The sequence below is a fragment of the Thalassophryne amazonica genome, chromosome 21, assembly GCF_902500255.1.
Source record: "Thalassophryne amazonica chromosome 21, fThaAma1.1, whole genome shotgun sequence".
NCBI classification, from domain to species: Eukaryota; Metazoa; Chordata; class Actinopteri; order Batrachoidiformes; family Batrachoididae; genus Thalassophryne; species Thalassophryne amazonica.
The window spans coordinates 29977203-30089927 of record NC_047123.1 but is presented as its reverse complement, the minus strand read 5'-3'; the positions used below and the strand labels follow the sequence as shown (position 1 = coordinate 30089927).

The following is a 112725-nucleotide window of genomic DNA, read 5'->3' as shown; positions in this document are numbered from 1 at the left end:
ATTACAGTTTTATTGACTGTATACTGGTGAACATCAAACAGAAACAACAGCAAAATCAAGAGCCAACCACCTCCCACACTCTTCTCTCACGTCGATAAGTTAATTTACAGTGTTTGTCAGCATCGTGACGTGATGTCATCTGTAAGTTTTGAAAAATACATGGGTTTCAGCCGCGTGGAATATCTGCTTATATCCTACACCTGCCGTGTTGTTGGGGGTTCAGTTGTCATTAAAATCAGCAGTGACAGGAATCCTATCCTTGTTGAGTCTTTATGGAATTATATGATTAAAAATGCATCGATTCACACCGGAGGGCAGTATTAGGCTGAGTCGACTTGTGCCACAAATGCTGCATTGTGCTGTGTGCGCATGAGACCGGAAACAAAAAGATGGAGCGCTGTCGAATACATTCTGTTCCAACACCTCTGGGATGTAAAGCACATTCGTAATCGCTCTTAAAAAAAAAGCACCACTGATAATTAAGACGTGTCGCCATCTGTTTGTAGAGCTGGAGACAAAAATCGAGATTGTAGCGTTTTTAACGTAACAAGTTGAGTATTGCCCCGCCTCTACTTGTTATAGTACTTTGTGGCCAGTTTTCTGCATTCGATACCACGCAGACTGGAGATATACACTAATACTTTGTACATGAAATAGTTTTTACATTGTTGTGCCTTTCATCAAAGTTGTTACTATAAAGAAGACTTTGATAGGTTATAAGGTAGAAAACAAATGTGAAACATTTCCCGTAACCCTGTGCGTCTTGCCTTGGCGCCAACTATATGAGGGAAGCTTACAAATCCCTCGATAGCGAGCGCAAAAGCGCTAAACAAGGTGTAAAATCCCTGTCGGTTTCACATCCAGGAAAACAGTCTAAATCATAAAGTGCTCTCCAGGAGCCACTCGGACCTGGAGAGCTTGTCCCGGGCGGCCCGGTGAATGTTTGTCGCGGTCTCCAGCTGCGGCAGCTCTCCGCTCATTGACAGGCTCCGTTTCGAGCGCAGACTGGCCCCAGTTTTGGGACAGGCCACGTAGCAGCGTTCTTTATAAGAGTCTGCGTTAAAGGAGTGCCTGCGGCTCACTCTCACGCCCCCTGCAGGCACAGTCATGTAATAGCGAGGGGCCTGGAGGGGGCGAGGACCCTTGGGAGCAGCAGTCCATTTAGTGGGTTGGCCAAGTAGAGCCAGAGTGGCAGCGGCGGCCGTTTTACCCTCAGATGAGTTATTACGATTTACGTTATCAAAGTCGATGTCCGATTTAGCTTCAGGTCGATGGGCTTCCAAAGGTTTTTGGGGTGCAACGAAGTGTTTGGGCCTCGGAGCGCCGGGAGAAGCAGGGTGCCAGCTGTGGCTGGCAGCAGAGGTAGAGACAGTGCAGTCAGGGATGGAAGGCTTGGTGGTAGCGACCACAGCAGGAGGTCGCTGCTTGGCTGGCTCTGGGGGTGGAAGGGTGACTCTGAGGCAGTCCTTGTTTTTTTCTGGTCGCAAGACCTGCTTGGACAGGGACTTGGGTATCCCACAGCCTTGGAGCTGCCCATCACTGCTCAGGGAACGAATGTCACCCATCTCCAGAGCCTGAGAGGAAACAGAAAAGGCAAGTCTGAGAAGAATGTGACAGGCAGACGTCATCAACAAAATGTGGAAGAACTTCAGCCAAAACGGATCCAGAATCCAAATCTGGATCCTGATTAACATCACTGAGACTGGTCACACCATTTGCTTTTGTGGTTACTGCCTAAGAACATTTGTGATAAACTGATGGAACTCTTGAACAATGCCCTGTCATACTATTTTCAGAACCTAAAACAGATGTGATCTAGAAACCTCTATCTGGATCCTGATCAACCCAAAAGTTAAAAGGGTTCATCATCTTCAAAAGATTGATCATTGCACCATTTTTTTTGGTTAGTGGTTGAAAACATTTTGAGATACAGATGGAAATGCTCAAGCTTGCTATGATAAGAAGGTAAAGTAATCCAGATTCCAAATTCAAATCCCAATTAACACAAAAAAATTCTGAGTTCTGCTTCTTGGCAAAATTGATATTGGCTGAAAATTGAAAGTTGAAAGTTATTCTAGATATGATCATATCATCTATTATCTGGATCCTGATCAACACCAAAATAGAAAGCGTTCACCCTCTTGAAAAGGTTGCTTATTTCACCCTTGTTCTTCTTCTTCTTCTTGTTTGTGGCAGAAAACATTTTGAAAAATAGAGGAAATTTCAATTCATTTCAATTTAGTCAATTTATTCAAGGTGCGTCACACAAACAACCCAAAAATAAATTAAAATAAATTAAAAGATTAAAAGCACAATTAAAAGAGTAAAAGAAATATAAATATTAAAAGAAATAAAAAACATAATAACAACAATAAAAAGCATAGTAACAAATTATGCGAATTAAATGAAATGGAGAACAAGGGGGAAAAGTTTTAAAATGTCAAAGCTATCAATGTTAAGAAGCTAAATGAATCTCGATTCCAAATTCAGATTTCGATTAATACCAAAATGTTCTGCGGTCTTCCTTGTGGTAAGAATGATCATTTGACCAAATTTTGTGTTCAGTGGTGGAAAATGTTAACTTTTTTTTTTTTTAAAGAACAGTATCTTAATCAAAATTCTGATAAACATGTTTGCAGATGATTTCTTATTCCACCAAACCTTGTGAAACCATTTTTAGTGATCCTGAAAACAAACAAATATAGGTGAACACATAAACACTTTGGCAGAGGCAATAGAAAAACAAATACGAAGCACGCCAAACTGACCTTATCGACATCGCCTTGGCTGCACACCCGGTAGCGCACGATGAGAAATATGATAAAAGCGAGCACCGAGGCCACGATGATCCCTCCGATAATAACCACGATAGTGCCGCCAAGGAACTGGGACTGCATGAAATGGCATCGCAGGTACTGCGGCTCAGTGGTGAAATGGATGCAGCCGATCACCCTGGTGGCCGTCAGCGAGGTCACCTGGTCGTCGTAGATGGCCAGCACACACAGGTCGTAGTGCGTACCGGCGGCCAGGTTGTTCACCAGGATGCTCTTACTGCTCGGAGGTATCATTCTGCAGAGAAAACACCTTTTTTTTGTGAGTTGTGACAGAACGAGAGGCGGATAGGTGAAAGACAGCAAATCAGATTATGGAGCTTATTGTTTTTGAGGGATAAAATGACACAATGGTGTCTCGGTGGGGGGCTTTTTAAGATCTGTGTAATCTCTTGTGAGGTTTGATTTAGTGTCTCCAGCTGATAAACGGTTGCTTTCAGGGGACATGGGATGCAGGATTACAGGCATTCTGCAGCTGGTGCTGAACACCATTTGCATTGGCGACTTGAAGTTCTTTCGATCCTTTCGTATCGCTGTGATTAGTACTAAATTCGTATTGAAAGGGGGGGTGGGGTGGAGATGAAAGAATTCGGCATACGCCAGTTTCACAGATGGGTATGTGCAAAGCCCCTGATACCTTTTGTGAAAGAGTGTTTCACCACTCTTTCATCTTCCTATCAGTGCTCAGCTTAATGCTGACATTCTGTTTTGATTTTGTTGATTAAGCATTATCAACCTTCTGCATATTGTAAATAACACACCGGGGTGGGGGATTATGAGTTGGAGGATAAGAAGTCAGATACAGTGCATTAGTCTGTCTTCCTGATAGGATTAATACACATCAGAAATAATCATGATGGCAACCAGATCCAGTTTTTAATGAGAACATCTCCGAGGTGTGTGTGTGTGTGTGTGTGTGTGTGTGTGTGTGTGTGTGTGTGTGTGTGTGTGTGTGTGTGTGTGTGTGTGTGTGTGTGTGTGTGTGTGTGTGTGTGTGTGTGTGTGTTGGGGGGGGGGGTGAATATTGAAATGAGTGTATAAAGGTAAAACACGGGTTAGGAGGTTTCTAACAACACGGATCAGGTAAGATCAAGTTTACTTAAGTACAAGAAAGAAATCAAATGTAGGTCATTTTTCCCACATAATCCCCTTGTGAGGTCCACTTTTTTTTTTTTTTTTTTTTGCTTTCATGCTTGGATCCTCTTTACAATAGAAGCTCTCACCCAAGATAACAAATGGCAATTAGGAGAGTTTTGTGGGTGGTCAACTAATTGGAAGTTGCAGTCTCACACAGCAGTTATAGCGCACGCCAACTTGTGATCTGGGGCATCATCCTGGTTAAAATAAAAAAAAAAAAACATGGAGTTTCACAGCTTTCCTGGTTGTTTTGGCATCTGCAGTGTTCATAAAGTAACACGTCATCCTCTAAACGAGCAACCATATCAACATGGGCAACATCAACTTGGGAGTTACACCAAATCCTTCTCTTGTAGGGAGCTGATGATATGGCAATGACTGTTTGTTTGTGCTTCTTAACAACTACTCACAACGGCTTGTAAAACCACAAATACAGCTGTACACGGAAAAGAACAATTAGATAATATTTTTAAATAAGTGCACCCTAAAGTTGTAACGTAGAGCAGGTTGCTCAGTGGGGGGAAGAGACAGACTACCAATATGCAAACCTAGGTTCTGTCAAAATGTTCCACTCAACTGTCATCATTTGTGTGCAGTCTAAACTGATAAAAACCAAGAGCTTCATATCTGTCTGGGACAAAAAATGAAGGCGCCTGATGGAATGTACTGTTACTGCTTATCACGCTGACACAAACAAGTTCATCACCCGCTTACCATGTCGGTGCACCAGTATTTGCAGCCAGTCACATAACTCCACTGATACACGACAGCAGGGCAAGACTACCCACCTGGGGGCAGGTCAATTGCAGGAATAAGAACAGCTCAGTCCTAATGTCACAGCTCTCTGTTGCAACAGTGCATGTGACGTTTGCTTTTGGAAGACCCCATCGCTGTCTTAGTGACTCTATTCTCAGTGTAGGTGTCTCTTAATACAACATCTGGTTTTTGAAGTCTGTCTCCTATCAGTTACTGAGTTTATTCACCACATAAACCTACCAGGTGGGGTTCAGGCAGACAGAAAAACCCCAACAGTTCAATTCCTGGACTTGCTACCTATATTTGTCCTTGTGATCGGCATTGTCCCAGCCAACCTGGCTATAAATGGTTGCTAGCCTTGGCTTGGGAGGTAATCTGTGAAGGACTAGTGCCTTGTCCAGGTGAAGTTGTGAACTGTCATCTGCCTCATGAGGCAGAATCCTGGGATAAGCACTGACTAAATTGGTCTTATGGTCTACAGTGATGTGGCATTTCACCATCATTGTGAACCTACAACCTGTTTAGCCATATCCATCAAATTTGCCTTGGCTTGGGAAGGCATTACTACTTACCTGTATACAAGCGAATCATCATAGGTGCCGTTGTATTGGATTTGGAACATGCGGATTCCAGGAATACTCCTCTGGAAGTTGAATTTGACCAAGGCAGACGTAGAAGTTGCCTCTGCAATCACTACTTTCTTCTCCTGACCCGTCTTGGCGTTCCCCAGAGGCACGCCTCCAGGATCCGCCCCCGTCTTGGTTACTGTTGCAATATCTGATGATCCAGGGTCAGGCTCCTGCTCTATGATAGTGCTGTTGGTGATATGTGGGAGTTTAGCAATAACCAACTTCACCATCTGCTGGGCCTCACCCGCCGGATTAGACGCAACGCAAGTGAAGGAACCTGGAATAAAAATATGAGCAGTTAATCATCTCTCCTTTTATTAGTATCATACATCAGTAAGAATTGTCTGTGCCTTTATGATGTTTGACGAACATTCAGAGCTGTTTTAAATTCATTCATCCATTCATTATTCAAGGATTTTATCCCATAATATCAGCATATTGTTTCAAGGCAAGGCATTATATTTTTAGTGCTTTTCATGAAAAATGCATTCTTGTGCAGTCACATGCCCTATTTGTAAATTTAAACATGTATAATTTCATGCCTCCACCCCCTTTATGCAAATAATCTAACAGTACCTACTGCAGACTGTACCTAATAATTGTACAGTGGCCCGTTGTAATATATAGAAAACAAATTTTAGTATCCTTTTTATTTTAACAGAACTTACAGGTCCATCACATTCATTAATTTCCATGAAAATGTGTTAACGTGCCTTTGTCGTGTGTACTACTACAATTCTACCATTTTTTTTCTCTTATTGTGAAACATTTTACGAATCTGCCATCTCACTGAGGTTACATGCCAATCATTGCCGACACCACACCTCCTGCTAACTCCACTCCTGCCAGATTGCCTTGTGATTTACTGGCTTGATTTCTTGCCTTGCCTTGCTCCTGTATTGATCATCTATTTTTGTCTTAGCTATTTGAATCTGGTCATAAATCACAAAACTTTAGATGGTCGTTTGATCTTCAGCATGATACTTCAACTTAAACCTGTCCAACTTTGATCCATTGTAGTCCAGATTCATGGTGTTCAGGCTTTATGCACATCTGACAGAAAACCTTATTTCAAGATGTATAGAATAGTGTTTTCTAGCAAAATATACCACAACTTTGTGATGAAAATTCAATTATCTTTAAGGACATGAAACAAAGTAGCACATATGCACAACACATTATCATCTGCATAAAAAAGCATACACCAGGTGGACTGTTTTTAATCTAAACATCAGTTTATTCCTGACTAGTACAGCAAGGTTAGGACTTAAAAAGAGCCTAAACCTTTTGCAGACCAACTCTAAATGTAATTCTGTCTGTTTCTCCGGTTCTGCTTCTACCCCAAGTCTTAATTTCTTTGAACATGTTCTTCACTGTCCATGAATACATCTGCAATGCTGCTTTCTTCCTCATGTATACTAACTATAAACCTTATCTAGCTCAATAAACCCCTCATGTAATGTACTATATTCCAAACATTTTTAACAAAGTGATATATTGTTGTGGCTTCTAATTGGAATTGTATGCCAGACTCATGAGACCAATATACTGCGAGTTCAGCCAAACAGCAATCCCCGCTACTCAAGCTAGTAGGAAGATATTTCTTTGTGGACTTCACTTTGCTACACTTTACTAACTGATGCAGACAAATAAAAACCTCTTTTTATTTTCCAGTAAAGAACACAAATGCAGTCAGGTGCGAACAGACCAGAGTCCTTGACCGTGTTGATGAGGATGTCCAGCGTGCCATCAGTATGGACCATAGCCCTGGAGGAATTGGACATGAGGCGTCCATCAGGGGCAATCCAGTGGATAATGGGATCTGGGTCACCCCTGGCCTTACATCGCAGAGTCACACTCTGGCCCTCTAAAGCGTGTAGTTCCTGAGGAAAAGGGAGGTAGGGAACATTTCAGTATATATTTAACACACCATAGGCACTAAACCTATTACACATCTGGGGAGAGGGGGGTGGTTAAAAGGGTCTTTATAATTTACAGAATCTGGGTTTGAAGATGCAACAATATACAGGGCTTCTTGAAAACAAGCAAAATTTTCCCAGTGACAACATTAGTCCAATTTAAGGTTTGCTTGATATTTACTTGATGAAAATGATTTATTTTGGTTTTGTCCCCAGTTAGAATTTGCTCACATTTACATTTCGTTTTTTCTGTCTGAACCTAACTTCCTACCCTGAGTCTTGGTGGTTTTACAGTGCCTCAGCTAGTTTTGCTAATTGTTCAAGCATTCAGTATTTACTGTACATTTTTCCACTGAAAATCTGAAAAACACAAAGTAAGTAAGTCTTCATCGCGTTGGCATCTCAGTGACTGATTACCTATAATTAATGCTACTGTTGATAAATTCTATGTCTGTAAAATATAATTTATGCTCTTGAATTATCTTGATTATGTTGATGAGATAATCTCTGCAATTATGCGAAAGAAAAATCTGTAATTATTGGGCAAAGATTTGATTATATCTTTTTACTCCGACTACTGTTTACCAAAGATTTGTTATGGATTCTGAAAGAAGCTTTGTCCCTACAGGCAACATTTTAAATCTTTTAACAATCTTATATAGAGTATTTTACCATATTAATAGCTGATGTACATTTGATTCACAATAGTCATCAGTTGCTGCTTTTCTAGGCTACAATTTGGTGTATTAGTCTTACCCCAGCTTGACATTTTACCTGAGAGTGCCTGGTGATGAGTGGAGGCTCACACAGGAACTCTTCCTCTGAAACAGTCCAGAAATATCGTCCAGCAAGGTGCTGTGGTGAGGCACAGGTCTCCAGATCATCCTCCCGCCGGAGCCTCCGCAGCCAGAGCAGCTCACAGTTGCACCTCAGTGGGTTTCCCCCGAAGCTCAGGGCAAACAAGGAGGAGCCCATTATTCCTGAGGTAGCCAGCACCCCTGCCCTTTGGAAAATGGGGTCTGGTGGAAGCTTCTGGAGCTTGTTGGAGGTCACGTCCAACCTCTTGAGCTTCTGCAGTCCAGAAAAGGTTCCCTCTGGGATGTAGCTGAGCATGTTGTGGTCCAAATTAAGCGTGTGGAGATTGGACATCCTTTGGATGGCCACCCATGGGGCGCTTTCCAGGTTGTTGTAGGATAGGTCAAGCTCTTCCAGGGCCGTCAGGTCGTTGAAGGCCCCAATCTGGATATGGGTGAGCTGGTTGTTATTCAGGATGAGGTGGTGCAGCTTGGACATCCCGCTGAAAGTGTCGTCGGTGATACGAGTCAGCCGGTTGCTGTCAAGGTGAAGGGCTCGTAGATTCTCTAGGTCTTTGAAGGCGTGGGGCGCAATGGAGCCAATAGTGTTCCGAGATAGAGTCAGGTCCACCAGCTTAGTCATGTTGGCAAAATCTTTGCGTTTTATGCTAGTTACAAAATTATCTCCAAGACGCATCTCTACTGTGTGTCTGTCAATGTTTGGTGGCACAAAAAGAAGCCCCTTTTTGTCACACAGGGTTGCCAGGTTGGGATTAAGCACCTGACAGACGCATCGTTTGGGGCAGATCTGAACTTTGTGCGCCTTCACAGCCACACCAAGGACTATCAGATAAACCAGGAGAGACTCCATTTGGCTTTTCTGTCAGGTCAAGACACCTGGAAAAAGCATCAGAGAACAGATGGACATGTACAGAATGTGAAATATGCAGCAGTGAATTGGATCTCAAGCAGTTGTGCCATTTTTACTGTGCAACGACACTGAAAAAAAAAAAAAACATCTCCGAAAAGGAACTGTGGGATTCTGCTCTGTAAAGCTTTTGTGCTCCATTTAAAATATTATTATTGAAATATTACCAAAAAAAACAATAACAAAAAAAAAAAAAACACAGAAAAGACAGTCCATTACATTCCGCCAGTCTGAGCACACTTTCAAATAAATTACACTGTGTCTAAGGAACTGCTGGTCATACAAATTTAAATTTGATGGGTTTTTTTGTTTTGTTTTTTTTGAGTGAGAGAGAGAGATAGAATTTTTGTAGGGAGGAACTGAACATGTTAACTCACTTAGGCTCAAATTAAGACTTAAATTAAGCACTGTTTTCCCTTAATGACAGCAGACACCTGCTTTGACCCCAATGAAGAAGCTGATTTTTTTTTTTTCTGAATTACTCAGTAACCCCAAGTTTATATTTGCTCTAATTGAATATTTTTACTGAAAATGACAAGAAACATAATTTTTGACCTTTAACCCTCACGAAACCACATCTCACTGTGTTAGTATGCGACCACTAGGACTAGAGAGCAAATGTAGGGCTGAAATTACTCAGCAACCAAAATTTCTACTGGATCTAATTCAGTATTTTTTTTTCTTAAAATGACAGGAAATGTCTACTTTTACCTTTCACCCTAAGGAATTCAAACACTGTTGTATCTTGTAACTACTGAGGCCAAAAAGCTATTTCTACAAAAAAGAATTTGCCCAAATTCAAGTTTTCTTTTTTTTTGTTTTAAAAACCCACTTGAAACAGGTATTTAGTTTACTGGATGCCACCAACAGGTCTGCAGTTCATTCTTGTTGGTCATAGGTTTACATTAGAATGATAGATGAGTCCGTCCCCTCCCGTTGTTAACACGATAATTCAAACACAATAAGGGCTGACATCTTATATATTCCTAAATTCAAAGGGCATAGAAAGATGATAAATTGTTTAAATTTTGGTTCTGATTGATGCACCAGATCATCAGCAAAATTGACTTTGAATTTCTTGGTGGAAATTAGTATCAGTTCTGATTTAAAGTTGAGGTCTATTCTCACTTTCACAAATGTGAATCCTGGAAATACAGTCTGTAACTATCAAAACCAGCGTGTGTGTGAAGCTCACAGTTGCCCTTTAATGTGATCTGTTGTGTAGTTTGATAACTTAATGCATGGAGTTGTACCATGGGATGTGTGAAAGCACGACCATAGTATAATTTTAGTCTGACACTGACACTTTTGGAAAACCACCCAGTGATATTACAGCATGTACAACAAAATTACAGGCTCCACAGAAATGCAAGGGACTATGTCAAAGTCTGAAGATTTGAAAATCTTGCAAATTCTGCCACAGTTAAAACAAGATCAGGGCAGAATGATGGAATATTCACTGAATATACATGAATATCTCATGGAAACCCTCCTGGATCTTTTGAAGGTGTTCCAAGGTATGGACAAGGTTTCAAACCATGAACTTCTAGGATGCACGTCCATTAAAATGAGGAAAGGGCTTGAGATGCAAGCTTAGATTTGGTGGCCACCAAATGCACTGCTGCTTGCTTTTATGAACTTATGGTGAAATCATGCAGAAATGAATTGGGTTTTGTATGTTGTGACATTGACAATAAAAAAAAGTTAGTTGGTAAAACCCAAATAAAATAAGTTTGTTTAAATGAACAAGTAATATTTATGTCAACTTGTTCATTTTTAATTTAAATAAATGTATTTTAGGTGTAATTTCCAAGCCATTTATTAAGGACTTTTTAAAAATTGGCCAACAATTTTCTTTTCTCAGTGTACAACTAATACAAAAATCTGCTTTCAAATAATCTTGCAGCAATGGCAGGTCGTGCACAATCAAAAGAATTTGTTCATTTAAAGATCTAGGCCAGTGGTGTCCAAACTATTCCAGAAAGGGCTGTGAGGGTGCAGGTTTTCTTTGCAGCCACTGACTCCAGCAGGTGATTTCACTGATTAACATCACTTTGAGCAGTTTGGAATGAGTTCATCAGTAGGATCACCTGCTGGAGTCAATGGCTGCAAAGAAAACCTGCACCCTCTGAGCCCTTTCTGGAATAGTTTGGACACCACTGCTCTAGGCCAAATTCTGAGCAGGGAAGATGAAAAAAAGTTGGAGTTAATTATTCACCTGCAGATGTCATATCTGGTTCTGTGTCAGCCTTTGTGCTGGCTGATCTTTTACTTTTGTGATATGATAAAGCCGATCCTGTCGCGTTTGTGTACAGAGGGCTAAAAGTGTATCCCAGCAGGTCAATTCCTCTTTGGAATTAGGAGGAGGTCTCGCTGGATCAAATCACCGACAGGATGGGATGATCGGTCCTCGGCGAGGATGTACCGCGGCTCTATCGATTTTGTCTCCGTGCTGCAACTCTTATGACACGACTGAGATGGGGGATAAGAATGGATCCGTGTGATGAATCCCGAGGCCCAGAGACGGATATAGTATGTCACAAAACTGAGAAAGTGGAGATCAGATCACAGCTCGGCAGGTGTAAAACACAAAGTATCACATGGGGGTGGGGGGTGACATTAGACACTATAGTTAGAAATAGAATTTAGCATCGCTTTCGAGCTGTCTTGCTGTCGTGTTTCACCACATCAAACACAGACATTTCTTGCCAACAACTGTAAAAAAAAATCCAGAGGGTAACCTTTAAATACCGAAGAGACTGGCTACTTTATCGGCGTGGATTTCTGAGGTTTTATGCAAACGTCTCCATTGGCGAGGACGCATTAAAAGTCTTGCCTCAGCAAACCGCCTGCCAACCTTCATGCTTCACAAGCTTTTGTTGTACCAGAGCAGTGACACGGAACTCATGGTGTAATAACCTTGACAGTCGGAGTCTGAGGAAACTGTCTATAGAACACATCAGACAGGACGGGGAGCGGCGGTGTGCTGCCACGCCATGTCATGTTTTTAACATGAGCAGGTAGTGAAGCCCACAACACAACAGTTGCATTTCTGACAGCAAGATGAGATGTAGCACAGCCTGACAGAAAACAAGGAAAAGAGGCCTCCTTTAAATGGCCGAGGAGCGACACTAGTGCAATGAGTCCGTGACTTCTCCACTTGTGTAGCGTCCACTCATGGCATTCAGTGGCATCGAGGTGGCTGGTGGTTGCAGGAGTGTCATGAAATTTGGTGAAGTTAATTAATTTTATTCAAAGAAACAACACATTCAGGGATCAGTGTAGAAACAAAGATCCAAATGTGGATCTTTGCTTCTGGATCTTCTTTATAAATGGATTACAGTTGAGGAACTGTTGTCATTTTGCTCAATTTCTCAAAATCCAATATACTGACCTTCACAAAATTTGGTGAGATGATCAGTCATGTCAATCAATCAATCAATCAACTCTTTTTTTATATAGCGCCAAATCACAACAAACAGTTGCCCCAAGGCGCTCCATATTGCAAGGCAAGGCCATACAACAATCATGAAAAACCCCAACGGTCAAAACGACCCCCTGTGAGCAAGCACTTGGCAACAGTGGGAAGGAAAAACTCCCTCCCAACAGGAAGAAACCTCCAGCAGAACCAGGCCCAGGGAGGGGCAGTCTTCTGCTGAGACTGGTTGGGGCTGAGGGAAAAGAAAAATAATCTTGTTGTAGAGATGGGGGTTGTTTCTGGATCTCTTGCTCTCTTTTTTTAAATTTTTGTCAACACAAAAAGTTTTTTTTTTTCACATTTTGTTCAATTTCTCATTGATTTAAACAAAATGCGGGTGCATTATCAACCAGGTTAAGAGGAGAGGATCTTTTTTTTTCCTGAATCCTCCAGGGATTTTTATTTATTTGTTTATTTATTGCATTTTTCTCAATTTCTCAGAAGCTAATATGTTGATTTTTGCATAATTTGCTGAGATGATCAATCATGTCAAGAGGAAGAATTGTTCAGTTTTGGTGTTCAGGAGCTGAATGTTGTTTCTGGAATTTCCCCCTTATTTTTCATTTGCATGAACAAATTAATTTTTTTTCTTTTTTTTTTACATTTTGCTCAATTTCTCAGAGGCTAGTACATTTATTTTCACATAATTTGGTGAAGTGATGAATCACGTGAAGAGGAAGAAGTCATGTTGTTTTGTCTTCAAGACTTGGATGATGCTTTTGGATCTCTCTCTTTTTAAAAAAAAACAAAAACAAATATTAACATTAAAATAATTGAGTTTTTGCTCAATTTCTCAAAGGTTAATGCATTGTTCTTTGCAAAATTTTGTGATAACAAATGAGACCTTTAAACAATTTGTTTGGATTTCTCAATCACAACATCTCAAACACAAAAATTGAGTATTGCATGACATCACAAATATTTCTTTTAATTTTATTTTTAAATTCTGTGTCAAACAACGTGTGTGCACAATATGAAAATATGGTGCTTTTACCACACAACACACCATTATAATGATAATTTGACTTCTCACTGATGGAGCTGATTTCTGGAGTTGGACCAAATGTATTTGTATTTTACTTTGCAAAATTTGCTGTGCTTGTCTCATGTGGTTTGTTTGTTTGTTTCTTTGTTTGTTGTTCTTTAATATGCCAGATGAGCTTTTTAAAATTAATTTTAATAAAAAATTTATTTCGAAAAATTTAAATTCCGGTGTTCATCCAGATCTGGATTCTTTCTCTCTTTCTTCTTTGCTAATCCACTGATTTTAAACCTGTCAGTTCTGTTCATGCAAAATTTGAGGCTTATTTGGCCTTGGCCGTCTTATACTTTCTCTAAGTCCACTTGTCCCGTTATTAAATGTCCTTAAAGATGGAAAGTGCCTTTAGTGTTGCACTCGGCTGCTGTAAAGCTGTTTCCAAGTACCTGTGTGAAAGGTTGAATATCTATTTCTGTGTGTGCGTGGGGTATAGATGCTGAAGTGTGTTTGGGGACTTTGTACATGTTAACACTGGGGTGAATGGCTCTGAATGGCACGGCGTCTGGATGTGCAATGAGGCAAGAGAACCCGCTACTTCCTGACTCCAATCTCACTGACGACGTAATATTGATTCCCTCTGCTGAGATGGGGCTTGGTGAAAACTCAAATGTGGTAATCCTGATAAAATTGGCTTTGTGAGGACAAAAGGACAGGCCTCCGCCGCTGAAACAGACTGCGAGATATCTCACTATCCACCTAATTTACATTTAATCGTCGGTGCTCCGCTGAGCTTTGCATAACAGGTTGCACTCATCAGCTACAGCTACATGCAAGTAGATAATCGATCAGTGATTTCATCAATCACGCGCTTCATTGTTAGGTGTCACACTCTGGCAAAATCATTGCCCTCCAGGATGGGCTCTTCATTATGTTGTGGTTGAGATGGGCTGGCCACTGATAAATAGGAAAACAGATAATTACAAATGCATCATCGATTATCTCCTTCTTAGTCAATCAAATGTTCATTTACTACAACCGAGCAGGTCTTTTCGCCCTCGGAGAACAGAACAGACTGACAGCACACACCCACGCGTGCACACCAGTGGGTGGATTTGAGCGTAATAGATGTAGCTCACTACAACCCCCAGCTACGGAGACATTCATGCACAGCAGCATGCTGTAGAAGAGGATATCTATGGTCTCCCTCGGGGAGCGTTCGCCAAGAAAAGCCTTATGCAGCATGCCGCATGCCAATCGGCCGATGAGGTCATAGGGGGATATGTTTTCAGATGGTCTAACTTGTGCTGGAGCTCATGTGAGAAAGCCTCTGCAAGCCACGTCTGGGCAGGGAATCAGGGAAAGCAGCCCGTGCAAGAAGAAGTTAATGAGTTGGAGGTCTGGGCGGTTTTGTTTCCAAGCAAGCCGTGGCAGCGTCCCACCTGGGTTGCTCCAAAAAAATAAAACAAACAAAGCAGCCAAAAGTCTGCAACTGCCCAAAAAAAGCTCCATTGAGTCAAGGAGGTAAAGTGAGGCTGGAGCAGGTCTGTAAAACTGTGTCATCAAGATTGTGAAAAAGGCCCACAAGCAAACTGAGCTGCCACGTTGGGCCGAAGTGGATCATAGTTTGGCCAAAATTTTATTGTCTCATGAACGCTCGTGTAGCTCAAGTTCAAACATTCTGACTAAACAGTGTGGCTGTTTGTGTGGTATGTGCTGTGACACCCTTTTGAAACAGCCAATGTTAGTGAGCGTGATGGCTCTTGGGTGATGGCCCCAGCACCATGGCAACGCAGAAAACAAGGGTTTTTGGGCGATATGCAATCAGCGGCGTTTTGTTTTAGATCACCTCATAATATTTAGAACAAAGAGGGCCTCTCTGGAGAGAAGAACCTTGACTATATAGTTGTGAAAAACAATCAGGGAGCCAGTTGGAGGCCAGAACACACTCATTGTACCATTTATGACACTGCACTAATGAGAAGACAGGAGGTTGTACACTCAGCTAATTACTGCCGCAAAGGGGGTTATGTTTCTGCTCATGTCTGTTTGTTGGTGTAAAGTTATTGTAATGACTTTCAGACAACATAGTGAGAAGAATTTGTCTAACCTGGGTGGGAACCTTGGGATTTTTATAACTGATTCACACAATACAAGCGGTTTTCATGAAACTTAAAGAAAACTCTTGGACTGTCGTCAATGGATTTTGAAAAAGTGAAGGTGAGTGTGAAACCAGAGCAGTTCTTTCTATTTTTATCTTCTCAAATAGGGTAGGGGTTGGGCTGCCTATATGTAGTAGTAACACCGGTAGTCACACTTCTGGTATCTATTGGACAAGACAGTTAATCTGCATTGTCCCAGTCCACCCAAATACAAATGGGTACCAGCCTTGGCTGGGGAAAGAACCTGCATCCAGGTGGCACCCCATCAAAAGAAGTCATAGACTCTCATCCACTTCACTCTGTGGTTTCCAGGGATAAGCAGCAGCACCAATGGGCAGCAGGCAGCAAACGACCTGGGGTAACTTTTCTGACACCTCCTGCTTAAAACCCCAAAAGTCAGAAGGATCATGAGGCCCCGCTTTCACGGTCTGTATTCATACTGATTATGAATCATGCCTATATTAGATTCTCTTTTTCTAATGGGTAGGAGGTGGCCTGCCAGTATAAAGACCTGGGTTTGATTTCCAGGCACACTACCTGTATTTATGGGACAAGACACTTTGTCTCCATTGTCCCAGTGTACCCAAATGTAAACAGGGACCTGTATTGGCTGGGGAAACAACCTGCTTTGGACTGGCGTCCCATCCAAGGGGGATCTGAAGTTATAGTTCCAAAAGCCAGGGGCTGAACCCAGACTCTTCAGTAGTGCAGCCTAATGCTATGCCAAGAGAGCTATTTCAGCCTCAAAATTAGGATTAATTGGGATCCTCAAAATTAGTTGTTTATGGAGGAGCATGAAATAAACCAGCCAGTGTCATCTGCCATCCCCTTTCAGAGTCAGAATGCACAGTCCTCTGCTATTGGCCATGCAGACTCAAGTGAGAGGTTTTCTATGTGTGTCAAAGCAGGAAGCAGACAGCAGCCACCAAAGCTCCCTGAGATGAAGCAAAGACGCAGTACGGTGATGATTCATAGTCTTCAATGAGTGTTTATGTTGACATTTTAATTGTTGTTTTTGAGTTATTTTCACTGTGCATACAAGCAGGGTGTATGTGTGTTATGAACCCACTTATGTAAGCCACATCTGAGTGCTGCAGCCTTTAAATACCACAAATATACTACACTCAATTTTAGACCTGATTTTTGCTGATCTATGGCACAGTTGCTTGCTGCTTCTCCTCTCACGGTCAGGTGCAGTGCTGGTACGCTGCACCTGACCATGCTTCATTTATTAGATCAACAATCCCGCAGGCACACAGATGAGCTACTCGCTATTTATGATGCAACTACTAAGCGTGCAAACCTCATATGTGTTGGGTGGAAGCCATGAATTACACTTCTGTTGCACTGTGCACCCCTTTGCACCAGGTGGAAGATGGATCTCCAAACAGCATGATGTGAGCCTAAATTATTTGTCTTTTTCAATCAGATGAGCTTGCATGCGAATGCAAGCATGTGCAAGGGGATGGCATACTAAGCAGCCCCCGCTGCCTCAATAGAAGTGCTGTTCATCAGCATTTACAACCCCCCCCCCCCCCCCCCCCCCCTTGCAATTCCAAGTGTTTTCCTTTACTGGGTATCACAGGAAATTCAGAGCTACCTTGATTATCTCACAACTAAAGCATCGGTCCAACATCAAACAAACACAGACACATTCTGGATGCTGCAATACGCTGAGCAGGTGCATGAATAGGCCAAATTAAAATGCTGCTCATTTTCTTTGGATCTTAGTTCTTGCACCTCTGTGACATGCCCCGATGCTAGAGGCTTATGACCTGGGATTTTCTTCTGCTAAGAGGAGCGCAGAATCCTTGAGCACCGCCTTTGAATATCAATATGTGAGCACTCAATGTGCCAGAAGGCCATCGGGTCGGCAGAGGCCCAAATCGGTCAATTTGAGGTGCAGATGCAAGTGCAATTTCAGATTATAGGAGGTGTTAAAGAAGCGGATCTCTACTTCTCATTGGGTTAAATGCTCCACTGCCATTACCAAGGCTTTTTACTTTAAGGTTTAAATGAACAGCCATGATCATTATGGTCATCATCGACTCATTCGGCATCTTTCACACACCCTTGAGAGACTGTTTTCTACCATGCTCGGCAACAAAATGACTAAATAATGTACAATCTATGGGCTCCTTATTGCATTGTGTAATGAAAATAGCTCTTCTCACAGTGGATGTGCACAAGATGTGGGCCAGGTATTGCAGATGTGTGCGATCACACCAATGTTGTGATTATTCAGGAAGAACAGGAGAAAATTCCTGTCAATGGATTTCGAGCCGGTCTGCAGAATGTCCAGAATACCTGGATCATTTCCTATCTGGGGAAAGGTGCAGCAGGGTATTAACATAGCAGCAAGAGCATACAGAAGCAGCAAAATGAGGCGTGGGCCTGGTTTCACTGGTGTAGCAGTTACAACAGTGCCTTAGGCTCTCATGAATAATAAGATGTGTTATAACTAACACTCCACATCAGCCAAAAGCCGTTATACCTCATCCGTCAGCAGTCATTCCCACATGCAGTTCATCACGATGCACCCATGCCAACACATGCAATGATCATTTTTAGGTTGCATATGGCATCTAAACCACATCACCTCCACACAGCAGTTGTGCAATATCTGGATCACCTTTTGCACAGATCATTAATCATGGAAACATTTGACAGTGAATACACATTTCTGAGATGATGGAGATGATTCAGTTGCACATGGGGGGGCAGAAGTGGATGCTAAAAATAAAATTGCTATATCAGATTGAGATTCTTGGAAAATTAGGCGTTTTTTGACCTTGCGGTGCAGGTCCTGGACTAGAGGGGTTGCACGACCCTCACTGCAAGAAACCTGAGAGAGAACTAATCAGTTTTTGCCCTTCTTTTTGGAGAAAATGAGAGTTTGCTGAATTTACCTTGCAGATGAGACATCAGCCCGTGCAAGTCAAAGGCGGGTGGGTTTGAGTTTATTTCCCAGGAGATTTGAGCGCATACTGGGGAAGCCTTATTAATATTGACCAAAATGGGAGCGATGGTGCCAGGTGTCCAGAAACACGCGCGTCCGCTCTTAGAACACGTGACGGCCTGCGAGATCACCGATGCCCTTCAGGAAATCCATAACCAGCCGAGAAAGGACGATCCTCTCCGCTGATCCTTCCAGCCAAGGAGGAGAGGAAAAAAAAAAAAAAAAAAAAAAAAAAAACAGTGCAAAACGCAACCTGGAGCGTCCCGGTGTGGCTTCGAGGCTGCAGCTGTGCGCGCTTTGACTGCGCATCGACGCGCCTCGAGAAGAGAAAACGCCTTTTGTAGCGGCTGACTCTGTCCGTAGTGCTGAATCCAGCCAGATGTTCGGATCGTTTTCACGTTTTTGTTTTTTCTTACCCCTTGCTTTTGTTTTTGTTTTTTTGTTTTTTTTCTGGCGACCCGCGCGGCTCACTGCGAGTTAATCCAGATTGAGCGAAAAGCTTGCTGCCGTAATACGTCCCCCTCCTCCAGCCTCCGGACCACACTGTGTGGACCAACGACCCGGCTCCATTTCTGACCAGAGGTGCTGTGCTCGGAATGGTAATCGGTGCGCTCACGAGCTGCACAGAGAGCATTTGTGTGCGCAGACAGATTCAGTGCCTCCCAGCCTATCTCACAGGCAGGCGTCATCATTTATTCATGTGCACTGAACTCCACTGCACGAAAAATGCACCAGGCCTTTAACAATAGGAGCAAATTATTCGAAAAGTGCATCCAAGAAAAAAAAAAAAAAAATCATGTTTCTTTTGGATAATTCCTAAATCTGCTGTTGGATAGTTGCACATACACACATATGGATAGTCCTGTGTCGTTGGTGACAGTGTTGAGTTGGCTGAAACTGGAAGCCTTGGCTCCCTGTGGGTCTTGTTGGCACTGCTATCTAATACAATGATCCGATCCTGTAGCCCTTTGTGCAAGCTGGCAACATAAAACTTATGTGTATAAGTGTATTAGAAAAATAGTCTCATTGGAGGAGAGGCAAGCACACTCCGTTTATTTATTTTATTCCCACAGGAGATGACCTCTTAGTCTTCCCAGGCTGCTGTCGCTTTCCACTCGGTGTACCTTGTATGGAGAAAATTACCCAGAGGATTTCAAACCTAGATCCATCCGGTTATAACACTTTCGCTTGAGCTGAATAAAAAGGCTGTAAGTCACTTTTGGCAAACTGGAGGCCCGGGGGTCAAACACGGCACTGGAAAATGTCAGATCCAGCCCACAGTCCAAATCAAATGATCAGTCTGTCTGTCATAATTCCCTCAGGCCCAGATCTGTGTCTGTCAGTTAGTCTGTTCGGCAGCAAACTCAAAATTCACACATGCTTTGTCATATTTTTTTATGCAAAATAGCCCGAAGTTGTGCAGTAAGATCTTTCTAGGCAAAGCTGTAACTGTAAAATTTCATTGCTCATTATGTAGGCACTCACCTCATGCTACTGTTAGCCCATTAGCATTTTGTTATGTGACGCTAGTATGTTTCCATGCTGTTAGCCCACTGGCATTGATAACGGACTAACATTAGCAAGTGTATGTTAAAATATATGTATGAACAAATTATAATTCTTGTTACAATAGAAGCATTCAGCCCATGCTACTAGGGCTAGGCCATTAGCATTGTGTTATGTGCTAGTATGTTTCCATATTGTTAGCCCATTGGCATTGATAACAGACTAACATTAGCAAATATGTATTTATGTTAGAATATTATAAATCTCGTTGCTCACAATGGAGGCACTCAGCTAATGCTAATGTTAGCCCATTAGCATCATGTTATGTGATGCTAGTGAGTTTTCATGCTGTTAGCTTATTAACATTGATAGTTGACTAATGTTAGCACGTATGTATTTATATTAGAATGTATGTATAAGCATATTATAATTCTTGTTACAATAGAGGCACTCAACTCATGCTAATATTAGCCTGTTAGCATCATGTTATGTGATGCTAGTGTGTTTTCATGCTGTTATCCCGTTAGCATTGATAAGTGACTAATGTTAGCACATATGTATTTATATTAGAATGTATGTATAAGCATATTATAATTCTTGTTACAATAGAGGCACTCAACTCATGCTAATATTAGCCTGTTAGCATCACGTTATGTGATGCCAGTGTGCTTTCATGCTGTTATCCCATTAGCATTGATAACTGACTGTTAGCACATATTTATTTATGTTAGCATGGATGTATTTTTAAAGCATATTATGAATCTCCTTGCTAACAACTGATGCACTCAGCTCATGCTAATGCTAGGCTTAATGTCAGCGACTTGACATTGCACCCAACACCAAGCTAGCACCGTCAATTATACACCATATTAAGACTGTAACTTTAAGATAAAATAAGGAAAGAGTGCTGCAACGCAATGACAGCATTGACCAGTTATGAACTGCAACTGTGAGGCAACAGAGCTAACCACTAAGCCACTGTGCTGCCTTCATCTTGTAACTTATCAATGTAAAGGGTCATATAATGAGGATAAAGTGATTTAAATGTTGGTTAACTTTGAAGCACTAAATCAGTCCAAAAACATGTTGTACATATTGGACATATCTGTGCTTGGGAATAATCTCATCATCACATGCATGGTGAAAATTAGGAGCAGGTGTAGTTAAAGTTGCATGTAGCTTGCAATGGGCATGTCAGTTCATTTGACTTCTAAAGCCCATGTCTCATGGCCACCAATGCCACTGCTGCCTGTCTACAATAATAAAAATACATTAAAAAAAAATATATATATAACCAATTATATTAAAACCTAGTTTTAATTTGGCTTTGATGCAACAAATTGCTGATCAGTCTAGATATTTCTGAGATGGACAAACTGTAGGCTCCCTTCTCTGAAGCCACTTTAGATGTTTCATACATGGAAGGAGTTACTCCTTTTCTGTTCAGCAAGTGCAGTTTGTCTCAAAACTACACCGATAAATATGTTGTTGGCTACTAGGAAAAGCATCAAACCATTATTAAATTACCACAGATAAAATCTGCTTGAGTTCATGCAGTGAGATGTAGACTTTGACAAGGAAAATGTCATCCGTCATTGATGGTCTGCATATTAAAATGTCCACTTCAGTAGAAATCAGATTAAAAATTTGTTTTCTCTCATCTTTATGTGCATTCAAAAAGCACTGATTTTACAGTAATCGGTGACAATTGGATTGCAGATTAAATTTTCTCAGAAGATAACTGGTAAATTTATCCAAATATGTCTTTAAACCAACATTTCCAAGTGTATAAAAACGAAAATTTGCGACCTGCTTAATACATTTTAGTTATTTGAATAATTGAGCTTTACCAGCAGCATTTCACTGGTGGGATGTGTTAATGTCCCTGCTCGTCTCATCTGAGTCATCACCGGCTGACAGTTGGTGATTTGAAATGACACTGACGTGCTTTTAGTTTTTGCTGTTGAGTTTCACGTCGAGCTTCAACGATGACTGCAGTCCAGGAACTGCTGGTAGGTGAGGCTGTCTGCTTCTTTACCCGTGCGGCTTTTTCTCCAAGAACAGGCCCATGGTGTCCCGCGGGGGGTCAGCTATGCTGCGACTCCACGGGCTCTCCGAGACTCTCGGCAGGTCACGCACACGAGCAGAGATCACCTGCACGGCACAGCAGGCTTCAATCCTTCGATAAAATGGCTCTTAAAAGTGTGTAACATTTATCAAACAAGATTAATCTGAGTGTCATCATGTGTTTTTTTTCTTTTCTTTTGTTGTTAAAGACTATAATGAACATGGAGTAAAAAGGTCACAGTGACATCCAAGGGGGTGGGTCCCAGGAGATTTATTTATTTATTTATTGTATATATCAACAGCAAAAAAAAAAAGTCTAGGTTGATGATTTGAAGCTTATATGGATCTGCAAAATATTTGTGATTGACTTGTATGAATGACTTCATAATGAAGTCACAAGTCATAATAATAATAATAATGATAAAGTACGTTTTCTGAAGCAAATGGTTCATTTTATTTCAAGAGTCAAAATCACTATTTCTGGAGTGGGTTAATCCCAAATACAACTCCTCCTCACCCATGAAATGGCAAAAGGACTGCATTTATATAGCGCTTTTCCATCTGAATCAGAAGCTCAAGGCGCTTTACAATGATGCCTCACATTCACCCATTCACTGATGTCAGGTTGCTGCCATGCAAGGCGCTCATTACACACCGGGAGCAACTTGGAGGTTAAGGGCCTTGCCCAAGGGCTCTTAGTGATTTTCCAGTCAGACTGGGGTTCGAACTGAAGGAAAGTGTATCTTAAAAAAATCATAAAAGATAAATTATTGCCAAAAACAGCAGCAATTTGTGCAACTTGTGAAATGTGCAAAAGCAGATAACTTACAGATGAAGCACAAAGGAAACAAATTACATTTAGTCAGAGAGATTTCATCTTCAGTTATCTGATTCTTTTTTATGGATCTGCATAAAAAGCACAGCAGAAATACATCAAGGCTCTTTCAGCCAATTTAGTTCTGACCTTTAGGAACAGATGAAAGAACCAATAGTTCTGACGGTAAACAGCATATGCAGCTATTGTTTTGTTTGTTTGTTAGGTTTTTTATTTTATGTTGATGCACAGCATAACTTTGCATGAGGCACTGTTCAAACAGAAGTGTTTAGGTGTCAAATGAGACACACGGGTGAGTTGGCAGCAATTAGTGTGAGATTCTGCTGTTCAGTGTGTTTAATGCAGAGGAATACAAGCTGGAGTTGTCAAAAATAAACGTGAATGTTCACTGTGCATATTACCGAAGACCAACGGCTTAAAACTTTACAAATGTCAAACGAACTGTCTTATATAATTTATATTTTATAGTTTGTAGGTTTCTGTGCATTTTTCAACACTTGTCATAATGTTGCAAAACCGTGCAAACCTGTTGAAAGTTCATTCTGTATATCTCCAACTTTGATCTGTAAAACAGCCTTAAAAATCCACTGCCAACGTCTTCTGCATCTTACCTGCATATCTTTAAAATCTGTGATTCCAAGTCTTGGCAAATATGTGCAGTTTACATAAATGAGCTTGCGTCCCGTAATGCAGTTCTCAGTGAAACACGCCTGTGAAAAACTGGAATAAAAAGGTCAGAGCACCGAGAAACAAGATACTGTTTTAGAAACTGATATGGACTGATCTTGTAAAAACATGTTAATTGGTTAGTTGATAAAATGTGATTAAAGTAATGAAATGTCCATTACAGTTTCCTACAAATGGATAGATGGATGTGTAGATAGATGGACACGTGCACAGACAGATGGATGCATGGATCAATGCATGCATAAATAGATGAATGCACATGTAGGTGGATAGATGGATGCATGCATGCATGCATAGACAGAAGAATGAGTGGATGGATATATGCATAGATGGATGGATGCATGCATGCATGGATAGTTGCATAGACAGATGAATGCATAGTTAGATGATAGATGGATATGTGCATAGACTGATGGATACATACAGAAATAAGTAGATGAACAGATAACTGGACAGGTTGATGCATAGATAAATTGATGCATGCATAGATGATGGATGGATGTGTGCATGGATAGCTGGATAGATAGACGGATGCATAGATAAATTAATGCATGCATAGATGATGGATGGATGTGTGCATGGATAGCTGGATAGATAGACGGATGCATAGATAAATTGATGCATGCATAGATGATGGATGGATGTGTGCATGGATAGCTGCATAGATAGACGGATGCATAGATAAATTGATGCATGCATAGATGATGGATGGATGTGTGCATGGATAGCTGCATAGATAGACGGATGCATAGATAAATTGATGCATGCATAGATGATGGATGGATGTGTGCATGGATAGCTGCATAGATAGACGGATGCATAGATAAATTGATGCATGCATAGATGATGGATGGATGTGTGCATGGATAGCTGCATAGATAGACGGATGCATAGATAAATTGATGCATGCATAGATGATGGATGGATGTGTGCATGGATAGCTGCATAGATAGACGGATGCATAGATAAATTGATGCATGCATAGATGATGGATGGATGTGTGCATGGATAGCTGCATAGATAGACGGATGCATAGATAAATTGATGCATGCATAGATGATGGATGGATGTGTGCATGGATAGCTGCATAGATAGACGGATGCATAGATAAATTGATGCATGCATAGATGATGGATGGATGTGTGCATGGATAGCTGCATAGATAGACGGATGCATAGATAAATTGATGCATGCATAGATGATGGATGGATGTGTGCATGGATAGCTGCATAGATAGATGGATGTTTAGATAAACATGCAAGAATGGATAGATGGATTCACAGAAAGTAGATGGAAAGATAGATATTGATTGTCTACTATATTTCAATTTATTTTATTTATACCACACCAAATCACAACATAAGAATAAGGCTTAACCTTAAATTGAATTAAATTAAATTTAATTGAATCTTACCATACACTGAGCAAGCACATTGCTAACAGTGCCTAATACATGTCAGATCTTTTTCACATTCAGACCTATAAAGTGTGTTGTGAGACTTTGTTTAAAATGTCAAAAATCTGACAGTGTGCCGCTGAATAATCATTTTATTTGTACGGTGAACGTTTACATACTTTATATTGTGGAAATCCTACAGATTCAATCCATTCAGCAACGTCATGGCAACTCCAGTTCAAAAAGTCCATAATACCTGTAAAAACAAAACAAAACAAAAACTTAAATTATGATGTGAAACTAGAACTTAATTCCAGTCGCCGAAAAAAGAGTATTTTAGTTAGAGAATGATTTAATAGTTTATGTGCCTGTGTTTATGGTAACAGCCAATCAGCTTCTCCAAATTCAGGACGATGTGATACTCTAACCAATGATTGGCTGTTAAATCTTTTTGTCCCGCCTATCTGTCCAGGAGCAGCCAATACGCTGTCGCAAGCCACGCACCCCGTCGCTAAGTGACTTTTTGTAGTAGTCATAGCACACTGTTTGGTGTGTGCGTGTTTTAAACTTAAAAGATCTCCGGAGGAAGAAAACAAAAAGTAGACAACGAAAAATGTCAGAAGTTCTTCTTCAGTCCAATTCGAATAAGGGGTAAAGATAATTTGTGCTCAGTTTTTGCGTCTGTTTTGTTTAATGCTCGAGCTAAAGCTAAGCTAGCCGTCAACACCTCATATTTTGCAAACAGAATTTGAATTTTACACAAATTTGGGATGTTTAATGGTCTTTTTGTTTGATTTTTTTTTTTTTGATGAATACTTTGCAGATGAGTCATACCCATTAGTAGCAATTATTCATGAACTGTCAGGAACTTCATGCATTTTAAAAAACCCATTTAGTGATTAATTTATTTTGTGGAAATTAAAACTGGGAGTCAGTCTATTATGGCTTAGAGATCCTGTCATTATGTAGAGGAGATCACACATACTTGTAACTAGGTGAATGTTAATTACCAAGTAGCTGTCGTGTATCTATTATGTGTAACCCTCCAAAGATTTGGTCCTGGATTAATTATCGGTCATATAGAGGACTGATTGTTTTTCAGGAGTATTTCAAAGTGTCCAGTTACACAAAACAGTTCTGCCACATTTGATTATTCAGTGCTGATATTACAGTTTAACTGCCAGGCTGTATAAAAATTATGACAGTCAACTGTTCGTACTGACAGATGAGTATCAGAACCAATGGGGGGAGGAGCCACACACATACAGTTGTGCTCAGAAGTTTCTATACCCTGCTTTTTTGGCCATTTTTAAGAGAATGTGAATGACGACACAAAAATTTTTTTTAACTCATGGTTAGTGGTTGGGTGAAGCCATTTATTCTCAAACAACTGTGTTTCCTCTTTTTAAATCAAAATGACAAGAAAACTACCCAAATGAACTCGATTAAAAGTTTACATACCCTGTTCTTAATACTGTGTATTGCCCCTTTAACATCAATGACAGCTTGGAGTCTTTTGTGGTAGTTTTGGACGAGGCTCTCTGATGGTAAAGTTGCCACTGAATATGTCTTGGACTTTATGGTAAATCTGCATGGAGTAGACAGTTCTCAAAAACTGAGTGACTGTGCAAGAAGGAGAAGAGTGAGGAAAGCCACCAAGACACCCAGACAACCCAGAAGAAGTTATGGGCTTTTGTGGCTGTGATTGGAGAAATTGTGCACAGTGCAATAAATGAAGATGAAATTAGGGTTATTCCCATTCTAATCCAATTCCATTGTTTGCACGGTTTATTTTTCTGTAAGTAATTCAGTCGGTGAGTCGTTGTGAAAGGGTGTGGTCGGCTCTTCAAAGCTTACCGTAGCAACTAGCATCTTCATGCCAAACTGGAAATTCCGTGAGCAGACCAACAGATTTCTCCATCTCCTCAGCTGCATTGAGTTAAATCCACGGTAAATCCATCAGTCAGTCCAGTTAAATCCAAGTATTTTGCGATTGTCATCGTTGCACTAGTTTCTGTCGCTGTCAGGTGACAGCACCATTGTTGACACCTGTGCAGCAACAAGGTCAGGGGCGGAGTAACACATCAAATGTGAAGCGGTTTTAATATTTTGCCAACGTCCACGTGATAATTTATCGTCTGAAATGTCACACGATTAACCAATCAGATTCACGGAAAAAATGTAATCGGATTAGAATTTGGTTTTATGTTAGTTTGTACAGGTGGCATTACTGCAGTTGGATGCATCAATCTTTCAAAGTCACCGAATATGTCTTGAACCTTACATCAATCACTGAGAAACACAAGCAGTATGGTTCTCTGGAGTAAATTTGTCTGGAGTAGTCGGTTCTCAAAAAACAAGTTACTATGCAAGAATGGTTGTAGTCAGGACACCAAGACAGTTCTGATTGGAGGAAGTGTGCACGGGGCAACTTTTGTCTGTTGCATCCCCAGTTACACAGCTTCATGGTGGAGAAGAGGAGAGAAGGATTTTCATGCAAGAAGTTTACATCTATGCTCATGTCTCCCATTTGGTTTCTTTCATACTGTAGCTCAAGTTTCATGTTTCCTTCTTAAGAAAATCATTCTCTGTTCCACTCCACGATGAGGCTGCATAATTGGTGATGCAATAGACAAAATTTGCACTATGCACAGTTTCTTCAAGATTTTCATCATATTGTTGTTTTTAGCCAAGGTGTATGTCTGCAAATGTATTATCCTTAAACTAAGTGTGCTTTTTGCACAGAAGTAATCACCACACTCTTTAGGGTGCTTTGGATATTTGACATCACAAATTAGACAATGTTGCACAGCATTTTTATTGTGTTACACAAAAACATGGCATGAAATGTTACTGCTCTGTTACCAAGACGACACCACGGTGTCTGTGTGTGAACAACTGAGTTGTCTTACGCATGAGATTAGCACTGTTTCTGTTTGATGTCCTGTAGTGTATTGGAGTGAGACCCTACAGAGCTGTTTTAGAGTGCCAAGAATCATGGTGTGGCGACGGCTGATGCCAACAAAGATGACACTGAACCAGCGAGAGGTTGCTGCCTGTGGAGCAGTTGGCCAGGGCTGCATGGTTCTCCAGACTGTTATTTTTTTTTTTGGCGACTCTCGCGATTGACTTCATTTGCTGGTGGGTAATGTAATCTCTGTGTGTAAACCTCAGCAGTGCATTTCTAAATATTTGAAAGGGTGTTTTTAGTAAAAATGTTCTGTTTTTAAGAGGAAATGTGTGCATATTTGGGTCCCTTGATCTCTCAGGAAGCAAAGGCCGTAATACCTCACGTATTGCTGTGGTGACCCAGAGGGAGCAGCTGAAGGGACTTACTTTTTTATATTATTTAAAGTCATAATACCTCACTTATTGCGTAATCAATTCTAAATAAAAGCTCACTGTTTTTCTCTGGATGAATCAAAGAGAAAAGGGAAAAGCTACACTTGAAAATTTACTTATTTTTGCCAAAAACAAGCTAACAAAAATTTCAATGATTTTTTTTTTTTCCTTGTGTTTGTGGGCATTAGTGTGGACTTGTGTTAGGGAGGTCCTCAGTCTTTCTTAGATACAAAGAGGGGCTTCTCCAATGAAAAAACACTGATCTAGAGGACACTGGTGCAGGATGTAAAAACAACTGCATTGGATGAAAAGGAGCGCCTCCACTGGGCTGCATACCACATCGCCCTGAGACGATGTGGATCTGAAATCAAATTATGTGAAAACAAAAACATTATAGGATTCAATATCATGGCCAATGTTACTGTGAGAAAAGAACTTGATTTGATCTAAAACAAAGACTGCAATTGTTATTACCTCCGCCAAGGAGGTTATGTTTTCGGTCACATTTGTTTGTTTGTCTGTCTGTCTGTTTGTCAGCAGGATAACTCAAAAAGTTTTGAACGGATTTTGATGAAATTTTGTGGAGTGGTTGGAAATGACAAGAGGAACAAGTGATTAAATTTTAGTGGTGATGCGGATCACGATCCGGATCCAGGACTTTTTTAAAGGATTCTTCACCATTGCGGGATAGGGGGAATTTTGACATTCTAGTTTCTAAATACACAAAAACAAGGCAGAAAGGCTTGCAAAAAATTAGGGTGTAACATAGTCAAATGTTCTATCAAACAACAAAGTCTGGTGATGATCGGATCCAGATTCCGTATCTGGTGATCCAGAATATGCAAAAATATAGGGAAAATAGAAAATGTGTCAGTGTGAGGTGACAAATGAAGCTAGAGATGCACAACTAACACCAAATTGTAGCTGAATCTGTACTGATTCAGTAAGGTGTCATCAGATTTGATGTAGCTTCAAATGTTACGGAGCTAGATCCAGAAGAAAACCGCCATTACCGAAAAATCGTTTTTATACACTAACGTTTGAACTAATAAAGACATAAAAGTGATTCCAAGTTCTAGTGGTATGTTTTCATGGTCAAGGATGTCAAATATAAAGGAAAGAAAAGTGTATGTATCATAGTTTTGGTTGTAACACTGAATTGTTGAATAGATCACTGTGCCAAGGAGGGAATCTCTTTAGGGTCAGTGACCCTATGGCCTTGTTTTCATAAATGTTAAAAAAATCATATATTTGCAGTTTAGTTGAATAATAAATTGAATTTTGTCTCTTATTTGTTTTTGTCTATAAGCACATGCAATATCAATATCAGTGCTCAGATGACAGTAGCTTCTGGGAAAGGTGCAAGTTGCAATAAACTGTGATGCCAAGCGATAAGGATACATGCTATCCAGTCACAGCAGATGAAACTTTTTTTACTACTGAGCAAACATCATTGTTAGACTTTTTTAGGTTCAATGATTCCACGGCGTGTAGATGTTATGGTGTCAGTGACCCCAAGGCCTTGGCGGAGGTTTGCACTCTTGAGTGCTTCTAGTTGTTTCTGAGATAAGCTGGTCATTTGTTTAATGAATTTTTCAGAAATGCTAAATTCACTATTAATATACAAGTAGCCTGCAAAAATAAATAATAATAAAAACATGCATCCCATGCAATAAAAAGTTTTTTTTTAATTACCCTAAGCTCATGACCACAGGTAAGTATAAGAGCGTAAATCGACTGGTAAAGTGAGAGCCTCACCTTCTGGCTCAGCTCCTTCTTCACCACGACAGTCCAGTACAACATCCATAAGATTTCAGATGCTGCCCCAATCCCTCTATCGATCTCATGCTCCAACTTGCCTCCTCCACTTGGGGCAGTAACTCTTCCCTGACCCAGAGGGGACAATCCACCGTTTTCCCACAGAGGACCATGGACTCAGATTTGGAGGGGCTGATTGTCATCCCAGTTGCTTCACACTCTGCCTCAAACCTGTTCAGTGTGCATCAGAGGTCACCACCTGATGAGGTCAACAGAACCACATCATCTGCAAAAAGCAGAGATGCAACTCTTTGGTCACCAAACGGGACACCTTCCAGTCTCAGAATGTGCCTTGAAATTCTGTCCATGAATATAATGATCAGGATTATAGACAAGGGGCAGCCCTGGCAGAGTCCAACGCCCACCTGAAACAGGTCTGATGTAATGCTGAGAATGCAGACACAGCTCCTACCTTGGTCATATAGAGACCAGATCACATGTTGCAGAAAATCCAGTACCCCATATTTCCGCAGTACCCCCCACAGGATACCCCAGTCCAGAGGATTAGGAATATGACCAACCAGTCGACGTGTTTTGTGGACTTGGAAAAGTCTCATGACTGGGTCCCTCGGGGTATTGTGTCATGTCATTGAATATTTCTGGGGCCAAAGTCATAGCACCTTAAAGACATTGTTGTCAACAATATCCCCCTCTACAGTACATACATGTCCACTTTAAAATAAAAGAAAGCTACAAGCGCAAACAATGGGTATTTGAAGCATTTATGTTCTTTCATTCATCAAAGGTTACAATAACATCATACATTTCTGCATAGAGGCACTTTATGTACTTTTTAATGAGGATTCGTACATAACTGCTGTAATCCTTTCACTGTTCTTTGCAGGCTGAGATGAAGTGAAGATATTTTTAGAGGAGCACTTGTACTCCTGGTGGCCGACAGTTCTAATGAAGCAGTCTCTTTGATGAGCAAAAACCCCGCCACCAACCAAGCCACCGCACACCATTGCACGTGTGAAGGGTGAGACACGTGAAAGCAAAACAAAAAGAACACCAGAAGTAGATTTGAATGAATGTTCATGGTATTTATATGATGTAACAGTGGAATAAAGTTGGCAAACCAAAATTCCATTTGCTATTTCAGCCACATTCCTGAAAAGAGGCGGGCCCGCTCCCATGTAGATAGGAAAGGTTCATTCTCAGCTTATGAAAACACATCGATGCAATGTTACAGGTAATTGTACACTAATGAACAGATGCTTCTGAATGCCGTACTCTGTTTATGTCAATATACGCTCATAAATCCTACACACTTTAAGATACAGCGTGCCTTGTGAAAATTCATACCGCCATCATCTGAAGGGAGTTTGAAATTGTTTTTGAGGGATGCACAAGCTTTTGTTAAAGCTGTCATTAACATTTATCTGTGCTGTCAGACTTTGCTCTCTGATGAAATAATGCACCGTGTTCTTGCAGATTGTTGTGAAATTGCTCCTGTATTCCTCTCCCCATGCTTTACCGGCTCCAGTCGCTCATTCAGAGGAAACATAAACTCCTCTGGCAAGCCAGTAAATAATAAAAGCAGCGTGTCACCTCCTCTATCATCGCACATGAAGTCCCCCACCCAACCACACACACAACTTATGCAACTCTCTGATAAAGTTGGTGACATCACAGTTCAAGGCTGACCATGTGACCCTGAAAAGTCCAGCTGTTGCCATGCCAACCATGGGACGCGGTGTTGACTGCATCCGCCGTTACCTATGGTAACCTTTTAAATGTCTTAAAAGGAATTGAGTCAGGTTTGAAAAAAGGTTGCTATTCCTCTTCACTGCTACAAAACAATTTGATCAGACAATGTTGCACATTCAAACGGTTCAAACACAGATTATGTGCATCTCCTCTGGAGAAGAGAAGAAAGAGCTGGAATGACGCTGTCAAGAGTCTATTCATGTTTCAGTTTCTGTACTGACGGAGACAGATTAATCACTTTGATTTGAAACATTTAGCATTAAAGTATAGCAGAATTATATGAAATGGCTAACACACAAAAACAAGAGTAAGTTCTTATTTCCATTGTGCTCCATAAAATAACATGATCAACGTGGGTGTCATGTTTTTGTAAAAAAAAAAGGAAAAAAAAGATTAGTGTGAGTAATAGTGCAATAATAAAAGATAGTTACAGTGTTGAAAATGTTAATACATGTATAAAGAATAGATTCTTGAGCACAGTAGGTGTCAAATAAAAAGCATCCAACCTGAGACGTATTTGTAAATGTCAAAGCAAATGATTCCAATAACAATATTACTTGTAAAATAAGATGTTACTTGATCTATTATCAATTACATGTAGGCTGAAAACCCATTTAGAGCTCTGCCACTTTCACTAGTATAAATATATATGACTCAGTTTTAAGTGTTTTATTTTGTGCAACAGTTTGGTCATCATGCTAATGTGAATAGTTTACGTTTCTACTGCTGGAGTATTTTTTTTTTTAAGTTTTTTCCAGGTTGCATTTCTTTTATATTATTTATTTATGGAGCCAATAGAATGTAATTTGCTGCATCAAATGCAGAGCACAGATGTAAATGCCTGGTGAATTTCTGAAATGAAAGCTTGTTGACGGTGTCTGAATTCTTGGCAGAACAGTGCACAGCCAGTCATTTTACCGCTGAAAGCATCCTTCTGATTTCACTGTCTAATGGGAAGAGCACAAATAATGCGCCTGTTGGCAGTTAAAATTAAATACAGAACATAAAAGCAGCAGAAACCACTTGTTTGACCTCTGTGTACTTGCTGTGTATGCGATTTAGGTTTGCGTCAGAAATTAAACCTCACCTTTTGAAGAAATGTTCCTGCTCACTATATGTTATCTGAGATGTTTTTCTTTTCATTTCAGTTTATGTATGCAGCACAAATCACAGCATAAGTCGCCCCAAGATGCTTCACAAGGGTAAAGTCTAACCATTGTCCTCCTCCTGAACCAGCACATGTGGTAACAAAAACACCCTAAGGCATTTTTTTACTTCAGGAAAAGCCTCATTAGACCAGATTGGCCATCCAGCTAACCAGCGGTGTACATATATTCCACAGAACAGGTGCATGATTTGAAAAAACTCTGTGACCCGCTGACTTCTTCTTTACCTTTGGAACACACAGTAATCTTGCATCCTGGCAACACAGAGCATGGGCCAGGACATAATAATGAGTTCTGCCATATAGGGAGGCAGTAGTCCTTGTAGGGTTTGTATGTTAAAAGCAAAGCCTTAAAATCTGACCTCACACGAACAGGAAGCCAATGAGGGGAGGCCAGAACTGGGCTAATATGGTCAAACTTTCTTCTCCTGGATATCTTTGTCATTTTTCTAATGTGTAGGTCAAAGGACAGTGTAGGATCAAAGGTCATTCTTAAATTTTCTTTTTTTTTTTTTACTATGCACCTAACCCTTACTATGCACTTTTTTAAAATGGCATCTTTTACTGCTCTTACTTATTAGATGCCTTTTATTGAATTTGCACAAGCACTTTTTTTAATATTAGGTAATATAACACCTTTATTATACAATGTTTCATGTATTGTGTGTGATGGTATGTCTAGTTGGACGTTGGAGTCTGTGATAAAGTTTGATTGATTGATATTGATTAATGTAGAGCAGGTAGGTCAGTTTACCCAGCTGGAACTGGGTACCAGCTGACATCAGCTAATATATTGTTTTTATTAAAAGTAGTTATAGTTTATAATACTGTATAGCCTTTTTGTTTTTCAGTAAATTACCAAAATTTATATTCAGGAATACAAATTTTCCAGAAAAAAAAGTTAAATAAATAAAAAGCTTTAAGGAATTCAGACAAAGCAAAAAAAAAAAAAAAAAAAAAAAAAAAAGAAAAAAAAAGAAAAGAAAACAAAGAAAAGAAAAGCCCACTAATAGTTGCACTTCTTGTTTTACATTTTGGCTATAATAAAGTGCAATTGAAAGCAGCTGACATTATTATAATAATTATTATTATCATTATTATTATTGTTATGGTTTTGTGGTGGAGGTTTCCAGACACGCTGTGATAAACGTCACGAATGACGTCACTCAGTGCCAGCTGTGAGCGCGTGCTTAATGAAACGTCATGGTGAGTTGGGTGTTTAACGTTCATAAAACGTTTTATTTATTTTTTATAACGTAGTGGCAGCTTTCATGCTTTTTTTTTATTGGCGGAAAAACTTTGAATTTACGTCCCTTGTCTTAAGCAGCTAAAGGCAGCAGTGAGAGCTAGTTGGCTAACTTCACTCCGAGTAGCCGCTTGTTGTACACGCGGAAAAACTTTATAAATGGAAGAAAAATATAACCGAAACAAGAATGAACTAAAGCTGGAACCGCATTTGAAACGTTTCGAAACGTCTCGACTCAAAGCGACTTTGAATCACGTGTCGGGCTCGCTCGTGTCACGTGATTAAGCTGCATTCCAAAAAAAAAAAACACAAAAACAATTGCAGTCGGTTATTTCCATGGATTTTTAAACTTTGATTTTCAGAAAAATGCTTCTAATGAACATGAACAAGTGGACCACAAAATGAAGTTCATTACACTTTTTAATGTAATTCAAATCTGTGCCAATTCAACATGCAGATCCACCTTGGATTTGCTGTGGCGACCCCGAGTGCAGCCGAAGGGACTTACTTTACCTATAAGGTACCACATTGTGTAAATTGTTGTATGCTGATGATTCATGTGTACAAATGGACAAAAATGTGTCAGAAACCCAACAAACCCTATGGCAGTATGCGATAGTCAATAAATGTTAATCCTCTGAGATTAAACACTTTACACTGTATACACTCTAAATACTATAGATAGTGTTAATCTCTAAATGTAAATTGTCTCAGTTGCAGGTTAAGTGTAATGGAGTTGAAACTGAATCATATTAGATCAGCCTTCGACAGTGTCCCTTCGGCTTCTCTTTTGTTTTCACTTTGGGTCGCCACAACAGAACCGAAGTGGATCTACATGTTGATTTGGCTCAAATTTTACGGTGGTAAAACTGCTGTGTCTAATAAGCTTAAGTTTACCTCAACTCAACTCCACCTTTATTTCTAAAGCCCATTTAAAACAGCAGTCGACCAAAGTGCTGCACATAATTAAAAAATGGGCACCAAGTTACCCTGAATCATACATAAATGAATTGAAAATAACAATAAAATTACAACAGGCAATAAAACAGATAAAACACAAAGTAAAATAAAGAGTAAAAAGTAGTAGGAAATAATTTAATTAGATTTTATGTATTGGAACACTGAAAACTTAAACTTTAAAACCAAAAAGTTATTGCTGTCAGCTTAAATTCATTGTGAGGGAATGTCAATTTCGACATTCTGGCCATATGTTGTGTTTCTTGGTGGTTGTTCAAGAGCATAGGTGCCTGGGTGTTGAGGAGACCTCCTGGCAGCTTTTTTTTTAAAAGGTGGGGATGGACCGGTTGTCTGCCTGGGTGTTTGCCATGCAGGACCAAAGACAGTTCTGAGAGTGACAGACTGCATCTTCAAGGTGTGCAAAACAAGTCGGTAAATGCTCCAAGATGAAGGATGCGATAACGGGAAACATTTTTAGGCAGCTCTGGTTCGCAGTCATCATCAAAACATACTCTTTGCTAACCTCCTTGACAACTCAACAAGATTTTTGTCAAAAGTCATCCTCTCCTTTTGTCTGCTGGTTTCCCAGATTGACATTAAAATACAGAAACTGAACACTGTCGTTAAACATCTGTTCAAAGATTACTGGAGCAAAACAAAGAAAAAACTGTGTAACCTACAAATTATTCACAAAGGGAAGAGTAGTTTAACTTCAGCTGGACATGTTCATGCAGATGAATTTTCTCTGCTGCAGTCTAGCCGGTGATATGCTTTAGCTGCATATAAAACAAACAGTAATTTAAGTTCCTTTATCCTCTCTGCAATTTCCTACTTGCATGCTTTGAAGTGGAAGTTTTTATGTGACCTTTTAAAGGTTTAAGTTTTTGAACTGCTGTTAATGCATTGATTTCTTTTGATGTCTACATAATCTCTTTCTGCCTGATTAGCGCACATGTTGGATGCTGTTTGGTTGACTGCGAAATGGTAATGATGAGCTCACCTGAACGAATTGCCCCGGTGGGATACAGTTGCATTGAATTAAATTGAAATGAGCACTGCATCATTTCGAAACCACTCAGGGTTGGAAGGGGAATGCCGATGCTGCAACACTCTCCAGACAAGGTGGCCACATTTTGGATGGAGAACAAACAAAACACAGCTGACGCTTGTCAAACCAAACTATAAGTCAAAACCAAAACAAGTCTAGTTCTGTCTTGCACTTGTGAAAACCTTGCACCCTGGTGCCAGATGCCAAAAACAATTTATTGCACAAAAACAAAACTTGTCAGAAAATGCTGCCTGTCATTCAACTACAGAATGTGCTGTACTCAGAACAGCAGCCATACACCAAAATGCTGATCATAAGGCAAATCCTGGTCAGTCTTTTGTAATGTCACTGAAATATTTCATATGAAATTAATCATCAGGCCGGTTCCCAATTGATGATTTTGTATTAAGAGATTTCATGAAGATATCTTAAAAATGTAACCCAGCAGTAGCACATTGTGCTGTGATGGCTTATGTGTGTGATTCTGTGCAAAATAACTCTGAGAAGGGTGAGCAGATTTTCACCAAACGTGGTGGGAATATTCCTGGAGTGAGTGTCTTTAGTTGAATAACTTTTGAAGCAGATCAGTCAACGGTCATGATTCTCAAAAGAAAAAAAAAAGATTGTCAAAAATGTCATTGGGTAAATATTTTTCATGCCAACCGCAGGGCTTGAAGAAGAGGATCCACTCTCACTGTACAACTCCTGGCAATAATTATGGAATCACCGGCCTCGGAGGATGTTCATTTAGTTGTTTCATTTTGTAGAAAAAAAGCAGATCACAGACATGACACAAAACTAAAGTCATTTCAAATGGCAACTTTCTAGCTTTAAGAAACACTATAAGAAATCAGGAAAAATAATTGTGGCAGTCAGTAAAGGTTACTTTTTTAGACCAAGTAGAGGGAAAAAAAAAAATGGACTCACTCAATTCTGAGGAATAAATTATGGAATCACACTGTAAATTTTCATCCCCAAAACTAACACCTGCATCAAATCAGATCTGCTCGTTAGTCTGCATCTAAAAAGGAGTGCTCACACCTTGGAGAGCTGTTGCACCAAGTGGACTGACATGAATCATGGCTCCAACACGAGAGATGTCAATTGAAACAAAGGAGATGATTATCAAACTCTTAAAAGAGGGTAAATCATCACGCAATGTTGCAAAAGATGTTGGTTGTTCACAGTCAGCTGTGTCTAAACTCTGGACCAAATACAAACAACATGGGAAGGTTGTTAAAGGCAAACATACTGGTAGACCAAGGAAGACATCAAAGCGTCAAGACAGAAAACTTAAAGCAATATGTCTCAAAAATTGAAAATGCACAACAAAACAAATGAGGAACGAATGGGAGGAAACTGGAGTCAACGTCTGTGACCGAACTGTAAGAAACCGCCTAAAGGAAATGGGATTTACATACAGAAAAGCTAAATGAAAGCCATCATTAACACCTAAACAGAAAAAAACAAGGTTACAATGGGCTAAGGAAAAGCAATCGTGGACTGTGGATGACTGGATGAAAGTCATATTCAGTGATGAATCTCGAATCTGCATTGGGCAAGGTGATGATGCTGGAACTTTTGTTTGGTGCCGTTCCAATGAGATTTATAAAGATGACTGCCTGAAGAGAACATGTAAATTTCCACAGTCATTGATGATATGGGGCTGCATGTCAGGTAAAGGCACTGGGGAGATGGCTGTCATTACATCATCAATAAATGCACAAGTTTACATTGATATTTGATTGCAGGGGAGGTGCGACAAGGCTAAATATAAACAATATACTTTGTGTTGGACAGCTAGCAAACCATGGCAAATGTCACATGTACAGCGGTGGGTAATGAAGAGAGACCACAGTGTGTGCTGTGCCTCAAAGTGCTAGCTTCGGACAGCATGAAGCCAAACAAGCTAAAGCGTCACTTAGAGACCTTACATCCTGCACACACACAGAAGCCTGTGGAGTTCTTCAGGAAAAAAACTTCTCAGCTGTCGTGCACAACAGAATACGTTTACAAACGCAGCTGTTTCTACATCAAATGCGCAACTTGCCTCTTATAAAGTAGCCTACAGAGTTGCAAAATGTAAAAAAACCATACACCATCGCTGAGGAATTAATACTGCCTGCAGCTATTGATATGGTTTCCATGATGATTGATGAAACAACTGCATGATACACCGAGAGGCGCTCGCTTCCAAACAGCTGAGTCCTGAGCTGAATGATATTATGACCGACGTTATTGCTACGGTAAACTTCATCAAAACACGACCTGCCAAAGCCCGGATTTTCTCTGCCTTGTGTGAGGAGATGGGCTCCGACCACACAGCTGTACTGTTCCACAGCGAGTCCCGGTGGCTGTCACGGGGGAAGGTTTTGTCCAGGGTGTTTGAATTGCGGGATGAGATCAAAATCTTCCTGGAGGAGGAGGGTAATGAGCTTGCCCACAAGTTTAAAGATAACAACTTCCTCATGAAGCTTGCATAACTGAGTGACATGTTTCAAAAACTTAATGAACTTAATCTGCAGATGCAGCGCACTAAGACACACCTCCCACAGCTGGCAGATAAAATCACATCATTCACAAGAAAACTAGGGCTGTGGGAGCAGCGAGTTACGGGGGGGGAATATAGACTCATTTGAAAGCTTGAAGTCATTCACTGATTCAAACAAGCTGCAGAACACAGTGATCCCATGCATGAAAAATCACATCTCTGCCCTTAAAACACATTTCCAAAAGTATTTTCCAGTGCAAGATTCATCAAAATATGACTGGATCAGAGACCCCTTCAGTGCAACTCCGGCTGATGACTTTAGCACAGCAGAGGAAGAGCAGTTCATTGATGTCACCTCAGATTCAAGGATGCGACTGGAGTTCACGTCCAAGACATTGTCTGCATTTTGGATTGGAGTGGAGAAGGAGTACCCACTGCTGGGCAGGAGAGCCTTGACCACACTCCTCCCTTTTGCCATATCCTGCCTGTGTGAGATAGGTTTTTCTGCTGTTGCCTCCATCAAGACAAAATACAGATCAAAACTGGACATTGAAAACAAACTGAGAGTGGCTGTCTCACAGCTGCACCCAAGACTGGGGAAGATCTGTGACACAAAACAAGCCCACTATAGCCACTGACTTATTGCAGGGCTGGAAGAAAACATATTCAAGATGTTCAATGTTTTATTCACAGGGAAATGTTCATCCTCAGACATTCAGAATTTTAAAAAACAGTTATAAGCTGTGGTTATTATTTCTACAAAAGTTCAAAGTTTCATTGAGGTTTATTCTATATAAACAATAGCAGTTTGTGACTGAGTGTGTTTGTCATACATTTACATGTTGATGTGTATGGTCAGGGGTAGGGGGGCCTGAGACAACTTTGATTGGCCAAAGGGGGGCCTGGCAGAAAACGTTTGTGAACCACTGCCATAGAGCAAAAACTGTGAAAACATTCCTTGCAAAAAGACACATAGGGTCAATGTCATGGCCTGCAAATAGTCCGGATCTTAATCCAATTGAAAATCTTTGGTGGAAGTTGAAGAAAATGGTCCATGACAAGGCTCCAACCTGCAAAGCTGATCTGGCAACAGCAATCAGAGAAAGTTGGAGCCAGATTGATGAAGAGTACTGTTTGTCACTCATTAAGTCCATGCCTCAGAAACTGCAAGCTGTTATAAAAGCCAGAGGTGGTGCAACAAAATACTAGTGATGTGTTGGAGCGTTCTTTTGATTTCATGATTCCATAATTTTTTCCTCAGAATTGAGTGATTCCATATTTTTGTCTAAAAAAGTAACCGTTACTGACTTTTTTTTTCCTGATTTCTTATAACGTTTCTTAAAGCCAGAAAGTTGCCATTTGAAATGACTTTAGTTTTGTGTCATGTCTGTGATCTGCTTTTTTTTCTACAAAATTAAACAACTGAATGAACATCCTCCGAGGCCGGTGATTCCATAATTTTTGCCAGGGGTTGTATCTGTATTCTTTTTGTCAATGTATTTTTAAAAGATTTTAGCCCTTGTTCACTTTTTTGATATGTGCTCTTAAGAAATGAGCGTGATAGAAAGGGACAGATTTCAGAACTTAAACTACAATATTTGATAAAAATGCTATGTGTTGACTAAATAACACTGGTAGCATCGTGATGGTCTTCGTCACTGAGATCTGCTCAGGTTGCTAGGTAACCATAACACCAAAGGATTTAAATCCCTTAATTGAAGTCCACACATGTTGAAATTCTGTTCATTTTGTCTCCATCCAGCAGGAGTTGACTCAGCAGGCACAGAGGTTGATTTTGGGATTTGTCACAGTGGTTACTGAGAACATCTAAAGGGGCGGGCGGGGTCACAAGTCGTAGTACCTGTGTGGAGTTTGGCTCTGCAAAGACGAGTGTCTTGAGCTGTCGCGTGGTTTAACGGAGCAGCATTTTAAACCTGCTGTTGTTGATCCTCCAGAGTGAAGATGAGGCCTGCTGTTCCAGCGCTGCTCCTGCTGCTGCTCACTGTTGCGGCACTGAGCCATGCTCACACCGGAACCTCTGCCCTGGATGTGACCTACAGTTTCAGCAACATCCTTCCCAGCCTCAACCGCCCGGCCAACCACAGCCGCATCTTCTACACAGTCATTTTTGACGCAGGGAGCACAGGGACACGAATCCACGTCTACACCTTCATCCATAGTGACTCAGGTAGAGACTCTGACTGCCATGGTTGGCCGTTGTAAGCCTGGTTTTGTGTAGATTACACACTGTGACCGCATTTATCCGTAGTCTTTATTAAAGCCAGTTTATTTATGCTGTGAATAAGTGCTGCTGTTTATTTTGTTAAATTATGTACTTTAGATGAGCCTTGATTTATTGTTGCAGCAGTAAAAATATTTTGTTGCATTCAAGGTAACTCGCCACTCTCTGAATTATTGAGGCATTATCTACTTTATATGTACTTTAAGCAGACTCTCGCCACGTTAAGCGCTGCTGCATATTTGATGTATTTCAGAGGAGCTGCTGCCTGTTTTGGACAATGAGATGTTCCAGTCTGTAAAGCCCGGTTTGTCTGCATATGTCGATGCCCCTGAAATGGTGAGTTCACTGTCGAGTAAATGGAAATGGTTCAACTGTGCCTGTGTGTGGCATGATGAAATGTTTTCTTATTCCTGTGCGAGGAGTCGTTTTCACAATGACGAAGACGCACGAACACCTTCTTGTGTTTTTGAGAACTCCCAAATGACTCCCTTGATATGGACATTCACCTCCTCATTCGACTGCACAGGGCGGAATCACAAGGAATGTCTGCTGTTAAATGATATGAGCCACATAATGTGAGCACATTTAAACTTAACTTCGAGTCCAGTGCTTGTTATTTGTATGTAGAGGAAAAAAAACAAATCAGTAACGTGATCCAGGACTCCTAATATTTATAAGACCTTCTACAATCCCTCCCCAAAATATGACTTCCTCCAGTGTTTAAGGTGACTTTTTTTTTAATTTATTTATTTTTTGTAGTTGATTTCATCTGCATAGAAAATAAACCTTATGAGTTAAAAAAAAAAAAAAAAAAAAAACTTGGAAAATCTCTGCAAGGAACGCTCAACAAAATGCTTGTTTTTGGTCAATGTCATCATCTCTCTGCTCAAGCAAATCCCATAAACTGACTTTGTTTTTGTTGCTATTTCTGTATTTTTTGAACTTTTTTTTTTAGCCAGCACCATCATTAAATGTGGTGATATCAGGATGGCAACCACCAGTGAAAACTGTATTATATTGGAGAATTAAAAAAAAAAATCTAAATTTATTTTTAAGTGATTGGTTGTGTCAGAATTATGTTGCTATTAAATGGATGTTTTAGTGTTTTTTTTTTGTGTGTGTGTGTGTGTGTGTGTGTGTGTGTGTGTGTTTAAAGGCCGGACACACAGTGAGGATGCTGTTGAAGGTGGCTAAGAAGACCGTACCTCGTCTGGAGTGGAAGCGGACTCCTGTGGTGCTCAGAGCCACAGCTGGACTTCGGCTTCTGACTGCAGAGAAAGCTCAGTCTCTTCTCGACCAGGTAATGGGACAAATAAATAAATAAAACTGCAGACTTATTTATTTATTTTGCTACTTTAAAATGGTGATTTTTCTGAGAAAGTTAGCCTCTAATCCAGGGAGGGGAAAAGAGCGTTTTCAGTGTTCTGGCAGGTTGGTAGAGCAAGTGCTGTTATCACAGCGGTGTGAGCTTAGCACGGCCGGCTCTTCTGAAGGGGATCAGGTGGTAATGGTTGTCCTGAGGACACCTTGAAAGATAAATGACACTTTATTAATCCCCCCTGTGGGAATTAATTAATCCCTTCAAGCGGAGGACACCTCTGGATGAGCCGCCGTTACAGTCGATAACATTAAAGCTGTTTCTCTCTCAGGTTCAGCGTGTGTTTGACGAGTCTCCGTTTCTGATCCCAGACAGCGGTGTCGGCATAATGAACGGCACAGATGAAGGTAACATGGACACGCCCTCTGAGTCATGTGTTGGTCATCAGTGTCGTATCTGTGGAGGGTGTTTAAGTAAATCCCAGTGGATTATCATCACATTTTCTGACGCTGAAAAGGCCGTAATTATGCTGTTTGTGTTGTGCCTCGTCCCGTCCATGTGCAACGTCTCTGAACTCTTAATTTCAGGCTGAAGTGAACATTTTGTTTCTTGGTTTGTCTGTTTTGTAACTGTAGGAATCCTGGCCTGGGTGTCTGTTAACTTTCTGACAGGTGAGTGCTGTAAACACGTCTGTTGTGAGTCCAAACACAGTGGCAGTTGAAACGCTGTCTTGTTATGTATGTGTTTGTTTGCGATTATGAGCTGCACCGTTAGGATTTATTCCACTTTGGCTGCACATCCTGTGCCAGATAGGCCCCTTTGAAGACAGGATGTGAGGCGTGTTGTAGCTGATTAGCGCTCCTCTGCTTTGGCTGCCAGAGTGAAGTCGGGAATGTTTTCAGGTCACCTGTACGCAGGCACCAAGAAGACGGTGGGGATCTTGGATTTGGGAGGAGGGTCGACACAGATCACGTTCCTGCCGAACCCGAGGGTCAGTTAGATGTTTCTCTTTACAAATTAACTGTTTTTGTTTGGTGGAACTAATGCTGTCCTTCATCTTCCACTCAGAGAACCATCAAAAGTGCTCCTGCTGATTACGTTGCCAGATTCCACATCTTCAATTCAACATATGAGCTGTACAGTCACAGGTAACTCGTCAGATCAGTAGTTTTCCCTCTAGTCATCTTTACTCTGATCACGCTGTGCAACCTGATTATCAGATTAATGGTGTAAGATGTGAACTTTTTTTTAACACTTAATTTCAAATACTGTCTGCTTCTTTATTCTTACAGCCAAACTGAAAGTGGGTCACTAAGGGTTTTTTTTTTTTTTTTTTTGTGACACCGTTAGTTTTGTGGCGAGAGGCAGGAAATGTTTGTGCAACTGATTTTCAGTGACTCGCTTGTTTCTGCTGTTTTGCTTCTCTAACTGCATGACCTTTGACCTGATCCAGTTACCTTGGAAATGGGCTGATGGCGGCACGACTGGCCACCCTGGGTGCTTTGGGTGCAGAAGGTATTTGAAAACAAGGTGATCTCCTGCTGTAAAAAAAAGAAAAGTTTGTGACGGTGAAACAGTGAAGCACTCGGGAGCAAACGGTTTGTCACAGGGCAGCTGTGCTCTCACAGGGCTGGAATGGCGTGTTTTCCGAAGCGCCTGCCTGCCAAAGAACTTCAGGGATCAGTGGAGCTTTGGTGGGATCACTTATGAAGTGAGCGGGATCCCAGACGGTGAGTTCCAGTGTCACAGTCAGTCCCTTGAGTTGAACAAATCCATTATCGACTGTCTGGAGAAATAAATGTCAAATTACCTGCAGGTTTGCTCGCTCTGGTCTTTACAGACCGTAGAACAAGATTTGACTCACTGGTGCCCAAAATGCACAACTGCAAATTTTGTGTTTGCATGTGAAGTTGTGGTCCCTTTCTATTAATTTATGTTATTTTTAAAGGCTCAAGCAACAATATGTGCACTACAGGCGCTGCACTGAGTGCAGGCCGTTCACAGCATCCACATAATTGAGCTGAAGAGACAATAAGTTATGACTAAAAATGCCAAAATGCAACATAAATTGACATTGCTAGTAAACACGAGTGACCAGAGATTCTGTTGGGAAGAACTCGCATTAAAATCTGGGTAAGTCAGCCCCCATCATATGGAAGCTCTCACACAGAGAGAAATTGCAATATTTGCAGTGTATACCCCCCACCCCAATTATTTTTACTAGCAATCAAATTAGCTGTAATTTTATAAAATACCTTTTTATGATCTTGTTTTGGCGTTCCTCACTGCGCATGTTTTGTTGCATGCAGGTAAAAATAAATAAATAAAATGAAAATAAAGAACAAATAAAGCCCCCCATTAAATACAAAGTCAGGATGGGATGTTTGCATCATGGTTGTATAAGAGGTCTTCAGAGCACCCGGTGTGCTTTGGCACGTGCACAGAGCATGGCTGCAACACATGCAGAGTGCAAAAAAAATAAATAAAATAGATATAGATATATAAAATAAAGCTGAGAATATTTTAAGAAATAATCACTGCAGAGAGAGACATCTGTTCAGTCACAGGGAGAATACAAAAATGGGGAAAGCAGCAGAGAAGCCTGGTAATTTGGGCAGAGTTTTGAGGAGCCACTCCCATCTCTGTCATTTATACCTGATTTCTTACCTTGTAGGAAAATCGTCCATTAATATTCCAGATGTCCTGTGGTAAAATATTATTCTACGTCTATGTATAAAACTAATCCTGTCTGAAAAAAGCATTTAAGATGAATTACGTAAATGCAAGATGAATTTTATCCGTGGCTGTTTTTTTTTTTTGTTTGTTTTTCAGGTTATACAGGATATAAGTTTTGTTATCAGGAGGTCCTTAAGGTGGTGAGGGGGATCATTCATCAGCCGCACGAGCTCCAGGACAGCAGCGTTTTCTACGCCTTCTCATATTACTATGACAGAGCAGTGGATGCAGGCCTTATCGGTTAGTACACACATGCACACGTTTACGTAATTATAGACTTTCCAGGATGTTGAGACCGTTCAGTCCCAGACAGACTCTCAGAACGTGAGTCACATTCGCCCGTGTGCATTTAACGAGCTGTATCTGTGTAATTATTAGAGAAATTGCTGTGGTCTGCTGGTCTGAGCTGAATGCTGTGTTGTTAGTATTATGGAAGTGCACACGCTGATTTGCTTGCATAATGAACGGTGTCACCGTTTGCCTCTCTTTCAGATGGACTCCAGGGAGGGAAGGTGGAGGTCAGAGACTTCAAGAAGCGAGCTAAAGAGGGTGAGACGGGGAAAACATCCTTGAAACATTTGTGCAGCTTTGTCTCGCTGCTTCTGCTCTCGTCAGCTCTAACAGATGAGACTCTCGTCTTTTGTCTGCTCAGTGTGCAATAAGCTGTCCGTGAACCGCGCAGTCAGTCCGTTCCTGTGCATGGACATGACCTACATCACCTGTCTGCTCAGAGACGGCTTCGGCTTCAAGGACAGCACGGTGCTGCAGGTGAGCCAGTCTTTGCACAACGCGTCTGAATGGTTTCACAAGGCCGCCGCTCGTTACGAAATCAGCCACGAGTCACCGCTGGTATTAACGAGGTTTTATTAATGTTCCTCTGGAGTCAGGAGTCAGGAAAGAAAGGGCGGCAGCGCTGCTGTAGTGCAGCGGGACCATTTTAGTCAAATATGACATTTTAAAGTCTGTGGATTTGTTCAACTCTAGGGACTCATTTAGGATTCTTTTCATTCTCGAATCTACAGAAAATCAAACTGGAATCATCCTGCCTGCACTTGACTTCTAAATACAAAATCCATTGTATGGCACGTGCGGCTAACAAAACGCTGCTGCTGCTGATTTACTGCGCTACGGCGCATTTAAAGGTGATCTCTGTGATTTTTCAACCTGGACTCTTTTTTTTTGGGGGGGGGGGGGGGGGGGGGGGTCTTCCTTTCACTTACAAGAAAAAACATTTTAATGAGTTCATTATTGATTTAGCACACAATCACTGTTACACCTAATGAGCTATGTTGTGTAATAGCAGGGGCAAGCTAAAAACACTTGCAGCAAATCACTTTTTAATCGCCATCAAACAGGCAAAAATGTCTATCTCAGCATGGGGCGGATTCTTACCGAGGTAAACATGCACATGTTTATTTAACTAAATGTTAAAATTACCATTTATACAGTTAACTGCTTACCTTAGCCATTCAGTCTCTACTCCGGCATTACAAGTCATTTGTTGAGGGGATGCTGCTATTGTAGGCAAAACAACAAACCCCTAATCGCAATTGACTAGTAATGACTGAGTGGAGCTAACTATGTAATCAGCCCTTTTGAAACGTTTCTTCACATTTAATGCAGTAAAAATGTTTACCTACGTAGGGATTTGCTCCATGCTACCTCAGGGGGGGAAAAAAAATCCCGGCGTTCCTCTTTTAGGTGCCTCTAACATTTACACGGTGGACTGTGTGGAAACCTGGTAACAAATCAAGCTAAAGTCAGTCCTACACAAATATGTTGCAAATAAAACACACATCCAGAAAAGTAAGTCCTTTATTTCAATAAATACAGAAGACATTTCAGTATTTTTAATCCCCCCCTTTGTTCGTAGCTGACAAAGAAAGTGAAGAACGTGGAGGCGAGCTGGGCTCTGGGAGCCGTTCTGGATCACTTTCATCTCCTGCAGATGTACAGAGGACATCACTCTGCTTTAGGGGCCGTGCACTGATGCTGCAGACGCACCAGGACCTGGGAAACCTCATGATTAATTATGCATTTGTTTTCACAGTAGTTAATGTATTGTGTTAAAAAAAAGACGATTTGTTGACTTTAATGCAACATTCGTCTTGCTGCTGCGGTTCTTACAGTAAAATATTATCCCAGTATATTTAAATTTGAATGTAAGTCTGTTTTTATTTTTGCTTTAACAATGGCTGCAATTCTACTTCATAGGATCACATTTTCATGAACCTTTTAACCCGTCTGTTTCTTTGGGAGCATTTTTTTTTCTCTCTCTCTCTCTCTCTCTCACACACACACCTGAAAATAAAAGCATCACTGGCTGTTAATTACAAATATCTACACGAGCGATTTAACCTATTTACAGAAAGTCCACTCCATCACCGTCGGCCTTCTACAGCAGCGCCACCACATCATCTCCGTACGAGTGCCCTTCTGTCGTCATGGTTACCAGGTCATGTGGCTGAGAGAGGATGACCACCGAGTCTGCAGAAGCTGGAGACGAGAAACGTTCATACTTTTATTTTTGCAATAAGCTGTGACAAAGATATTTCTGTTCAGGGTTAAGAGATCTTGCACATCACTGTGCTTTGGGTTTACTGCACAGACGCACAAAAACTGACGAGGGTGTAGCTCAATTAAAATGTGTTCAAACAGAACATCTGTGATACTTTATAAAGAAACCTTCAGCTCACAAGACGTTCCTCCACACACCACCAGGATGCTTAGATTAGCTCCTCCCAAATACAAGTTTGGAAAGGCGGGGGGGGGGGAGCCAAATCTTTGTGACAATCTTGTCAGGTTTTGTGTATTTGTAAAGACTAAGGATTCAGTGTATTTTTCATTTGAAAGCCAACAAATTTTGTTTCTCCACAAAACAGAAGCTGCAAAACACAATTTGGGAAAAAATAATTGTTGACTTAAGAACATAACTTTAAGGTTCTGGTATCTAATTTACACTCTAATAACGGAGCGGAACATTTTGAAGAATCTCACGCATTTGAATATGCCCACCTGGAGATCTCAGCATAGCGTGATGTAGGTTCATGGGCTCCACAGTGGTTGTCATGGTGACCATGCTCTGGCCAGTCTCTCCGTCTGCCTCCAGCAGACTGCTTTGTGTCAGAGCCTCGCCTGTCAATCACAAAAGAGGCGACAAGAAACTTAAAACTGTTAAAAACACAACGATGAAATTATCAACATTTAAAGGTAATTTTTGACTCCAGTGCAGACTACAGACTCTAGCAGTGGCCTTAATAACTGATGTAGCAAAGTGTGTTGGGTATAAATAGTGGATAGAATGTTTTTTGCTTTTACAAAAACTGCAGCTGACCCGATTATATGTGGCGTTTATAATTAGACTTTTGGCAGCTGTTTCCTCTGCGGTGCCTCTTTACTGCTGCAGAAATGTGAGAGTGAACGCGCTGCCTGCTGCATTCAGTCCACAAGAATAAGGAGGTCAACCAAACACTTGTACATCCTGAGAGGTGCTCAAAGTGATACAGAGATGAGCAGCAGGGAGGATTTCTCAGGGATTTCCCGCTACCTGGACGTCTTGATAATTACAATACCAAAAAGAATAAGGAAAAATATGAATTTCAGTAAGTGCGCTACGTTACACCGCTGCAGAATCTGCATCTAAAGATGACTAACCAACATGCACGACATTCCAAGACGTGCTTCATTTAAACTGATGAGCTGCTGGAAGTCTGAGATCAGATCTGCATTGTGTAACCATGCATGTGAGGGAGACCTGCTTCTCTGCTCTCGCTGCAGAGCGCATCCTCGCCGTGTCTCTTCCTCATGTGCACGTTCCTGCTGCCAGACTGAGAGAAGGTCTTACCGCAGATTCCACAGTGATGAGGCTTCTCGCCTGGGAGAACGAACACACACACACACACACAAAAATGTTTTCCCAGCATCCCGGTCTGAATAGGAAGCCCCGAGCTGTGCAGCTGGGACCGGGTCCCACTCACCAGAATGCACAAGCATGTGTTTTCGTAGACTGGAATACTCAGCGAAGGATCGCCCACAACCATCTGCTTCACACAGAAAAGGCTTCTCTCCTGGATCAAACACACAACTCCATGACAGAAACTCAACGCAGTGCAGTCGCTTATTAATCCACAGAGGTCATGTTTGTGTGTCTGTGGTGCAGAGGGTGGCCTGAGTCAACAACCACTCCAAATCTGTGCCACATGCATCTTCTGGAACATTTTAAATTAATTTTTTCAGTACGTCTCCCGCTGAACTCCACGTTACTTGCGTGTTGGTCAGCCAGCACGCAAAAGTTTACCAATCCAAGTGACACTTCAAAAGCTCACGGTCACACGTGTGTTAAGGCGGGTCAGGGTGTTTGAGGGCTGTGTTTGGACTTTAACTACCAACTTTTTTTTAAAAAAAATATAGATTTGAATCCGTGAAACAGTGAAAACACAAACACATGCAGAGAGAAGCTCAGAAAATCTGCGGCTCAGGAACATCTTTGCAAGGATTTGATTAATACTGTGTTCGTTGTTCAATGAGTAAAGCGAAAAGTCCAAAGAAAAGCGCACATAGTGCATATGGACAAATGCTGGGTCGTGAAACAAAAACCTGCCTCTGTGAATTTGGAAGGCCAAAAAAAAAAAACAAAAAAAAAACAAAGCTGTGGGTGTTTATAGGTTAGAAGACTCCTTAGAGATTGTGGGTATTTTTAACTCATGCAGCTCAAAGAGTTAGAAGACAGTGTAAATGATTTTTCAGTCATGGGTTCAGTTCTTGTAATGTTAAATTCCAGTACATAAATCTAAAAATCCTGACAAAAAGGAGATAATTATTGTATCTATCTATGCATCTGTGTTTGTTAGAGGACTGTTTGAAAGCACCCAAAGATTTTAAAATTATGGGTTTGAATCCTGGGCATTCTTATGGTTTTAGAAGTCCAAAAAAGAAGGTGAGAACTCAAAAGTCTGAAGAAAGGCTGACCAGTGTGTCTAGCTACACAGCTTGTAGTGTTAAGCAATGGCTAAATAGCACTCTTTTAATGGCTGTGATGTTATGGGTTCAATTCCAAATAATTTAGCTTTTTTAAAGTCAACTGAAGCAAGGGAAAACATCAAAAGAAATGAGTGTGTTGCTGTGTCTGTTTTTAGATTCTGACATCATGGAGATAAAAGTATGCTAGTGTGGTTGAGGTTATCCTGAGGTTATGGGTTCAAGTCTGAGCCTTGAGAGGTTTTTGAAGGCCAATTTACGAACTGAAACAAAAGCACCAGGAGGAAAAACCTGGCAATGGCTTGTGGTGGTGTGGTAGAGGCCTAAAACATGTCCTGATCCTCTGAAATTATGGGTTCAAGTCTCAGCTTTGTGAACTTCTGAAGTCTAACTGAAAAGATAAATCACCACGAGAAAAAGTTTGGCTGGCGGCAGTGTGGTAATCTTAAAAACACATATCCTAATCCTTTGAAGTTAATGGGTTCAAACCTCAGCTTCATAAAATTTTGAAGTCCAACTTACCAACTGAAAAGATAAAAGCACTAGGAGAAAATACTTAACTAGCAATAGCTTGTGGTGGTGTGGTGGAGTTGTGGGGAACATATCATGAGCTTTTGATTTTGTGGGTTCAAGTCTCAGCTTTGCTGCCAAGTTTTTAAGTCCAACATACCAAATGAAAAAAGCACCAGGAGGAAAAGCTTAACCACCAAGGGTGTGTAGTGGAGTGGTAGTGTTTTTGGGATACATGTATTGAACTTTTGATGTTGTGGGTTCAAGTCTCAGATTTGTCACCAAGTTTTGAAGTCCAACATACCAAGTGAAAAGATAAAAGCACCAGGAGGATATAATATAATATACTTTGCCAAATATAACTTTAAACCCTGAATTAAAGTTTGCTGGCGTCTGTCTACATATGTGGTTTAAGCTGGTACTTTAAAAGTGCTAAGACCTTCAACAGTTCTAGGATCAATTTTCAGTGCAGCTTCAAAGTGAAAGTTAAACCAGCACGCAAATTTTGAAGTCCAACTAATCAAGTGAAAAGATAAAAGCACCACAGGGGCATCAACTCAATGTTAGTGGTGTTGTGGTAGGTTTTCCTGTGAGAAAACACTTTGAGCATTATCAAGTCATGGATTCAAACATGGCACGTCCCGTGAAATTTTCAAGTCCATCTTGCCGTGCAAAAAGATAAAAGAGCCAGGAGAAGGAGCAGAGGTGTTCAAGCCTGTTGGTGTAGTGGTCTGGTGCTGAGTTAGACCGCAGTTTCAGCAGTGTAGAACTATAGGTTCAAATCCTGCTTGAAGTCTTGACATCTAATTGATGAAGGGGAAACACCACAAAAGGATGGACCAAGTATGAAGAGTCTATTGTTCTGTGGTAAGATCTTCTCTTAGAAGACACAGTTGACATTATGAAGTCGTGGGTTCAAATCTTGCAAAGGCTATGAAATTTTCAAGTCACTCTTACCAAGTGGAGATAAAAGAGCCAGGAGAAGCAGTGGAGGTGTCCAGGCCTGATGGTGTATGGGTTTGGTTCTGTGTTAGAGGATCATAATGCTATGGGTTCAAATCCTGTTGACAGTCTAAACTTTTGAAGTCTAATTTATGAAGGGGAAAAGATAAAAGTACCATGAGAAAAAGTGCTCAATATGAAGTGTTTGTGGTCATGTGGTAAGGGCTTCTGTTAGGAGATATGTTTGACATTATGATGCCATGGGTTCAAATTTTGCACATACCATGAAATTTTCAAGTCCATTTTACCAAGTCAAAAGATAAAAGTGCCACGAGAAGAGCTGGAGGTGTTCAGGCCAGTTGGTGCAGTGGTCTGGTGCTGTGTTACATCATGAAGCTGTGAGTTCAAATCCTGTTGATACATCAAATTTTTGAAGTCTAATTTATGAAGAGGAAAAAATAAAAATGCCAGGAGAAGATGTGTCAAACTACAACACTAACACTAAGTGGCTCAATGGTAAAGTCCCCTGTTAAGGGACAAATTTGACATGAAGTCATGGGTTCAAATCTTGCACATTCTGTGAAATTTTAAAAGTTTAATTTACCAAGTTAAAGGATAAAAGCGCCAGAAGTAATGAGGCGTTAAGAGCTGGTGGTGCAGTGGTATGTTTGTGGGTTAGAATGCAGCTTTGAAGTCATGAAGGTGTGGGTTCAAATCCTCTGCCTACTCCAAGGTTTTGATGTTCAAATTAATAAGTGAACTGAAGGATCTGAAGGGCCCCTTGGGGGGGTGGAAACAGGAGTCACATTTTTGTTCCATTTAACTGTTATAATGGCGGTGGCGGCAAACATCATATTTAAAAAGTATATTAGCTTTAAAAGAAAGTATTTCCTATATAGGCAATATATTAAATTATATTAGTATAGAAGGGAAGCAAATAATGAAAATAGAATATTAGAAGCAATTAATAGAATAATAAAAGTAATAACATTTATTTAATTAGCCAATTCATTAATTAATTATTCCACCCCTTTATAGTTTCCTCTACAATTATAGCCAGTCACTTCACTCTGCAGCATAACCCCAACCTTCTACATCCCAGAAATTCGGGAGGGACACGGCCCCTCCCGAGTCCCCCCGGGCAACTGATCCACACAAGTGGTACGGCGGGTCTTGAACCAGACACTGCATCACTGACGACTTACGGTCGCGAACACTGCCCTAACCGCAACACCACGAGCCCTTCACAGCCACAGAGCTTCTCCTGGCGCTTTTATCTTTTCCCTTCATAAATTAGACTTCAAAAGTTTTGAATGTCAACAGGATTTGAACCCACAGCCTTATGATCCTCTAACACAGCACCAAACCGATATGCCATCAGGCCTGGGCACCTAAAGTGCTTCTCCTGGCACTTTTATCTCTTCACTTGGTAAGAGTGACTTGAAGATTTCAGTGTTTGCAAGATTTAACCCATGACTTCATAATGTAAAACACAATTCTTAACAGAAGACTTTACCACTGAGCCACAAACTCTTTACATTTAGCACCTCCTCTAGTGGTGCTTTTATCTTTTCCCCTTCATAAATTAGACTTCAAAAGTTTTGAATGTCAACAGGATTTGAACCCACAGCCTTATGATCCTCTAACACAGCACCAAACCGATATACCATCAGGCCTGGACACCTAAAGTGCTTCTCCTGGCACTTTTATCTTTTCACTTGGCAAGTTGGACTTGAAAGTTTCACAGGATGTGCAACATCTGGATGCATGACTTCATAATGTCAAATGTGTCTCCTAACAGGAAAACCTACCACAGCACCACTAAACCTTCATGCTGACTGTTTGCTTGCATGGTGCTTCTATCTTTTCCCTCTATATAAGTTAGACTTCAAAATGTTGGTATGTCAACCAGATTTGAACCCATAGCTTTATGGTGTCAAAGATGAACTGTAACAGAACAACATACCACTGGACCATAAACCTATACTGAGTCTGCATTTTCTCCTGGTGTTTTTATCTTTTCACTTGATAAATTTGGTGCTGCCATAACGTTCACTTCTGAGCCACCTCAGGGATTGAGCTGAGACTCGAACCTCCAACTTTGACAGTTCAACTACATTTGGTGTGTTCTCCTGCTGAGATCTTTCAGCTGGACTTCGACACTACAAAGAAAAGACCAGCGTTCATCCCTTGACTGCTGATCTGTCACTGTGTTCTTGAATACACCCTGCCGCAGGACCGCAAGACCTTCACACTCACATTTTTTGTCTTTCCACTTTCTGGATTCAATTTCCAAACTTTGTGGCACAGCTGAGGTTTGAACCCATCACAACCAAATGTTGAATCAGGTTATAAACAGTCCTGTTGTACCACAGATCTCCAACATGGTTTTGTTGTGATGCTTTTATCTTCTCAATTCTTAAGTAGGACTTCAACAATTTTCACACTTGGCATTTGATAGTGGAATCACTCTGCTATTGGGGGATTTGAACAAGACCCATAAGAGATTAAAACTCACAAGTTCACCACATGACTACAAACACTAACTGGGAAGAAGATTTCTCCGAATGCTTCTATCTTTTAGATTTTTCTAGACTTCAAATTATAGTGAAGCAGGTCAGACTTGAACAAACAACCTCCAAAGCACTATGTGTGTTTAAGCACCACAGCAACAGGATGAGCGGTCTTGACGTGTTTGAGATTTATTTTTGTTGAGAATTTTAAGATTGGAACACATAAATTCAAAATGTCAAAGTAAAGGTCTTGTGGACTTCTTGGCACCGTTTGTTTTTAAAACACACTGAGCTCCAAAAGCAGATGACGGGACAGGTTTTTTTTTCCCCCCATTGGGCTTTAAATTTTAGTATTGAAGCTGGACATTAAACAAGATACACAACAAAAATATAAATGCAACACTTTTGGTTTTGCTCCCATTTAGTATGAGATGAACTCAAAGATCTAAAACATTTTCCACATACACAATATCACCATTTCCCTCAAATATTGTTCACAAACCAGTCTAAATCTGATAGTGAGCACTTCTTTGCTGAGATAATCCATCCCACCTCACAGGTGTGCCATATCAAGATGCTGATTAGACACCATGATTAGTGCACAGGTGTGCCTTAGACTGTCCACAATAAAAGGCCATTCTGAAAGGTGCAGTTTTGTTTTATTGGGGAGGGATACCAGTCAGTATCTGGTGTGACCACCATTTGCCTCATGCAGTGCAACACATCTCCTTCGCATAGAGTTGATCAGGTTGTCAATTGTGGCCTGTGGAATGTTGGTCCACTCCTCTTCAATGGCTGTGCGAAGTTGCTGGATATTGGCAGGAACTGGTACACACTGTCGTATACGCCGGTCCAGAGCATCCCAAACATGCTCAATGGGTGACATGTCCGGTGAGTATGCCGACCATGCAAGAACTGGGACATTTTCAGCTTCCAAGAATTGTGTACAGATCCTTGCAACATGGGGCCGTGCATTATTCTGCTGCAACATGAGGTGATGTTCTTGGATGTATGGCACAACAATGGGCCTCAGGATCTCGTCACGGTATCTCTGTGCATTCAAAATGCCGTCAATAAAATGCACCTGTGTTCTTCGTCCATAACAGACGCCTGCCCATACCATAACCCCACCGCCACCATGGGCCACTCGATCCACAACATTGACATCAGAAAACCGCTCACCCACACGACGCCACACACGCTGTCTGCCATCTGCCCTGAACAGTGTGAACCGGGATTCATCCGTGAAGAGAACACCTCTCCAACGTGCCAAACGCCAGCGAATGTGAGCATTTGCCCACTCAAGTCGGTTACGACGACGAACTGGAGTCAGGTCGAGACCCCGATGAGGACGACGAGCATGCAGATGAGCTTCCCTGAGACAGTTTCTGACAGTTTATGCAGAAATTCTTTGGTTATGCAAACCGATTGTTTCAGCAGCTGTCCGAGTGGCTGGTCTCAGACGATCTTGGAGGTGAACATGCTGGATGTGGAGGTCCTGGGCTGGTGTGGTTACACGTGGTCTGCGGTTGTGAGGCTGGTTGGATGTACTGCCAAATTCTCTGAAACGCCTTTGGAGACGGCTTATGGTAGAGAAATGAACATTCAATACACGAGCAACAGCTCTGGTTGACATTCCTGCTGTCAGCATGCCAATTGCACGCTCCCTCAAATCTTGCGACATCTGTGGCATTGTGCTGTGTGATAAAACTGCACCTTTCAGAGTGGCCTTTTATTGTGGGCAGTCTACGGCACACCTGTGCACTAATCATGGTGTCTAATCAGCATCTTGCTATGGCACACCTGTGAGGTGGGATGGATTATCTCAGCAAAGGAGAAGTGCTCACTATCACAGATTTAGACTGGTTTGTGAACAATATTTGAGGGAAATGGTGATATTGTGTATGTGGAAAAAGTTTTAGATCTTTGAGTTCATCTCATACAAAATGGGAGCAAAACCAAAAGTGTTGCGTTTATATTTTTGTTGAGTGTAGATTATGGTGAGATGGTGATGCCAATAACAGTTAAAGCCAACAAGTAAAGAACTGCCACCGCCCCTCAAAACCCACTTGAGAAGAAACACTGACAGTGTCACAAACACAACACTCCTGTTGGTTTTTTTTTTTTTTTCCACTTGATAAGTTGGACATCAAAACTTTAGCACAGGAGCAAGATTTGAACCCAGAGGTTTATGATGCCAAAGTCACACTCCAACACACAAACATACCACTACACCACGGGGGCTTGACATTGCCACTGCTTCTCCTGGTACTTTTATCTTTTCACTTCTTCTTTTCACAGTGTCCAGACAGACAGGGCTGTCTGTCTAGACACTGGACACATTCAAGTCTCGGCTGTCATCTGTTGTGATTTGTTTTTTGTTATGACTGTTTTTCTGTGCTATAGGGTTTTTTTTGCTCTCCAGTGCTGCTGCGTGAGTTCAACACAGCAGCAATGGAAGGTTTTCTTTTCCCAATTCTTTCCTTGTGTGTGCTTTTGTATGTGTTCATGTACCGGACCGGCTTATGTGTGTTGTTGTTTGTTAAGTGTGTCATGAGGCCGGTCAAGGTTTGCTCAGCCCTGCTCGTGACCTCGGGCAGGGATATACATCTGGAGCTGGTCCCCGGGCGCCAAAAAAGGCGATCTCTGCTCCTAACTGGCACTTAGGATGGGTAAAAATGCAGTAAACACATTTCATTGTGCATAGGAACATGTTCCTATGTGCATATGACAATAAACTCCTTTTGAATCCTTGAATCAATCAATTGCTTGATCTTTTCATTTGGTAAACTAGACTTGAAAATTTCACAGTATGTGCAAGCTCTGAACCTATGACTTCGTCATGTTGGAACTACCTCCTAATAGAAAACCTACCCCAGCACGACAAGGAGCACATCCTCTGGTTGTGCTTTTAACTTTTCCCCTGCATGAGCTGGACTTCAAAATATGGTGCCGGCTTAAGTGTCACATCTCAGCCACCTCGGGGATTAAGCTGAGAATTGAACAGTCTACCAGCCTAACCCCCAAAAGTAGACAGACACCAGCACCCTTCCAGCTGGACCTCTTGTCGCCTCCCAATGCTCTAGTGGTTTCTGGGATGTAGAAGGTGCTGGTGACACCAGTGAGCTGTAACCAGCTGAGCTTTTGGTGAAAAGTGCATCAACACTTTTTGCTTACTTGTTGTCTTTAACCCCTTAAGCTCATTTCACCAAAATCACATACCCATACATTATGATTTATTTCTCAGCTTGTACAAGGTCAAAAATGTAAACGTTTGGATCAGCTAAAGACAGGTCCTAGGGGATGCTGTGGATGCAAAAAATGAAAGTAAATAATACTTGGTAGGAGTAAATGAGGTTTTTTTTTCCCCCCCAAAAAATGAATTTCGATTTATGTCTTTATTTGCTTGGCGTTTCAGCTGTGGTTAGTTGATATGTGACTGAAGTGGATACTTTTGTAGAGGAGACCTCGCTTGACATTTTGATGTATAATAAGTGTATGTTGGTGTCAGCATTGGTTAGTTATGAGTGTTCAAATGTTCCAAAACAGGGCAAGTCTCCAAATTTGGGGACTCTAGGGTTTAACAGATTAATACAGTACTATGATGAGGACAAAAACAGGACAGGAGTTTGGTAGGTGTTGAGATTTTCAGTATTTTAGACTTTATGGACATAATGAAACAGTTTGTCTTTTGAAGACCATCACAGCGGAAAACTCGTTTGAGCTACAGGAAACTAAAGTGTCCTCTTCGTCAGCAGCATCCTCCCACTGTGCATTTCTCACATTTTGTTACTTTGATGGTTTTAGCGCCATCTGTGTACTTTTTACTGGAGGACAAGATTTTAAAAAAATAAAAAGTAACGAGGAGAAAACACCTGCATCAAGTTTGCTAATGTTTTACACACACACAAAAAGATTGCACACTAACAATATGTAAATCAAAATTTCACTTTGCTCTTGCTTTGATGAATTTAAAAAACTGAATGCACAAAAGCAAAATATGTGCACGCGCGCACACACGTTCTAAAACCATGTGCGTGCATGTTGCTCCTTCATAAATGCTCCTCATGGAAGCGTGCACAAGCCTGCTCGTATTAGGCTGCGGTTGAAGAGCAAATAAATACTATAAATATGCAGGACATTCTGCAAGAAAGTCCTCTGAAAAAGCACAAAGCTGCAGATGCCATCAGCTTTTCCATGTGATGCAATCAATGCATTTTACCGCAAATCACTATCAACTTTAACTTTACTGCTGAGTTCGTCCCAGCGCTATGCCATCGTTTTCTTCCAGTTATTGGCTGAAGAGTGCACTGTGAGCACAATAAGGCTCTAGTGGAATATCAGAACATCTCCAAACATGAAGACACAGAAAGCGCCGAGATGAACCGTGAGCTTCGCAAACTCTGGGTTTTTCAGTCACCATAAAGTCATTGTCTTCATGCTAAATCCATGCACATCACACGCGGAGACAAACACAAGATAAGGAAAACATGGAACAAAGAGGCGCACTTGTGCAAGGGACTTTTGGGGCATAGGCAACCTAAGCGGTTCTCCACAGCACCACCTGCAGGGGGGTGTTGAATGGCCACTAACCCCACAAAAGCAATTTCAATTCAATTTATTTTCATTTATATTGCACCAAATCACAACAGAGTTGCACCAAGGCACTTCACACAAATAAGGTCTAACCTTACTAACCCCCAGAGCAGCAGTGGTAAGGAAAAACTCCCCCTGAAGAAGAAACCTCAAGCAGACCAGACTCAAAGGTGTGACGCTCTGCTTGGGCCATGATACAGACACAAATTACAGAACAATTCACAAAACAAATATACAGGCGCACAGGATAGGAGGGTCTCCAGCACAAATACTACACCCATCTCTGGATGGAGCTGCACCTTAAACAGAGAGAAAAAACAGAATCAGACAAGAAAGACAAGAAATACAGAATAATTTGTCAGCATTAAACAACAAGAAAAACAGGAAATACTAAGATGATCGCGGGCCACTAGCCCTAAGCTTCACTAAAAGACCCAGAATTTAGGTAACGTTGAGGCCGCGGCACGCTCCGTTTACTAATAAAATGAATTAAAAGAGTAAAAAGCATAGAGCTATACTATGCCAGCATGCTAGCCATACGAAACGGAAAATAAGTGCGTCTTAAGTGTTATGCAGCACTTTTTTCCCCATGTAATGTTAAAATATGTATGAGACCAACGACATAGTGTGTGTTGTTGCCACTCAATTTACCGCCGCCACAAGATTAATGGCAGCAATTTTAAAAACAGTCTCCAAGATGACTGCCAGCTTGAACGCAACTTAGTGATGTCAACAGGACCCTGAAGAAAATGTAAGAAAAATAGTTATAATCACTTAATATGCTTAGTGGAGAACACAGACACATTATTAAAGAAAAGTGAGTGAATCATACACAAAGCTGTTTCTTCCGTCATATGAGCTAAATATACACCGTGTGCGGGGTAGCCGGTCTGCTAACTGGCCCCCAGATAGAAGAAGACGACTGTAAGACAAGCAATCAGAAATCTTGATGTCACTCTAAATAAAACATGACAGAGTATTGTTACTCATTGCAGCAGTGGAGGCGCCAGTGCTGCTGACGCTTCAAATCTCCAGGCCTGGCTGCACAGCGGAAGCATTAAATGAGGAGATTCAAATGGCCTGAGTCAGTGTTTGCTTCCAGCGTTGCTGGCTCTCTATGTGCATGTTATCTGCTGCTGCCCACCTGTGTGTGTGCGTCTGTGGTTCTTCAGGTTTCCTGCAGTGGTGAACTTCTTGCCACAGTTCTTCTCCTTGCAGATGAAGGGTTTCTCGCCGTTATGAGTCCTCATGTGAACCTGCAGCCTCTGCAGCACGTAGAAGCTCTTCCCGCAACCCTCCGCGCCGCACCTAAACATACGGTCATTCCTAAAAGCGGAGATATTAGAGTGCTTCACTGTCCCCTGTGCACAGCTTTCATTTGCAACACCACCACAAGGTCGCACAGAGGGCAACCACAAGCACATTTACCACAGGGCAAGCAAACACACACACACACACACACACACACACACACACACACACACACACACACACACACACACACACACACACACACACACACACACACACACACACACACACACAGTATTTATGACTCAGTGAGGTTTCTGCAGTTTTACACCGTTAAAGGTGTTGCCCCCTTCCAGTTTTTCCACTATTCGAGTCACAGAATTTTATCCTGCAGCCCGATAATTTGGTTTCTTACTATGCAAATAAAGGAATCCCAATATCATGATCAAAATCCGGCGTGTCTGGAAACAATGTAGGATTTTGACTTGTATTAAAATACAGAAACAACACTCCATGACAATCTTTCTGTGATGTCATAGGTGGAAGTTGGGCGGAAAAGCTCCCAATCCTTAAATAGCAGACTTTGTTAGTATCAGCATCATGAAGAAAAGAAGTGAGTTAGTTTGTTAGAAGTGAATTAACCCTCTGGGGTCCAAGGGCATTTTTTTTGGACAGTTGACTCGCCTGGCATAAATGTTTTATTATTGCTGTTAACAGCTCTCCCTGCATCCCACAATCAAGTTTTATGTCTCTTTTTTTCCAGGACAACCTGTGTTTTCATAATATATATGCTTTTGTTGTGTTTTATAAGTGTAATCAAGGTTTATAATCAGAAATAAGAAAGGAAAAAGTAAAGCGGCTAAAGTAACTTTTCCACACACACATTTATTCAAAACACAGCAAACTATAATAAACAACTGTTTTGAACTGTTTTAAAGGTAATTTGAGGTCTTGTGTGAAAGACTGTTCAACAAAAAGGTTCAAACAATAAACATAAATGCACATTTTGAACAATATATACAAAATGGTCTATGCGTTTTGTTTGTCTTCATCTCAAAGCAATTTTTGTCTGCTATTACACAAAGGTTACATCACAAACTTCTACTTCTACTGTGTTTTGGAGTGTTCTGTGCTGCTCCTAAAGCAGCTTTCATTCACACTTTGGCTCCTTACAGTCTGAGGAGCGGCCGTCCCCCTCGCTAACTAGTAACATATCACTCCTGAAAACGATCTTTGGCTTTTCACATGAGGTAAACCTGCCCTACGATTGGATTTTGGAAAACCATGTGACGGTGAACCAATTCCGATTGAACACTCAAATTGCGCACGTCACACAGCTTCTATGAGGAGTACAAAGATGGCCAATGGATGGCTCGAACGTCTGCAGAGTTAACTTTTTTTTAGCAAACAAACAAAAAAATAAGTTTCTATCTCATATAATTAAAAAGTTATTTATAATTTAGTACAGCTTGGTCTTAGCCGTCGTATACGACGGCCCCAGAGGGTTAAGGATGAGTACTAAAACCTAGTCATATACAGGCCCAGGTGCTAATCACCAATAAGATCAGCCCCTTAATGGTACTGCTTTCGGTACTGGAGAAATTAAGTCTGGCAACATGCACATCGTCTGAAAGCATTTGCAGAGTGAACTGGCTACATTTCACTATCCTTTATTTGGCTAAAATTACTCGCACCACATAAAACATAAAGCACCTTTTTGGAGTTGCACTCAAATCTCATTGTAATGCAAATTACAATGATAATAAAGGCGATTCTGATTCTACATTTTGCCATGAGCCCCCCCAACAAAAACACTTGCAGCAATAAAATTAGCTGTAATTTTGAAATTGACCAAAGAAATAAAAAGGTACTTCAAGATTTCAAGAAGTAGTAAATTTGGTCAATTTTGTGGAAAATCAAAGGGGACTACACCTTTAAGAGTACATTCTTATTTGTCATCAGCTCATTAAAACACCTGTACCAGTTGTTTTTTTCCCCCTGCATATGAAACAAAATCATTCACCGTTGTTTGGCAGTTTCATCTGTTGTTCTTTTTTCAGGCAGTCCATCAAATTCTTCTCCATGTGCACGCTGCCTCCCAAATTCATCGGCGCGCACGGCTGTGTGTGTAAATAGCTTGCCTGTGTGTTTTGAGATGGTATTTGAGATGAGCCGGCCAGGTGAAGGTCCTGGAGCAACCCTCAAATGAGCAGCGCAGGATCTGCTTAGAGGACAGGCGGCTGGTACGAGACGGCAACTCGCGCTTGCCCACGTCTGATGTCAAAGTGTGTGTGTGGTCTCCTAGGCAACCAGAAGAAGTAAATGAACAGGGGCGTGAGGAAAACAATCGTGGCGCACCAGGTGGCCATTCTCTGGAGCCTGGCTGAATAAATGCTAATCATCGGGTACTGGCAGAGACCAGCTGAACAACTGCTGCAGAGGGGAGGAGGAAGAAAAAAAAAAAAAAAAAAAAAAAAGAATCTAGCCCGATGCTGAATGCAATCACTGGCTTTTAAACTGCCTGCACTCTCCACATGCATGACTTTTAACAGCTCCAATTATTCTTCCAGCGTGGCGGCAGTTATGCATCGAAAATGATGTCCTGCTGCTGGAGGAGACTGGCCTTACCTAATGCGTGTTAGCAGGATGGCTCAGAAATCTGGTACAGTCTGCAGCAGACACCCGCAGACATTCAATAACTCCAGCATGACTCCAGAGAAATCACACTTTGTTATTCACTATGTTTGTCATGCTTGTACAGAGTAAGTCTGTGTCAGAGGACTTTAAAAGGTGCACAACAGAGGACATCCTGAACGTCTGGACCCTAAGACACAAAGTACGGAGTGCAGACGTCCATCACATTTGTGCAAAACGTTCTATTTTAATCTTTTACAATACAGGTTTTACAGCTAATCTTGTTGGATTCACACATTCAGCTGAAGAGCTCCGCAGACGAGAAGTCAACACTTCAAACCATATTTCATCGTTGTGCAACGTAACGACATGAAGTCTATCAGAAAGAACTTTGGCAGCAGTGAAGATTTACGAGATGATGAATTTCTTTTTTTCCAATAAAAGATGTTGGAAATGAGAGAAAGGAATTACAAAGGCTTTTTTACTGACAGAAGACAAATAATTAGGTTTTTTTGTTTGACATTTGTGAATGACAAAATTTAACAATAATTTGGGATCAGATTAAATCCTGGTGAATTCCAAATAAAAAAGAAATTCTACATTAAAAAAGTTGAAACCACTGACAGATCGAGTTACAGACACTTCAACTAAATTATATTTTAGGCTGATATATAGGCAGTACACTATGAGCGGGAAGCACAAACAAACGTCGGGGGAACTATTGCAGTGTTGATCACTATAAACACCAGTGGCCTCATTTATAAAAGTAGCAGAAATGTGTCGATGCTTTATTTTCTCTAGAGTTATGAAGCCACGTGTAAGCATTTTTCTCCTGTTTGTACGTGCATGAGCCTTTGTCCACTCCCATCTTTAGCCATGAATGGATGTAGACACTCCTTCAAATCATCTGTGTTTTCAACCTATTTGTGTCTGGGACTCGAAAGACAAAGCTCACCAAGAACTAACACGGAGAAGGGGGCACACAGCTGCAACTATAGCACCTAAAAATAATCACAAATAAAACAATTAATAGTGTATAATGTAGATGTGTAACTTTTTGGATACGTTTGTGTGAACAGATATAGTGAAACCAGCATACTGTATGAATAACAGTTAATGTTTTGGGGAAAACATGCATGGTATGTATATATATATATATATATATATATATATATATATATATATATACATACAAAAATATAAATGCAACACTTCTTGTTTTGTACGAGATGAACTCAAAGATCTGAAACTTTTTCCACATACACAATATCACCATTTCCCTCAAATATTGTTCACAAACCAGTCTAAATCTGTGATAGTGAGCACTTCTCCTTTGCTGAGATAATCCATCCCACCTCACAGGTGTGCCATATCAAGATGCTGATTAGACACCATGATTAGTGCACAGGTGTGCCTTAGACTGCCCACAATAAAAGGCCACTCTGAAAGGTGCAGTTTTGTTTTATTGGGGGGGGGGGGGGGGGATACCAGTCAGTATCTGGTGTGACCACATTTTCCTCATGCAGTGCAACACATCACCTTCGCATAGAGTTGATCAGGTTGTCAATTGTGGCCTGTGGAATGTTGGTCCACTCCTCTTCAATGGCTGTGCGAAGTTGCTGGATATTGGCAGGAACTGGTACACGCTGTCGTATACGCCGGTCCAGAGCATCCCAAACATGCTCAATGGGTGACATGTCCGGTGAGTATGCCGGCCATGCAAGAACTGGGACATTTTCAGCTTCCAAGAATTGTGTACAGATCCTTGCAACATGGGGCCGTGCATTATCCTGCTGCAACATGAGGTGATGTTCTTGGATGTATGGCACAACAATGGGCCTCAGGATCTCGTCACGGTATCTCTGTGCATTCAAAATGCCGTCAATAAAATGCACCTGTGTTCTTCGTCCATAACAGACGCCTGCCCATACCATAACCCCACCGCCACCATGGGCCACTCGATCCACAACACTGACATCAGAAAACCGCTCACCCACACGACGCCACACACGCTGTCTGCCATCTGCCCTGTACAGTGTGAACCGGGATTCATCCGTGAAGAAAACACCTCTCCAACGTGCCAAACGCCAGCGAATGTGTGCATTTGCCCACTCAAGTCGGTTACGACGACGAACTGGAGTCAGGTCGAGACCCCGATGAGGACGACGAGCATGCAGATGAGCTTCCCTGAGATGGTTTCTGACAGGTTGTGCAGAAATTCTTTGGTTATGCAAACCGATTGTTTCAGCAGCTGTCCGAGTGGCTGGTCTCAGACGATCTTGGAGGTGAACATGCTGGATGTGGAGGTCCTGGACTGGTGTGGTTACACGTGGTCTGCGGTTGTGAGGCTGGTTGGATGTACTGCCAAATTCTCTGAAACGCCTTTGGAGATGGCTTATGGTAGAGAAATGAACATTCAATACACGAGCAACAGCTCTGGTTGACATTCCTGCTGTCAGCATGCCAATTGCACGCTCCCTCAAATCTTGCGACATCTGTGGCATTGTGCTGTGTGATAAAACTGCACCTTTCAGAGTGGCCTTTTATTGTGGGCAGTCTACGGCACACCTGTGCACTAATCATGGTGTCTAATCAGCATCTTGATATGGCACAACTGTGAGGTGGGATGGATTATCTCAGCAAAGAAGAAGTGCTCACTATCACAGATTTAGACTAGTTTGTGAACAATATTTGAGGGAAATGGTGATATTGTGTATGTGGAAAAAGTTTTAGATCTTTGAGTTCATCTCATACAAAAATGGGAGCAAAACCAAACGTGTTGTATTTATATTTTTGTTGAGTGTATATATATATATATATACACACGTATATACACACACTACATGGATTTTGAAAGAAATTGTGAGTTACAGCTACAAGACACACAAAGCTAGGCTGGGAATGGAATACAGAATTTAAAAATGTGTAACACACAACATGGGTGGAAACAGGAAGAGTTGACTTTCATACCAGTTTTCTAACCAGGACCTCAGGAAGCAATTTGGCTCATGGAGGGGGTTCGGAGATGAGACATAGCTAGATGTCAGTCCACACACAGAGCTTTGAGTATCACAGCGAAATTTTTGATCAAACAGCCTGAAGAGATGCACTCAAACTAGAGATGGTGCAGCCCAACTCCTGGAGTGATTAATAACTAAGTACTACAACCAGTAAAACCACAAACCTTCTTCTGCTCTTCTCTTTAGCAAATGCCTAGCAGGTGCACGGCTTAATTTAAGAGCATAATTTCAATTCACTGCAGGCGGTTCTTAGAGACGCTGCAAAATTTCAACTTTCACAATAGCGCTAGTCTTGTTAATAAACAACATTAAGTGCGAGTGCACGAATAGACCCAATGCCTTTAAATGTGAAATTCAGCACAACCTTTTCCTTATTTTTTTCATTGTTACTGAAGTGTTGTTCATCAAGCTGCAGTCCCACCTCACTCACTTGAGCTACATTACGAGGTTGGAAATCAACCCTAAAGAAGAATGCAGAAAATGTTCACATTTAAGAAAGTGAATTCAATTAAAAAAAAAAAAAGAGTCATAACATTTAATCTCTGGTGAAAATAGCTGCTGATTAATGTTCCAATGTTTTCTTTTGAAGCAGACTCTGGAACAATGTTCTAACATACAGGTGTTTTGAAACTTGTTTTGAAAAGCTTTTGAAAGAATGCGAACAGTGTTTAGGGCTTCCCGTCACTAAGTTGCAGTACAGACGAAAAGTTCTGGCATCATCCTCGGCCACATTGTACCCGTTCGTCGGATTTCACTTCCCTGTTCCGTTGGATATTATGTCCTGCATTTGCTGACATATTCAGCTCCAAGTTTCTCCTTCTGGCTGTTAGATTACGCTCAAATGAAGGCATGCCAACTTCACCAACCATCTGGCAGGTGACAGACATGTCTAACAGGATATCACGGAGGCAAAACAAAATTGTTTTTCAACTGATCTGACGCATAAACGTTAACCACCCTCTAATGACTTCATCCTCATGATTTTAATTTGTTGCGTTAGATAGAAGATGGTAGCCTATGTAATTTTTGAGGTATTGCTTGCACAGTGGTGGCTGGGCTAACTCACTCATTTACATTTTTTGCCTTACAGCTTTTACGCATAAATTTATTTTATCTCGCTTATCTATAATGCAACAAACTGATGGAAAGTGTTGAACAGAACTGCAATCTGTTATACTTGTACTACACTTTCAGCCAATCACTGACATCGCCATCATATTACCACAATAACAACAACAAAAAACTCCTTTTGACTTTTGCTGCTTAAGACAAAAGAAATGTTACCGTTACTGGCACATGTAGCTCTGGCATCCAGGCTGGCTTTGGCATCTCGAGCAAGTTGTGCCCGTGTGGCAGCGATCAGGCTGTCATGTGCCAACTCCTGAACCCGCAGATACCAGGGAGCGTTACCATCTAACCCATAGTCCCCTGAGGAGACGGCCTCATCTTCATCCTCCCCTGCACCATCTGCAGCAAAGATCAGGGACTCTGAGGAGGCTGTGATGCCTGAAAGGATCCAGAAAAAAAGAAAGAAAGAAAAAAAAGTCACTGAAACAAAAAATGCAAACTTATTTCAATATTTTGCAAAGTCATCACTGCCTTGATAGGTAATATTTCTGCAGGCATTTCCATTCTGGTATCACTCTCAGCAATATGCAATGCATGAACGCACACTACTTCTTATTAACGATGTGAATGCAGCAATAAAGACAAAATGATTCCGTCTTTATGAAAATCACTCCATCTTTCCCAACACTCACCAAATCTAAGAATGCAGTCAGATTCCAGCACACAGCACAAAACCTGTTTGTTAATTTAATGTTAGAGACTGCCTGCCATAAAATAGTCCAAACCTTTCTCACCATCTCAGAGTCAACCAGATGAATATGGCAATAAAGCGGTGATTTTGCTGTCAAAGACATTAATTCCTGGTAAATAAGATATCTCATTCTGAGTGTTTTTGGCTGAGTGCTCTGTCACCTTTGGCAAGGTTCAGCAGGACGTAGGAAGTGCTGTCTGACTGCTGCAGGTCATGGAGGATAGGAGGAGGGCTGGGGGAGGCCTGTGGGTGAGACTCCGTCTGGCTCACGAGTGGGCTTTGCTCCGACACGCCTCCAAACTCGGACAGGGAGGGAGACGTTTCAGGCTCATGGCTCAGGCTGCCATCTAAAAAGCAGTGATGACGATACAAAAACTTTAGACCCTGAAACTTCACAAATTAATTCAAAGTGACTTCTAATCACATCCCCCTGCCCCTCCACCCCCCACACACCATGAGAGGTGCTCAACTCTTTGGTTAGTGGGCAAGAACCCAAGCCACAGTCGTGCACTGGCTCACATGCTACAGCTGTTTCACACCTGCAGAGGTGGTGACGTAGATTGGTCCACAGACCATGCATCTGGGAAGCACTGAAGCATTACTGCAGCGACAAGCTTCTGACGGGGAGCAAACACACTGGTGCCATTGTGTCACTGCATCCACCACACTATAGAGCTGCCTTGGGGCCTGCATAGCAACCAGCCTGGCATACAACCGGTTTACTCTCAATCTCAGTGCTGCAGCCAGGTGAAACGTGGGCGCCCACTTGGCCTTCTCCAGCCGCTACAGTCCTCAACACTGAGGTACCTGCATGCTGGATCGTGCTCAGAGACGCCACATGGCTGAAATGTTGTAGCTGATGTTACCTCACAATTCAAATGATACTCTTCATCTGCGCCTCCCTAAATAACAGCCCATTTGACACAAAGTCACTCCAGTGGTTGGCTGCGACGTCTGCAAACTTGTCAAAAAGTTTGGTCCAGAGAACACGTGTACATGACATAAAAATGATACCTGAAAGCATCAAATTACCGTGGTGAATACAGCTGTGAGGGGCACATGCATGCATCCCATTTTAATTTCCTCATTCCATTCTGGACAGATATGCCCGCACACATGGCTAAATCTCTTTCTTCACACTCCACTTCTGTCATAGCGGCCGTATGAAGTGTTTCAAATGTAGCGCAGTGTCAAATCACTGTTTTCTACGCCTGCCAGATTTTACTCGTACACAGTATTTTATTAACTTTCACTAAGCAATCTGCCAGCTGCTCTTTGCTATTATGTTTTCCAGTATTCTGCGTTTGTTGAGCGCAGAAAACAAAAACAGATGGTCCAGCATGTACAGTCGTTATAATTAACTTGTGTATCGTTTAATATTCACTTTCACAGTGAGGTTTGGCTGACAAACACCATGCGACTCTTCTTTTCTCCCGTGACCAAAACAAACTCACGCGATGGTCAGAAATGCATGGAAAGACCATAGCAAAGGCCGCAAGCAGAATTAGTGACATTCAAGCAGCCGGGTGAGGCTCGTCAGAGGTTTTGCTAACGATATGAGACAGAAAATGATGAATTACTGACAGACACCTTGAGGGAATGAGAGCTTATTAAAGCAATGAAATATTCAAAAGGATGGAACACAGTGATCAGCTTTGTGGGAAAACACAGCTGCAGATACAGGTACATTTTTCCCCCTCACAATGTTAACATATTAAATGATTCTACAGTTTTATAATGTAAATAAAAGCTGGCCCATACAACCCATGATCGCCTATTACTCTTCGTAATGTATTTAGTTTGACTAACATTTGTAGATTGTAGAATACAATGTAATTAACTAGTTTTGTTGTAATTATGTCCCGAGTGTTGATCTAAAAATTTGTACACACAAAACACAGAATTTACCAAAGCAGCCTGGTGGCAAGACTGGTCAACTTTTTTAATATGTCATACATATTTTCTGTACACACATGCGCTGACCTGTGAGCTGCAGCGAGCTGCAGAGGGAGCCATCAGCTGGAGCCAGCAGAGGCAGGCAGGAGTGTTTGGACTCTGAGTCCTCCAAACCCTGCACCAGCGGGATGGAAGCGCTCTGTACAAACTGCACCAGCAGCTGATGGAGAAACGGGGACACACACATAAAGTTGAATGAGGAAACTCGTCTGCGTCAAGGCACAACAAGGTGGAGCAACATAAGGGTCACCTCAGGTTTGGAGTCGAGCTCATCAGAAAGCATGGGTCAGTCTGTGTGGAATCTGTAACAATGAGAAACTCGATGTTGATTTCATTCCCTAAAATAAATTTCTGCATATTTGAGACTAAACTAAAACATTACAGAAACCTTTCTGAAAAAGCCAAACCCAACATCCACATAATTAATTTTAACAATCATACAAGAGGGAGGATGTGGACTGTCGAGCAACATCAGAGCCATTTTTAATAGGTAAAGCGTTTCTGAGCAAGACACTGGCTGAGCTGAATCAGGTGACTTTAATGCTGCAACAGTTTTAACAATGACAAAGGTTCTATATGGAGTCTGTTCCATGGAGTATGTGAACTGGGACAATCTTGTATTATTTTGCACACCTAAATCTGATCGCCATTTCTGGAAGTGTGAGAATGAAGCTCTAAAACTGATGTCGCAGCCGCTCACCAACTTTGTAAATTGTTTAATCTAAAATGGTTTAGAATTAAGATAAGTGAAACATTATGTCTGTGCAATACTTCCACTTCTGCACCCTTACCATTCTGGGAGTGTTGCGCAGAAACAGAATACTGATATAGTCCAGGCCCAATTCTGCAATTTACAAACTGTGCAGAATATTTGCTAAATAAAAGTTACAGCAAATTGGGGACCAGCAAAATTGAAGCTTATTACAAACACTGCTAAAAATTCATCTTTACCAGTGGTGGATCATTAATTTAGAGATAAGAAAAACTGTAGACTTTTTCTTCCATCGGTCCTGTGAACATACAGTGGGTTTTCTTTTTTTTTTTTTTTTTCTGGGCACCAGCATAATTTTCAATTGCTCCCAATGAGAAGGGAGCATATGTGCCCACATACAGCTGACTTCCAGGAAGGAAAAAAAAAAAAAAAACAACAGCAGCAACGACAAAAAACACCACAGCACATGGCATCTTTTAAACTGAAAATCCCAGAAATTTAAGGAATACACACAGACATCCCTGGTGTGCCTTCTCAGGAAATCAGGGTGAGGTTTCTTTTTTGCTGGTTTGTCACAATAGACAAATATATATATAAACGAATTATTATTATTTAAAAAAATAAAAACCTCATCTGTGATAGCAGACTGGACAGACGCACGGTTCTTTGCTGAGGATGAGTACTTTTTAAAACTCGCTGAGCATTATAAAAAGGTACGATTTACGCTTGTCATAGAAAAAAAATTCCAGAGGGCCCAAGGCAATTTGTGAAGCTAAATACTGACTATCTAGTCATCGTTTTTAAACAATTTTTACTAGAAACATTAGAAATCTTCTGATGTCAGCAACTTCAGTCAAATGAGCTGAGCAGTAATTCTGCAAGCAACACTGTTTGTCAATCAGCTTTTGTTTAAGCAAGGTTTTTCCACTAATTTCAGAACACATTTGGTCAGGAACCTCCCCCCAAAAAAAGGTGCAGTAGGGGGTTGCAACCACCTCAAAAAACAACCTCCCCTCGACCCTGTCCCAATCTGCCACTGACTGCATTTTCTGTAAGTTTACTGTTCTTTCACAGTGATCGTCAGCTGTCTAATACATTTAGAAAGCTGCACTGTAATTATAAATATATTTCATAACACTGCTATGCAAGGTAAGAAAAACAAAACATGTTATATGACCTGACAAAATAACACACTGATGAGGAGAAAAAAAACGTTAATGGGAAAGTCTCTTAATCTCATCAAATGTGCCTGAATACATTTTTGTTTTGAACTGTCACACAAAACAAGGTACGTGAAGACGTCACCAGATTGCAAACACCTCATTGGCTGAATTAGCTAAAAAAAAAAAAAAAAAAAAAAAAAAAAGTTTAATCACTTACCTCAGCTTTGGCCTGTTTGATGAGAATCTTAGTCGGTCAAAAACTCCGGATGGAAGTCATCTTTTCTTCAAAACCATCGCATGCCGTCTGTGGTAAAAAAACAGAACTAATAATAATAAAAAAAAATACCAGGAGCGACAGCGTCGTTTTCAGTCTGACCTGCTGGTGAGTTAGCTCACCTCAGCTAACTATGCTAGCCAAGTAAGACTAGTCGGGTTTACACAGCCGAATGCGTCAAACCCTGCCCGTTGACAACGCCATGCACAGCTATTTAACACAACGATATCACCGCTTCCATGACTAATTTAACAGTTCACCTTAAAATGAAACAATAACGAGCCTCAGCGTGGAAGCAGTGGGATATTTTTCTCTCACAACAGCAGCAGGTCCATTCTACAGGACATCTCAAGGACCAATCTTAGCGCAGGTCCGCGTTTTACTTAGTGTGAAAGTGCATTCCGAAACATTACTGCCATCTAGTGGTGAAAAATAGAATTATTCTCAACTCCAATTCTGAACGATAAATGATATTCAAAAAACCTGTGTCAGCACCTGGCTTGTGTAAAGCCAACTGTCTTCAAAAGTGATCTAGTTGTGCGTTAATATGGATGTGCTCTTATGCAGTCAAACGTTTTGCTGTAAAAACAAGCATAATCATACGTGCATTATGCGTTAGTCATCATGGCAACTAAAAATGCCTTTGCATGAATGTCTCAAGAACATCTTAAACACATTTGTGGATGCATTAGAAAGAGAGAAAATATTTTTGAACCATAGATCCATAATGTGTTTGCAGAATTTTAATGTTTTAAGACATCTGCCTTTTTTTTAAATAAATTGTAATAAATTTGTAATGGAAAAATATAAGACAGGATAAACCATGAGTATTTTAATGATTCCTGCAATCTCTTTTTCTGTCATTTTTAGAAAATGATGCATCAAAAAAAGTTTTCAAAATCTGCCACCTTGTTTATTTTAGTGAAATTGCACAAAATAATAAAAGCAGATAAGTCAACCATAAAGCTCAGTCTTCCTTATTTGAAGCGTGTGCACCATCAGACATATGAAGTAAATTGTCATTTTTCTTCGAAGAAAACCTTCATGAAACTTTTCTTTCAACATTTTTTTGCTAGAGAACACATACCTCACAGATAACACTTTCCCCCGCACTTTGTGTTTCTATATTAAGACTGCAAAGGTGGAATGTAAGTGACTCACTGTTATCACACATAACTATGGCAAGCATATTCAACCACGTTAACAGTATAAAGAAATACACAAAATATTTCTAAAACATTTAATACACATGAAGTTATTAACACTAAATAGACTGAAAAAAAAATTACATTACAATTCACGAACCGTGTTAGTGTGGAAACACTGGAAATGTGCTCATGGCTCCACACTGCACACTCTGAATAATTTTACAAAGACACTTGCACTCTGTTTCAAACAAGCTGCCATGAAGGTCTGCTCAGAAGCTGCTTCAGAGCATTTCTGACTGTTTTAGTGCAAACATCTTGTACATTCGACTATTAAAGCCAAATTACACACACGAAACAAATACGAGCCATACTGTCCGTCAAGCTGGATTTTGTAATGTGGAAGAAAATGTTACATTGCTGGAAGATTAGTACAGCTACTGGTCCTTGTCAATAAAAACACCACAAGTTGACCTCAAGGAGAAAAGTTTGCATTCAGGTCAGACAGATCTGTTACAACAGATCGCTTTTTTTTTTTTTTTTAGATTAACCTGCTTGTTACTTTGGATATCTTTAAATATTTTTGTTTTGTCTGCCCAAGATTCCATAACAAAAACTGATTTATACTTGTAGACGTGTATGTTAAAGTGCAAATCAGATTATTTTATATATTACCAAAACAATAAACTTGGGGCTTCACTCTAATAAAAATAGGGAATAATAATGGACACAAACCCTTTCACAAGACTGATTTGCTTTCTTGTATCCACCACTGAACAGAGGAGTGGATACAAGAATATTCCCAAATCAGAAACCACTGAAATTAGGATAGAACAATATGAAGTAGTATTTTATTTATTTTGATATTTGATTTCACTTTGGGGTTAAAGAGCATGACTGGGGCCTATTTTCCTATTCCCCCTTTTCATATGATAACATTTAAAACATCAAATCTTCCAAGGGATGACCAAATGTTCACTTACAACAGTAAGAAAAGTTATAAATCTTCACATCTTAAAAGATGATAAAAATGAAGTTGTTACCTCAATTTGTGTCTAAGCATTAAGTAAATAAATAAAAAACAACACTCTTGCAGACAAGGCATTGACAACATATCAAGTTAAAGGAAGCACTCTTTCTTTCCGCTGCGACATTTATCTGGGAATAATCTGGAAAAAAAAATGAGTAGAGTTTTGCTCCAAGTGAAAACTTAAAGCAGAAGTTCCCAAGTGCAGCAAAAACTAAAGGGTGGCTTTAGGCACACACTCCTCTAGTTGAAAGACGCTGATGGCTTGGAACACATCACAATTTTTTTTTTTTTTAACTTAATCAGAACCATCACACAGTGATAACAGCATGAAGTAAATGGATTATTTACATTACTGGACAATCTGCTCCATGGTTTGTTTTCATATATGTACAACATGCCGTAAGTGATTTACTATCGTCTGAAATTGCAAGTGTCAGTTTTTAATGAGACACCTTGCTGTCGTGGTGATTTATATGTTGATGTTCATTTCTGATAAAGACGTAACGTACCAGTTTGCTATCTTACAGGGCTTTTAGATGTGACTGATGGAAAAGAAAAGGGGTTTGCAGAGGTGCCTTGCATGCAGCAGAGAAGCAACTGCTGTGGAAGACCTGGAGACAGGTTAAAGGGCGAGCTGTGACACACCGAGCCAACGCCTGACCGGTGCTGTCCGTTCGGTAGTTTATGGGATCTTTGAACTGCAGACGGGACTTGGGCAACACCTGCGGGAACCACACAGGATGCATCAAGACTGTCTGACAGTCTGGATGCAGCGGTAAAGCTTATTGGTACCCATCTGAAGGGATGATGCACCTGAAAGTTGATTCTAAACAATTTACAATAGCAGAAAGAAAGTTGAGACAATCATGAAGCAGCTCATGTTTTGCTCTTAAATTTGCTTTTGCAACTTCTTTTTGGACCAATAAACAAAACTCTGAAGCAAAATGACAATTTGTACTGGTATTAGGCAATTATTTTATTTTTTTTAAATTTGACTTTTAGTATTTGTACTTTGCCGAGTTTGAACCGATAAGGAGGATGAAGGGAGATGAGGCAACACAAAACATCTATCAGCTGCACATTCCCAGCAAGGGTTCTTTGAGGTCAACCTGGTGTGTCACAGCTCGAAGGCACACAGCAGCCGAAATGTAGGCCACGGCAAACTATGTGTGTGTGTGTGTCTGTGTGTGTGTTGTGAATTGTGGAGCACATTATTTTCAGTCCATCTGTCCTCGACTCTCTGTGCTCCAAGCCTCGCTTCCTTTCTATGTCAGTCTAAAAGATTAAAGGCTGGGGCCTAATCTGCATTTAGGACTTATAGACGGGCCCCTCTCTCCTCGTTTTCCTCCTGAAGGCTGTCCTGGAGCTTCACACACATGCTGGCGTCACCGCTCTGCAGAGCCTGGAAGAAGAGCTCTGTGTGTTCTTTCAGCCGGTCCAGGTCATTCTGAGAGCGCCGGTTCTGCCTGAGGAGCTCCTTGGTTTGGAGTGTGATGTCCAGCAGGCCGGATTTGCTCAGGATGTTGTAAGTGTTACAGAAGCGCTTCCTCCTCGTATCAGCTTCGCTGTCGCCGTGGCTACATACTCCTGGGCTACTGGCTCGAGAAACACAGTTTGCCTGGTTTGCAGTTGAGCCACTGGTGTACTTTGAGAGGCTGAAAGATGACGAGGAGGTAAACTCTGATTGATTCTCCTTGCCAGAACTACTGCTGGTTTCTCTTGAGGAGACAGACAGTCTGTTCTGTAGCCTTGGAGAATTGGAGCTGGGGGGAACAGGAACACTGGGAGTAGATGACCCCGAATTAACTCTCTGTTGCTTCTCTGGGTGATAGTATTCCTGGTGGGTGCCTGTCTCTGACCCTGAGGACGATGTGGAATCAGTGCCTCTACCTGACAAACTCGAGGTGTTTCTGGGATGCGGTGCTATTTTGGGGTACGATTTCAGGATTGGAAGATACTTCTTCGAGTGCCTGTGTCGTGAGGAGGCATCTTTAGGAGCAGGAGATGCGTGAGGAGAGACCACATGCTGGAGGAAGACGACTTGAGGCTTCTGAACCACCTCCATTCTGGGACTAAACCCCCACGGTTTGAGAGCAGGAGGACTTTCTCCATGCTGTAAACAGAACAAAATCAAAATGCAGAATACTTAAATAGTTTCTAGACATGTAGCCTGTGAAATACAGCAAGTTAATAAATAATAAGCAGGTTCAGCCCTTCCAGTCTGTTAACACAAGGTTACTTTCGTCATGCCATTGAGTTCTAAGTGTCAGTAAATGGAGGACAGTAAATAAATGGAGTAAACTCACAACTGTGTCTTATAGTCAAGCAGTTGTACCTGCTTCAGAACAACATTGTTCATGATGATCATCGGAGAGAGTCCAGTGTAGGATCCTCCCACCATGGCCACCGGACACGACTGGGGCTCGGAGCCAGAGTGGTGCGGCCTTTGCTGTGCAACAGATCGGGGTGAATTCTCGGCATCTGCAGCATCTACTGTGCTCATATACTCTGAGCTTTCATCTACAGTTAAGAAAGAGATACACAGGTGTAAGGATGTCAAACCGTACAATTCAAGCATAAGAAATTGCAGCAAAGGTGAAGCCCAACCTGAGAATCCAGAATCTCTCTCCGAGTCAACCCAGTGGTCTCCAGTCTTTGTCATGTACACTCCGTTTACTGCCCTTAAATGACACTCTGCTTTCCTTTTGGTGCTCATCTCCTTAACAGCTGTGCAGACGATGTTCTTGGCTTCACAATTTCCCACAAAAGTTACATCAAAATATCAATCTGGAGAGGAGGAAAAAAAAATTAAGCAACACAGAGTATAAATGTTTTCATGTCACTGACAGAAAAACTTTAATTTGGGTAGCATACATTATATTTCCCCAAGCAAAAACAACCTACAATTTTCTGACTTTGTTGGTTGGACAGTGAAGTGTAATGAATTTTATATATATAGTCCAAGTAAAAGCAATTTAATATTCAAAGGATCCATCATAGGAGGTATAATAATGTTGGTCAGCCAACCAACCAATAAATAAATAAATAAAAATGAACTATTTGCTGATCAGTTACACAGTTGTCATCACAAGTAAACACCTTATGATTAACAAAAGTGTAAATTAAAATATATGAATTTTCAGTTAGAGAAAACAAGACATCTGTATTTGAAGATAAATTTTACAATTGTTTATTTTTTAAAGTTATACAATTAAAGTGAGCTATTTTGATGTTCACAAGCAAAAATACATCTTTATATTTTTGTAGCTTCTCAAAATTAAGGATGAGTTGCTTAGTTGGACGGAAGAAATTAAAATATGTCAAGGTAGCTTGAAGGACTATTTCTGCTATTGTATGAACTAAACAGCTGGTCTAATTGAGAAAATAATGGCTTTGATATGACGATGTTAAGTGAAAATCAATTTTTGCACAGCATGGCTCACTGTAAATGAAAATATTTGGGATGTAAACAAACAAAAAATACACAATTTAGCATGAAGTCAACAATTGCTAGCTAATGCTACATGCCGCTAACAGCGAAGCTAACAGTCATGCTAGCTAGGAAATTAAAAAAACTTTACATACGTTGTCTCAGGTATTATTTCCAGTAATAATATTTTCAGAACATTTGAAGTGTTTCCGTGTTGGTTCGTTGTTGCTCCGTGAACTGGAACTCACGGTGCCACGGTGCTGTCCACGCGACACGGCGCTCCTCCTCCGTGGGCTCGGTCACGTCCTCGTCTCAGACGCGGTGGTCGCTTTACCGCAGTTTAAACTTTCTTCTGCCAGCCCAAAAATGAAAAATAACCACCCGACCGTCTGTATGCTTGTATTTACAACCAATTTTTGTTACCAGATAATCGGATAAAATGCAAAAGGCAAATGATGGGTTACGGTCATTCTGCCATATATGGCAACAAAGGGCGAGACCTTGCCTGAAGTGCCGCATACGTCACAGCTTCTAGCCTCATTGGCCCGCCTCTTTACAGCATTCGCAGCCGCTGATTGGCCGCAGCAGTCAGCAGCTGAAAAAACGTGACCACTGCCAAATGTGTGGCAGGTTGAGGACATTGTGTTCAGCACAGTGCAGGAATCTCAAATATCAAACACAGTCATCTTAAGTTTCATTACATAATAGTCTATCTGGCCTGAATTAAAAATGTTTTTTTTTCCCCTCCATGTTCTTTTTACCTTCACCCTGAAGATTAGCATTTCTCACAGTGTAAGTTTCTTCAAAGTCTGACAGTAGAGGTGGGCGATACTGGGAATTTTGGTTTTGATCCGATACCAAGTAAATACAGGCCCAGTATCGCTGACATCGATACGGATACTTTTTCATATTTAAGCTTCATAGATCCAAAGGATCCAAAAGACCTAGGATAGAATTTCACCAAACATTGTACGTGACGACAAAATACTTTATGATCACAATCAACATTTTTGTTTAAAAAATTATCACTCAACACAACTTAAAACAAAATCTCCTGAGGTAGAGGGCTGACAAACCACGATACAAGGGTGCGCTGCTCCGTGTTGTGTGACACAGCGCGGCGCTGCTCCTACAGAGAGTAGACTTTGATGAATCTGCGTGCACAGCAGTCAGTGTGTGCGGGAGAGAAAAAAAGCTTGAGTATTGATCTTTTTACACGAGGCTCGTTCAATATCAATACCAGCGTTGGTATCAATATTATCGATATTAGGATCGATCCGCCCAACTCTATCCAACAGGTCCATAGAGGTTCATTTAATTAGGGATGTGCAGCTGATATTTTGGATTGGGATCATGACATAAATGACTGGCTGTCAGAAAAAAATAATAAAAATAAATCAGATCTGATCATTTTTGTATAGCACGAGTTACATGTGGGCCAAGCGTATTTTCCTTTTCGGAAATAGAACATTTTTTTGCAGTTTGAGTTGATGTTTGCTAGACCAATGACTTTAAGATTACACTATGGGGTTAAAGACCATGCTGCAGGTTCCAGTATCAATATTATATTGGACACGGAAAAAGTGGTATCATGCCATCCTTACATTTAACACGTTTTTAATCTGTGATGGCACTCCGTAGAGCGCTGACTCAGTTTTGACTCCATCATAAAGCCTATGATGTAAGAGCCCAGATGGCGTAAATTTGATCCTTTCAAGAAAATTACCTCAATTTTTTTTGAATTAGCACCTGTTTGTCAAATTGAAAAATATTGACTTCAAGTTTCTACACTTACGCATACAAATTACTTAATTAGCCTACTTACATTTAATTGGGCCAAACCCAATCACACCATCTTTTTAAAAGCAACTCTTGCTTTGAAAGTTGCGAAAATAAAACTGCCAAAAAAAAAAAAAAAAAAAAAACCATGCATAATTTCAATCCTTTCTCACATGTAAAAATCTTTGCATAGTATCCATGTAATAATATGAAAATAAAAGATGAACTCAAAGAACAAGGAAATGATATAAACATAATTCTTTTTGAAAATTCTTTTAAAAGATAAAGCAATAATAATGACACCAGATAAACAGAGCGGTGTTGTGAGTACAGCAGTACTCCAATATTTATTTCACTCAGGGGTAAAAAGTAGATTCAAGTTTTGCAATTCATTGTTTTTGACTTTTTTACAGAATCAACAGCAGAAAGTTAGATTCTTCTGTTTAAGCTTCTGGATAGAGGATTTTACACTGTAAATGTGCACGTAAACAAACTACAATGAACTGTTCTCATCTCAGATGCTCTGGTTTCACTGCAACATTTAATTCACAACTTCCAATTTTATGACAATTTATAACATATTAGCACACATTCAAATGCAACCTGGAAAGAATGTAGTAGGCCATTTAGACTTTTTTTTTTTTTTAAATCGCAACTTAAATTACAAAAACAAAAAGCTTACATGAGCATTGTCGTCATCACATAAATAACAGTGAAAAATAAACACCCTCTCACAAATCTGTTGAGGAATCAGTGAGAAAACAACTTATGCATTCATGTTGAACATTTCTGTGAAACATAAAACAATTCTGTTTGATTTTTGCCTAATTCTACAACAAAGTAATGACAATGACAAAACGCATACCAATGATACACCTTCGGGAGACCACGCAGTTGCACCGAAAGCGACGCATCCTCTTGCAGTATTCCATTCAAGTATATTGCAGGAATAAAAGATGGTCTCAGTGACGTGGAAAAGTCAATCCATGTTCTTCCTGACCTACGACCACATGTGGATAAGCTCTATGGTTTGTAGGGGGACTGCATTCGACATTCTAATTACGTAACTTTGTAAAAAGCAACACTGAGCTTCTGCGACAAAGAAGCACATTTGGAACAAGTACCTCCTTTAGAGAGGGATTGATATACTGAATTATGGAAACTCACACGATCACATCTAATCATCCCCAAGATAAGTAGGATTTATGCCTATCAGGCTTAGATAGCATTTCTACTGGTCTGAAGATCTCTGCAGCTCAACGGGATGGAACCTCAGTGACCTGGGTTAATTTTTGGTCACGCTGCCTCCCTGTGGCTTTAGATGAGACCCTTCATGTGCATTCTCACACTCTATCCAGCCATCAATGGGTTCTAGTCCCATCCCGGGGGAGTCAGACTCTCATCTGTATTGTGCTGCAGAATCCAGGGAGAGGTGCTGGCACCAATGGGCCTCAGCGCCTCTTATTGCTTTATAGCTCGTGTCATTAAACAGATCATATCTGAAATATGTGTGATCAAACCAATGCAGAAATATTATGTGAAGGAAACTCATTTATGAATGTGATGTCTCTGTTGTTGCTGGGTAAAATGTATTTGGTAAATCTAACCAATAGTATTAAAATATGTAAAGTTCATACAATATTTCATGGTTGATAAAATCAGAAACATCCAAAATGATGAAAGACACTCGGCCCATCCTGTGTTTTGTGTTCTTGTCACTTTAAAGTGATTCATGCTGACATGTGAAGGAGAACATACTGAAAGGACAATCTACTTCTCTGTGGAAAAGGCCCGCTTCATGAGTGGAGGCGGTGTCTTCCCGGCTTCGTAAAGAGATTCCGGAGGAGGGGAGCTCAAGCAGCACCAGTCTGGGATCCGTCCTGTCTGGTTGTAGTAGTCTCGGGACACCGACCTGCTGCCCAGGATGTCCTGCAGCACGCCGAAGATGGCGCCTGGAGAGCAGAACAGAGCACAGATACACACAGAAAACATCTTAAGCTCCAAAGTTCATTAAAATCATGGTATCTGCATCTGTCTGGTTTAAACAGCGCTTTATCTGCTTCAGAGCTGCTCATGTCTGACCTCCGAGCCAAGCGGTGCAGTTGGGCTTGGCGGGTGGGGTGTGAACGCGGAAGCTCCTGCTGGCCAACACGTTGCGGTACTTTGGTTTCTCCACCAGGAGGCGTATCTCTGCCAGCAGACGGTGCATGAAACCCGGCAGCATGGCCGTGCCGCCGATCACCACCAGGTTCTCTGACAGCACCTTCCGTGTATCAATGGGGCACTGAAAGAATTGAAGACCCTGAATTAGAAAACAGGCGCGTTTCACGATAAACTGCTAAAAACAGATTACAAAATCTCTCTATATTTATTTACACATCATTTGAAATAATCAACATATGCAATATGCAATTCCAGAACATGTTTCTGCAACACATTTTTAAAATAAAACCTCAAAATACATTAAAAGCATCTGTGGCTAGTTTAACAGGTTCTTCTTTTTTTGTAACGCCACATTTGCATTATTTCCACACACTATGCAGCACAGCAGAACTTGAATTATTTCACTCTTACACTGAAATTCTAAAGCGGTGCAACGTCTGCTGCTATGTCTATTGCGATTAATTAGGTTGGCCTGAGCTGATTTGAGGCCCTCATGAAAAAACAAAACAAAAAACACATCACTCTCAATTCAGTGGTAGAGTCGTAGTAGACTGTTGCTATGGCAACATCACTATGAGCCTAATTGTACAATGAATTGGATGCTGCTTTTCTCTTGCCAAGGATACGGAAGGATTATAACAAAATAGGAGCATTAAGCCTGTGGAGTTGTCACTGCCGCAGTCCAATTTAGTGCGTTCTCTAAAGACAAATACCGTCACAGCGACTGGGGCTCCTTATTTCCACCGTGGATGGTGGAGTTGGTCAAAACACAACATGACTGGATGAGATCAAATAAATAAACTACAGACTCCAATGCTTAAACTCAAACCATTTTTGGCTCGTTTGTTTTGGTTTAGTAGGAGCTCGATGTTGGCGACATTTTGCAGTCTGGGTTCCTATTAACGGCTGATGTTTTCAAGTACTTTTCTGCTGTTTTTAACATCTTGGCGACATCTGAAATTGAGGCGGAGTACCTTGACCAGAGCGTCAAGTATCAGAGAGGCCACACTCTTCTCCTCGTTGTCCTGCTCAAACAGGATTTCCATCACAGAGTCCCTGGATTAAAAAGAAAGAAGCATCCTGAACCACAAAGCGGAAACGAAAGAGACAGAAAAACAACAAGGACTCTGAACAAAGAGAGGAAACATCAAAGCAGCAGAGGTGTCTATATTACAAAAGAAACAAGGAAAATGGAGGAAGATAAAAGAAAGTATAAATAAAAAATTAAAAGAAAAAAGAAATTATAGAAATTCAAAAGAAAAAGAGGAAATGGAATAAAATGAATTTAAAACAAAGAAAGGAAACAGAAAAAAAAAGAAGTGAAACAAAGGACAGGTAGTAAAAGAAGTAAAAGGGAAGAAAGAGAAAAAGATGAATGAAAGAGGAAAAGAAAGAAAAACGGAAAAGTAAAAATAATAAAGAAATGGCAAAAAGAAGGAAAGAGGCAAAGATAGATCGATTTGTAGCTTATCCAAACACAACTTGATTTCAAATGTCTAATTCATGAGAATGGTGCAGTTTGCCAAAGTAGAAATGGTTCAGTTTTCATACAGTTTAAAAAAAGCAAAAACACACAAAAAAAACCTATGCAGATATCATAATTTCAAAGACTTTCCAGGTTGTACAAACACAGAAAAGTAAGAACCAGAATCTGTCTGCACATAAAGATAATGATGCATGTAATATAAATATACACCTGATTGAGCCTTTGATATGCAGAATTTTTTCCCCATCCAAAGGATAATCAACATCAGGGGGCGGAGCTGGACGCTGAAGAAACCATTAAAAAAAAGCGGCATTAAAACTGACATAATTCACTGAAGGCAAATGCTTACGACAGTCAGACTGTTGGTACCAAAGACGATTTGTGTAAGATTTGTACCAGACACCATGTCTGGACATTTAAAGACTCACTTCAGCTGCTCCATCCAAGTTAAATTTGGCCTTTTGGATACTGAGACCTCGATCCATGTCGCTGACGAAGCACGTTCTGACTGCAGGAAAACAAACATACCGCAAGTGATTTCCTCAATGCCAGCAATCATAACGATGAAAAATGAAACAGAATTCTAAATCCTTGTTTCCCCTCAGTGAGAAAATACCAACAACCACTGAAACTTTCACGGTTGACATTCTATCAACAAATAAGACTGCAGCCTAAAAATACAAATCAAATAGCTTTAAATCAGCATATCTTCAGGACAAGGGGTAGTACACTCATGAAATTTTTATTCCCTGTGATTAGCAGGTCAAGCACGGGATTAATGGAGTCAATCGTTTCTAGAAAAAACTACTGAATATTCACCTCTGAAATTTTGGGTTCTGATAGATACAAGTGAGGCTGCGTGAACCACCTATTTGGGGCTGTGTTTCCATCTTCTAACGTGCACAATCACCACAAGATAAAATAATGACAGATAGTCTGATCCAGTTGCTTGTGCAGCCTTGTTGCTAATCACAAGGTTCTGACGGTTCTGCATTAACAGCCTAAAGGACTCTGTTTGGTATCTCACAGAAAGTTGGTCAGTGCTGTTCTTCTTCATATATACAGTGCAAAATTTGAGTTTGATTCAAGGATAACACTCACAAATGGCAAGTTCTTCTTTTCTTTAAAAATGTGGTGTTTTCAAAATAAAAGATTCAATACCTCCACAGAACAAAGCAAGAGTTAGACAAACTGACCTTTAATGTCCTCAACAATCTCCTCTGTCACTGTTCCTGGGGAAAACAAAATTAAAAAGTGTCAGGAAACGTAATGAAACCAAAATGAAAGTTTGTCATTGAGGCACAAAGCAGAAAAGGAAGGTAACTCCTACTGCACATATGAACCATCCAGCAGGTGTGTTAATAGTATTTCTGCTGTATAAATAGGCCAAACTACTCAATTCTGTGCGTTTTAGTGTAACTTCACAACAATCTGGGTCGGAATGGGCGTAATTCTAAATTTTTGTGTGATGTGATAGAAAAGTATCAAATTATTTAGTGATCATAATAAAAGATGGCACTGAGGAAAGTTTTAATTTCAAAATTTCTTTGACACTAAACAAATCCTACAGAAATAAACCTACAACAGACTGACAGTTTTTAAAGGTGAATCATATGTTGTATATTCTGTCCATTTAAATACACATTTCACATTAATTACCAATGACAGCAGGGACACTCTGTCCAGTCATGGTGTCTGTATCAACAGTACACTGTTCCACAAGAAGTCCGTCCATTTCTCTACGATAAACACACAGACTCACGATTAGGGAACTTTAAAATAAAACCTACTTTATATCAAAGATAATCAACATCCACTCAACATGATGCTTAAATAAGCAAAGCCTGTCACAACAACTTACTTATGAATTGCGTTCCCACCCAAAGGCAAAGCTTCCCAAGCTGGCAGAATAGGAGTGCACTCATAAACCTGATTCCAATGATAAGGTGGTAACGCAACATTTAATATTAGCAAAATGTGAGAGCAGTGCTCTTTTAAGTCTGTCACTGAGTGATGGCAACAGTAAAGGATACAGGCAGCACCAGGGTCTCTGTGTAGCCACAGTCCATCACCAGTGCAGAGTTGATGCCCAAAGTCATGATGGACATGAGGTGACTCGGTGCGAAGAGCACAGAGGGCACCTGAGAAAACCGTCACACACAGAGTAAGACCATTAAAAATCCATTAGCAACTGAAGCTTACATGTTATCAGGACTGTCTACAAAGTTAAAAAGAGTGTTTAAAATGCCACAAGAGTGTTTAAAATTTCAATAAGCTCTGGACCATTTCACTTCCCATGATGCAGGCAAAAGCAGAAAGAAATCTGGATTATAGAGTATAGCCAATCAGGTTATTACATCTGTGGCAGGGGGACATGTTCAGCAGTATGTGGGACGAGATGATGAATTGTGTACAGCTGCAGCTGGGACAGCACATGACAACTCATGCTGTATTTCTTTTGTCAGATCTGCCATGACATAAAACACACGACCCAGACACACCGTGGAAAACAAGACCGACACAAAGAGTGGCATATGCCCCTGAAGGTTTTATAGCAGGATACATCCTCCAGCCTTCCGCAGCACACCATGGAAAAATGGTTTCAATCAGACAAGGTGTTCTTTAGTTATTGAACAGAAAGGCAAAGTTTACTGTCTTACTGTCTTCACTACATCCAGGATTGAAGACAGACTTCATGTCCCCCAACTTTGTTAAGCAGGAGCATAAACTTAGAAATGGTCATTTTTATAATTCATTTTTACTGTGAAAACAAATTCATATTTTCATGCCAAAGAGCTATATGGACAGATTAATTAAAATAATAATAATAAAAAAAAAATCACTCAATTGGTGTTGATTGCAAATTAATTCTCGCCTTGTAATCATGTCAGTGACATTTGCTCCTTTGAAACAACTGCTCCCGATTGTGGTACCTCAAATTTTTTGAAGAAAACCTTGGTAAGCGTTTCTCTAAAGTGAGACGGGCAAAGGATGGACTCGACGATGACCACTCTTCTGTCGCGGGGGTTCACCAGCAGGTGCCTGATTTCAGCAAATGGCAGGAGACGTGAACATTTACGTCAAAGCTCTTTCAAGGTTAAGGCAGATAAATACAAATGTACTGTGAAATTTTGCAATCTGAAGGTGCTATATAAATATCACACGACAGTTGACAGACTCACCTGAAGTACAGCATATGGATAAACTCTTTGAGGATGACATACAGTTCTTCTGTGTTGATGTTGTACTGAACCACTTTGACCATCTGAAAGTTGGAACCATACACTTCGTTAACATTTCTTCACACATTACTTAAATGCTTGCATTCAGCAAATAAAGATTCTCACCTGTTGCTGTCCTGCCTTCCGAATTTTGCTTGGAATTATGAATCTTGGCCCCGTTTCCCCTGCAAAGCCGCATCTGCAACAACAGAAAGCTGTCAGCTGTGCTGCCAGAAAGGCGGCGACTATGCAGACAAGATTATGACTGAAAAATGCTAATCTGTTCATCTTGATTTTGAGGGCCTTTATGGGGGTGAGATAAGTCCCCGTTCCAGGGTAGGTACTGGTCAGTGACTCACAGGGATGAAGTTGACAACAAGTGACAAGCCAAACGAGCAAAACAAGAGTAAGAGCAGAAAAAACAAAACAGAATAAAGAGCAGAGGTAACAAAGGGACCAACAAGGAGGTACTATTGGCTTTCTTCTTGAAGGACAAAGTCCAGCAAGAACTGAAGTCCTTGAGTGGGAATCAGGAAAAATCTATGTTGAAGCCAAAACTGTTGCATAACAATTACCTCGCTGCATACGTAGCTGCATGAGTTCAGCTGGCCTTCACCACAGTGGATATACAACAGCTGAGAAGGCCAATTACGAGGCCATATTGGCAAGATCTTGGACGTAGGTTGAGTTCTGGAGGCAAAAACGGCCCTATAGCATGCCTGTAGCAGATGGCCACTCCGCTTAGTCTCATTTGCTTTATGTTTCTTCCTGTGAAAAGGGTGTGGTTTCTTACAGGTGTTGCAAATGTACTTGATCATATGTTAAGGTCTTAACTTTACTCTTTGTGTGGATCACTTTGCGATGTGTCGTTGAGATTGTTTTTAATTTTACACAAAGCTAAAAGTTTAGATTTACTATGTTAATAAAAGCAATGCCAAGCACCACTTTAAATTTGTGCAAGGTCTTAGCCGGCGATAATTTATAGCAGCAAATAAAAATACCATTACAACTGAACTATCGACTGACAGTTCTGCACAGACAGGCCAAGAGGAGCAATCAGGCAGATGTTAATGTTCAGATGCAATGGATGGACAAATATACTTCAGCCATAATCACACTATATCGCGGTATTGTTGCTATAATATAAATTTTGATATGAAAATATCAAGTCTCATCAACATACAGTTTTGAGAGACTTGCAAACACAAAAACTGGTTTTAAACTGGAGCACACCAGATGATGTCTGGTTTAAAAAAAAAAACCCTGCATCAATACTTAAAAACAATAACAGAGAATATTTGCATTTACTTAAGTCCTTTTCTAGTTAGGTGAATGGTAATGTTCAAGCTAGGTGGCTAGAAGAAGGTAGCCTGCATTTTAAAGCGTGTGCTAACAACTATAATATATATATATATTACAGCATTAGGGGGTTTGTATTAAAACTGGACCTTTAGTGTTAACAAATACTGCGGTTAAGGACATAATTCTGATTTGACAGCACGATAGCATCTAATGCTAACTGCTACTCACTTTGTGTACGCTGCTCCCAAATCAATAACAACCGCAGTCTTCTCTCCTCCGCTTCCCAGCCCGTCAAACAGTGGCATTTTACTGAACTTGCGAAATTATTGTCTAAAAATCGGTTTTATTTATATAAACTCAAAGGTTTTCTGTTCTTCGCTTCCCTTCCGATGGGCAGGAAGGGGGCTTGACAAACTCGATGACGTCACCGAGATCTGCCTGAATAAAATTGTGACAAAGAAGAGGCGTTCAGTGACATTTTGGACTTTTCTTATTCCATCGACTGAAAATTATTTTGGTGATGATGAAGTAATTTGTCCGGGTAATAATGCATCTTTCTACAGATCAAAGTGTTTTAAAGCTACAGTGTGTAGGATTTAGTGGCATCTAGTTGTCGGGCTGCAGATTGCAGTATGTTGACCCCCGGACATGATTTTTTTTTTTTTTTTTTTTTTTAGTTTCATTTACAACAAAGATGCATGCTCCCTTGCCATCTCTTGTGATTAGAACAGTATGTGATCCTCCATTTCTCAAACTGGTTTGCCTGTACTTGCAACCAGTAGATTGTGTATCAGGGAGTAACCAATGATTCCACTTCTTTTTGCTTCACTCTTCTGGATGCACTTCAAAACACACCTGTGGAAACTGCGATAGCTGAAAGAAGGAGCAACAATTTCCCATTTTGACAACGCATCAGGGTGCCACTTTATTTCTCCCCTTTTCACACAATTCATAGACCTTATATAACAGCTTGGCCCGCCCGTTAACAGGAATTCTGGCGGGAAAAGCACCACAGGGGACTGAGACCGTTTACCATATGCACAGCAGGAATACACATTGTCAATTACCCAAACAGGGGGCTAGAGAGGAAACATCAACATGCACATCTCGGTGTGTTAACACCTGCAGAACAGGGAACACACTCTTACCACTAGGAGCAACACTTTGGTCTGTGCTTCGCACATCTGGGCATGTTACCACATACCAAACAGGAAACACACTCGGTATGGTGAATTATGTCCATTATGTGTTGAATGTGCACCACACACCCATAAATTCTGTACACTGGAGCTTCAAGCCTTTTCTGCCAAAAAAGGGCAAATAAGCTGAGTGCATCTGTCAGAGAAATGTCCAGATCTCATTCTGACTGAAAATTTGTGGTGAATATTAAAAAAAAAAACTGGTGCATGAGAAGGATCCATCCTGAAAAGCGGATCTATCAGGCGAAAGTTGAAAGCAACTTCATAGAGAATATTGTTTTTCAGTGAAGTTCATGATGCCTTAAATTTGTCAGGCTGTCTTAAAAGCCAAAGCAGTAATTGTGATTTTTTTTTAATTTAATTTAATTTCTTTATTTCTTATTTATTTTGAGGTGGGAGGGGGGCGGGTGTCGTTTGTTCCACATTGTTTTCATATCATATAATTTGTGTCTTGATGTATTTCAAGCAAACAAAATGTTCAGCTCGTGAACAGATTATGTTGTGTGCGATTTTCTTTTTGTTTTGTATTGTTTTTTAGATTGAGAGGAGCTGTCCTTCAGCACCCGTTGGAAACATCAGAAGGGAAGGTCACACAATAAGATATTGTTGAATAAAAAAAATTAAAAATGGGAAAGATTTTCTCTAAATGAATAAAGCTAGATTTATCCAAATCGGTGCTCTGTGTCGATTATTCTTGCAGATTTGCGGCTTTTACGCACTCCAGAAGCCTGGAACGCCCACAGCGCGCACAGTGACGTTGCGCTGCACAACAACAAGCCTCTCCTTCAGCTTGATTTCCACACCAGCCTGCCCACAATTTCTCTTGGTAGGAATTGCATTTTAACTGTTGCGCTCTGCAAGAACAGAATCCACAACGGCATCGGTCATGAGCTCCCAAAGGTAAAATACAGTGTTTTTAAATGCGACTTTATTGTGCAGATTGCCCTGCGAGAATTAGGTGGTGCATGATTTTTTTTATTCATTTTTTTCGAGATGCATTCAGGATTTGTGCAGCTATATGATTATCCTCTGCAATTTCCGCGTGTTTGGTGAAACGACATGCACCACCGCAGTGTGCGTTTGTTTTGCGCTCCCATAGACACCGGAGCGTTGCCAGTTGGTGGTCAAGTGCGTTATCACGGAGAGATGCGCAGGCAGGGAAGTGCACGGCCGTTACTGTGTCATTTTATGGACCGTGCATCGATGAAATTTGCTCCTCACACACACACACACACACACACACACACACACACACACACACACACACACACACACACACACACACACACACACACACACAGTGCGCGAAATTAACGAAAGACGCAAATGCGCCATGCGCAAAGTTTGGAGTGTATGAAATCAAAATTTACGTTGGGAATATTTAGGATTATGCAGGTTAAAAACGCAGTGTCCGTCTGCGAGGGTCGTGTAGGAAACCGTTCTATTTATAGAAACTGCGGGGGGGGGGTCAGGATTGCTGCGCTTGTCCCCTTATTTCGGCTCTGATCAAAACCGATCAGAAGTCTCAGCCATGAAAATGAAAAGATTCAGACCTTTTTAAAAGATATGACCTATAAAGCATGAGAATAAACATACATTTGTCTGGTTATCATGTGTTTTTTTTTTTTTATGCCAAAATGTGGCAAGCAGTTCTCAGATGGATTCTGTTTGATTCCACGTTTCTGCACGTTTCAGTCTTCATTTTAAAGGGGTCATAATTTGGATTTTTTTTTTTTTTTAATTTAGTGAATGTTGATGCCCCCGATCAATCAAAAAATGTTTCTTGCTTATAGATTAGTACTAAAGACACAAACTGTACCTAAAGTGGTGCCAAAGCACCAGATCTGCAAACTCTACGTTTTGTGTCACTTCATCAGGGACTGAGACAGACAGAGATGTTGATGCTTGAGACGTTCCATCGCCTCCTTCTGGCTGCCGCCTGCCTCTGTGTCTGGGGAACTCCAGTCCCAAGTTTCACCCCCACACAGGACAGCAAGTGTGATGGGCCATGTGTCAGCACCGTGACACCTACAGGGTCGAGACCTGACGCGGTGGTGAAGTCCAAACCTTCAGATGAGTCTGTGTTCGGGTCGTCCAGACTTACGACTGGTTGACGTGGAATATAGGTGCAGAGGGAGGAGCTGACCCAAATGGATGGAAAACAAGACCTAAGGGGATACATCTGGTGACGCAGGTGGAAATTGGGGACAGCCGTGATGCAAGATCTGGGACGAGCGAGGCCGACGGTGAGGTGTGGAACAGAAGGAGCGAGGAAAAGGGCAAGGCTGCTGTTGGGGGGAGATCTGAGATGGCAGATGCTCAAAGACAGCCAGAGGAAGCTTCAGTTCTGTCTGCTGATTCGTTCACAGATGAGCCAATACCAACATTGAGAGGTGATCAGGACATGACCCAAAGACTGACCCCACGTGCATTTCCTTGCTCCTCCACAGCTCCATCACAGCAGAAGACTTCCTCAGAGGTACAAGAACCTCCAAAGGAGACACAAATGGGCAACCAAGAGGATGATGGCCAAACAATATCGCCTGATGGTGAGGGTTCTGACCCCAAAACCGACAGGACACCACCCCTCACGGAACCTTCAGCGCACATACAAAGGCTGACCTCCCTTGGCATCGCGCCTCCCTCGTCTTTCTCCACAGCTTTGTCCATGTGGGGCCACAAGGGCGTGACCACAACCATGTTGCCGGACTCCCTGCTGCCTGATATTGGACCAAACCTGATGCCGAGAGAAGACGGACCAGAAAACCTGTGGACTGAGGCAGCAAGAGCCAGCAACGGTAAGTCTAAAATAAGTCCTCAAAAGGATAAGTTACAAAGCAAATCACTGAAACAGTTGTTGGTAACACACCTTCCACTAGATGCATCCAAAATTTTACTTCATGTGTTCATGAACAAAATGTTTGATTTCGTGCTTCTCTCTTGTCAAAGCACCGATTCATTTTAAAATGTAATTGTTTCGTTTTGTGTTTTGAGTGTTTAAAGAAAAACTTTGAGACATCTGTGTCATTTCATGCTTCAGTTTCTGAAGTGTTTCATTTACTGCTTTGCATGTATTTTGCAAGAGCTTTGGTTTGGTTTTCAAGCACTTGAAAACAATGCAACACTTCACAAAGCAATTATTGTTTCAAACATTTCACAAAACCATAATTGCACAAGGCACACAGTATTGTTTCAAGTGTTTTGAAACAGTGAATAATTTTAAAAGTAACTTTTATTTACTATTTTGAAAACTGAATCTCTTTAGCATGCATTTGTTTCATTTTGCTTCAAAAGCTTTAAAACAATGAATTGTTTTCCAAAGCAATTGTTTCATTTATTGTGGCTGATTCGAAACAATTAACTATTTTTTGGACTTTTTGCGTGCTGATTCTTGTGTTGTATAAAATGTTTTTAAACAAATCCTTTTCCAAAGCAATTGTTTCATTTAATTATTTGTCGCAAACAAACAAAACAATTTTATGATGCAAACACTTTTGTGTTTTTTGTAAATTACATTTTGAAATAGTTGTTCCACTTTGTACTGTTTTGAGTCTTTAAAAAGTGAACAGTTTTATGAATAATTTGGTTCACACGCATATAATCTTTAAAAGAAAGTCTATTTTGAGCATTCCTAAACAATCTGTTGCCACAAAGACACCATTAACAATTGAAACAGTGAAATATTTCATTTACTGATTGGGGAATTTGTGGAAGTCAGTCTGCTCATTTGGTAATTAGACTTTGTTTCATTGTCTGAAGCAGTTGTTGGTTTTGTCACCGAGGCATACGCTCCTGTGATCAGCTGATCTTTGAGCACATTTGATCTTATTTCATTGAGTGTTTCACACATTTGTACATCCTAAATTGTCTCGTGAAGCAATTGTGTTGTACGGTTCAGTTTCCTGGTTTCTGCCATCTGTATTTCTGGGTTTCAGGTGGTTTATTTGAAAATGTCATCTTTGATGGTTGGCAAAGGCGCGCCTATATTTCCACGCTCCACTTTGAAACCCAGCTGGGACCCATGGCAGTCTAATTACTTTCTATTTCTGACTCAAACCTGGATAAAAAAAAAAAAAAAAGAAGCAACAGGGCTGCCAGCAAAGACTGATGGCAGGGTGCATCTCACACACACACACACACACACACACACACACACACACATATCTTTGGAGACTTCCATCCCCAAATCTGCATCTTCACCTCCAGACAGAACAAAGCAGGTTATTATCCCACGAGGCAGGAGAGGGAAGCAGATTAAATGAGCCGGTCTGTGTCCTGGCATCCAGAGTGGGATTGTCTCTTTTGATAAATCTTCTTCTGAAACTGACACAACTCAGTTCCCAAAACGGTGTTATGTAAAATGATTGCAGTCTTGATAAGCCTTTTTTTTTTTTTTTTAATCCTGAGAGAATTCTGTGGCAGCTTCTCTTGTTTTGAACATGTGAAAAATTGCACCTTACTTGAATAAATTCTGCAATAGATCTTCTGCATTTCACATCTTTATGCTGGCAGCAGTTTTACGTGAATTTGAGTGAAGATAAACTGTAAGAATATTTTGTGTGTGTGTTTTTTTTTGCAGCAGACACTGTGATGCCGCTGTCCCAGGATGAGGCCACAGAGGGCACCATGTCATCAGAGGCTCTTCCTCTCATCTTCGAGCCTTTTGACGATATCACACAGGAGGGGGTGGCTGCTCCGGCGGTCGCCCGGGCACCCGGCAGCGCTCAGCCTCCTGCTGCCATGGCAACCAGAGGAATGCCTCTGTCAGAGGTGGACCTTGACCAGCTGGTCACCGTGGAGACAGACAGTGATGGACCCTCACATGCTCCGCCCATGCTGATACCAGACTGGACGTCGACTTGGCAGACATCAGGTGCTGAGCTCCTCGAGCCAATCAGCCCGTCAGGTCTGTCTGCTTCTCAGCGTCGGGCTGGGACCAACCCAGAAGGTGATGAGACAGGACTTCAGTGTCCACATAGTGTCCATTTGTACTTTAAAGGGGTCCTGTTATGCAAAATCAGGTTATTTACTTTTAACTGAAAAATATGTTTAATGTTAAACATCCTGAAAGTCCTAGAATTCTACATCCACACATGCAGGAATGCTCCTGCTAAAGGCAAACATGGAGTTTGAAACAGCTCGTTTGAGGTTTCTGTGACATATGTCACAAAAGACCATACTTGGAGTACAGTTTGCTCAGTGGGACACGCCCACCAAGCTGCTCAGTGCGATATACCCACTCAGCACTCTTCACATTACATTCTCCTGATCCACCTCCTTAATGGGGTGGGGGAAAGGGGGCTCTTTTCTATTTAAAGCAATAGATCATGTGTTAGAAACCTGTAAACGTTATTTTTTTATGATGCAAAAACTCAGTCTCTAGATTTTATTTGGTGACAAACTCTAAAGTGTGTCTCTTATGGCCTATATTAGTTTACTGAAAATGTATAAATAGCACCCCTTTAATTACAATTCTCAAGGCAGATCATTCAGTATAGATTGCTACTGCTTTTTTTCTCTATTAACATCATTTTGGGCTCTGAAATTGAACAGGAATGCACATTTAAATTTTTGGAAGCATTGCGGTGAAGGTGCATAATCATAAGTTTACTTAAAGGCATCAAATCAACTTGCAGACACTTTAAAAGGTAGAATTCTTAATCATGAAAATTCTGGCACCTTGGAACCTATTAAAACACATATCAGGCTAAAAAAAAAAAAAAAAAAAGCATTGAGCTGTCATCGGCATCTTAATGGCTTCCCTCACAAGTCAAGTTTTAGATATCTGTTATGGATAGACAAAATGAAAACTCCAGAATTTCTTCAGACGTGGTTTACTTAAAGATATATTTGATCTTGTCTCTTCATGTGGGACAAAAAGAATTTAACCAGTCCAGCACTGATTTTGAAAGCCATCATGGTCATGGGCTAAACAGCTAAACACTGCATTTGTGTGGGGCAAGCTAAAACCGCCCACGGTAAACTGCTTCATGGTGTCACCAAACAGGTGAAAATGTTATTAGAAGTAGGTAAATGTGTACACGTTTACCTGAAAATGTAAAGAAACTCTTCACAATGGCCAATTATATAATTAGCTGCTTACCTTAGCCTGCTCCTCATCCTCATTTAGCTTATGACGGGAACCAGCCCATTATTGACAATCAACAAAATCACTTCAGGACCTTTCAAAATCATTTCTATCCAGAGTGACAAGACGAACCCAAAATCTTAAAATACAGTCCAGGTTGAAAAATTAAGAGGCCCCCTTTAAGAACAACTCCACAAATGCCCAAACATATATAGACTCAAGTGGACATTCAATGACTTGTACACGTCAGCTCTCACGTTTTCAAATGTACACGTGAAAACTGACACTACTTCCTATTTAGGTGTGGTGAGGACACCAAATGTTGAAGCAGGCCTGTCCACCAGTGGTACCCTGTCATCCAGCCAACAAGCAATGACAACAGACCAGACATACCACCATTCTGCACACAAATCCAGATCAGGGTTTGTGGAGGTGGAATCTGATGGTAAGAAAGGTTTTGTTACTCAGGAATGAAAATGAAATTCTCTCTCATTCAGTTATTTCATTCCTACCTCCACCAATGAGGTTCTGTCACCAGGATTACTCAAAAATATGTGAACTGGTTTTTATGAAGCTTGGTCAAAGATGAGAGCTCAGGATCAAATATGAATGATCAAGAACAAAGACAATAAACAGAGTCACAAGTCACCATTCACCAATCAGAAACAAAGGTGAGCAATCAGGATCAATGTCACAATCCTGATCAAAGATAAGCAATCAGAATCAAAGGTAGAGAACTTGATCAAAGATGAGTGATCATAATCAAAGATCAGGATCACAGATCAACAATCAGAAACAAAAAGAAGCAATCCCAATCAAAATCACAATCTCCATTAAAATTTAACAATCACAATCAAAGGTTCCTGACTTGATCAAAGATGAGTGGTCCTGATCAAAGACAAAGACCAGCACCACAGGTCAGCACTCAGAAATAAAGATAAGTGATAATGATCACGGTCACAACCATGATCTAAGCTCAGCAGTCAGGATCAAAGGTCTGGAACCTGATCAAAGATGAGTGGTCATGATCAAAGATTAGGATCACAGGCTACTATCAAAGAAACAAAGGTGAACAATTAGGATCAAAATTCAGCAGTCAGGATCAAAGGTCTGGAGCTTGATTACAAATAAGCGTTCAGGATCAGGTCCCATTTATTTATAATTAACCTTAAGCTGCTACACATGTAAAAGGATTAGCTAGACAGGTTACCCACATCCACCCATAAATAAAGTGGTTTGTGGGCCTTTGGAACAGTTATGGATTCTACAGAAAACTGTCTGGATTGGACCCTTTGTCCAGAGAAGCTCCAAATTTTTGTAAAATCTATTTCTAAGCATCTCTTGACCAAATTTCATGAAAATCGGTTGGTGACTTTTTTTTTTTTTCTTTTAAAAATCTTAGAGATACACAAAAACATAACACATTTGGCAGCAAATCTTCACCATCAGTGTTAACGTGTGTGATGAGGTCATTTGGCCCTGGTGGAGGAATGCACCCTCTGCTTGCATTCCCTCCCTTTTGGTTTCCAATCACCTAAGACCCCGGATGATTTTCATTCATTTTTGCGCAGAGGAGCCAGACGAGGACGAGGAGGACGAGAACTCAGAGGAGTCACTGGAAGAAGAGAGCGAAGAAGATCTGACAGAAACACCCAAACCATCCTCAACGCAGCCTCCGTACAGCCTCATCCCTCCACCGCCCGTGTGGGTTCAGAGAAACCCGGGCCTGAGTAAGTCAACACTGACGCACTTTCAAGAAAAATCGCTGATTACCGGCTTCCTGAGTTCTTAAAGGTCATCTGCAGCAGTGCAGAAAATGTGCAAGCATCTGAGCTGCTGAGGAGGCCTGACTGAGGCATTATATGGTGATAATGTGGCTTTTTCTGTTTTGGCAGTGAGGAGCTGGGTGGAGCTGATCAAAGAGAAGGTAAGACTGCCACCTGCTGGCCGTAATCGGTATCTCTCACTGATCATCCTCCAGAAGCACACTTTGGCCTCACATTGAATTTCTAAAATCTAAAAAATTATTAAATCGATTAAACAAATCCTGTTGTAAATATTTGCTGTCATAAATAGAGGATTTCCTTATACTTCGGAAATGATGCAGGACTTCATAACCAGAGTCTGGTCTGATGTAAAAATACATTAAATAAGGTGTGATTTGTCCTGTGTGTATGCGAGCTTGATTGATTCATTTTTTTTTAATAAATTTTGTGTGAATATTACTTAGGTCAATATCTTGAAATGGTAATTTTTTTTTTTGAGAGGACCAGCTAAAAGGTCAACAAAAACATTGTGGAAAAAAACACATTTTCTGCTATATCGCCGCAACTCACAGGGCCAGAGAGGATTCAAAGTTTATATTGAACAGCAAAATATTTGCACAGCGTTTTCCTGAGCGCAATTGTTTTTTAAAAGCAGTTTGTCGTGGTTACTGCACGATTTTGTCGGTTTTCCTCTTTGACCTTTCCCATTCGTCTGCAGGCGGGCTACGTTTCGGGAATGTTGGCCCCAGTTGGCATTGGCATCACGGGGGCGCTGCTCATCGTAGGCGCCCTCTACAGCATCAGGATGATCCATCGCAAACGGAGGAACAGCTTCAAACACCAGAGGAGGAAGGTCAGGCAGCCAGAGGTCAATCATCTACTTTACTCATCTCTTTGTTCAGTGTGGATGTTGGATGCGTAAACTGAGAACTAGACTAATGCATTCAGCCAGTTAAAACCAAAGCTTTGGTTCTAATTTTTTGCCCCCCCCACTTTCAGCAACCTCGAGAACCCGGCGTAAATTGTCAGGATCAGGCCATGCTGCTGGCCGACAGCTCCGAGGATGAGTTCTGATGAGCCCACCATCGCCATGACTACCGCGTCTGCAACCTCTCTGGGCTGTTTGGCGATGACTCATGATGCACCAATTGGAGCCGACTATAGAGCACAATTTGCACAGGCTGCACCGAAGTCAGCTGTGAACTAATTCCTGCTCTAAAGGTACCGATTTGAGCACTTTCCTGAACGCTGACACAGCTGGAATAACGCACTTTGACATGCATTAAAAAAACAACAAAAAAATCCAACTATACGGTGGCATCCTGAAGGCATCACCGTTAATTTGGGGGATTGGAGGTTAACTATGAGCTAACATGTCGTCTGTTTTGCATTAAAAGGGCTGTTGAATTGAGATGTTACATAAAACCTGTAAATATGTTGTACATGTAGGGTCTCGACGTGTGTATGTGTGTGTACATAATATTCCTTAACACAGAGATTAAAGTGCTCTGGGAGTTATCGGATTTCCAGATGCTAAGCGTATGGCTGTTTCTACAACGCGTGATCATGCCTACACTGCGCGTTTGTCTACTGCCAGACCTACATAAGGAAACCTCTAACCACTGACTTTCTTAAATAATAATTAAATAACTTTCTAAAAGCTTTCAAGTTGATAGATGTCAACAGTTGTTAGCATTAGCATGTGCAAACATGCTAAACATTAGCATCCATCACTTGTGTGGAAATTGTCAAGATCACACGTCTCTCACATTCAAACTAAAAATATTATTTTTCCCCCCCCCTCCCTTTACTTTAATTTGGTATCTTCTATGACTCAATTTGAAAATCATGGTATCTTGAGGCCTATTTTAAGGCAGCATCCACACGTACATTGGTATTTCGAATACGTAGCTTTCCCCCCCCTCTGTGTTTTGGCCTTTTTTCTACACACAAACTGCATTTTAAGTCACAGAAAGTGGGAATTTTGGAAAACTACTTATATGGTGAAACTTCTTGGAAACAGTTTTAGTATTTATGTAGACAAGGAAACAAAGTTTTGGAGCTTTATTCCCAGGGTTGTGAATGGCCAACATGATTATACGGCGGCCTTTCTTAAAAAGTGGTCTGGGAGTGACCCCTAGTGGTGCTTGAGTATATTGATAAAATAAAGTTAAATTAATCTATTTTATTCAAATGTAATAGAGAATAATACTATTTTAATATATTGTTGGGAGTCCAACAAGCATATTGGTTTTTTTTTTAATATTTGGGGACTTAGGTGGTGTGCAAGATTTGTTTGTACTTATTTTTATTAGTTAAGTGGTCCTTGCTTTAAAAAGTTCTACTCATAACAGCACTTTACATTGCATTTTCACATGGACTGAAACTTTTAAGTTGTGCTGTGGGTGAGATTTTACTTATTTAAGCCAAAGATGGAGAATCTGTTTTCAGACATACTGGTGCATGTGCAGACAGCCTAAGTCCATTTCCACATTTATGCCATTTTGGTATGTTGTTTTAGTTGCTCATCTTGTTGCATTGTTGTACAGCACTTTGTGAGGTGACTCATATCCTGCATGTTTTTCAGATTATCATCATGTCATTGAATGAGATGTTTTTGACATTATTTATACAATGGTAATTACAAATTATTAGCTAATTATCAGTTTTGGATCCAAACGGTTGTGGAGATATCCTGTAAATTATTACTATATTTTAACAATCTGCTTCAACAGTTAACATTTTCCAGAGTATAGGGAAAAACCCACGAGTCGCACCCTTTTTCTGTAGTCAGCTCATGAACTTGGGATTTTTATGCAATGTTGAAGTGTACTTCATATTATTGGTATTTATTCTTTTTACTATTGGAGTTTATTTTGTTTTGTGCTTTGATTCCTGTGAAAGTCCTACATAAATAGTTACTTTAATTATTATGAATGACAAACTCCTGATTTTTCTGTATTGAATTCACAACTGAGTCTCAGTGACAGTTAGTTGAAAAACCAAAACTGTTACTTCTGTTTTTCCTGCCAGGGTTGGCGAAAATTTGATCACCCCTTCAGACTGTGTGCATAATACCCTGCGTTTCATCGCCTTCTTACAGCTAACCTTCTAGTTTTTTTTTTATACTGTCAGTTGTCAACAGCTCGGTATAACGCCCGGTATAAGTAGCGGTCCACCGCAACATCTGGAAACCCGGTAATTCCCAAGAAACCTCTATCTCTTGATGTTTAAATAATTCCAGAAATTCTGCAACAATCACAGTGACTCGTCTGCATTAAATCTTGGTTTAAATCTGAATACAGCAGAAATGCATTTTTGTTTCAGTCACTTGTTATTGTGTGACACAAAGTATGTAGCAAAAACATTATAATGTACAGTTTTACTGTCATTTGCAGAATGTTTCTGTGCATTGTGCCAATCACAGTGGCTTATTCGTCCACGGGACTTGGGCTGACTAAGTGACGTGTTGTTTTCTGGCAAAAAAAGCACAAATGCTGACCTGTTTGGATATTGGGAAAGAAACGCGTTTGGTCTTTACCGGTTTAATGTTGGTTTGCGGTTTGGCTTCACGCAGCTCAGATATACTGAATGAACGGGAGCATGAGATTTGTGTATAATCCTTGAAGAGAAAATCGAGATTTCACAGAACCTCCTTGTGTGCAGGTCAGAGACAGAAAAAAGATGCCAAACATATTTGAAAGACTGTTCGTTTTGTTTAAAGAAAAATATATTTTCTGTACCTTCATGAACCATCTGATGTGCTAAATATGGAGCTGCCTGTGTATATGTAATAATACAGATGTAGGACGTGTGTCGTTTAAAATAGTAGACACTTTGTTGTCTCTTCATGTAGATATGAAATACAAACCGTGTGATCAAATAAACACTTCTTTCAGACACATCTCCGATTGTGACTTTTCATTATGATATAGCCATACTGAACAAACTGGAAGTGATATTTTGTAAGAAAAAAATTCAGTCCACTTTACAGCGTTAAAAAAAGGAACAAACTAAAGAAAAACAAAATCAAATAATTTATTTCTGTGTTCTTTTCCCCCACATTAAATAAAAGCTATCGGACATTTCCAGATCAAAATTAAAAGAGGGGACAGGAAGGAGCAACAAGGACACAGAAGTCTGACATGCAAACAAAAAGAAAACCTTTCTCTGCACACTTCACCGAGGCGGTGCTGGTCACCTCAAATATTGCAAGAAGCCCCTGTGATTGGCTGCGGGGACCAGAGGGTGTGGCTGCAGCATGAAGGCTAAGTCAAATGATCTGACTGGTAAACTGGTTTCAGAGGGAAAAGTTCTAACTCAATCTCACAAATGGCAAATGTCACCCCCAGGCTGAGGACAGGAGCTGGACTGTTTGTGTAACACACCTGAAAGCTGCGAGCGCGCGTCCAGGATGATTCAGATATCAGTGAATACTGAACCGGCACGTCGAACCTTCATAAGTCCACATCAAACAAAATGCAGAGAGGGAACTGGCTGAAAATATGCAACTACAAACCGGTATTGAAGACGGAGCCCTTCAGTCTGTGAATTAGCCGGAGCCCTTCGGCTCACTGCGGCGGATTTTAATGCCCGTAAACCTTGTAGTACTGCCTGAGAATCAAACGGAAAGATGACGACAAAAGACCCTTCTGTCCAAATCTGACTGGCTGGGGAACACCTCCTCAGACTGACAGCTGGTTTGAAGAGCGTGATCAGTAATCAGTGTGTCAACAAAAACACCAGAACTGCATGTCCAAAACAAAGACGCAACCAAAAAGGGACAGATAAGTGACTAACCCGGGACGCCACATGGTGGAACGCAGCCATAACCACAATCTAAACAGAGTCAAGTGAGTGACCAAAAAAAAAAAAAAAAAAGTTGGCATTTGGAAGTTTTGGGGTGTCCATTATGAAACACTAATCATTCTACTTACACCTCTCAATGGGCTCAACACAGGAAAAAAATAATAAAAATATAATCAACAAATTATCCCATCACATATGATCCAGATTAAAAAAAAAAAAAAATGATCTCAACATATTGGAAGAAATGAACAGTTTGTACATAGATTTGAAAAACAAAGCAATATGATCCATTGTTCCAAATGCACACAGACACAAATGCACACGAGCTGTGGCAGATCTGAAAACATCTTCTCCCCGTTCCAGTCCTGGACCACAAAACCACAAGGCATGTGTAACACCACATTTATACAGACACTCCCTTCCAGGCGCCAAAAATCAAGTTTCGATCTTCCTAAATCCTTGTTATAACCCCCACCCCCCACAATTCACTTTATAACAATGTTCCAATTTTACTTCGTTCCAATAATGCTGCACTGCAAGGCTTCCAAACCTGATTACTGCAGTGTGGGCACATTAAAAATCTGACACTTGCATAATTTCACACTTGCCTGAAATTGCATTTTGACATTTATTTTCTTGTCTTTGGCAATATGAAATTGATTTTTTTTTTTTGGGGGGGGGGGGTAAATTGGGTTTATTCTCCCCTTCCCTTTCAGCCAATCTGTCCCAATCAAAAAATGGAAAGCTTTATTCAAAAACCTGTGTGGTTTTGTTCCTTCCTATAACTAACAGATCCTACCGCCGTTGGACTGCAACAAAATGCAGCACCATTAAGTTAAGTGTTTCCTGTTTGCGGCCTCTGAAAGCAGAGAAATAAGTCAGAGCAGACCCACGTTGTTGCAAAAAAGAAAAAAAGAAAAAGAAAAAGAAAAAAACATGAAACACAAAGCAAATTCAAGCATGCATACAATTTCTGCTGAAGTGCATGTGACCTTTGTTCAGTTTGCTTGCTAACAACAAAAGCATCGAAGCAAAACTGCCTTTGCTGCGATTAGCGTAGATCGGAAACGTCTGGGTGAATCCACTGATTTGGGAGACCTTTAAAACTTTGAGATGTTAGATCACGCGCGAGTCAGCTGCTACTGCACTCTCGTAAGGTTTGACAGGCGTATAAAACTGAAAAACAAACAAAAAAACAAAACAAAATATAATCTGTTAAGAACATTACTCGCCTTTTATCAAGAGAAACGCACAGCATACTCAAACAGGAATCCAGCATTTGTAACACTTCAGCTCCGGTGTGGTTGCCGAGGACGACCGGGCGAGGATGAGAGCATCGACGGACGGAGTGGCACTTGTAATGGAGAAAATCGGGCGAAAAATTGTAAAGAAGCAAGACAACAGTGGCGCGTGATCGCACCGTCTTCGGAGAAGACTTAAGTTTTCTGCTTCTGGGAATTCTGCAGCAGTTGGCAGTGCACCTGGAGAAGAGAAGCTCTGATCTGCACAAAGATGCTCCTGTGCAATTTGAGGTCAAGCTTGGTGCCGATTTGCGCAGGTATAACTCGCAGTTTTCCATATGATGGCTCATCACAGCTCGTATATATAACTCGGAGGAAACTGGGAAAATTACTCAGCGTTCCTCACCATAAGTCAGGAAAGACTGGTTTAACTTAACAGTTGTGAATATTTTCTTAATTTTTCGGAATTCTGTCGAACTCCTGGGACAGCTTAACTCGCACTCAACTCGGAATAATTCGATGCAAAATCAGCGCAACTCTGCTGAACTCCAGACAACCTTGCTTCAAAGACGTGCTGGAGTTTCTCCAAAGTCATAATCTGGATCAACTTGAGTACTCCAGCTTGGCACCCAGTTAGTTAGGAGTTTGGCCAAATTCACAGAAATTTTTAACAAAACTGGTATGAGTTTAACAGAAATTTCACAACCTGACTACGCTGACTAGTATGCCAAGTTCTGAGTTATTTACATGAGTTTTCCTAAATCGCTACTCGGGAAAACTACACCAAACTGACCAACCATGAAAGCTGCAGATATGAAGGACGCTGAAGCAAAAATTGGACACAGATCAACCACCTGCGCAAAATTTGAGGTGCCAATGGAGTGATTTGTTCCGAGGGAGAGGTTTGGAGAGTTAAACAGCGCGCACTCGTAGCGCCGATTCCCTCACTCGCGCAGAATTAAAAGCATGCATATCTTTACAGGCTTCAGTCCTGCAGGCTGAGGCAGATGATGGAGACAGAGCAGCAAGGACCTGCTGCTTCCCCCTCAAAACGACAGGACGGGAAACAAAATCGGCGCACGCAAATCCATTTCCAATGGAGCACGTACAGCCAAACAGCCGCTTGCTCGCAGCAGAATCAATCACGCCACAAAAATAACCCAAACGCACGCATTCCAAAACAACACATGAGGCGATACAAACACACAGTCATACTATAGCTTTTCTGTCCCCCGTCCAACTTACAAGGTTTTAAAAAAGAAACAAAAATAAACTTCACAAATATTTTCTTCTCAGTCTTTTTTCCTCTTTTTTTTCCTCTCACCCAAACCGCACAGCTTCCTTGATTTACTTGGCGTTCGTTTACTTGAATTCCTGTGTTCGGCAGGATGATTTGGTGTGGTGCCGCGTCCTCTGCTTTTTTGGAAGCGCATCCTTGATGGAGTGACTTCGCATCTCACTTCCTGGTCAATGCACTCGATCTGAACTTGAAGGTCAAAAAGGCCATCGATTCCCAGACAAGGTCATCCCAGAGACCGCCCTTGCTTGCCCTCCCCCACCCCTCACTCCTCACCTCAAAAAGCACCAGGAGCCCATTCATGAGAACATCCTGAGGTGCTTCCACAGTTGTCCAGAGAGGTCAAGGACAAAAATGGTGTGTTTGCATGTCTGTGCATACGTATGTGCATACTCTGCATGTTAGTACGCAGAGGTGTGTGCACGCGCGTGTGAGTACGTGTCCGTCTGAGCCAAGACTGTGAAGCCAATAGTGTTCTGAGGTGAGCAGCACCCACTGTCCTGTCCTCCTCCGTCCCCTCTTCTTTCCTCTAGCGGAGCCACAGTTTGAGCCGCAGCGCGTCAACACCGTTAAGGTAGTATCTGAAGAGCCTCTTGTCTCTGACAAAACCCAAGTTCTCATATAGCTTCAGCGCTGACTTGTTGGTAATCTCCGTCTCCAAAACAACCTGAGGAACAAAAGTGAACAGATGAAATAATCATACAATGGTTATCCTTTAAATAAATAAAAAATACTTGATGCTTCATGATTTTATATTAAAGAACTATTAATTCCCAAAGATAAACCTTTCATGACTGTTTATTCAGTGAAATATTGTCCCAGAAATAACTTTTTGAAGATATCATCATTTTAAGACTGTTTGATGCAACCAATAATGCAAGTACTCTCTATTAAAGCACCCTCAATATAAAAAAATCTAAAACAACAAATAGTCTCTGTTAACAAAAACTGCACTGAAAGTTGATTTGAGCAGTCAACACACTGGCTTGTTTGCATTAACATGCCCTCTTCTCTCATTTGCCGTAATGTTCCCACAGAGGAGGAGTTGTGGGGTGTTGTGTAAAACAAAGTTTGGGGGGATAAATACTGTTCCCAAATTTTATACTGAAAACCATGCTGTTTATTCTGGAATCATATTGGGGACATTCCTATGTAAACCAAAAAACAATAAACAAAACAGGTAGGGATGCACCAATACCACATTTTGTCCATTCGTCGATACGGAGTACCGATACAAATGACACCATTACGGTTTTATGATGACTTCGAAATCATGTTTTATTTCATCAGTTGTTCCTTACTATTTGACAGTAACTGTTACCAATATCATTAGCTTTGTTTTTATTTTCAAACATTTCATTTAAATCATTTAACTTCACTTTTTGACTACAACAAATTGTCCTTTAACATTAACTGTGTGTTTCTTAACAAACATAACACTGCCAGAAATCTCACTGAAAGGTAACCTGTGGACTTCAGCACTACAAAATATACATCAGGAACAGAACTGAAACTGTCCATGACTAACTTTACTTATGTCTGTGAGGACTAAAAGCCTTTTTTGAAAATGTGAGGGGCAGATTCATTTTGATGAAAAGAAGCTTCTCTGTGTTATCTGCTCTTTCTACAATGTGAGACACTGAGCTAAACAGTTTTTCAATCTTCACACTATTTTTTTTTTTTTTTACTTTTAATTAAATACATACCGATAACAAACACAAATACAAACCATATTTTTTTTCCCCCCAAAGGTGGAACATGTAATATTGATGAGCACAGCATGCATGCACACACACTGTTGTGTGGCAGCTCCGCAACACTCAGAGGCAAAACGAAGTAATTTTAACAATTTAGTTTTCTTGGTGGATCAGGGAATAATTTCTCTCACATTTAGACAGAATTGCCCGTTGTCTGTGGTAACTGAGCCGTTAACAAGGAGCAGTGATTCTTTTAACAGCTTGCCCAAATTGGGGCTCGCGGAGGGTCCGAACGCCCCACGGACATTCCAAAAATGGATTACACACCTACAATCGGCCTGGACAGCCACACCAAGGGCTGAAACTCACCAACCTGATGGACAATCTCGGCTGCTAAAACCCTGATCTGAGTTCTGACAGAGGAACTAGCACAATGTGCAGAACTCATGGAGGAACTTTTTTTTTCAGCCACACGAGGAATTAAAGTATTTTCAGATGTTTTCCAAACTCGGGAGGCTTTGTGTGGCTTATTTTTCTTCAAGCTCGTATGATGATGAATTCCACCGAAATGAAAAGGTAAGACTTTTTATTTACTGTGTGTGTGAAATGGACAGCAGCTTTCAGCCAGCCAATCAGTGGACAGCATTGATGGACATATTTGACTTATGAGTAAGTTACATGAAAGCCTGTAAAAATCCATAAATTAGCCGCATCATTGTTAAAGCCGCAGTGTCCAAAATGTATGAAAAAGTATCGGTTTATAGTCCAGAAATTTCAGAACGTGAAAATTCCACATTGAGAGGTTGACATCACACTGCTGTAAAGTGGTATCGAGTCATGAAGTATCGGAGACATTTTATGATTACAAATACGAGTAAATGAAGACGGGATCTGGCCGATACCAGATCCTGGTATCGGTATTGGTGCATCCCTATAAACAGGCCATATCAAGATCAGAAAATGACTGAGCTAAATTCCACATATTGTGCGATTAAGCTGATACAGACAGTATTGGGACAAGCCTACCTATGGTGTATCCAAACTTTTTCATAAAGCTGTAGATAAGGACAGGTGAGTGTCAGTCCTGCACTAACAATACTGGAGCCTAAACTGTTGAGCCAATGAGTGTGGCTGAAAAGGGAAAGTCACTGGCCAGGAACAACACTGTGCACTGAAAACAATACTTTATGCATCGTTAAATTTCTCATTTAATAAAATCTGAAGGGGAAACGTTAGTGTTTGAAATGAATTTTGTTCTGGGCTATATACGTGTAGGTGTCTTACCTCGTCACAGTCCCCATCCACCATGGCATAGATAGCCTTCTTTACCAGGTTCGTACCTGAAAGAGAGGCCAAAATCAGCCACAGGCAGCACATAAACCAAACACAAAAAAAATACAACTATATTGACTATATTTAAATGATATAAATGATATAACTTTAGTGTGCTGTAAAAATTAGACTTGAAACGTTTCTCTTGTCTAAATGTATTTTTTGCATAAACATGTTTGGCTGTCAAAGAAACAAACAGTTCCAGCTTCTCTGTACTTGTCTTACCGATGCTTTTCCTTCTGTGTTTAGAGTCCACAGCCAGCATAGCGATGTAGCCACGGCGGAACATCTTCTTGTGCATGTCAAGCTTACATACAATGGCGCCGACGCACTCCTGCTCCACCATGGCCTGTGATGGACACACACAAAAACAGACTCCAACTCTGAAACCGTCAACTGGGGTATAAGCCTAGCAACAGCTCAGCTCATCGTGAATCTTCCACTGATGCTCTTCAGTGACCCTTGACCTTTGCTCCGTGGCCCTTTTTTGTTATATGCACTGTTCCAGACAAACTGGAAATGGAAAGTATACAGGCTCGAGGCTAAAAAGCTACACAAAGAAAAGGCAGCATTTCTACTATGTTAAAAACCTTCAAAAATGGTATACTCTTGTTTTCGGCTGCAATCACGAAACAGTCACAAAAAGTGCAGTTTTTCTGGTTCCCTTTGGGAACAGGAAGACAAGGCAAATGGGAGAGGTTGTGTTGGTAAATTTTAGCGAGATTAAAAGTGAATAATGATGCTGGGGCTGTCGCAGAAGTACGTCATATGCTCTTTCATTTAACCCCTTTATCGCCCACCCTCAAACGAGACTACAGTTCCCTATTACATGATTAATCTATTAGTTAATTGACAGAAAACAATTTTCAACTATTACATTACTCAAGTCTTTAAAAATCACATTTAAATTTCTTCCAGCTTCTAAAATGTGAAAATTAGACATGAAACAATTAACCATCAAAATAATCAGTAGTAAGTCCCACACAGGTCCTGAGGCCCACTGGGTCAGAGTGTGACGCAGATAAGCATCTACGACTCCACCTAGAGGGAATGCCAATCTATAGTGGGTTACTTCCTTAGCTATGGCTAGTACCCATTTCTGTCAGCTTTTCTCTTTCATGCATAGAACAAAACACATCAGAGTCACTTGACGTGAACAATTTGGGTTGACTAAGTTTCCACATCCTGAACATTCTTCCTGAAGGTTTTACTTTGTATGTTGCACAATCACAAAACTATACAGCTGTGAGCAAGAGCATAAAATGATACCCCATTTCTGCTATACCAACTGCTTCAACGAGTAATGAATCATTAATCAACAACTATTTTGATAAATCGATTAATAATTTTTGAGTCATAGGGCGTGATGTAGGGTTTGACCTGGACAAACACATTCGCACCCACACGTACACATATGAATGATTTAAAGTTTCCAATTCATCTAACCTGCATGTCTTTGGATATGGGAGGAAGCAGGGAACCCACACAAACTCCACAGGTGAAAATCGATCCCATAACCTTCTTGCTGTGAGGCAACAGTGCTAACCACTATCCTCCCTGTCCTTCTTACAACACTTTTTCTTGAAATGACTTAGTTTTTCAGCTCTACTCTAAAAAACATCTGCTGCAATCTAACCAACTGATACACAAAAGTCAGTAAAAGCTGGATCAAGCATGCTGTGAGATGCTTGTTTTAGAGGTGCTGTCAAAAACCCGGGTCCAATAATATCTTCAGGTAACCGTGTGTCCATTTGGTAGAAGATACATAAACGACACTTTATTTAAAAGAAAACTCACCAGAAAGCAGAGCTGGGGCCAGTTGTGGATGAAGTACCTGTACGTGTAAATCGAATAAGGCTCAGACAAGTCCTTGGTGATCAGTCTCATGATCCACGGCATCTGGAGCTCGGACTCGTAGCGGACGTACCGGATACCGTGACTCTCCTCCGCCGCCCCGCCGCTCAGGTTCAGCCGCGCCAGCTCAGCCGCAGGCGGCTGCCGCTCCGGCGGAACAGCGGTGTTCTCGTCTCCGCCGGGCACGGCCGCGTCCGGTAGCTCATCGCACGGCGATCTCGGGGCCTCCGCGTGGTCGAAGTCCTCCTTGCCTTCGTCCCCGTGCTGGCTCTCGGACACCTCAGTTCTTGTGAAATCCAGCAGCCCGTTGACGCTGTTGTTAATCAGTGGAGAGTGAGTGCCGTTTTTGGAGAAGGGGCCTTCGTGTTGGTAATGCTCGCTATTGTTTCTGACGACCGGAGCCTCCTCGCTGCCGCTGTCACAGTTGTCCACGGATGGTCTCGGATTGTCAGGCCGGTTTCGTGGGTGTTGGTGGCTGTCACCGTCCCCAGACGGACTGGCTAAGCCGTTTAGCTGCTGCTGCTCCCGGGCTTGTATTTTAAGGTGCAGCGCCGCCGGGCTAGCTCTGGCTAGCATGTTTTTTTGCTTCTTCTTCACTGACCGTTTCACTTCAGTTGCCCTCAACAACTTTTTCCCCGTGGCCGCGGGCGCGTAGTCCTCCCCGTGACAGGCCGGCGCCCCGTGTCCCCCCGCGGCCTCCCTGCCTCCTGCTCGGGGGGAAGGAGAAATTTCAACCGGGGATACGCTACTAGGCCCAGGCGGCACTGTGGCCATCCCCCCGCATTAAGGTGGAAATTCACGCTTGAGATAAGTCGAACACAATCTCATCCACACGGTGAAAGGTTAAACCAACAACACACAAGCCACCGCACCGAATATTGTACAAATCCGAGAAGTTTAGAAGCGAAAATATTTCCGCTCACGACGACCGCCGCTGCCGCTTTCTCCTCGGTTTCCTTGCTGCCGCAAAGTGCTGTCGCAGCAAACGCCATTGCAACGGTAGCGACAGACGTTTTACGACAGTGCTGTTACTCAAAAAGCAAAAAGCTGATTTTAAAAATATTTTCTTAAAGATGTACAAACTGTTTAACATCTATTATACGTCACAATAGATTATTTATCTGACATTACTCCACCAGTACCGCAGTACAAACTAAAATGCCAATTTCACATAAAATAAATCAATAAATGTTTATTAAAATATCAAAAGCCACCACTTGTTCTTTTAACTGCCATTGTTGTAAGCTGCATTCAAACTTTTTTTTCTAGCACTTTCCTCTAAAGTTACTTTGTAAAAGTGCTTTGTATGCTCATGTTATTTTTGCCTGGTCCCATATTATTATTTATTTGCTTAGTTGAAAAAGAACAAAGTTGAATAAATGTATCCGTAGTCACTGTCAGTATTGTTTTAAAAATAATAAATAACCTTATTTTTTGTTTGTTTTTAAACCCTCGAAACGATTTTATTTAAAATAACTTAAATAAAAACAAGATAGGGGCAGAGTTACCCGATATTATTATGACACCTAAATGTTATTTTAAGCATAAAATAGACAAACGGGAACAAAAGTCACATTTCATCTAAACACTTTTTTTTTTTTTTTTTACAAAAATAAATAAATATTTTTATTTATTTATTTATTTTTTTTTTACAAAAACGAAACAAAAATCATTACTTCAGTCTCCCAGTAGATGTCGCTAGCACATTTTATCTTCCCAGATCAGGTTGTGGGATCCTCCTACTGCGAAAATAAAATAAAATAAAATAAAAAATTTATTCATTCAAAGAACCCTTGGCGTAACTCCGCAGCACAAGCATTTAACTAATATTTTTGTGTGAGTCTTCATCCATTTACTCCACTACTGCAGAGAACTTCTTTACCTTTGACTTCACTATTTGAGATTAAAGTTCGATTTTCCTCCAGTGGAACTTTGAGAAGTGTTCAGATGCACTGGACAGAGTCTGAAAATGAACAAAAATTTAATTCCACAATATGACACAGTTGTCAAATTGACGTTTGTGTGCTTTGAAAGTCATTTTATGGAGTAGTTGTCTCATTTATGATTTTGAGCCTTATTAAAAAGTGAATTGGTTGTTGAAGCAGTTGTTTCATTTCTGGTTTCAAGTGTTTTACAATACTGTCAGAGGTAATTGTTTCATTTGGAGTTTTGAGCATTTAGAAAGAATGTTTTAATATTCCATTATTTATACATTCATTATTTATTCGTTTATTTTGGTTGCTGATGCTTCTATAAACTATTTATTATACGCTGTCATCACATATGATTATTCATATACTACTACTCTTACTATTAACATTAGTATTACAACCATCACCACACAAGGAGAATGAGGTCTGTTGACCTCATGTCTTCTTTTGCACCTTATCTGTTTACTTCACATTTTTATGTTTTTAACTGTTTGTGTTTTTATTGTACTTTGTGGTATTTAATGTACAGTGCACCCAGAAAGTATTCAGAGTGCTTCAATTTTTCCATATTTTGTTATGTTACAGCCTCCAAAATGTAGTAAATTCATTTTTTTGCCCCTCAAAATTCTACTCACAACACCCCATAATGACAACATGAAAAAGTTATTTTTTATTTTTGAAAATGTATTAAAAATAACTAAGAAATTACACTTACGTAAGTATTCACACCCTTTGCTCAGTACTTTGTTGATGCACCCTTTGGTAGCAATTACAGCCTCAAGTCTTCTTGAATATGATGCCAGAAGCTTGGTGCACCTATCTTTGGGTAGTTTTGTCCATTCCTCTTTGCAGCACCTCTCAAGCTCCATCAGGTTAGATGTGAAGCTTCGGTGCACAGCCATTTTCAGATCCCTCCAGAGATGTTCAATCAGATTCAGGTCTGGGCTCAGGCTGGGCCACACAGAGTTGTCCTGAAGCCACTCCTTTGATATCTTGGCTGTGTGCGTAGGGTCATTGTCTTTCTGAAAGATGAACCATCGCCCCAGTCTGAGGTCAAGAGCGCTCTGGAGCAGGTTTTCATCCAGGATGTTGCTTACCATAATATTATACAATGTTGGTATCATACTGTAGTAACATCCAGGTAGTGATTTTAAATTAATTCAGTTTTTTACTCCACAGGTGTTGCAGCAGTCTTCCTGTCTTTCATTATATTTACTTTGAAACTTACAGAAAACATTTAATGCTCATGGTAGTTTTTCAGTATGCAGAAAACAGGGAATAAGATAATAATGATGCTGATGCTGCATTTCCACCGACTTACCTTCCTTCCATTCTCAGATCTGATAGCCATGGTCATGGGATAAAACATTGTCATTAAGACATGTGTGGATCATTCATATGCACATGAGATTTTCATTCTTTTCTCCCCCAGAGAAATAATTTGTACAATTTAAAGAAATGTGCACACACATTAATTTATGCTGACAAAGTGACACAAAAGTGAGACATCAGAACTTTATCCTTGGTGGCGCTGTTGCTCCATTGTATCCCGAGGCATGTCCACATACTCAGAGGATCCAGCCCAACTGTGCATGCTTCCTCACAAGCATGCCTGCAGAGTTTTATCCAAAAAACAAAATAGAAACAGACAGTACAATGCATAAGACAATAGGGGAGACCAGGCACGACTGCAACCTATTTTGCTTTAGTGCATGTAAATGGGTAACAAAAAGCCTGCGAGTTAGAAGAAAGTAAAAGTTAATTAAAAGAATGGATAAAATGTGCGGCTGGGGGTGGTGGCAAAACAGCTCCTCAGTACTGCAAATCAGTGACGGCAAACCCAAAATACTGTTCAGCAACATTTTGAAACCTGTTTTGCAACACTGCCTGAGTTTGGATGAAAAAAGACACACTGAACACTGGCACCTGCTGGACAATTCATGAATGTGCATCCATATGAAATGATGCGTGCGCATGTACAACCCCTGGCAATAATAATGGAATCACCGGCCTCGGAGGATGTTCATTCAGTTGTTTAATTTTGTAGAAAAAAAGCAGATCACAGACATGACACAAAACTAAAGTCATTTCAAATGGCAACTTTCTGGCTTTAAGAAACACTATAAGAAATCAAATCAAATCAAATCAATTTTATTTATATAGTGCCAAATCACAACAAACAGTTGCCCCAAGGCGCTTTATATTGTAAGGCAAAGCCATACAATAATTACGGAAAAACCCCAACGCTCAAAACGACCCCCTGTGAGCAAGCACTTGGTGACAGTGGGAAGGAAAAACTCCCTCTTAACAGGAAGAAACCTCCAGCAGAACCAGGCTCAGGGAGGGGCAGTCTTCTGCTGGGACTGGTTGGGGCTGAGGGAGAGAACCAGGAAAAAGACATGCTGTGGAGGGGAGCAGAGATCGATCACTAATGATTAAATGCAGAGTGGTGCAT

General features: G+C 40.9%; 8 protein-coding genes across 15 annotated transcripts; 2 read left to right on the top strand and 6 right to left on the bottom strand.

Annotated features, from left to right (window-relative positions):
• Positions 1–756: 756 nt before the first annotated feature.
• Positions 757–19007, bottom strand: lrfn5b (leucine rich repeat and fibronectin type III domain containing 5b). The gene is made up of 6 exons (XM_034162022.1): positions 18520–19007; positions 8047–8963; positions 7062–7236; positions 5297–5630; positions 2769–3069; positions 757–1574 (listed from the first exon to the last, which is right to left on the bottom strand). Exons 2-6 carry the CDS (start codon positions 8935–8937, stop codon positions 879–881), a joined length of 2397 nt encoding a protein of 798 aa, XP_034017913.1. The 5' UTR covers positions 8938–8963; positions 18520–19007; the 3' UTR covers positions 757–878.
• A 3069-nt stretch (positions 19008–22076) lies between these two features.
• LOC117502537 (sterile alpha motif domain-containing protein 15-like) lies at positions 22077–25312 on the bottom strand. The gene is made up of 3 exons (XM_034161579.1): positions 25240–25312; positions 23589–23687; positions 22077–22229 (listed from the first exon to the last, which is right to left on the bottom strand). The coding sequence occupies exons 1-3, from the start codon at positions 25309–25311 to the stop codon at positions 22110–22112; spliced, it is 291 nt and encodes a 96-aa protein (XP_034017470.1). The 5' UTR covers position 25312; the 3' UTR covers positions 22077–22109.
• Positions 25313–25579: 267 nt separating this feature from the next.
• Positions 25580–47207, top strand: LOC117502690 (ectonucleoside triphosphate diphosphohydrolase 5-like). Of its 3 annotated transcripts, XM_034161776.1 has the most exons (18): positions 25580–25711; positions 28011–28201; positions 31065–31199; positions 31323–31412; positions 33079–33132; positions 40793–41025; positions 41333–41415; positions 42236–42379; positions 42729–42804; positions 43033–43068; positions 43300–43388; positions 43466–43545; positions 43851–43912; positions 44026–44127; positions 45230–45373; positions 45626–45682; positions 45786–45901; positions 47007–47154. In XM_034161776.1, exons 3-18 carry the CDS (start codon positions 31144–31146, stop codon positions 47121–47123), a joined length of 1539 nt encoding a protein of 512 aa, XP_034017667.1. In that variant the 5' UTR covers positions 25580–25711; positions 28011–28201; positions 31065–31143; the 3' UTR covers positions 47124–47154. The 3 variants fall into 3 exon arrangements, with proteins under 3 accessions (XP_034017667.1, XP_034017668.1, XP_034017669.1); XM_034161777.1 differs by lacking the exon at positions 25580–25711 and having other exon boundaries at positions 27761–28201; positions 47007–47207; XM_034161778.1 differs by lacking the exons at positions 25580–25711; positions 28011–28201; positions 31065–31199; positions 31323–31412; positions 33079–33132 and adding an exon at positions 34262–34301.
• On the bottom strand, positions 46933–71860 carry znf410 (zinc finger protein 410). 2 transcript variants are annotated; one of them, XM_034161779.1, is made up of 12 exons: positions 71761–71860; positions 71444–71530; positions 69602–69653; positions 69379–69511; positions 67557–67742; positions 66861–67082; positions 62064–62223; positions 59816–59997; positions 49111–49200; positions 48888–49007; positions 48149–48268; positions 46933–47629 (listed from the first exon to the last, which is right to left on the bottom strand). In XM_034161779.1, the coding sequence occupies exons 3-12, from the start codon at positions 69632–69634 to the stop codon at positions 47529–47531; spliced, it is 1347 nt and encodes a 448-aa protein (XP_034017670.1). In that variant the 5' UTR covers positions 69635–69653; positions 71444–71530; positions 71761–71860; the 3' UTR covers positions 46933–47528. The 2 variants fall into 2 exon arrangements, with proteins under 2 accessions (XP_034017670.1, XP_034017671.1); XM_034161780.1 differs by lacking the exon at positions 71761–71860 and adding an exon at positions 71623–71641.
• Positions 71861–72727: 867 nt separating this feature from the next.
• Positions 72728–77587, bottom strand: cipcb (CLOCK-interacting pacemaker b). 2 transcript variants are annotated; one of them, XM_034162410.1, is made up of 4 exons: positions 77354–77587; positions 76283–76462; positions 76011–76195; positions 72728–75788 (listed from the first exon to the last, which is right to left on the bottom strand). In XM_034162410.1, the coding sequence occupies exons 2-4, from the start codon at positions 76389–76391 to the stop codon at positions 74991–74993; spliced, it is 1092 nt and encodes a 363-aa protein (XP_034018301.1). In that variant the 5' UTR covers positions 76392–76462; positions 77354–77587; the 3' UTR covers positions 72728–74990. The 2 variants fall into 2 exon arrangements, with proteins under 2 accessions (XP_034018301.1, XP_034018300.1); XM_034162409.1 differs by having other exon boundaries at positions 77261–77586.
• A 1822-nt stretch (positions 77588–79409) lies between these two features.
• Positions 79410–101079, bottom strand: actr10 (actin related protein 10). Of its 2 annotated transcripts, XM_034162406.1 has the most exons (14): positions 101068–101079; positions 87285–87386; positions 85881–85953; positions 85716–85798; positions 85467–85575; positions 84567–84674; positions 84395–84462; positions 84193–84272; positions 83730–83765; positions 82962–83041; positions 82744–82817; positions 82022–82103; positions 80967–81168; positions 79410–80836 (listed from the first exon to the last, which is right to left on the bottom strand). In XM_034162406.1, exons 2-14 carry the CDS (start codon positions 87359–87361, stop codon positions 80655–80657), a joined length of 1254 nt encoding a protein of 417 aa, XP_034018297.1. In that variant the 5' UTR covers positions 87362–87386; positions 101068–101079; the 3' UTR covers positions 79410–80654. The 2 variants fall into 2 exon arrangements, with proteins under 2 accessions (XP_034018297.1, XP_034018296.1); XM_034162405.1 differs by lacking the exon at positions 101068–101079 and having other exon boundaries at positions 87285–87497.
• On the top strand, positions 88941–97412 carry LOC117503201 (armadillo-like helical domain-containing protein 4). Of its 3 annotated transcripts, XM_034162404.1 has the most exons (9): positions 88944–89155; positions 90133–90804; positions 90916–91053; positions 92835–93203; positions 94645–94788; positions 95915–96073; positions 96239–96270; positions 96828–96977; positions 97109–97412. In XM_034162404.1, the coding sequence occupies exons 2-9, from the start codon at positions 90564–90566 to the stop codon at positions 97181–97183; spliced, it is 1308 nt and encodes a 435-aa protein (XP_034018295.1). In that variant the 5' UTR covers positions 88944–89155; positions 90133–90563; the 3' UTR covers positions 97184–97412. The 3 variants fall into 3 exon arrangements, with proteins under 3 accessions (XP_034018294.1, XP_034018295.1, XP_034018293.1); XM_034162403.1 differs by having other exon boundaries at positions 88941–89155; positions 90133–91053; positions 96828–96962; XM_034162402.1 differs by having other exon boundaries at positions 90133–91053.
• A 512-nt stretch (positions 101080–101591) lies between the features above and the next one.
• Positions 101592–109341, bottom strand: naa30 (N-alpha-acetyltransferase 30, NatC catalytic subunit). The gene is made up of 4 exons (XM_034162407.1): positions 108283–109341; positions 106711–106834; positions 106438–106493; positions 101592–104123 (listed from the first exon to the last, which is right to left on the bottom strand). Exons 1-4 carry the CDS (start codon positions 109111–109113, stop codon positions 103986–103988), a joined length of 1149 nt encoding a protein of 382 aa, XP_034018298.1. The 5' UTR covers positions 109114–109341; the 3' UTR covers positions 101592–103985.
• Between the last annotated feature and the right edge of the window lie 3384 nt (positions 109342–112725).

Bases quoted from the DNA above. Each gene is read 5' to 3' on its own strand.
- lrfn5b (XM_034162022.1), bottom strand. From the start codon at position 8,937: ATGGAGTCTCTCCTGGTTTATCTGATAGTCCTTGGTGTGGCTGTGAAG. The intron at 7,237-8,046 runs GTAAAATGTCAA...CCTTTTCCTCAG, and splicing joins TCATCACCAGGCACTCTCAG to GAACTACACGCTTTAGAGGG. The intron at 3,070-5,296 runs GTAAGTAGTAAT...TTTTCTCTGCAG, and splicing joins GATGATTCGCTTGTATACAG to AATGATACCTCCGAGCAGTA.
- cipcb (XM_034162410.1), bottom strand. From the start codon at position 76,391: ATGAGCACCAAAAGGAAAGCAGAGTGTCATTTAAGGGCAGTAAACGGA. The intron at 76,196-76,282 runs GTTGGGCTTCAC...TCTTAACTGTAG, and splicing joins GAGAGATTCTGGATTCTCAG to ATGAAAGCTCAGAGTATATG. The intron at 75,789-76,010 runs GTACAACTGCTT...TTCTGTTTACAG, and splicing joins ACAATGTTGTTCTGAAGCAG to CATGGAGAAAGTCCTCCTGC.
- naa30 (XM_034162407.1), bottom strand. From the start codon at position 109,113: ATGGCCACAGTGCCGCCTGGGCCTAGTAGCGTATCCCCGGTTGAAATT. The intron at 106,835-108,282 runs GTGAGTTTTCTT...TGTCCATCACAG, and splicing joins GGCCCCAGCTCTGCTTTCTG to GCCATGGTGGAGCAGGAGTG. The intron at 106,494-106,710 runs GTAAGACAAGTA...CCTCTCTTTCAG, and splicing joins ACACAGAAGGAAAAGCATCG to GTACGAACCTGGTAAAGAAG.
- LOC117502537 (XM_034161579.1), bottom strand. From the start codon at position 25,311: ATGGACTTTTTGAACTGGAGTTGCCATGACGTTGCTGAATGGATTGAA. The intron at 23,688-25,239 runs GTATGTAAACGT...AGTTTTTCACAG, and splicing joins TAGGATTTCCACAATATAAA to GCGTGTTTCACTGAGAACTG. The intron at 22,230-23,588 runs GTAAGATGCAGA...TGTGCCGTGCAG, and splicing joins CAGATTTTAAAGATATGCAG to GTGATCTCTGCTCGTGTGCG.
- actr10 (XM_034162406.1), bottom strand. From the start codon at position 87,361: ATGCCACTGTTTGACGGGCTGGGAAGCGGAGGAGAGAAGACTGCGGTT. The intron at 85,799-85,880 runs GTGAGAATCTTT...TCCAACTTTCAG, and splicing joins GGAAGGCAGGACAGCAACAG to ATGGTCAAAGTGGTTCAGTA. The intron at 84,463-84,566 runs GTATCCTTTACT...CATTGGAATCAG, and splicing joins CAGAGACCCTGGTGCTGCCT to GTTTATGAGTGCACTCCTAT.
- LOC117503201 (XM_034162402.1), top strand. From the start codon at position 90,564: ATGGCAGATGCTCAAAGACAGCCAGAGGAAGCTTCAGTTCTGTCTGCT. The intron at 91,054-92,834 runs GTAAGTCTAAAA...TTTTTTTTGCAG, and splicing joins GGCAGCAAGAGCCAGCAACG to CAGACACTGTGATGCCGCTG. The intron at 96,271-96,827 runs GTAAGACTGCCA...ATTCGTCTGCAG, and splicing joins TGGAGCTGATCAAAGAGAAG to GCGGGCTACGTTTCGGGAAT.
- LOC117502690 (XM_034161777.1), top strand. From the start codon at position 31,144: ATGAGCAAAAACCCCGCCACCAACCAAGCCACCGCACACCATTGCACG. The intron at 31,413-33,078 runs GTAATTGTACAC...TTTTCATTTCAG, and splicing joins ACATCGATGCAATGTTACAG to TTTATGTATGCAGCACAAAT. The intron at 33,133-40,792 runs GTAAAGTCTAAC...TTGATCCTCCAG, and splicing joins CCCCAAGATGCTTCACAAGG to AGTGAAGATGAGGCCTGCTG.
- znf410 (XM_034161779.1), bottom strand. From the start codon at position 69,634: ATGCTTTCTGATGAGCTCGACTCCAAACCTGAG. The intron at 59,998-62,063 runs GCAAGCTATTTA...CTCCGCTTTTAG, and splicing joins TACCATCTCAAAACACACAG to GAATGACCGTATGTTTAGGT. The intron at 47,630-48,148 runs GTGGGCATATTC...TCTCGTCTCCAG, and splicing joins CGCTATGCTGAGATCTCCAG to CTTCTGCAGACTCGGTGGTC.